The 123,078-nt window shown below is 41.2% G+C and overlaps 5 protein-coding genes across 6 annotated transcripts; 3 read left to right on the top strand and 2 right to left on the bottom strand.

The window, feature by feature from the left end:
* The first annotated feature begins 3,514 nt into the window (after positions 1–3,514).
* On the top strand, positions 3,515–39,010 carry vps37d (VPS37D subunit of ESCRT-I). Of its 2 annotated transcripts, none has more exons than XM_085798264.1 (4): positions 3,515–3,760; positions 8,683–8,854; positions 21,490–21,572; positions 32,055–39,010. In XM_085798264.1, the coding sequence occupies exons 1-4, from the start codon at positions 3,638–3,640 to the stop codon at positions 32,586–32,588; spliced, it is 912 nt and encodes a 303-aa protein (XP_085654390.1). In that variant the 5' UTR covers positions 3,515–3,637; the 3' UTR covers positions 32,589–39,010. The 2 variants fall into 2 exon arrangements, with proteins under 2 accessions (XP_085654390.1, XP_085654391.1); XM_085798265.1 differs by having other exon boundaries at positions 3,540–3,760; positions 8,689–8,854.
* A 10,893-nt stretch (positions 39,011–49,903) lies between these two features.
* kcnj1b (potassium inwardly rectifying channel subfamily J member 1b) lies at positions 49,904–53,554 on the bottom strand. The gene is made up of 2 exons (XM_085798262.1): positions 53,319–53,554; positions 49,904–51,754 (listed from the first exon to the last, which is right to left on the bottom strand). The coding sequence occupies exons 1-2, from the start codon at positions 53,333–53,335 to the stop codon at positions 50,617–50,619; spliced, it is 1,155 nt and encodes a 384-aa protein (XP_085654388.1). The 5' UTR covers positions 53,336–53,554; the 3' UTR covers positions 49,904–50,616.
* A 4,529-nt stretch (positions 53,555–58,083) lies between these two features.
* foxred1 (FAD-dependent oxidoreductase domain containing 1) lies at positions 58,084–66,492 on the bottom strand. Its single transcript, XM_085798261.1, has 11 exons — positions 66,164–66,492; positions 65,515–65,735; positions 64,968–65,078; positions 64,156–64,274; positions 63,950–64,044; positions 63,332–63,433; positions 62,098–62,174; positions 61,002–61,162; positions 58,904–59,033; positions 58,706–58,810; positions 58,084–58,582 (listed from the first exon to the last, which is right to left on the bottom strand). The coding sequence occupies exons 1-11, from the start codon at positions 66,321–66,323 to the stop codon at positions 58,328–58,330; spliced, it is 1,536 nt and encodes a 511-aa protein (XP_085654387.1). The 5' UTR covers positions 66,324–66,492; the 3' UTR covers positions 58,084–58,327.
* Positions 66,493–70,615: 4,123 nt separating this feature from the next.
* Positions 70,616–103,794, top strand: LOC146974686 (F-BAR and double SH3 domains protein 2-like). The gene is made up of 20 exons (XM_085798260.1): positions 70,616–70,805; positions 73,778–73,875; positions 77,315–77,360; positions 83,401–83,477; positions 84,871–85,015; positions 86,417–86,550; positions 88,686–88,740; positions 88,825–88,953; positions 89,043–89,165; positions 90,239–90,334; positions 94,668–94,784; positions 96,936–97,034; positions 98,415–98,567; positions 98,681–98,815; positions 99,664–99,747; positions 99,865–100,048; positions 100,310–100,533; positions 100,719–100,929; positions 101,019–101,077; positions 101,735–103,794. Exons 1-20 carry the CDS (start codon positions 70,785–70,787, stop codon positions 101,816–101,818), a joined length of 2,274 nt encoding a protein of 757 aa, XP_085654386.1. The 5' UTR covers positions 70,616–70,784; the 3' UTR covers positions 101,819–103,794.
* Positions 103,795–107,667: 3,873 nt separating this feature from the next.
* rsf1b.1 (remodeling and spacing factor 1b, tandem duplicate 1) lies at positions 107,668–121,989 on the top strand. Its single transcript, XM_085798259.1, has 16 exons — positions 107,668–107,843; positions 109,587–109,678; positions 110,157–110,249; positions 110,594–110,799; positions 110,913–111,037; positions 111,544–114,071; positions 114,358–114,639; positions 116,404–116,508; positions 116,607–116,686; positions 117,481–117,535; positions 117,626–117,738; positions 118,105–118,172; positions 118,330–118,543; positions 118,636–118,856; positions 119,276–119,455; positions 121,331–121,989. Exons 1-16 carry the CDS (start codon positions 107,690–107,692, stop codon positions 121,897–121,899), a joined length of 5,085 nt encoding a protein of 1,694 aa, XP_085654385.1. The 5' UTR covers positions 107,668–107,689; the 3' UTR covers positions 121,900–121,989.
* The last annotated feature ends 1,089 nt before the right edge of the window (positions 121,990–123,078 follow it).

Genomic DNA, 123,078 nt, shown 5'->3' with positions numbered 1-123,078 from the left:
TGTGCAATAATCATGCTGTCTAATCAGCATCTTGATATGCCACACCTGTGAGGTGGATGGATTATCTCGGCAAAGGAGAAGTGCTCACAGATTTGTGAACAATATTTGAGAGAAATAGACCTTTTTACATAGAAAAAATTTTAGATCTTTGAGTTCAGCTCATGAAAAAATGAGAGCAAAAACAAAAGTGTTGCATTTGTTCAGTGTACAATCCTGTCTGAGACGACTTTTGTGACTACCGGTATGTGGCATGATTCAGTATCCTGGAGGAAGTAGCCATTAGAAGATGGTAAAGGGACAAACAGGGTCAGATAGGTTGTCCAGAGTTGGATGGGTGGATGGATTCATGCCATTGATGCTCATGTGTGTGACCTATTCGCTGCCTCAGCAGAAATCCACTGTCATAGGGCCAGGCTACGTTTTTCCAATCTTCCGCTGTCCAGTGTTGGCGAGTCTGTGCCCGCTGCAGCCTCAGATTTCTGTTCTTGGCCGAGAGGAGTGGAATCTAATGTGGTCCTCTGCTGTTGTAGCTCATCCGCCTCAAGGTTGGACGTGTTCTTCGTTCTGAGAGGCTTTTCTGCTCACCACAGTTGTAAAGAGCGGTTATCTGAGTTACCGGAGCCTCTGTCAGCTCCAACCATTTCTTGCCATTCGTCTCTCCTCAACAAGGCGTTACTGTCGCAGGAATGCTGCTCATTGAATTTGATTTTGAATGTATTTTGTCACATTCAAAGACACTTAGATCACATCATTTCTCCCCATTCTGATTGAACATCAGTTGAGGCTTATGACTGCAGTGTCTGTTCTGCTGCCACATGATTGGCTGACAAGCTAATTGCATGAATCAGCAGGTGCTCAGATGTTCCTTATAAAGTACTTAGTGATTGCATATTTAGTCTTGTGTCTTAAAATAAATCTGTAAATTAAAAAGGGGCATGAGTTTCCTAAAGTCTACCTCAAGTTACAGATGTTTTTTTAATTAAACCATTTGAGCAGTTCACAAGAGAAATGCCTATTTGAACTGCGAATAGTCCTTGAAAATCTAAAATGTGATGCAGGGGATCACATCGAAACACATACTTTATTTTCATAAGGAGCCATAAATGCGTTGTATCTTATAAGTTCATCATATTTTTGTTCTGATCTTTGAAAAGCATCTAGTAACTGCGGACGCTGGATGAATGCAGTGGCATCCAATTACAATATTTCCTAGCATAGTGGGGTAAAGGGGCAAAGCAGATGAAAATAGCAGCAGAAACTTGAACTTGTACTTGAGCAAATCTTCTTAGTAACTTGTAGATTGTCCAAGCACTGGATATGTGGAAAATGATTTCAATCTCATTTGTTTTTTTTCATAGATTTTCAGGTCCTTGAGTTTTAGTTATTTAAATCAACATCCATCTATTTTCACTTTCTTTCTCACACTGGTCTCCTCTGGGGCCCCCTGGTGGCTGCACAGCTCCGTGGAGCCTCTACATGCCTCAGGCTGGCCAGGCTTAGTCCAGATATTAGGTTGCAGACAGAGGAAGAAAATGCACAAAAAGTTACTTGGACATGTTTATGAAAAAATGCCCTAAGCCCATAGTTTGGTGACCTACATACATCTAATAATCCCTCACACAGACCACATAATAATACACTGTCAGTCATCAGTCATTACTTCACTTGGTCCCGAGACGTTTAATGGATATAAGTGGGTTTGGATGTAGAGACTCGGCCACAGTAGAGTTGTTCTCAAAAGAGTTGAGACCAAAAAGTACAAAAAAGGGGGTAAAAGCAGTAGGAAATTTCCACATAAAACACATCAAACAATTTCAGCAAAGTTATAAAAATCACAGATTATTTGCCCCATAGCCTATACCTCTCTTTTATCTATTAAACCGGTGCAGTCATTATCCACTGCCTGATATGAACTAATTATGAGGATTGTTTTGTTAATGCTTTTAATTTAACAATTGTGGGCAGTAAATTTTAGATTAGTTTCCGAATGCAATAAGGTAGCTATAAACATATGGGGAACTTAGACCGACCTATAGACATCCCATAATATCTTCGTTTAACTTTTCTGTGACAATAGAAGAAATTACAGCTGCTGACAAAGACTAAATTATGAATATTCATGAACAGTTAATTCAATGTTTATATACTGCTGATAAATTATAAATAAAGGGGGTGGGTGGGGGTGAGGGCACATTATTTCATCATGAATAATTCAAGCAACATATGTTTGCATTAGGTGTTTAGTCATAAGTAAAAAATAAAAAAGTTTGTTAACTTTGTCTGATTCACAACATGGTTCTTTTAAAAACTAGCTCTGTTCTTCCAAGTGAGGAGTTTCTCAACATCTTAAAATGACAATAAAGAAAGTCTTGATTTTGTCGTGAGGACTTTAACTTTGAAATTTGAAAACCGGAAGTTAGATTAAAGCCAAAGGGGCTATCTTAGATACAGAAGACGGGCACGGTGGGCAATTAGAGAGAATTGAAGAAGGAAAACTATCTCAAAATGGAACACAAGTGTATTGATGCATGGAACATTTTATTCTGTGTTTATAAAAACATCTGGAGTTGCTGGAATCGACCATTGATCCCTTGAGTCAAACAGAAATATTTGAAAGCTTCACTGAATTATAGGCTATCAATTCTATTACCACAGCAAATTAAACTGATAGACAGAAATCACAGTTGCACTGTCTTGTCATGTCTTATGAATACCATGCAGTCCTGTAACTACATAATTATCACAAGTGTTTGAGGGATCATTACAAAACACAGGGGCGTCACCATGGATTTATGGTGCCATGAAAGGATAACACACTGCCCCCCCCCCCCCCCCCACCCCCTTCCAATTATCTCTGTACTGAATTTGCTAAATAGGCTAAGCAGCTGTGACATGAATGAAGTAGCCTAAATGAATGAAATGGAAAACTAATCAAAACAGAAATTAGAAGTCTTGTTGGTGCTAGAGGAAAAAGTCAAATATGATTCTTTCCCTCTTTCTCTCTCTCTCTCTTTGAACTCATATTCAACTTTACCGAATAAACAAAACTCTCACAAAAGGAACTCAATATTCAGCCACATAAACAAACAATAGCCTCCACAATAGCTACAACTTTTCTTCCCTAGCCTATTTTATTGACGGTGAGCTGAGCATAAGGTAACACGTCTTCATGCAAAAACCTTCACAATACAAGAACTCATTACAAAGTATGACAAAGAGTCTCATAAACCCACATACACTGAGCTCACCTTACATTACATTAAATCTCATTTTGGGCGACTCATCCCTAAGGATCTGGTTGGACAGGCATAAACCATCTTCAGTTCATTAAATTTTTATTGACTGGTCGGACCATCATAGTGCACCTTGTTTTAGCTGTCACTCATTCTTTTTACTCGTTTTTTTTTTTTTATCGGCCCCCATATTGTAATAACATTAATGGGACTCGAAGGCTGCAGTTAGAAACGGCGTTTTATTTTGAAGGCGCCGGCAGGAAGTGCAGCGGTGGTGGGTGTGCGGCTCTTACCGCAGCATGCGGGCAGATCGCAGCGCATTCCGATGTGGAGCTGGAGATGTAACCGCTGCGTGGACTGCACGTCTCCTACCCGTCCTCACACACGGTCTCTGAGGGAATAAAATGTCCGGCTTGAAGGAGTCCACCACTTGTCCCGACGGCTACAGAGCTCTGAGCACCAGCGAGCTGAGGGAGCTTTTACACAACGACGACAAAATGGACCAAATTATTCGCCTCAATGAGACGGTGGGTATCCTCTGCTCTGCTCCCCAAAGAGCCAAAGTGCCTGGAGGAATCTGTGTTACCGCTCTGTCACAATACGTGCTTTAACGTCGTTTTGTTTTCCCGCTTTAGCATGTTTCTATGTTTCTTCTTTGTCGCTGAAAACGAGCGTTTTTGGGGGTGTTTGGGGGTTTATGGTCAACCATTGTGTTGATGTGCAGGCTGTGTGTGTGTAACGCAAATCCATGGCTCATCGATTGTCTGCGTGGCGAGTGGTCGGATTTCCAATTCGTTTCCGTGAGCCCCCTCATCTCCTAATATTATTAGCAGCGTTTCATCAGTCAACGCAAAGACAACAGGGAAAAGTCTGAAGAAATGCATTTTTTTCTCGGTCTGTATAAGTGCTTATTTTCACTCCACGCGTGTTCTTATTGTGCAGGAAACATCATATCGTGCTGCTGCTGCTGCTGCTGCTGCTGGTGGCAAAGAACCCCCCCAGAAGGCGCCGTTATGTGGTTTCAGTCCTTGTTCAGAAATTACGTTTAAATATCCGGCATTTCAGCGTTTCCTCACCTGTGTGCACACACTTACACACGAGGTAGAAGATGACTTGAGAGAAGGCTGAACACTTTATCATACAAAACTAATTTAGGCATTTTTTTCCAACATGCACAGCACAGCAGCAGCCCTTTGAATACAAATGCAACTTTTACAACTAGTCTTCACCTCTGAATGGCATTAGTGGCCGTGGATCATCTCAGATAGAAGCACACTTTTTTTTCTTGCAGTGAGCTGCGTCTCATTGTGCTGAATTTAAAAGTGCTCTCTCTGGGCTTTGGAAAACAACCAAAGTCAGATTATGTCATTTTTTGCAGCTTTGCATGTGGACACAGTAAGTAAAAATAAAAAAAAATAAAAAAGCAATATTTTTAAAAGGAATTCCACGTGCATTAGTCTCCATGTCAGTGGTGCACGTTTCAGGGGGGGTACAGGATGACCTTCTTGGTGTCAAGCAATATTCATCACCATCAGCACCCCCACCCCCTCTTTCGGTCTCACACACACACACACAGTCTGCTAGATGTTTGCAAACTTTTTTCATGGGCCCCATTTTCATTAGGTTTGCCTTGAGGTGCTCAAATACAATTGACTCTCTCAATCAGGATTCAGTAGGCTGTAGCATTGCATTGCTGTTTCATAGCTGCGGGTGGGTGGAGTGAAACCAATCCAATGTGGGCTCATCATCATCGTCGTCGTCATCATCATGTATGTTCTCACTGCGCTATCATTCAGTGAATGAAATAACTGAGTCGTTAAACTCCGGTTTAAATGACCGGTCTTTGCTTTAGAGAACCATCGAACTGGACCTTTTGCTTTTCCTCTCTTCGCCTACAACCCTCTTCTTGTGATACGGAGACAGCAAAAATATATATCATTAGGATTTTTGCACAGAAACACCCGTTCCTCTGTGACAGGATGTGACACTTGAAACCCGGCACTGAGAATGAATTGGGACGATGGAGCCAAAGTGGTTGAATCTCACTAAGAGGTCACGCTGCTCCCCTCAGGGAGCCGAGCAGAGTGACTCACAGCCACAATCCAGGGAGCTTAGCAGTGTTTGAGCCAGGGTCCTGTCCTGTTCATCTGTCACCGACTAGTAACATGAAACTTAAACATTTTGCTTCCTTTGACACACTCAATAATAATAACTTCATAATAATAATAATGTATCAAAACATGAAGCGTATGCGGTCGTGGCTGTGCAAACTGATGACTTCACAACCCTTCTCTCATCTCCATATGAGCTGCAGGAGCACAACGCTTCATTAATCTCATGGTAATGATGAATGTTACATAAACCAGAGTGTAATCATTCGTAACGATTCACAATCATGAATGCCACGGCCTCATTAATTACTGTCCACACAAACACACGTGTCAGGTCATGGGTATTTCTATTAACGGTGATCTGAAACATCAGTTTTTGTTGTTGGTGCTAAAAGAAGTTCCTCGTGGTTTCCTAGAGTCATGGACATTTGTAGATAAATATTTGTGTAAATTCTGAGGCAAATGCCAGTATACAGGTAGGGGAAGAAAAGACTGATTGTGACCTCAAATGCTCTGCTGCTGCTGCAGTGCTTTGATGAGGCTTAGGTGATTCTTAGACTCACAACAACAGAATGAGATTGGGTGGAGAGCAGAGTGAAGAAGAGGCACTTCCTCTGTAGAGCTGGGTATTAAACCTCAGTACATTTGTGGTGTAGACTTTAAAGTGCCTGCAGCACCAGCATTGTTTATCTAACCATCTAACCATCTCATGCATAAACATCATTGGATTAATACTGGAAACGTCACATCCAGTCAGAGCAACATGTGTCGGGCTACCTGATGAGCCTAACTTGCATTCACTCTCTTTTAGCCGTTTTGTTTTTTGAGTGTCTGCTGACTCCTGGGGGGAAACATCAAGACTCTTTAGCAGCTAAATGCTCTGCTGTGCTCACCGGCTCGTCTCTAACTGGGCCTGTCTGCTGTTCGGTGCCGTGCCGGTGGCGTCGAGTGGCTTCATCAGAGCTTGTTTGCTGGAAACAAGCTGCCTGCTGCGGCCAGCGATCGAAGCAGTTTGAGAGTCAACCGGGATAGTAAAATTTGCTGTCAGGAAAATCAGAAACAACCAGCCGAAAAATGATAAAAATGCTCGGTGGAGTCTGGCGGTGATAATTCTCAGCACATGCGGCATCGTTTCCACATTAGCGCACACAAGTCATTTGGTAAAAATATTCATCAAAGCCACTTTAAAGCGCTGCCAAATAATGCAAGGACAGAGAGTTATGGGGCTGACCTTCCACCAGACGCTTACAATACACATCCCCTCATTTCAGTGCAAGCCCTATATTACATGACGGATTCTCTTTCATGGAAAAGGCTTTGCACCCCATCTATTTCATCTGAGAGCGACTGTTAAATTGATGCCTTCAGTCTGCAGAAGCCTTATTAGGGCTGAGCCTCATTTAAGATGAAAGAGAAACACCTATTTACTGCATTTCATGTGGTCAGACACGTCGAACCGCAGAAAACAACAGCGCCGGTCGTCGTCTTTTTCCAGCTCCAGAACCTCAGCGCTCCCTCGGTGTCATTTGTCAGGGACGGTAAACACAATCAGTCCTCTTTTACAGCTCATGAATCAAAATGCAAAAAAAAGAAAACATTCCCCTCCCCGAAGACTGCAGCAGTTGTTTGATAAACGGGCCTAGCCATAGCAGGAAATGGACTGTCCGTTTTGATTCCTGTTTAAGGAAACTGGACGGATGACTTGGCGGCGAGCCCCGAAACGAGCCGTGTTATCTTCATTCTTTTAAACGGAACAGCTGATCTGTAGCCGCGTCTCTCCCTTTGCCGGACTTACAGGACACATTCTGCAAATTCCTCTGAACTTTGGGACTTGTGCATCCCCCTTTTCTTTTTTTTGATGACCCGTGAAATGTGAGACAGATGCAGCGTACAACTCTTTAGCTCAATGGCAGAGCCTTCGGGCCCAAAGTGACTGACTGTTGAAAGAAAGCAGTTGAGCAAGAAATGTATCCGGCTGGGCAGAATCGCAGGAATGCTGAGACTGATGGAGCAGTCAAAGAGGATTCAGGCTTTTGCAGAGTGGTGGTCATAAAGTGGCTTTGTGTCCGCGGATGAGACACTGAACCACTTCTTTACTGTAACGCTATTGACAACACTGTTTGGCAACACTTAAAGGAAGTGGCATGATTGCTTTAAATAATGTATGGTTTTGTTATGGTCCAGTGACGATGTGTCATTCTCACCCCTCCCCCCCCACACACATACCTCAACCAGCATGGCGCCTACATTTAACACCGTATGGAAGCCATAAAAGGTCAGAATTGTGACCTTTTTAACTTATAATCCTTCATAACTTGATTTTATTGAATGATTAAGGTGATGTCCTTGGTCAATATTTCTTTCAGTCAGCTATATAACTGCAACAATCAGTCGCTTAATCGATTAATCAGTCAACAGAAAATTAATTGGCAATTTTGCTGATGGATTAATCATTCTAATGATCCCTTTCTTCTGTCAGCAGAAGATAAAACTGTCTGCGGTCGCCATTGATCTTTGTTCTGTGTTGATGCAGGTTGTATGAAGTCATGCAGCAGTAGTGGGTGTTGTGTTGTTAAGGGCAGGGCAAGAACCGCAGGGACTTTCAGCAGTTCATTGTGAAGCTTCACAGCTTTCTTTCAGCTGGAAGAAAAGAAATCCTTCAGCATAAACGTTCTCTCCTCATCAGCAAAGTCATTGAATGCACCTCACTAACATGGTCTGAACGGTACACACATCGTTCAGAGTACATTTAACATCTTTTATACATGTTGGGCTAAGTTGATATTAGATAATTAGTTTCTTGATTCATTGAAAGGAAAACCATGAAAACCTTTTATCGCTTATCATCAATTTCCAACAGCTTCGTGACTCAGATTTCTTGTTTTGTCCAATAAACAGCCCAAGATTCAAATACATTACATTTTTAATCATATAAGATTTAAAAGTCTGACATTCGAGAGTGATGTATTTTTCCATGAAAAATGACCAAAATGATTTTTTAGTTAATTGGTCAACACTTTTTATTAACAGTAACAATGAAAAAGAGAATTAGGACTGAAACAAAGCGCAATTTTCATCAATTAAACTGCTAACTGTTGTTCAGTTAATCTATGGCAGAAATAGATACCAAAAAGAAGTCTTTTACTGTGTCGTCTGTCCAAAATGAGACAATATTCATTTTACTTTTCTGTAACAAGAGATAGAGTAGAAAATATGTGATGTTTTGTCTCAAGAAAATTACTTAAACAATTACCAAATGATTGATTTTGATAAGTGTAGTAGATATAGTATGATGATGAAAAGCCTCAGACTCTTTTTGACTTTGTGCTCATCATCAGTTTCAGGATCTTCAAGTGGACAGGGAGACGCTGATGACCTCGAACCGGAGCCTGGCGGAGGAGAGCCTCGCCAGACGACCCCGCCTCAACAACGGCAAACTCCAGCTGGCGGAGAAATACCGGGAGCTGTCCAACCTGGCAACCAAATGCTGGGAGAAACAGAGTCAGCTTGGTGAGTTTACTCCACTAGAGAACAAGGGGTGAGGAGGTGAGATCAGATGCCAGTCAAGACATGAGTCAGGAGGAGTGGAGGTCACTAGTTCACACTGGCTGATCAATGGGTAAATATGTCTGGGCTGAGTCGAAAGAGAAGAATTTCTCATTTTTCTGTTCAACCGTAACCAGCTGGCTGTCGCTGTGGTCCTTTTGTACTCTAAATGACCACATAGATTTCATAAGATTTTATGGACACGGCAAAGAAAACAAACCAAAAGAAGAAATCGCAGAAAGCCAAAAAAAAAAAAAAGGTTGCATCCCAACCGCTAAAGGTTAAAACTAATTATACGTGATATCCCACAGAGGCTCCTCATTGTCTTCCCTTGTCATTTGCAGAACGACGCTCTGCCTCCTTTACCGCGCCATTTGAGGCATAGAAAGCAAAAATAAATCTAAATCGCATTTGACTGGCTGTGACACTCGTCGCTAGTTCAGAGAAGTGAGAGAAGTTTCACATCAGAGTGCAGAGAAAGCTTCGGAGTGTCAGTGAGACGAGCCTTCAACCGCTCAGCGAAAGCCTCAGCATGACTGGAGTTTGGTCATGGGAACGAAATGGAGCATATCAAATGCCAGCAGGAAGCTTGCAGCAGTTGTCAAGGAATTTGCGGGGTGAAAGGGGCCTTGTCTTTGTTTAGGCGAGTCATGGTTGTGACGGGGCGGCTGTAGGGGCAGCACCAGAGGATGTCTTCTAAGCCTCGGCCCTAAATTTTAAAGCCCTTTACAGGCAAGCTGTAGAAATTCCTCACACTGTAAGAGCCAAGCCAAGAGCAGGTGATAAAATAAATCCCTCAGCATTAATTTCCAGAGGTAATGTCAACTGCTACTTATTTATAACCCGCCAGTGTGTGTGTGTGTGTGTGTGTGTGTGTGTGTGTGTGTGTGTGTGTGTGTGTGTGTGTGTGTGTGTGTGTGTGTGTGTGTGTGTGTGTGTGTGTGTGTGTGTGTGTGTGTGTGTGTGTGTGTGTGTGTGTGTGTGTGTGTGTGTGTGTGTGTGCGTGCGCGCTTCGGTGGTACCGGCCCAGCGCTCGGTTTGCACTCAAGAAAAGGCGATGCCAGGTTCCTGCCTCAGCTGCCGGCCAGTGATGGAAGTCGGGAAGAATGTTAAACTTCCTGTCGATGCGTGCGCCTTACACAGATGCTGTCCCACCTCCCCAGCGAAGCAGGATGGGCGGGGGTCCGTCCTTCCTCTGCAAAAACATCTGATTCTCATTTGGCGCAAGTTGCAACAAGGGGAGAGAGAGAGAGAGGGATGCTAAAAGGTGAATGAGGAGGGTTTCTTTTCCTCGAGCTGAGTAATCTCAGCAGAGACGAAGCGAGGGGCGGATCAAGGCCGACAGCTGTATTGTTTGACACATCCTGCTGTCGGGTGGACGGAGCTGTGTGGCCAGAGAGAGCTGGCAGCGAGGGTTCCCCAGGTGGAGTTGAGACCTTGAGCGTTTCTTAACGTGGACTCCAGATACTTTCTCACAAACCACTGCTGGCATCTGTTTGACTCTGCTTCCTCCTGTTGCTACACTGGTGGCTAAACATTGGCTCTGCCTTTTAAACATTTGAGTAGTGATGAGTTGAACCACTGTTGTTTTATCCCCCCAGATTCCCCCAACACACACAAACCCGCAGTGTCAGCCAATACTGTGTACTTGCTCATTTCCTATATGCAGAATGCAGATGTAATATATGTACATATATTGAATTTATAATGGAAACATGTAAAAATCATACATGAAACATGTTGGGAATTAGAAGAATTTCATATATTGACATGCAAAAAAAGCCCATACAGATGTATGTATGTGGCGTGCCCTTGACCTGTTCTATATCCAAAGTCTTTAAATATACAGTATGCTGGTACAGAGAGAGACCATGTTCCCAGACTGTGGAGATAGACATGATGGTTTAAATGAATAACAAGAACATGAATAAAATATGAATTGGATAAAAATAATTTACATGTATGATCTTAACATCTTGAACTCAATATATACAGCATATATCTATATAAAAGATGTATATATGTGATAGAGATAGGAGTGATATACTGTATAATGCAAGATCACTTGATATAGGGCCAATAAATGTCACATATTGCATTTCTGTGTGGGTTAACAGATAAAAGGACTGGATTTTGACACTGATCTCAAGCTTCAGTTTGATGTTGACTCTCAAAGTACAGGCCTGAGTCAGTTACATCAGGTAAATACTAATCTTGTGTAAAACACATCTTAGATTTCTCCTAAATTCACTAAATACAAAACGCAGCTGTTTTCCTGAATATAAAACAGTGGAAAGTTTTTGGGGATACATTCGGGGATAAATTGTAAACACATATGCAGGGTTTATTTTCTTTGGCTAATAACAAACAGCTAAAACATGACAGGTCTTTACTCTTTTGAACCGAAATGTTTGAGCAGGAATAATAGAGCCTTGCACCATCCGAGCAGGTGTCGCCTCTGTGCATATTTAAGCAGATCTGCCAGCGTCATTTCAGTCTGTTGAACAGGAGCATTATGGATTTACTCTCATCTGTGGCAATAACGGGGAAAAAGAGAGAGGTGGATAAAACGTCAAGTGTGCAAGAGCTGTGCAACATGTGTGGCTGATGCTAGAGGCAGTGCTTCCAATATGATGAGCCATTTGAGGGTATCTGTTGACAGTGCAAGGAGGAGAGAGTCGGTGGGAAAGAACAGAGGAAAACCGTCTGCCTTGTGTGTTTGTTGTAATGTGGCCGTTTTATATAGACAAAACAAATCTGCTGCTAATTACAAAACCCACCCTGATAATAATCATCATCAGCGTGTTAAAGCCCCTAATGTTCTTCTACCTCCACGGTCCACCAGGTGTTTCCACATGTCTCAGATTCTTCTATTAGTTGGTTTTAAATTAAAAGTCCCACTGCAGAGTCATGTAAATGAGACCACATGACATTGCAACAGCAATGTTTTGAAAACGCACAAAAAAGAAATGCTGAACTTTCTTCTAAGCTTGTGATGGTGCTGAAATCCATTGGGTTATACCCACCATTACACGAAGCATATAAACACAGTTTCTCTGAACCTCAGGTTTAAAGGAACAAAGACTCTCGTGATCTCGATAAAAATCAGTTTTATTGCTTTTCATTTTGTCTCAATGCTTGTCTTTGTGAATTTTTTTTAACTTGAAGGGATAACGGGTCAAATGCTGACAACATCACAACTAGGGATGCACATGATTAACCGTTTAACCGATAACCGATACCGCTCGTTATGTTGTCAGCTCATGGGGGCGTGTCGACACATGCAGACTTCAACGTGCCTTCAGTCATATAAAGTTGCACAGGAGGACTGACAGTAGCCTATGTGCTGTGACCAGACGACAAATGTAGCCTACAATGACATAGATGTGCATCACCCGTAACAACAGCGCTGCGCAAAACAAAAGGACGTCTCTGTGGTCTCCAGCTGGTTCACCTGCAGCTCCATAGAGGAGCTCTGCTGCTCCTCTCTCTTCAGCCTGGTGTTTGGCTGCACTTTGTATAAAAACAGTTCAACATTGGACGATCTAACCTCCATTATGCACGATCAGCTGAGGCAGAGCACAATGGATGTGGCGCTGATCAGCTGTCGGAGTGCACGTGTGTGTTTAACAGCAAAAAAAAGTGATCTAATCTTATTGGTTAGCAGTTAATAATCGGTTAACGAGTGTCGGTTATCGGTCAGAAAAAAAATTCAAAATGTGCATCCCTATTGAGGGATATTTTCAGCACAGCTACAGCACTATTTAAAACATCAATGCTCATCAGTACAGTGTCAGAATGTGTGGCTGTCACTAATTATGGATCAAAGAGCAAGAGCCTCTTTCTACATTTTGCATGTTTGAGTGTTTACACAGTCAGAAATGCTGGTATTTCAAGTGCCGCCATAGTAACTGTGAGTGTTTTGGATCATTTTGAATCTGCGAGTTTAATCTGATCCAATATCGGCAGAGACAGAACCATTAACATTAGCCGGTTGTTAATGCTATCAGATGTTTGAATTCGGCGTCAGGTTACATTTGAAAGAGAAAGCAGCACTTTCGGCATCGTACAAAACATGAAAATGAGGCATGACGTTGGCAGCTTTGTAACAACTTTAACACCATTTGTCAGCTCTCAAAGCAGAACAGCCCTGTGTTTGGCTCCCGGCGCCGGTTTAGTGAAACCAGTGTAGGTAGACTGTGCAACACCGATCTGATGCCGTTGAGTGTTTTCAGCTGCCGGGCCGCCGCAGTCTGCTGACAATGACTAGAGCGCACCTTTTGTCTATTAGTGTTCTTCTTTAATCTTCCGTAATCCACGCGCCCAATCCATGTTTCACATTTAAAGGAGCATGAAAGTGCAGAAAGTTGAGAAGTCGAACCTTCACCCACTGACCACACTGAAAAGTCCCTTCACACCCACCAGCTTTTGCACAAATGAAGGTCAGCAGCTGCAGGACTCGACTTGCTGCGTCTTACTTCCAGACCTTCATTTGTGATGTTGGGTGTGGTCATCAAAATGGGATTCGGGGGTTTGTTTGTTGTCATCATACCAGCTCTAAGTGAATAGGAGGTGTGAGAGACGCCTTTTGTGCTCACTTCCTCTGGGATACTTTTTATCCGGCATCTGTGCAGCCAAAGAACAGAGTGCACGTGGTGTCTGTAACTACACCTTTTATGTTTGGGACTTTCTGAATGAAAAGGTCACACCCTTTGACAGAAAGTCAACATATCTCTTGCAGTTTTGAAGGGTATAAAAGACCTGGATGTTCCTTCTTGTTCCTCAGTGTGTGATACAGACTGCGCGCTATGGATTTAGACATTTATGAGGTGTTTTTCCGTCAGGACAGATTCGCTTTTTGAATCTCCGAGTCGGCTCAGTGTCTGATACATATTTCAGGGGCTCAGGCTGAAAGTGGTGTCAGAGGATGCATGGAGCGAGTGAAGAGGCTGGGGGTGTTGCTCACAGTTGGTAGCAGTTAGGTGAAGCTGTCAGGCAAAGCGCTGGGGCACAGTTTCCATGGGCTGCTGGAGCAAAGAGGCAGACACCCTCGGCTTTAGTTCCAACACAACTGGCCATGTTTTGTTGCGCTGCATTTATTCGGCTGACGTTTTTGTCCCAAACATCTTAGAATAAATACAATCAAGCTCCACAGGAAGAAAAAACTGGAAGCTCAGCCCTGATTGTGTCTTTCTGTCTCGTCTACCAGTGGTGATTGCAGCACAGATAAAAGACACAGAATAAAATATCAAGTGTTACTGATCTTGTTGTGGCTAGCAGCTGATGTTAAGATGAATGTTTTAACAAATGTCTTTGCTCTGTTCTGTTGTATTTTATGCTTGGGCACCGTCCAGACTAACACAGCTGAAGATGCATATATACCAGAGCGTTCTCATACACCGGGCATGTGTAAGCTGGTGTAAACAGGAAACACATTGTCGATTCTGAGGTTAATTGGTTGCAAAAATACAACGTGTTGCAATGCAGAAGTTTTCAAACTAAAATGGGGGCCAGCAACATTTCCAAAAGTCTCAGTTTTCAGTGCTTGAAAACATGAGAGTAGTGTTAGTTAGTTGGTAGGTGAAAAGTTGTGCTAGTGTTGACGTAGCCTGAGATGCAGTGTGTGGAAATATTTCTGTGGGTTCACCTGCAAATGAGGCAGTGGAGGCAGTACGGATGAGCAGAGCAACAAATTGCGTATCACCCACACTCCGTTTGAGCTTGATTTTTATTATTTTGGGGGGGGGGACAGCCACACGACACAGTGGAATTATAATCTTTTGGATAGCGTGCAGTCCACACAGCCCTCCTCTCGCCAACTATGGTGTGACATGAAGTGCAGGGGGGGGACTATGGATTTCCAAATGGGAAGAAAACGGGAAAATCCTTAAAATAGATGGAATATAAAGCTGTCAGAGGAGGAAACAGAGCCAGCATTAATCCCATGAGCAGCACTGACCGCGACTGAACACAGCAGAGGGAACATCACCAACCCACAGCCACTCTCAGGGCTAAGGGAAAAAAAGATGTCATGGTGCTAATCACAGTGTTTGATTGACAGGACTCACCACAGCAGTGAGTAAATGGAAGGAACAGATGGTGGAAAAAAACAGGGACTGATATTGTCTGTCACTCCGATTTCAGATTTGAAGAGTTTTTCTCTCTCTCTCTCTCGGCAGCAGCGAGCGCGGCACCATTTCTGCAGAGGTCCCCGAACGATCCTAAAAGCGGAAATGTGTTACACTGGGTTTGTAGCACTTCACACGAAGCTGTGAAGCTGTTATCACACCAGCGTAGGATATAACAGAAACGCTCTGACGCTGCGGTGCGGAGGACAAACGTGAGTCCGGAGTGCTGCAGGGGTGTCATTCACCGCCAATTCGCTGGCTAATTTTCAAGCCTCTGATACATTCATGCCCTGCAAGGCCCCATCTGTAATACCGTGACCTATTTGTGTATAATCAGCAGCAGATCGCTCGCCCGCCACGTCGAGCTGCATTTTTTCACTTGATTTCTCTTAAACTGTTCAGTACAGTAGAGTCAGCAGGGCAAAGAATCGTGTTCATTATTATCAGCCCGTGGCATCTCCACGCCTGTGTTGCTTCCAGCTGGCGCTCCATCAGTCAGTCACAGATTTCCAGCAGCCTCCGACCAGAGAGGGTGTGAGCTGCAGGTCAGCCCATTGTCCAGTCCACATCCTTGTGGACTTCTGTCTTTTTGTGCTCAGCTGTCGTCAGCGAAGGAGCTGTAAAAAAAACAAAAAAAAAAACACTGTACAACACAGGTGAACATCTCCTCTTCACACCAAAATGAGTGTGTGTGTAAGCGTTTTTATTTTGTATGCCAGCAAACCTGCTAAAAAGGTTGACTCCTTCTAGACTGCCAGACGTGTTTTCACTTTCTGTTCGGAGAGGAGACACAGCTGCAGGCAGCGATGCTATCACATGCATATGCACATGCAGAGCACACACACACATGTTTACGGTAAATGACACTGTCTAAGTCTGACTAAAACTAGACTTTGAAAACACATGTAAACATTAGTCAGACTGAAATCATACTAAATTAAATTTCTCAAAGTCAGACTAACACACCCAGATTATGTGGTTGGGAACTGAATTACTTCTGACTCTAAATTGAACAAAATATTTAACAGGAGAAGAAGCCTGTAATGTACAGAGCTGTAAAGATGTCCATGTTTTCGCCATTCAACATGTTACCAGTTTGCCACTAGCTAACTTGTTTGTTGATTGTTTGGTCAGTGATATAATAGGTTGACCACAAAAAAGGTCCAATTCTAACAAGCCACCTACTGACAACAGGTCAATAAATCTATTGCCCCCCCTCCCCAATGTTTGTAAACTGGGACAAAGGACAGTCATCCAATTAAATGGCTCAACTGAACTGTGACCACGGCTTGATTAAACTGTAAATGTAAATGTACCGAGTGAGCTGCAAGCTGCAATGCAGGCTGGGAAGGTGGTTCGCTTGATCTCATGCTCCACCTGTAAGAAACAGTGTGTTTTTGAAACCTATTTCAAGGCTGCAGGTCACTCTTTTATCCCAAAGCAGAGTAGCTGTGGTGTCTCTGGTTTAATGGCCCCATGCTGGGCAGGTGTCATGTCTGTTTACGGTGTGTTTGCTCTGAAGGGCGTCACAGCTTGGAAAGGGGGGCCAAAATTAGCTTGCTGACCATGGTGTTGTGTTTACATCAATGCCAACCTGAGCTGCCGCCAATACCTCCTGCGTCATTTGACCCTGGTGTGAATGCCAATGGTACAGTACCATTTTTCCACTACCAAATGAAATCTGACATTAGTGGGTCTTAGCTGTTTTTTTGACCAGTGGAAGAAGGGTTAGAGTAGAGGATCCAGTAGATATTTATTATATTAGAGTTAAAAAGGCGAATATTTGTTAGCCTTTTAAACATATCTTGTTTCCATTGCCCCTGACTGGTCCAAAATTATTGCATTACAGGTTTGTTTGATATAACAATTGGGTTGTTTGCTTAAATTGGTCTAATATCAGTCAAACACAATACACCCTCATATTGAAACAGGAGAGTTTGTATCCAGTGATTTTTCCAAGATAGATTAGAGTAGATTTACTGTTGTAGAAATCAAAACATACAAAAACTATTATTTAAGTAGTTTTTAATATGTATGGAGGGGAAACGCATACGTTTCTTAGCTGCATATTTTGTTGATACAACTTATTTTTCCATCAGTACATACATTATGTGATGGTGTGCTTTTTCCTGACCTGAAGGCATCAGTGATGCTGCACATGAAAAACAATGGAAGAGGTTGTTCAAGGAATTAGAGATAAATTCAAACCCGGACCACTCTAACAACTGCACACCTGCTCAGCCACTATGTAAAATTGTTTTGTGAAATTACAATAGTCTCCAGCGATCACTTCTTTTGAATCGCATCATGACATGAAACTGCCTTTGACGCCTTATACTCATCTGATGCAGTGTGAGACGTAGAGAAGTGGCACAAAGCAGCTGCATATAAGGGACCGGAGCACAACAGAAAAGGATGATAATGAAGCAGTGGAGGCTTTAAAATGGACCAATTTCAGCTTCTTTCTTCAACCTGCAGCCTGCAGACCGAGGTGGATTGCTGCTGTATTATATCTCTGTGGTACTGTGGAAGCCTTGCCAGGCTCCATTAACATGTTGACATCAGCTGTTTGCCGCGAGGTTGCTGCTCAGCCCACCGTGCATTCACAGTAACTGTCACATCGATCAGCGTCCTCCAAGAACACAATGTAGGTTCTGACTCCACATTGTCTCAGATCACTGTGGAGGATTTTAATGCAGATTTTGAACCAGACCAAACCGGACACCCTGACAGCTGCGGTCATAGGGACGGTCGGTGCCTGATGTTCGATCAGACCATTTTATTGTCGGAAAAGTCTCCTCAGCTTTTTAGTAACGGCAGGCTTGTAGCAGCCCGACCGCATGATGTTTGAAACATGCTTGATTTGGTCGGTCCAGACTGGAGCTGGGTCACCGCACCGGACACAGTTCACCTCAGAGGGCGACAGACAGAAACCAAAACAACTCAAATTAATTTGACATTAGAAGAAATCTGCATCCTGTTTATCCCAATAAGGTTTCTAATTAAACAATAATAATGATAAGAAGAAACTTTATTTATATAGCACCTTTCTTAAATGCTCATGGAAAGAAAATGAGAATAATATTAGAGGTATGCAATATTAGGACATAAAATGTTAAAAACTGTGTAAAGAAATATTCAACACGTGTGAAACCACATAATGAACCATAGCTAATCATTATTTTCATTATTATACTGTCAGTTATGTCCTATAGAAATGCTGGACAGAGCTTGTTCAGCCAACCGGATATAATTATAATGGCCTATAATTCAATTGTTTATTTAAAGGGACAGGATATTTGACGTGGGGTTGTATGAGGTCAGTGTGTGGGCCAGCAGGAAAAAAGTGCTTTAAATATGTTCACCACGTTATCTTCTTGTCAAAATAGCTCTCTTCTTAGTTTGGTACTACGTATCTTCTTCTCAACCGCTTAACTAAGGTACTCCTACACACAAATGCAGCTACAGCACTCACTGTATTATGCAGCAGCCACAGGTCAGGTCTGAGTGAGACAGAAAAGGCTTAACTTTAGTTTCAACCACTACACCATGCAAATATTTAATCAGATATTTGGATTTATTTTCAGTTAACCCTTTCTTAAAGTGTCTGAAATGCTTGTTTTGCCCTCTTACCCCACACACAGCAGTACATCTGTCTGTGACTGTGCAGATGTTCCACACACCGGCGGTGCCTGACCACATCACATAATCCAAATAGTCAAATAACCCGAACTATCCCTTTGACTCCTCGATCCACAGTAGATTATGTAGAAGCAGTGCCAGTTTATTCTCAAACCTCTTAAAAATACTGGTACAATGCCTCAGAAATGTTTTTTCTATTATGAAGAAGTTGGACAATGGAGGCTGTCATGTGTCTCTAAACATTTTAGACGTGTCTGAGTAGATGGCGGACGGTTCCTCTCTTGTTTGACAGGTTTTATAAAAAATGAGTTTGCCGCCTTGAGTCCTTTTTTCCGGTGCAGAAGGTCAGTGTGAAGTCAAAAGAAGCTTTTTAGGAAACATTTACAGTCAAGCTGCCGCCCGCCCTTCTCTGGCAGCAGCTCGGCTCTTCATCGTCTCATATCTGCTCCCAGGCAAAATGTGTTTCTTCATCACCAACACCACTCATTTCTTAGTGCAGTGTTTCGCAGCATTGGCCTCCAGCTCCTCCATCCCACCCCACCCCCCCCTATCTTGTCACTCTCCACCTCCCAAAATGTAGGGCACATACAGCTGCTGTAGGAGTATTTGTTTTCCTGGCTGTCACCTCACATTACACCCCCATCTTCCAACATGTGCAGTTTGGGGTCATGAGCAGGGCCACTCCTTAGTGTGCGCTTGCCTTTTTTCGATGTTCACACAACAGTAGCCAGAAGAACACTGGAATAATGGATTATTAATGCTAAGGTGGCGGCAGTACAGTAAGCAGAACATACTGGAGGGCATCAGAGAAGAGGTTTGTTGCAGGCAGGCAGCCAGCCATTATGGTTTCTACTCGGGAAGCTTCTTTTCAAACTGAATTTATCTCCTGTGAAGATCTGGGTGAATTATTTGCCTGTGAAAGTGCATAAACGTCCTCCATTGACAAGCAGGGAGCGTTTTAAAAAACGAACATCTTAAGTGGAAAAGCAGCTGCCTGCACACGTTGTCCATTTTCTCCCTATCTGTGGCGATGGGGGGTAGAGATTTCCCCCGAGGGCTCAGAGTTATTAGAGTCATTACTGTGACCTTTATCTGCCCCCCAGTTTCCACTGAACCCAGTCTGACTCGTTGGGTGGGGGTTGGTGGTGGGGGGGTGGGTGGGTTAGCATGGCTGTCACAGCGTTTCTTGCAGCGACAAGACACACTGTGCAGTCAGCTGGGTCGAGCCTGTTGGTAATGATGACCGACCGCCGTCCCCAGGAGGTGAACACATGCTGTGTGTGTGTGTGTGTGTGTGTGTGTGTGTGTGTGAGCGCTGCACCACATTCATATTTATCAGGCAGGATGTGCACATTTATCCACATGTATCCGGTGGGCGTCGGTTAGACATGGCATTAGCCGTGCTTCCTCTATGTAAGCAAGTGTAGTTTTTCTTTTAATTTATCATGGCACAGGGAAACAGGAAGCTTCTAGAAATCCAATTAAGAACCATATCTCAATGGATCATTTCATTTTATTACAGCTTCATAGTTTACCAAGATAAATATGTTTGGATTTTCGTTTAATAATAATTATGTTCCCGATACTTTATGCCTTTTTATTACAGGGTTTTTCCAACGGCCCAATCCCATTTCTCATTGACTCTTCACCTACCTCTACCTCTATCCCCTTGAAGTTTAACTTATTCACTGCTGATGGACGTCATGTAGAAATGCAGGACTGTTGTGCAAATCAGAAACAGCTATGTAAAATTAGTGAACCCAACAAATGGAGCATTTTTTATTTTCTTTATTTTTTTAAAACTTTTCTATGAAGAACGGGTTCATAATATACAGACTGGTATATATAATGGGTTTTTGTCATTTTAAAATCCTTATTAATGGTGAAAGTTTTAACATTTCTGTTTCTTTTTGGTTGCCTGTGCAGCCACTTTGCTGGTATATCCAGTGAAATTAGTCATACCCCTTTTGTTTGTAGTGTTGTCCTGAAAAACCTTTGTTTGAGGGGCTGTGTGTCCCTCCCCCTCTGCCCCACCCAAGGGCTAAAAGTGGGATCAGCCCATGTGCTACAACTGGGGGCCTGTTCTTTATTTATTTATTGAATCAATAAAGTTCACCTTGTTAGCTGTTAGCCATTCCTGTTTGCAAATGAAAAAACTGGGAGCGTTCAGTTTCCATCATCGTCTCCTGTCGGGTTGCTGACCGAATGTGTCACAATACAGGCTCGTCCATCACCATGTCAGTGCTCGCTGGTTGCTGATACAAGCTGGTCTGAATGTTCTGTGCCACATAATATAATTTTGTTGTTTGTTTAAGGCTCACTGCATTTTTTTTTTTTTTTTATCGCATTGATGTAGCCATAAATAATTTAAATGCGCTGTCTGTGTGTGCACATGAAGAATAGGCTCCATGTCAAAGAGAGCTCAGTGAAAAGAGCTTGATGCAGTTAATTAATATTTGTCCTTCATTATTCATTTGCTTAAGCTTTATAGATGATTTGGCTGCAAACAGGAGAAAATGGTGAATCTGAGAGAGAAATACAAGGAGATGGCAAAAATGAGACTCTGTGGTCGAACCAAACTAAGACCAGCTTCCCAAAATAGCTCAAAGTCGAATATTTACAACCCCCGTTTTCCCTTTTTTCTGGCCAACAACTGTCCAGCCCATCACCGCCATCTCCTCGTCAGCACATACCCTGAAGGCTCTTTGTGATTGGAAAATAATTTTCACTGCCGCGGTTGCTTGGTTTACTGGACTTTTTTTCTTCTTCCAGTGAAGTCATACCTCATCTTCCTCCGCATACATCAATGATGTCTCTTTGTCGTTGCAGATGCTCGCGTCCAGAAGCACAGCCTGCAGACGGTGCAGAACCTCCTGCAGGAAGAGGTGGCACATGCCGAAGAGCGTTCAGAGGTAAAAAAAACCCCCAAAAAACAAAGACAAACAAAAACTAAACTATACTGGAGCTTCTTTTCTCTTATTTTTGCTGAGAAAAATAACAGACTTTCATCATGTTGCCAGAACTGTTGTGGATGATTCCTGAAAAGCCTGCAGTCTAGCTGACAGCCCACCCACTTCTGTGCAATCTGATCCCCAAAGACACGAGGAATATACATACAGTGAGCAATCTACAGACATCTGAGAGAAACTAAACCACTTCCCATCATAGCAGCCTCCACTGAAAGCCTCATATACGTATATCTATAGACTGTACATGTGCTCTGTCAGGTCTGACTTCAGATGTGACAGCTGTGAGGAGATGGAAGCAAAAAATTAACACGTGTTCTCTCAGTTTCTTGGTGTAGATTTCAATTTCTCTTGAGAGTGAAACAGCACTAGTTCAGAAAGTGTCCCAGTACCTTTAAATGCTAAAGACAGACTTTAAATGGTTTGGTCTGAATAAAAAGCAAACTAGTGAGTGTTTTTTTCCATCTGATCTAAAAAACTGGAGGAGTAGAGAAATAGCAACTAATGGATGTGAACACAAACCGTAGATCAGTAGATCCCAACATAGAGATAAGACACACTAAGATAAATCTGCCCAGCATGATATTACGTTTTCTTGTGAAATATGAGATAATTTCAGCTTTGCGGGCTCCTACATTTTCTTCTAATAACACAATGAAAGCACAAAATGTTTTTTTGATTAAACTGCTCACAGCTTGTGTCCCCAATAAGACCATTACATAAGAGGAGATGAGAGAAAGGGATATTACTCATTGTTAAAGGAACAGGAAGATGGAAATATTGTTTCTATGTTAATGAAAATGTGAAAAAGATGCTGATGATCACATTATACATAATACCTTAGATGTCCACCCCAAAAACAAAATATAAATAACAAGTTACAGTTTTAGGAAGGGTTATTGAGTTGAACTCAAACCAGTGACACTGTTTACTACAGATACAGTTAATTGGATGTATAATGTGTTAATTAAAGCAGATATCAGTGGCACGGCCGTTTCGGCTAATGCTGTGTTCAAGGCAGGCTTTTGAAACCGTAAGTTACAGCTTCAAGTCACAACTACGACTTGGTAGCGTTCCAGGTAACCCGTAGCTCGTGTTTTTACCGTCCTGTTGTCTGTGAAAGTTCCCTATAACGGCCACTCGTAACTTCCGACCCGTGAACTCGTACCAGATCGAACTGGTATGACTTCACAGGAAGGAAAAACACAAAGTACGAGTTTCCTTGAACGCACCATGAGTTAGCAGCCCCCGCCCTTGTCAGGCATCAATTGGTCCTCGTGCTACGTCACCACATTCACGCGCATCCCTTGGCTGCACACACAGCCCTTCATGCCGTTCTCTCCCCTCATTGGATAACACTTGTATCCCACAAGGAAAATTTTCTCCTCGGGTTACAGCAGAGCAGAGTGACGGAGAGACTCGTGTTTAGGCTGAAATACTTCATGTAAGTGATTGCTGACGGAAAATAGGACTATTTAGGACTTATATTAACAAAAACATTCCACTGATATCTGCTTTAATGAGCTTTAGAGATAAGATTGTCCCACCTTGGGACAGATCGTCCTGTCTTTATGCTAAAATAATCTAACTAGTGTTGGTTGTAGCTTCATATTAACCGAACATACGTGAGATTATGATCAATCTTTCCCACTAACTCTCAGCAAGAAAGCTGCAGTTTCACAAAATGTTAAACCGTTCCTTTAAGGAAAGATTGGGAGACATGTCTGTAGGTGACTAAACACTGCTTGAACAGATCGACCAAACTAAACGTCATCCTCAGGATCAAGTGCAGCTACGAATCACAGTCAATCAGTTTGTTTGTTTGTGTTGCAGGTTGAATCAAAACCAGAAATGTGCAGTCTTAGGAATAAAAGCAAACGTCACTTACAGCCAAAACGCTCCAAAGCGATAATCACCAGGCCCAAACACATCACATGCTCACATGAGCAGCTTAGCGTAGATATTAATTTTCCTACTTGGCTCCTACGTTGCAGTGTTAAATCACAACAAACCCTCAGCGCCGTGTATCCATGAAGGAACCCAAGCTTTGCTTTTGTTTGCATGGGGCTTTTTGTGATGTCTGCCTCCACCGCAGCAGAGATAAACATTTTGTTTGTGCTGCTTGAAAAACAACACATGAAAAAACTCGACAGCAGCGTTGCACTTTGAGAAAACAATATCCCACTCACCCTGGATTGTCACTTCACGGCTTTTGAAGAGTTTTGACTGAAAAGAATTATAACCAGAAGTAAAAACAGTTTGTACTTGAGGTAGAGTTGACATTGGTGCAAAATATGACAAGTTAATCTGCTGTCCAAGTGAACATTATAACCAAATGTGAAGCAATTCCCCCAATGTATTATGAGGATATTGAGTTCAGAAGGCCAAAACTGTGTTTTCTGAGGTCACCACGCCACAGCCTCACCACACCCTGATAATCAAAATTGCTTTATCTTTGTGTCATAGCAAAACTATCTGTTCGGAGTTATGAGATGCATTCCCAATGTCAATAAGGTCACCAAGCTCTTGATCTCTGGCCCCATAATCTAACCAATTCATACGTTAGTCCCACTGAATGTTTAGGCCAGATTCGGAGAAGTCGTTTCAAGTCGTAGAATAGGACGGACGACCTGAAAACACCACATCTCCCAATCTGAGATAAAAACAAAACAAAACAATAAGCAGTGTATGACAAAATGTTTGACCTTTTTGACCTGGTCGGATTTAAAAGTGTCGAACCCACGATCACGACTGTAGCTTCACTGCAGCAGTTAAGAAAACAGCAGAGGAGCAGTAAGTTCACATCTCACATGTTCACCTGTGTTTGCTCGCTGGTTCTCGCCTCTAGGCCTCTACCACACAGCTGCACTGATTGTCTGGCATGCATGTTTTAACATGAAGTTGTACACATACACACACACAGTAACAGGCTCACACTCCAAATCCATCACAACACACACACAACCCTTGTTCACTCTTTAAGATGTTTGGACAAACTGTGTCTCTTAATGACGTGTTCCTCAAACATCCTCACACACACCCTGTTGGTTTCTGGTGGAGTGAGTCCTTCTCTGAGAGCATCATCATAATCGCTCGCTCAGTCAGCTCACGGTGGATTATAGGTGGATTTTTTTTAAGATAGTTTTCTGGCATTTCTGCCTTTGTGAAAGATGAAAGTGCAGACAGAGAGGCAGGAAACATGGAGAGAGGATGAAGGGATACAACGATCAATAAAGACCCACAGCCAGAATCAAACCGTGGACTGTGTTAACGTTCGCTCCCCTCAGGCCGTTTGTATTAATAGGATATCAACCTCAGTGCACGGACGCACCTTTTTCTTTGTTGAGCAAATGTCAGCATCCAAAAAAGGGACATTTTATTTATACAATTATATTCTATCTATCTTCTAACCCTCTAAACTCATCAAACCCGAGAATTGATCGTTTTTTTTATTTTAAACGTATTAGCTCAAAGGCTTTAGTTTGATTTTAAACCAAATGTAAATACAACAGAACGTGACAAGAAACTGTGAGTTCCTACTTGTCCACGTCCAGGCTCTCTGTGTCTATCAGTGGAAGAAGCAAACTGCTCCATAGAGAGAGAAGCCAGCAGCCAGAGCACACGCTGATACTGATATGTCTGAGAAAGCTCAGATCTGACGATTAATGGGTTGGGTCCTAATAAAAAAAAATAAAATAAAAAAAAATCTCAACAGTTTTCTGAAGACTGTTGAAAAGAGATAAATATTGATGGAAATCCTGCTTGTGGCTGAAAGAACGAATCTCACCAGGAAATAGTAATCTCAGGAGAGCCTGGATGTAAATGAAAGAAAATAATAGCTTTTGTCAATCATAGAAATTGCTAGTATACTGGGGCGAACTGATAAATTATGTAACACCACAAAGGCCTGGTTTTATTTCTATGAAACAATGATTCTGTTTTAGAGAAAAGATCAATCCTTACTTGTTCATGGACTCGTGACTCTGCGTGTACTAGCAGCCCGTACTAGCAGACCTGGGGCCGTCCATGTCGGAGTAAAACCTTGTTTACATTTGAGCTGCACAATGATTTATCTTTCTCTTTGTGGTGTGGACGGGGCTCAGAGAGCTTCAGCTGCAGCCTCACAATAATTCATAACATTCACCTCCGTGGACGTGACGCTCAGATCCCGGTTTAAATCCCCTGTTCCTTTGGCCTCCCGCCGCCGAAGAAAGAGGGATCCTTGCTCACAGATGAAACCCCCGCTCGCTGCTCCGGGCTCGGATTGATCCGCTCAGCCCACCTCCCCCCACTTCACATAGCTCCTGCGATCAATACCTCCGTGACTCAGTCATTCGAGCGGCCGTCCACTGACTGATTAAAGCCCCTCCCACCCGCCCAGCACCAGCCAAACAACCTCGCTACGTGAATGCTGAGAAAACACCTGGGTACACACGTATTGGTGAATATTACAGAGGCAGGGTATTAAGTGCATTTTATTTGTAGGTTATATAAACTCTACACTCATAAGAGTTTAGAATAACATGTCTTTTTTTATTTTATGATGAAATAATCCTCAAAATGTCATCCCTCTGTGAGTAGGTGTACGTAAACTGCAGCTCTGTGATGTCGGCGACAAAGACAAAGACTTCTCTCTGCAGCCCCTCTGCTCTGTGACTATCTCCTCTGATCTCAGACAGTTCAGATTAAACCCTCAGAGCCTCTTTATTGGTTCAGTGGGAAAAATCAGCTTGATTTTCCTGATAATTCTTCAGCAGCACTGACATCAAATACAGCAGTTTGCAAAACATCATCTCTCAGAATTCAGATCAACTCACTGTGTTGGAGCTGTGACCAGAGAAAAACAGAGTTGTTCTCTCTCTTTTTTCTTTTTTTTTTGGCTTCTGTATCAGTGTGAAATCCTTCCCTTTGAAGACTCTGGCCAACGGCTTCCTCTTCTTCTGTTGCCTAAAGTCAAACAAGCTTCCTTTATTAGGAGGATTCCTCGTCAGGTACCGACATGAACACGGATATCTGACAAAGGAAACACAACACAATGATTCTCTAAACACGGTCGCTGAGCTTCAAATGCACAGATAAACCTCAGGTGGTGCTCTGCCAGTTCACGCTCTTGAATTTGACCAATGGAATTACATCTCATCTAAAAGTGAGTTTTGGCTCCAAGAAAGTAGCGTGAAGTCCGTTAAACAGTCTGCTGAGGCTTAATGTGTCAGCCATCTTTGCCAAATAACCATCATATCCTACTGTTGGTTCATTGTTAGGAGATTTTAGGCATAAATTTGATATTGCTCCATTCACCCCTGTGCACAGAGCCCACTAAGCGCACTATTGTTTCAAATAAAATAATAGTAAAAGTGTAGAGGGTTGGTTTATTATTTGTTTAGAGAACAGCTTTTATCGGTTTTGTGTAAAGGTTTGTGGATATTAGATTATTTAAATGATGATGAGCAAACGACAGCAAACAAACTAAAGCATTCACAGTGTGGTTGCCTGTTCTTGTGGTGAATATTTTGTATTTGAGTTTGTGAATATTGATACAACTAATAATTATGCCAACCCACTAGTATAGAGTAGTATTGTAGTATAAGTATTGTTGAGGCTGGAGGCCGTTGTCTCTGTGTAGAATATGGATCATTCTTTGTTTAGTTTGAAACATCTGTAATTGTGTTGAAATGATTAAATATGTATGTATTTTATTTCATAGTTTTCAGCATCTGTGCGTGGCTCTGCTTCAGACTGAGCTTGTTTGACTTGATTAGTGTGGATGTGAGCTGAGCTGAGGTCCGCTGATCAGCCTGGTTTAGTCTTTAACGTTGGCTCGCTGCCTCCTCCTCTCGGGGCGCCGACGACGATGAGTTAAAGCTGTTGGCCCGCAGCCAGGAGGCGACTGATGTTGTTGCCTGTTGTGGTCATTGTCAGTCGCACGCTGACTGGTTCACTTTATTTAAGACTCCGGAGGGTGAAGGATTCCCCTGTAAAGACCTCGCTGCAGCTCTGGGCTTCTCCTATTTCCTTAATCTCATTAAGAAAACTAGATTCTGTTTATATGAAGTGTTGTGTGGAGAAGGTGAAATAAAAAAAAAGTCCTGATTTCAACAAGGTTAGACACTGTTGACATAAACTGATGAAAACTCTAGTCTGCACTAATCTAATAAATGTTTCTTCGGGTAATGTTACAACCACATTTAATAACAATTTCATCAACAAAAAGACAGTTTGGGAGACATGGCAGTGCACCAAGTCATTGTCTGCCTGAAGCCTAGAATACCCTTTTCTACTCTTATCGACCACTCAGAGCACTTTACACTACATTCACACATAGACCCCCTCCCACCCCCACAGACATCAGGGGTGAATCCAGGTTCATTACCTTGCCTGAGGACACGTAGACCAGAGACATGAGGAGATGAGGACTGAACCAGTGACCTTTTGATCAGTGGACGTCTGATCCACTGAACTTCCTGGGGGACAGTCACTCAAAACATCCATGAGTGAAAACGGCACTTTAAAGATCAGATCAATCAACTAGTTTGTCACGGTAAAGTCGGAATATTTGACATTACACAGGTAGATTTGACAGATACTTTTTATTATTTTCTAATGTGCAATACACGCACTTTCTGTTATATTGATCTTTGCCAAAAAATGAATTGTCTCAGCCAAAATATGGCACAATAAAGCTGCAAGGCTGTAATTACATGGGCAGATGTTGGGATTGGCATCTTCAATACAGCACTTTATTTTACCCTACCTATATCAAAAACAATTGCAGCTCCTGGACCAAAACCAAATGAGCTCATCATAAAATTTACCTAAGTGGGAGATTTAAGATGTTGAAACCAACAAATATTTGGAGAATAAAAATACAGTTTTCTGTCACTAAACTAAGTGATGTAGTGACTCTGTTGGCTGGACTAGGATCTGCTGGTATTAACTGAAAATCAGCCGAAGTGTTGGAACAACATCTAGCCAATCTACGTCTCAGAGATGGTTTAGTATCACAGCTCTGAAGACGTCAGGAGGCAGAGAAGTTTATGTCTGAAGATAAAAATCCAGTTGTGGTTAATTGACAAACTGTCAAAGAAGCTGCAAGTTTAATGTTAATGAAGGTTGCTTGTGCTCCAGCTCTGTGGTGGTATGCTTCTTGTTTGATTCCACACACTCACACGTTTGAGTTTGTATTACAAAGTAAGAACACAACGCTTGAACGCACCACGGTGATTGTCTTTACCCCCATGTGAAAATAAATGAGCTTTCTCCGCCGCAGCAGCTGTTGTGTATTGACAGTGAGGCCACTAAATTCACAGCAACCTGAGGTTATTTAATGGCGTCCGGGCCAGATGGAGAGCCTGACACGTCACAGTTGGGGGAAGAGAGGTAATCAACCAGAAACTCCACCAATCACATGGTGCCGTTAACCAGGGCAAGTGTCAATTAATGGGAGAGCGGTAAAGGAGGCTGAGGGAGAATTTACACTGCAGCAGTAATCTGGTCTAGTATTAGCCTTACGTACATGGAACCTGAGATCTTCTCATAAAGGAAAAGTCTGGTGTCGTCCTGTTACACTAACAAGCGTTTTGTCTGAAAGCCCATGGATCTCTCTCCTATGAGCTGCTGTAGAACCACTGCAGAACACGTTCATTATTTCTCATCTGAAAATAGTCCTTAACAAATGCACTAGTTGGACCTGTTTAAGTGAAGTGTGCCAAAAACTACATTTCCCAGGTGTTTAATGAAATGAATTTTTAAGGTTAAACTACAGGTCAGTGAAGTGTTTTGACAGAATTACGTCTTCATTGGGAATAAATGAGGTCGAGGCTGAGAGCCATAGATGAGGGAGGGGGAGGGGAGAAAATGTTTATACGTTGACTCACACATTTGATATTTTTTTTGTTTTATGGACATATTGGGGGGAAAAAACAAACTGTTTTCTTAAAATCAGGGAAAAGCCAAATTTTATGAATAACTCCCTTTATCCCTAGTTTTCTTGAAGCTCTGTATCTTTGAGAAAAAAGATGATTTACACTTCACTCAAGAGTTTTATTATCAAATGAATTTGTAGTAGAAATTAAATTCCAGATGTATTTATTTGTGAAAACACTCTTTGTCGTACCTGTGAATATACAGGTCGGACTGGGCACACTGCAGCACATTCACAGTGTTAACATGTGTGAAAGGAGAAACCAGGTCAGAGGGAGAAATTAGGTTACAGAGCACATATGGATCTGAAACTATCCATTAGTGGATCGACATAGACAGTGGCAACCATTATAACAATCAATTAATCATTGAAGAGTTTTATTTATTTAGTATGTGTTGATTTTGACTGCTGGTGCAACAAAACAAGACTTTTGGCATTTTTTGCTTCCGCCACTTATTGCTCTTAGCTTGGTAATCCGTCCCATTCTTGTAGACACAGTCTCTCAGTAACAGTTAGAAGGCACGTCTTGAATTAGGCACAAACATTCACTAGGACACAAGGATGAAATGATAAAATTTAGTGGTCAAGATCATAGTGACCTCACAAAGCATGGTTTTTTGGCCGTATGAACGTGATAACTCCTTAACACCTTTAGGAAATTTCTTCAGATTTGCCACAGACGTTCACTAAGATTCAAGAATGAACTGTATAGATTTAGGGGTCCAAGGTCATCAAGACATTGCTTAGTGATTTGGACAACCACACAGAGGTGATTATAGTTCACAGTATTTTGTTAATATTTTAATGAAATTAATGGATTAGATACGAGAGATAGATTTAAGTCACTTATACCTCCAGAAGTTTCGACATATAAAATTCAGCGTTACTCCAGAGCTAGTGAACTCTTGATAATGTCCAGACTGGATGGTCTCGACAGTGGACCACAGTCGACAGTTGCCCTTTCACACATGCAGCACACGGCAGGAGACTGTCTGCGTGAGACATGTTCTCACCTCTGTGTGGTTCAGGTGAGGGGACGACACCTGAGTAGATGGCGCGCGGGGGAGAGATGACACCAACGTCATCAACACTCGCTGTGACCTGCTCTGTTCATACGTCGCCTCCATCACACACCTGCTACCAGGAGGTTCTCAGGCTAAAGTCTGTTTAATGTGCAGAGGAACCGACTCAGACGTTTGTGTTCACACATTCAGCTCCTCCAGGTCAGGTCCCCGAGAGTTCAGCCTTATAATTAACACGTGAAAGCAGTTCCATGCTAACTTTATTGTGACTAAAACTTAAACTTAGTCCGTCTAAATTTGTTTATTGCTGCTAAAACATAAAAAAAAACTTAGAATTTTGCTTTGATTAACAAATTTTACTATTGGAAGTTAATGTTATAAACTTCATATATCTATATATGTGATAATATATTCCCTCATAGGTCCAATATATGACATCACTCTTGATTTAGGGACATATAGTTATTTATCACATTTCTGTACAGGTTTACTCCCCTCTCTAATTGACAGAAACCTTGTTTGCAGGACTTGTAAGAAACAAGGGTCGACATTTTCTGGTTACTGACGTGCATCTAAACAGAACCGAACAAACCAAACTCACACAAAGCCGTATAGTCGGAGTGTCCAAAGGTCTTACAGAGCATTGAGTTCAATTCCTGTAAAAAGGTTTTAGAAAGATTTTTTAGATTTAATTTATAAAGGTCTTGCATAGTTAAAATTTCCTGTTTAGACAGACAACATTAGTCATAACTGTTTTTCTGGCATCAGGAAACATTGATCTGTGAACATCTGTGTACTAAAGTGAGTAGATTGGGCTCCAGGAGAGTGTTGACCCCACCAGCTGCTCATCCAGGCTCAGGTCATATCGATTGATTTATTATACACAAGTAAATGTTACATACATACAGCTGAGAAGCTCTATGAAAAATCATGCAGTTAATTAATAATTGATGTAATTGTCTTGTCTGGTTTTCATCACCCTGTAAAAAAAAATTAGAACGTCATCTCAGAAACCTTGTGAGAGGCTTCCCACATCTAGCAGCTAATAAAACAAGCAGAATGTGAATAAATCACTGCTCTTTAGTTTTCTCTCTGAGCTGAGTCAGTGTAAATCTGAATGAGATTTGGCTTTGAAACAGTTACTGTGGTTTATGCAGTGATTTACTTCACAAATATAACTTCTTCTCTCAGCGTTCGGTTCCTCACATCCTGGGAACACGTACGGAGACGGATCACACGGCTTTCAAGCTCTGCCAAATGTAACAGTTGCTGCTCATGGATCATTGTTAGCTGTGTAAAATGTTCCTGCAGTGAAATATTGTAGCCGGCAAACTGTGCCAAAGTTCATGGGTAAACATCCCGGAGCTGATTAAATCCTCTTTATACTTAGAGGGGTTTGTTTGAACGGCTCCCCCGCGGTTGGACCTCCCTTTGTGTGTTGTCCCGTCTGCTGATGCCGGTTTATTTGTCTGCCCTGCTTCACAGGAGCTGCTGGAGAAGTTCATGGAGGGGAACGTCGGCTTGGATGAGTTCCTGGACTCCTTCCAGAGCACCAGGAAGACGTACCACATCCGCCGGGCGCAGGCGGAGAAGATGCAGGAGATCGCTCAAGCGAAGCGGCAGCCGAGCAAAACCAAGGAGGAGGGCAAGGTCCCGGAGGTGAAGAAGGACTCGGAGCAGCCTCAGGAGCCGCAGAGACCCAACGGCTTCGTGGCACAAGGACCTTTAAGGGTGTTCCAGGTACGCTACGGCCTCACGCCGGCCATCCTCCTCCCTCACTACCCCGTCTCCCCCCCCGCCTCGGCCCCGGCCCATCAGAGCAGCACCGCCCCGCCCGAGCCCCAGCTGGGGCAGACCCACATCCTCAGCCCCAGCACCCCCCTCCCAGGACACGGGCAGCCGGTCGGCCTCAGGGTCATCGGACAGTTATCGGGGGGCTGGCCGGCGAACGGGCGGCCGGTGAGAGTGCAGCAGCTTTACAGGCCGAACCCTCAGCAGCCCGAGCCGCCGTACCGATAAACCGAGGAGGCGGAGGAAGGAGGGGGGGGCAGTGGAAGAAGAGGAGGAGGATGACGATGAAGAAAGGCCAGTTCGAGAGGTCTCCCGAGACCTGGAACCAAACAGTGGCTGACACAATCACGTAAGCAAAGACTGATCCAGAGGCAGGCAGCGCTGCAGACGTCCGTTTCTGTTCTCCATCCACGACTCACAAATGTAACCATCAGAGAGAGAGAGAGGTGGCACCCGCCACAGACGGTTTATGCAAACCAGGGATGGGTCTCGATAGCCGGGTCCGATGTGGACCCAGTGAGAGTTCAGGTCGCTGGGATCTGACGCTCATCAGTCATCACAGCTTTGATCTTCTGTCAGTAAAGAGCAACAGAAGATTAAAGGCATACATTAGTCTATTTTATTTATGTTGTGGTAAAACAAAACATCAAGGACAGTAAAGTTAATATTAACTGTGTTTAATATTGTATGATATCACTTGTGTGGATCTTGATGTGAAGACAAGACAAGATATGCAGCAGTAACATATTCAGATAACATAAAATCAGATTTAAAGAGAAATAGAGTCGTGTTAAAAGAATCCAACAACCCAGAGCTGGACATTCACTGAACGTCCCATCTCACACTGAGGAATTCGTCTGAGATGTGAAGCCAAAGCTCAGGATTTATGTGCTCACACTGTTCGATCCAGCCGTCCCCTGTGAACCGTCCTGGCTATTGACGATTGTAAATGAAGATTCATTTTGAAAGCTCAGAGGCAGGTTGATTTAGCAACAATGCTAACAAGGCAGAAGAAGCTGCTGCCTCGTCCTGTGTCCAAAACCTTTAATAGAAGAGGAAACATCACAGGCAGCAGCTGTAACCGCGGCAACACCAACTTGGCCTCCATATTTTCCACCTAGCGTCATGTCACTACTGGACGCTGTTTGACACTTTACGCAGGTGCAGCGAGAAAAAGATAAAGACACTTAATGTCAGCAAATAAACTCGTGGAGAGCCTAACACTGGCCAAACCAATTTTATCCAACCGTCCAATGGCTGTTAGGGAGCAGATAATCGGTACAGTGTGTGTGTGTCCAGCTTAAAAAAAACTATAGGGAGGCAACAAAAAGTCTAGAAAAGCTCAAAACATGAACAGAGAGTAAAGTGTCTGCAGCAGAGAAACATCTCAGGAAGCAGGAAGTGTAACAGCTCAGAGATCAGTGCAGCTTCAGGCAGCTCTTCACACCTTTTCTCCGGTCAGATCCACACAGACAAGAGTTGTTGCAACACAAATACACCTTAATATACCACCGCTGCTGTATTAGTTTTTATTACAAAGGCGTTCACGTTACCACTTCCACTTCTCTCTGAGCTGCACAGGAAGTGTTTTATCTCATCGTTTTCATCAAACTTACAATAGATGATTTGTAATCGGAGGAAAAGCAAAATTAGAACGACACTAAACTATAAGAGCGGAATTTTTAGTCAGGAAAGACGCCTGATAAAACTGGATTCAATTTATTTCAGATCAAAACCTTTATTTTAACTAATTTTATGATGAATTGTCAGCTGCTACATCATCTCCTGGACACGTTTCGGACTTGTGTGTCAGCTTCAGTATTTGGCGTAATTAGCTGGAGAAGTACAGTCAATTACAGCTGTTCTTTAAATGTGAAATCAAACCATCAGACGGGTTGTTTACAAAGCTGCAGGTCAGGCATTGATGCTTCTGATTAACGTTTCATATGTTTCTGCTGCTGCAGGTTGATTCAGCTGTCCAGTGTCTGCTTTCACAGCTGATTAAACCAACCAATGTTTAGTCATAGATATGTTACTCTTCGCTTACATCACGAGATGAGATGAGATTCACTGAAAGCTATCGAGCCCCGTCCCTGGTGAGGACATTTTTCATGATTATTATTTTTTAATTGTATTATATTTTTTATACTGAGGGCTGTGAAGCACATCAACGAAAAAACAAAAGAGGAAAAAAAAAGGATTTCATTGTTCATTCATCCAGCGAGAGGCTTTGTCAGATGCCAGGAGTCATCACAGTGAATGATGACATCAATAAAGTGGTGTTTAATATAAAAACTCTCGCTGTTTGTCATCCGTCAAAAAAAAAAAAAAGACAAAGACGTTCATCCTCGGAAACGTTCGTGAGATGACGAGATCAGAGTTTAAACAAAGACGCACTGTGGAGTGGAGCAGGTGGTATTTATTAATAATTCCCAGACTATAGCCTGTCAATAGTATTTGCAGTGTCATGTGTGTGAGTGTGTGTGAGTGTGTGTGTGTGTTAGCATCACAGACGATTACCCAAAGCCTTCTGCCTTCGTGTGCGACTTCATGAACAGTGTCGCAGCTCGCACATCAGCGAGCGACTTATTTATTCATGTAAATCCTATTTTAAATGGCTGACTTCAAAGCTTCTTGTTTACTGTGCTAAATGAAGAGCTGCTGCTCCTTTTCAAGGCAGCCACTATTTTTATTTTTTTTTTCTATTTTATTTCTCCCCCAAAACTGAGCTGCAGAGCGAGGGGAATTTAATCTCTATGAGAAAACGCCAGCGCTCTGTACGTCCACAGTCCAATACAAGGAGGCTCTTCCCAGTTCACTCCTTTTTTTTCTCATCATTCATCCCTTAGCATTTAAAGGGAAAAGCTCTGGATTGTAGTTTTACTGGTTCTGCTCTTGAAAACACATTTGCTCATTAATAACTCATCTAAGTGCATGCTTACTACAGCTCGACAAAGTACATGAAAATGCCTTTTGCAGGCCAGTGCCCAGTTGCATCATCAAAAAAACTCTTATTGTGAAGAAAGAATTGTTCTAATTGTGTCATTTTCTCATCAAATATCTTTAAATAAGAACAAAGTGTAAATCGGTTTCATGGCTCTGATGATTTCTTTAAAGGGAGCCCCACTTTTTTTTTTCTTTTTACAACCACCAGAAAACTGGTGGTTGGGGGGAAAAAAAAAGAAAAACCATCAGAAAGTGGACTGCTGAGATCTGTGAGTGTGGCTGGAAATAAGTCATGTCAGGACAAAATGATGTGATAATGTGGTGAAAATAATTGGAATATTATGTCTTTAGCTCTGTCAACATCTGTTTGTCTTGGGAAAATGTGGTTAGCATTAGCTCACACACAATATTGTTACATTAAGGTGTTTACTATAAGAATTTCCCCTTTTACAGTAAGTTAAAATTTGAAGCTACCAAACCAACCTGGATCATCTGGATTCTCAATTAATCTACCAATAATATTCTTCTTTAAAACTTGAAAGTTTTTAATTGGTCAGAAATGAATTCATTCCAAGAGTCACTGCTGCTACATATAAGATCAGATCAACTATTCAAAACACAAAGAAATCAATGAATATAGGCTACATATAGGGCTACTTGTGAAGCTGAGAGCACCAGCTTTGAAAAATGAATAGCAGAACAACAGTTTGATTAACTACTGAACTTTTAATTCTGTTTTTGTTGGTTTTGTTTTTCTGTTGCTCTTTGTTTGTTTTGGATTAAAAAAAACTTGAAGGCAAACATATTTAACAATGGAAACTGAATCAGAGGAGGAACCCATCACACGGGTTCAGGGCAGGCCACTGGTCTCATCAGCGTTGTGTCCCTTGTTGCCATGGTGACAGATCTCAGCAGTTACACTGAGCACAGGTGATGGTGAGTTGAAGCACAGTGAAGGTACCTGTCTGTCTTTATCGATGAACAAGATGTAAATGTGCCAACAAGTGTTTTGTGACAGTTCGAACCCAGTGGAGGCTTTATTATTGTATTATTTTTATTATTTATTTGTTTTTTTGGATGATTTGACACTTGTCTATCGTCTTTTATCAACATCTTCTCTCCTCCTTAGTTCAGTTAGGCCTAAGTCTCTTTTTTTTTTTTTAATTTTTTGTATTGTTCTTTATCTTTTGTATAAATGTTTTTATTTAATGTCATGCCTTCAACCACAGGGAAAAAATAGAAAAAAGAATGAAGATATGAAACTTTAGATTTTCTTGCAAGTCCTTTCAAGGAAGTTGACAACATTTGAGACGAAGACTTTTGCTTTTTTGAAAAGATGACTCGTGTGTGCAGTGAATATGATGATAGCTTAGTTTAGCATGAAGACTGCAAACAGGGGGAAACTACTATCTCAGCTCTGTCTGCTGACTGATTAACTCTTTATATCTCCTTTTGTTTGAATAAGAATGGAAAAGTTATGCACAGTGACTTCAAAGAGTCCCTACTGTCGGGGCTGCAACTAATAATTGTTAACATTATCACTTATTCTGACCATTATTTTGACAAATGATTTAGCATTTGGTAAATAAAATGTCAGAAAATGGTCAAAGATGTCCAGTTTGATATGATGTAAAATCTAGAAAATCTAGAGATATTCATATTTCACAGGCTGAAAACAGCTTTTTATTGAGAAAGCCACTAGTGTTTTTTTATTGTTACATTTTTATGCAGATTAAATAAACAAGACATGCCATGTTAATTACTGAGCATTACAGGTGCTGGTGCTGGCTTTGTTTGTTACCTTTGGACAGGCCAGGTTATCTATTTCTACCTTTTGTCCATGCTTTATGCTAAGCTAAGCTAATGGCTGTAGCCTCATACTTAAAGTGCAAACACAGGACACATCTTTTGCTGTAACTGGGCACTGGCTCCAACCAAACATGCAGTTCTGTGTCCACTCAGGGTCTTTAGAGGAAAAATAATAATAATAGTGCTGCCTCTTAACATGTAGCACAGGCAGACCCGGGGACGTCGTACCCATGGATCTCATGTCAACCCTCCCCTCCCTTTTATAGGTGCATGTCACCCAAAAATCAGACTCGAACCATGACCACAGCAGTGACACCAGGTCACCTTTGACATTCCATTGTTGCATTGAGATTTGACCGAATGTTGTAATAATGATGATTATAATAAAAAACAAAGTTTGTAATACTGTTGTTTGCTTTATTTTACTGGTTCTGTATTTTCCAGATAATTTCCTGGGGACTGTCTTCACAATTTTAAAGATATGGACATGCAGGTAATGATGAAAGTGTTAATTGCAGTTACAGATTTTGAGTAATTGCTCGTTATATTTAAGATTTTTAGAAAGAACATTTTTTTAAATGTGTTGCAGATCCGCAAGTCATGAATCCAGGTCATTGATTCTTAAACTTGATTCTGTGTGAAAACTGAGCTGCCATACATTAAAGCTCAGTAAATATTCATTTAATTTGTGCTACATTGATTGTAGCTTTCAGCTGTATTGGAAATTCCTTAGTTTTATGTTTCAAACTACTATGATCATCGAATTAAACACAACCCATGCTGTAAAATTTCAGCCTCTCAGCAGTTATACTTAATTTTCTTTACAATAGATGACGACAAAATAAACATTGAATATTTCTACCTGATTTCCGCAGACTGCATCTCCAAAATGGCAACCTCCAAACAATGACACGAGACACATCTTATCATGTATTATTTATCTGTTCATAAATTGTTATACAGAATTTGATTTTTTTTTCTTAAAATCTTGAATGTAACTTAATAACAGTGACAGATTATCAGTTTCAGTTATGATGAGGATCAAAGTTATAGGGAATATAAATTATATAGTAGGAGATTATCTGGAAGACACAGGAGTTAAACAATAAAATAAAGCGTTACCTGATTTTTTTTATGTAACAGTGTTGTTCAAACCCACCTTAACCAAACCCATGTTATTCAAGTCCAGATTGTTCATACAAGATTGGACACTTCTGTGTGTGAAATATCCTCAAAATGTTAAAGTGCTTGTGTCTGCGAGTGTGGTTTTGTTTGTTTGCTCTGTTACATTGTATCTTTTCTATCAGGAACTTCTCCCAGCCAGCAGCCTTCTTACTACAAAAAAGGAGCAGTAATAAAAACGAATGAATGAATGGTGTTATATTTAAACAAAGTGTAGCGACTCAGTGAGCCACACGCCCTCCAACATTTGAGATGATCATCTCAGTCGTTTCTCAGATGAAGGAGCTGTGGCTGCAGGCGCTCGTATACCAGATGATTCTGAGCAATGTCAAAGCCGATCAGTGCTGCACTGAGTGAAGATGAGCTATTAATATCCAAGTCAACTCATTTTCATCACTGTACAGAGCCACATCAGCTCATGTGCTCAGCAGCTGCACTACAAAGTGTGTGAGTGTGAGTGTGAGTGTGCGTCCTGGATCCACGTGGCTGATGAAAACCTTCAGGATAAAATGAGCTGAGGGAAGGAAATGTCAAGAAATATCTGTGACCTTTAACCTTATTACACCTAGGGGAGGAAAAGTGACCATGCAAACATTTGAATGCATTATGTGTGTGAGGTTTTTTTTTTTTTTTTCATTTTGATTATGTAATAAGTGGCTGGTATTCTCCTTTTCAACCCTCTTTTCGAATTAAAATGATGGTTAACTACTCTGCAGGGGCCTTATGTAAATTGTTTGTGGTTTTACGAGAAAACAATGGGAATGTCATGGTTGAATTCTTCATGAAATAGCATGTCAACAGGACACAATAAGCACAGTGGTTTAAATACCTCTTATGCTCAGCTATCAGTAATTCATGTTATAGGAAAATATTGGCGTAAAAGTTTTCGAGCCTGTGGGAAAATCTCAGCAGTTTTTATATTGGAAAATGTTATGTGGCTTTTACTGTGTTATGGTTTTATGTTTGTGTATGCAAAAACCATCAGCACTGTTATCCTGGATACATGTTGTCACTGGAGGCTGGTCAGAGAGCGGCTGCACAACACATGGCTGCACTGTGCTTTCCAAGTCAATACTAAATGATCTAAAGACACAGCATTTATATTTTCCAGACTCTTCAACCAGAAAGGCCACAGTGGCAACAGCACTTTGTTTGTTTTTTATAATGCTCTGATACCACCCAGGCAGCAACCATTAAGGCTGAAAACAGAGGCATTGTAAATACTGGGGCACAACTCAGTCTGAACTGACTTTGCTTATTCTTTAAGCATTAAAATGTAGGCTACCACCTATATGATATTTATACTGCAGGGCACAGCTCATTTATACTGGGGCTGGTGCCCTTGTAAAAGGGGTAAGGTGATGCCCCTGCTAAAAAAAATGAAGCCAACAAGTATCAAAACCTGCTCTCCTTCAAGTTAACAGCCTGCTGTTAAAAACAGTCGGCTCATTTCTTCCTAACGACTGGATGTGGGGTCGCCTACAACTGCCCATTTCTTTCTTTCTTCATTCCTCTCGGCCCATTTTTGGATTAGGCGGGGGGGTCGGGCTCAGAGTCAGGTGCTGGCAAAATGGTGAAGTAAAACTGTTCAAGCCTCAAAAACCTCAAAACCTCTGGGTGACATGACGTCACAGAGGCTACGTCCATTTTTATTTAGAGTCTAGATGAGTAAAGTAGGATACAGTCTTCTAAAACAGTGCCCCGTTTATGGCGGGAAGCACACACAATGCTTCAGTTGTCAGGGTTACCATTTGGACACCATGGTTACTTTAATAGGCCTAATGGTCATGGCTTGGTTAGGTTTAGGAAAGAGATTCAGTCACCTCGTCAACATTTAGCTATGATCTTTGTTGCCATGGTTATAATAATGACTACATGAAGCGTTGTCCTGCGTTTTGTTGGGCCATCCAACTTCATCCTGATCACGTATTAGGCTATCTGTCTTTATACTACGTCACCACACTTTTCCCCTTGCGTAGGTATTGCCTAGCAACAAAACGTAACCACCTGCTGCACTAACGGCCCATGGGCTTGGCCTTGTTTTATTTTCTTTCTTTACAAGGTAGCTACCGGTAGTCTCTCTTGTTTACGTGCTGTGCTGCTGTTCAAACTGTGACTTATAAAACACAAGTAAAGTAGGTTACAAATACACAGGAGGAGTCACACACACCTCAGAGGTAATATCAGCTAATCTAAAATGAGAATTAAACAAAAGTCAAGTTAGTAGCAAAGAATAAGTGTTTCGTGACCCCGGAAGTGATGCTATAGATAATAGCTCGTAAACTATAATTATTCAGTAGTTATTATTCATTGAAAAGCAATTGCGTGCAAATGTCTGTCATCAAATGAGTCCAAAACAACTCCAAACTCTTCACAACCACATGTCACAACTTATGTGTTTAATCTAGGGCTGTCAGAGTTAATGTGTAACACATTAATGCAAATTCCTTTTTTTCTTTCTTTTTTTTAACCCACATTCTGTCATATTTCTGCTCAGAGTTATCACTCTCAGATGGAGCCCTCATGTTATTATTACTGGTTTTACGCCAAATGCATAGAGTTTCTGGACAATTTGTCATTGTTTTGCATGTATTATAAATTTATCTTTGTTTAAAGTAACAATTTTGTCCATAATTAATTAATGAAGTAGAAAACAGACATCAAGACACTTCACAGGCAGGGATTCACTGACCAGTACCAAGCTCAGACTCGCACAAAAGATCCAGACCTCAGAGGTTCAGTTATGTGGAGTACGTGGTTCCTGAATGTACTGTACCACATCAGCCAGTCAAGAGCACGCTACATTTAAATAAGACAATAACACAGCAGGGAACAAATCAAACCAAACACCAGTAAACCTTTCCCTTTTTGGAGGCTAACTATAAAAGTAAAGCTAGAGGCTCAGTATCACATTAGTTCAGATTTACAGAGGCAATAACTGTTAGATAGGGAAAAGATTAAAAACACCTGTCTGGAAGGCAGCAGGTGTTTGACTGGAAGGTCACTGGTTTATGTAGCTAGGGGAGAAAATCATGAGCACTGGTGTCCCTAAGCACAGAAACCTTGAAAAACTATTTTAAAAATGCTGCAAACAGAACAATTTCTGTTTGACTTGGAGTTTGCACATGCACATTGTGTCATTCAGGAGAAAGTCATGTTTTCATTTAAATAATAATCCACCAGCCGAGTCATTTGAAACTTTCAGATGTATTTTTTTTTTACATGCAGCCTTGGGCGCTTCCTGTGGGACATTATTAAAACAGTCTTTAGGAAGCAGCTGAGAAAAAAATCATGCTGAAATATTTATATTGAGTACATTAGGCCATACTCAGCTCCTCCCCGTGTGGTTGAGTAGCTGCTAAACCACAAATGTGATGAACATTTTCACTGGCAGCTGACCAGCTGCTCAACTGAGACGCCTCCTGAACATCTGATTTACTGAAACACCATGAGGAAAAAAAACTGGTCTGAGTGTTGGCTATATTCTGCTGAGACACAAACTGAGGAACAATAGTGGAAAGGGGGTTGTGCAACATTTTCTTCACTCTGTCTCTGAAGCTTTAACAAGCCAGAGGATTTCAAAATATCAAAATCTCTTCACCATGGTTGCAGCTATAAAAAGCAGGATATTTTCCCTATATCAAATACCTATATTAAAAGAAGACTGTATACTGGAGTTGATTTTGTCCAGTGCACAAGAATATTATTTGAACATGAATGCAAGTGACGCTCTATGTGTGTATGTGAGAGAGAGGTGGAGATTAGCGACTATTTGCCAACACTTGAGGCAAAGGGCATTAAGGCGCTGAGTGTGTCATGTTGCTGGCATTTTTACATCATTCAAAAAAAATTGTCTGACTCTGATACTGCACATAATGTTCACTGACAGGTCATCTCAGAGGTGTGCAATTGAAAACTAGAAACTGCTTTTATGTAGTAGTTTAAAGAGTTTAACAATATCTGGCTGTTGAAAACAGGCTGCTGCTGCTTCACAGCTGAGTAGAGGGTGGTGGGCGAGCTGCTCAGTGGTAATCAACACAGCAGAAATAGGTCCTAAATTAAAATTGGCTCCATTAAGACTACACTAATTAATTAATCATTTATTAGTTAATTAAAAGGCAGCACAGTTGCTCAGTGGTTATCTCTGTTACCTCACAGCGTGCGGGTCCCAGTAGTTAGCTACTCATTCTCTCTGTGTCAACATGATTTTTCCTCCCTCAGTCATATCAGGCAACTGGTTGATGTGGTGTTGGATGTCAGCAGGACTTCCTTCTAAATTAATGTATATAGCCTACTAATGAAGTAGCAATAACTATTTCAGCCTCAAATTATCCACAGGCTTAGATGCATTGTTGAACACCTGTTTTTATTATTTATTAATTAATTAATTAAGTATTTTCGGGGTCAACTGATAAATTATTCAGTTAATTATTCAGTAAAATACCATGACTGTTTCCTACAATTGTAGATAAGGTCTTTGTATTACTTGTGACCAATAGATTCTCAATTTGCACTGGAATTGCGCTGGAAACCAAAAATATTAGCCTATATTATATTATATTATGGTTTATAGTGAAATATGTCTTGATTGATTTTGATTGTTTCTGCCACAAATCATCTTGATAGAATGACTTAGCCTACAGTAGACATATCATTTTCACGCAGACCTGATGTGCATGCAAAGTTTCATGCATTTTGGGGCATTGGAAAGGCTTTTGTACTACTACAAATACAGCATAACAGTGATGCATAATCACTGTTCACTGGAAGTTTTTTAAATATTTGTCTGTAAGAAAGGTTTTGCAATCTAGGCTTTCTCTGACCTAAATCAGTTCCACAAGTTAATTGGAGGCTGCTGGGGAAGATCTTATGCAAAGTCTGCTTACCAGTAGGCCTAATATAGTAGGCTATAATGTTCATGTTGTTAAATGGAAAAAGACTCTTCTTTCTCATTGTGTATCCTAGTAGTCTACCTGAAAATTCAAGTGGCCTTAAACAACAGGTTTACATGTGAGATGACTTCCATTTGCCTACCCTATCGATCCAGTAGGAACCAATAAAATACACTGGTCATTCTGATTAAATAGTTCCTCCAGTTTGTCCTGAGCAGTCCTGTAATGTTTCTTCCCTGTGGATTTTTTTTTCTGGTCTCATTGAATACAGTGACAAAAAAGTTACTGAAAACACAGTTCATAGTGAACTGGTGGTGTTAAAATGAAACATAATTAAGTCAAAGTGATAAGAGACACTTGCCTTTTCCCATTGGCACCAGCCGCGGTTCGATTTCATTAGAGCACTGGAAAAGATTTCATCCTCAAAGGTTAATCAATCTGTTGCTGGGCAACCAATAGCGAGCAACAGTAGCGAAGTAACAATAATGGCGGACGGTGAAACAACGCTGAAGACGGCAACAAGCTGTAGAGGAAGAGAGAGTCAAAAATCAAAAAGTGAACGTCGCACGGTATAATTGACTAATTGTAAGTTTATGGATTTTCAGCCAGGAGTACAGACGTTCGTCCCTTTGCTTTTTGGCTGGTCCCTTCGGCTACGGGGAGCACTTTAGAAGACTGACCACCACTCAACTTCAACTAACGTTAACGTTAGATCTGTGAGTAACAAAACCTGTCTGCTTATTTTTTTTATTTTTTTTTTACAGATCCTTTCATGATTCATTTTGGACATTAGCTAGCTAGGCAGCTTGAAGTAGCTGTGTTGCTAACACGCTAGCGCTAGCAGTCAGAAGATAGTTTTTACATTTAGCTATGTAAACAAGTTACAGGTACACTGGCAGTGACCTCTCTAGAAGGAGCAGTGGTTAAGCATTAAACAATTCTTTGCTACTGTTGTGCCATCATATGAATAGGAAAACAAGAGAAAGTTGTCTGTAACGTTACAGGTACAAGTCCTGTGACTGCAAGTGCAAATCTATGTGATTCACACGGGTATTAATGCCACTGTGTAAGCATTTTTATTATTATTATATACAATTTTAGACAAACAATTCAACGTTATGTAAGTGAATTCTCTGAGCAAAAAATATATAATAAATATATAATTATGAGGCAAAGGTTGCTATGTTATGAGAACTAAGTGAACTATACAGTGAAGATAACACAATTGACTACAGTTACTATTTCATTTTCTTTTCAGAAATTGTAGTCTGGTCCAAATTGTCACTTTCAGTTTCTTGTTTACTTTTATGCACACTAAATATTTACAAGGCCCAATAGTTTTAGACTGTATTTTTTTCATTTTATATTTGATTGTGTCTGACTGTTGACAGATTTTGTCAGCAGTAATAATCAAGCTCAAAAAAGAAAACAAAAAACAAATCAAAAATCTGTCAGGGAATTTGGTAAATGAATGAGCACAAGTTTCATCAAGAATCAAGAAAGCGCTCCAGGATGTAAACAGACATGTTTTCTTGCCAGTGATGACTATTCACGACCACAACCTCATAGGGTGCAAACCACTGCTAAACCTCAAAAACAAAAAGCAAGGTTGTAGTTCATAAAAAAATCATCCAAAAGTAACAGATGTCTGTGAAGACTCTCGGTTGTACTTATCCAGTAGGGGGTTGAGTCAAGGACAAAGTGGGCATGATTGTAGATCCTTCATGGCTAGTACAAGAGGCTTCAGTTCTTCTTCAATTCTCAGAGAAAAGTTCAATGGATGGATGAAACAACATTCAACCTATATAAAAGTGATGTGAAGAAAAAATGGAACAATTCAGGACTCAAAGCCTCAAACTCATCTGTCAAATAAGGTGCTGGTTCTGTTTTTTGGTACAGTATGGCTGCCAGCTAACTAGCATTTGTTGATGAATTCACTGCTGATGGATCATAAGGATTCAATGCAGATGTATACAGGAGCATTACGTGAACGTTACGAAACTCAGCATCAAAAGCATCAAAACTCATTGCAAGACATTTCATCATTCTGCACAGCAGGACAACAATTCAAAACATACAGCCAAAGCAACCAAAGAGCTTTTCAGTGGATCTCAATCCACTTTCTTAAAGCTTCAGTTGGTAACAGTTATTTAGTCATACAAACTGGAACTGTAAATATTCTGATAGTATGAAATGGATAATTTAGGACAAAATCCAACTCCTCTGGCTCCACCTACAGCCTGTAATCGTATACAAAAATCCTCCGCTCCCGCTGCTGTTCCACCAGTCAGGTAGAGGGGGCAGGGGTAGCAGCCAATCACAGCTTGTATGCGCTGCAGACTTTACGTTGAAAGGTGCCATTTGAGGTGGTTCAGACATCTGATAAGGATGCCACCTGAGTGTACCCCTTTGGAGGTCTTCCATACATGTCCAACTGGGAGTAGACCCCAGGGCAGACCTGGAACTCAATGGAGGCATAAAATATCCTTTCTGGTCTGGGAATATCCAGAAGGAGCTGGAAAGCACTGCCAAAGAGAGAGATGCTGGAACCTCCTGCTAAGCTGGTTGCCACAGATCCCAGATAAGCGAAAGATTGGTTTCAATCCACCAATCAGATGTCTTCAGACTTTCCTCCCTATCCCAGTAACCTGATTGTCTGGTCCAGCCACTCATCTGCTCTTGTTCTCAGTCACCTGTTCCTAGTTTCCTCATTATCCCATCCAGTGCCAAACTATTCCCACCTGCTCAATGTTAGATTGTTCCCATATGTTTCCGTCTGGACCAGAGGCCTGTACCACGAAGCAGGATTACCGGTTTAGCGAGGTAATAGGGTTAACCCTGGCTTTCTGTTACCACAAAGCTGGATTCATTCTTACCGAGGCGAGTTACCATGGTAACTTACTCTGAACGGCTAACCTGCTCCGGGTCAGGGTAGCTGTCAGGATTGATCTGAATCCAGTAAAAGGCTCCACCCACCGACCAATCACCTGGAATAATGACGTGTCCTTTTACCAGATAGTGAGAAGAGCGTTACGGCTGTAGTGTTTTTATGATGTTCAGAACAACATATGCCCTTACTTTGAAATCCATGTACCGGTGCTTACTGTTACCAAGGAGACGGAAATAAAAGTAGCGAAGCTCCGGACAGAGTTGCGGTGATTGTATCCACTTTATGATACATTATGAAAACACATGTGTCTATCACAACAACGGATGAAAGGATTTTCCAGGACAGATAAAATCTGTTAGATTTTCACAATGATTATCCATACAAGAGATAGGCTACCGGTTCTCGTTGCCCGTCCCGGACTTTTTTTTTTTCGAGGGTGTGTGTGTGTGCCGAGCGGAGCCGACCCGTTTATAGAGTCACGCGTCTATTATGGGACAGGCTTTTATTTAATTCAGAACAAACCTTATGCTCAGCAAAGATGGAAAAATCCATCTGTCCTTTTCATTTTATCTATTAAAGATCTATTAAAGGTCGTCCTTGCCTGTGCTGCCACTACATGTTTCACAACAAAAGCAGCCTTATTTCCCAGTTCTTCTTTCTACACTGTAGTATCCATTATTTATTTCTAATTAAATTTGCTGAGCCTGAAACTGTCCAAATACTTACCGTCTGGAGTGTATATTTACCCTGTCTCTGTCACATGGGGGATAAAGTGTGATTGTTATCAGTCTACCAGCCGAGGGCTCTTTCAGATTAACAAATACTGATGTATCCTCCTCTCAGTACTCTCATCTCCATCTGGCTTTTTTTTTTCTTTTCGGCTGCTTCAGACTCACTGTGCCAATCCCTCTCAACAGTTCTGTTCATTGTTATGCAGATGAAGCCCAGTTAACTCGCCCTATGTAAATCCAAATGGGATGAAAGCCATTTCAGAAGTCTCTGCCTCAGTGACAAAAAATGCTAGAGCCGGTCTTAAATGAACAACCTGACTGCCTGGTAGAACACCCTCAGAGACACGCTGCTGCTAAATAACAAGGTCCATCACTCCAACATGTTGCAGTAGATGTTTTTTTATCAGCAGTTGTTTTGTTGCTGCTGTCGGCTGTCATCAGTAAACTGCGGTGCACTGGGGAGAAGTGGGAACATCAAAAGTTTGTAGGCTGAACCTTTTCAAACATGCCTGCGCATATGAAAGAGAAGCTGCTGGCAGAACTGGGACAGTTTGGAAAAACCTCTTTATAGCAGAATTAATTGTTTATTATGATATTTTTATGTGAGTCATGCTAATTTATAGTAGCAGTCTGATGCTCTCTAGTGGCCAGGTCAGTTGTCAGTGTTTTTTTTTTTTTCTTTCAGCACTTTTATCGCATTTGTTTACCGCCATTATGTAACAGTGGAGGACGATGAGGATTGTGATGTGTAACAAGCAAGCAGGTGTGTTAACATGATAGCGCTGCTGAATCATCGTTGATGAGTCTCCATCGCTTCGCACTGAATACTTTAATTTCCTCAGGGGTGTCGAAATAAGGCATTTTGGCCCAAAATTCAAATTTCTCCAAACTCGGATATATCATCGGGGGGGGGGGGGGGGTGTCCAATGCAGAAGGTTTGGTCAAAATCGGGTCAGTGGATTTGGAGAAAATGACCAAAAACCCCACAGGCGATTTTCTGACCCCCGGGGCTAACATTGCAGTAAAAGTAGAAATATAGCAACTGATGGTAAAGTAAAAAAAAAAATCATCAAATGCACATCATTTCCCCAAATCTATCATTACAGAAAATCGAAAATCCCAATTTATTCAGTTAGCCTAACATTAAGCAACAACAGAGATGTAAGATATTTGTGTCAGTTCAGAAACTGGAGCCAGAAAATTTGGTCCAGTTTTTTCTTGAAAAAAACCATTAATGGGTTGTCAGATTAGGTAATTAATTTAATTAGTTTCATGCCAAGTGGCTATCTTTACCAAAGTAAAAAACAAAAATTGTCTTGTCGAATAGAAAAAATGGATTATAAATTGGATCATATTTGGACCCTATATTATGTGATTTATTGATCCTATAAGTTAAATATAGGCGTAGGAGAACAGTGTTTCCATTTGAAAGGGGTAGAAATATAAATTACCGTATTGATCTGAATATAATACACCCCCCTTTTTTTTCAAGACCAGTTTTTAATACTTTTTTTGGAGGGGGGGGCTTTCCATGCTTTTATTTGATAGGGCAGTTGAGAGAGACAGGAAATGGGAGGCAGAGAGAGGGGGAATGACGCGCAGGACAGGGCCGCCTGCAGCGAGGACCACAGCCCCAACACATGGGGCGGGCGCTCCACCAACCGAGCCAAACACCGCCCCAAGTTTTTAAATAGTTTTTTAAGACAAAATCAAAGAAAAATTTAATCTTTTTTAAAATTGTGTTTCAGTATCAGTGAAATAACAACTGATAGATTGCATTAAACAGCAGTGGTTGGAATAAACTGTTGTATAATTGTATGATTGTAATATTTCTCTTATCGGTTCAAATCTAATGAGATGCAATTTTCAGACACCCCTAAGGTGGACTGTACCATATCTGAACCTTCGAGGTGGTGTGTGTCACTTTAATCAAGCTAGCGATAGGAGAAACTACATACAGGAGACCTACAAGCAGGTAGCTACCTCGTTTCGTCAGTGTGTTGTGCCTTTGGTCGGGGTTAGCCCATGATGTATGTCCCAAGGTTAAAAAAAAACGTTGTCGGGGTAATTCAAACACTGATCACTATTATCTTAAAATTGGCATCATGTGAGTGTGAGAGAAAGACAAGCTCAGACTTGCTTGGGGAGACGTTGTTTGGCGTCACCCGCTGATTATAAATATCTAAACCCCGAATATAAGACCCTGAATATAAGACAAAAGTATTAGCATTGACATATTTAAGTTTTCATTCTGAAGATTGGTGGTTTGTGAGCTAACTACTGTATCATATCTGTTCAGGAAACTATACAGGTTTGATAAAGAACAATAACTGATTAAGCCTTTGTCATAAGATCACTGTTGTTGGCAGCAGCAGCTAGTCACAGTAACAATGCACGCTGTGTATTTTGCATTAGAATCTCTTAATACTTCTTTAACCGACCTTAGTGCCTCTTAGTTCATCTCTTACTCCACAGTGAGAACAACACAGCCTCTGTTGACAGCATCTTGGCCATAAATGTAAACATGTACAAACGCTTCACATCTGAAGATGTAAAGTTTACTACTCTACCTGTAATCTTAGAAACCATCAGTCTAATGAAACCAAACATGAAGCATGTAAGAGATTTTAGACTAATTATTCTACTTTTAATTTTTTGAAATCTGAAAATGTTTATGAAAATAATGCTGAACCATCTGTTTTCTATATTGAATATTACTTTTGGATGTGCTGCATCTTCTGAGGATCTACTTTCCATACATAGATTACTGTGTTTTTTCATGTATTGCTTGTTACCATGCAGAATAAAATCTTACTTCATTTTTAATAATCAGCGATGACTTTGGAGTTTATAAACAGCGACTTTAACAGTAGTATTGAATTTCTATAGCTTAGTTCGTACCTGATAAAGTTACCACTGATTCAGGTATTTATCTACACTGAGCATCTTCTCTTGCATTTCTGCTGTGGCAGTTCATTTACCCTGTGGGATCAGCAATGTTTATTTCATGTTATCTGTTTTAACTTACTGCATAAAGTTGCGTGTTAGAGTGGCAGAATTTGCACCTGCAAAAAACAGTGGAATCATTATGACAAAAAACTTTATTTCAACTAAAGATGTTATACTTTCCCTGAGACAAGTTTCAGTGTTACACAGTATGATCTACAAAAGGTAGACTGGTCACAATTGAAATCATGATGCTTAGCAGCTACATTCACAGTTTCCTAATTATCAGGCACATAAGATGTGTCAACATGACAAAAATAACAGCATAAAGTTAGCAAATTAGGAGGAATAATGACAAAACTCAAAAGGCCTGTCCTACTTTTTTGTCCTCCTTCGGCCTTTATAGCACACACAGTTTTTCATTATAACAGGCTCAGGCCCTAATCTCCTCAAGAAGTACCCACTGTGCCATCCAGTATTTTACCCCTTTCATTTTCTACGTGTCAAAACTTCAATCCCTCTTCCTCCGGCTTCCACACATTACCTAGACAAAGTCACAAGTCCCAAAGACGCTTTGATTGAAATGAGCAGCTTAGCTCTCGCCCATGTCTCAACTTTTATCCAGACTGTTTAACAACTTGAATGTTTCTGCTTCTCAAGGCAAAAGAGTTGACAGTCATTCAGATGTTCTTTGGAAGAGGCAGTGTGACCAAATATTTCTTCATCAGCATACATAGAGAGTCTGACTAAATGTGAAACTTTGCTTAAAAGGAAATAAGAAACCTTGCCTTTACATCTCACATCCTGATTCTCTTTGCTCTTTCACTTTCAGTCTGAGGACAAATTCCTCTCTGGGTCATTCACATTTTCGTAATGTCCACAAAATCGTGAATGTCGATCACCTGAAACCCCAGGTTGTCTATCCCAGTCTTCTGCTGGTTGTGGCTGTTGTGTTTCCCCTGGTCCACGTCGGTCTCAAAGCAGTTGATGCAATGTGGCGTGGTGACCCGGACGCTTTTGGAAAAGTTTGAGAAGTCAACGCGATATTTTCCTGTCTTGGTGCGTGAGACGATGGGCAGAAAACTGTATCCCCACTGAATCTCCTGTGGGATGTATGAAGTTCTGACTTGACAGGAAGAGCTGGTGGATTCAGCTGTCCCATCCAAAAAGACCACCAACTCAAAGTCCTGCTGGGGGAGAGTGTCAGCCGACAGCTCGTAGAACGGGCTTGATCTGTCAATCACGTGATACAGGGTCAGAGGACAAACAAAAAACAAGTTGTCCTTCCCAGCGTCAACCATAAAGTCAATGTCCACCTGGTCCAGAATGATGGTCTCTCCATCTGGCGTGACCGTTGTCCTGAGCAGCTTTCCATAGATCTGGCTGCCAATCAGTAAGGTCTTCCGAAGGTTTGCCACTCTAATGAGGAGACACAGGCTGCCCCTCTTCAAGCAGATAACAGCTGTTTTACTGAAGCTGACAGTCTTTGCCCTTTTTTTGGGTAAGGAGATCTTAGCCAAGATGACGCCACACATGAAACAGTTGATGAAGACGCCAATTAGAGACTGGATGATAATAAGAGCCACTGTGCCAGCACAGTGCCCGGTCAGCGCTCTACCACCATACCCAATGGTGGTTTGAGTCTCTAAGGAATAAAGGAATGCTGTCGTGAGGCCGTTAACATTGTCTATACACTGGACATGTCCATCTGTGCGGTTCTGTCCTGGCAAATCCCCATTGCTCTTTGCAATCCAGTACCACAGTAGGCTGAAGATAAACCAGCTGCCTGTGAATGACGCCACAAACAGGAGGAGGACAAAGCGCCAGCGGATCTCCACAAAGGTGGTCCAGAAGTCCATCAGGTAAGCAAAGTGGTTACTGTACTCAATGTTGCCAAACTCAATGTTGCAGCGCCCGTCTTTGGTGACCAGACGGGACTTGCAACTTCGGTGTCCAGCTGGCTTCATGTGACCCTGGAGCAGCTGGAACATCCTGGAGCTGGAGGGCATAAGGGCAAGATTAGTTATATATGATATTATAATTATCCAGACCAGAAACATTATCTATTGCCAGTCAAGTCACTTTTTCTGAAATCACAAATTAGCCTCAAAGGGCTTTGCAATCTGTGCAGTACGTGACACTGCCTATCTTTAAACTCTTGGTTCACATAAGGCAAAGTTCTGAATAAAAAAGGAAGAAGAAGAAAGCAGATGGTTTTTACACATTTGATAATGGCTAATATTATTATTAACAATCACACAGTTAAGCCAGTGGAATTTGTTTGCATTGTAACTCAGTTTCTCCATTCTTCCATTCAGACTGTTATACTGAGTGACATGTTCAACATCAGCACCAGCCCTGTTAATTACCAGTATTTTGACTCAGTTCCACATTTATTCAGTCTTGTGCCACGACTGGACTAAATCTGTATTAATAGTCCCCAAACAGGTGCACTATTTATTCCTTAGTAAAACTACAATGGCCAATTGTTTTTGGACATTATTAAACCTTATGAGACAGAAATGTAATTGTGAGGTGTTTTGAAAGGAGCAGCACAGAGTGAGGAAGGTGGAAAGTGATGAGTATGGACTAATAGTAATACTATCCATATATAATACATGCAATACAATATATAATACAATATACAAGAAAATGTATAGAATATCACTAGGTTTCATCCTTTATCCTTAACTCAACCTTAGTCCCATTCCCAACCAGCCATTAGGGCCAGGAAACACTATTCAAAGGGAGATGCACAACAGGTGCATTAACATTTCATTCTGTGGTTGCATGAAAAAATGGTAACCACTGGAGCCATTTGTATGTTCAAGTAGTTAATGGGTGGTTCAATAACATCCATTTCATAATTGGCAGTCAGAGCATACAAATGAGACAGACAGCTAATAAATGATATCTAATTTTCCTTATTCATCATCACAATAGAAGTACATTTGTTCGGTACAGACCTACAGCAGGAACATGACAAACCCAACAAGGGCAGATAAAAGTAGTGTTATTTGAGTCTTATACCTTTGTGTGCTGTGCAGACAGTGTGTACCACATGGTCCACTGTGAGAGTTACATAACAGCTGCCGATTAGACTGCAGATTCAAGAAACTTATTTGAAAAAAAAAACCTTAAACTTGAAAAACCTATTTAAAAAAAAAAAATTAATAATAATCCTATTAATAGTAGCTATATCTTTTGTTATATCTAACAGCTGTCTGCTATAGTATAAAGTTTCTGATCACACAAAAGTTGTATTGATTTACTAATTTAAGTAATCCAAATCCTTGTAACCTGCCTAAATACATTTTAGAAGTTACAAGTTACAAGTTAAATCTTTATATTTGTTTGCAATCTATACAAAATGTTTAAACAACTTCCTTCTTTATCCTGAAGCAAAATTAATAGGTTTGGAACAGGTATGGGATTCATCTATGCTGTTGTAGAACAGAAGGGGAAGACCGTAAAACTTTAAAAGTTCACTCAAAGAATAATAAAAGTAAAGCTTTACACCATCAGCAAGAAACAAAAGCAGAGCAGTTTAGTTTGAACGTACCTGCTAACTGAGACCATGGACCCAGACGGCTCTCTGGACCTCTCCTGGAACTTCAGACCAAAGTGGCCATGGAGGCGTTGGAAAGATTTTAATCCACAGTGAAATTTCTTAATCCCAGCCACATGCCACCATGTACACTGGCTCCACACAGACACAGGAACCAGCCAGAGATCTCCCAGTGGGCGTTAGTTCTCCCTGAGTGACAGGGCAACTCCCTTCATCAAACCACTAAAAAAAAGTCTAATAATACTGCTGGGGACTTGATCAGTGCTGGATTCATGATGGCTGTAGTTCTTGGCTTTGTAAATTTCCACCATGAGAAGCGGAATATTCCTGAAGCAACAGTTTGGCGTGAAAGCCCCCTAGTGCTTTTGTGTGGCAGAAGGTGCATCTATTGAAGGGGCCAACGTGGCCAGCAGAGCACCCATGCTGTTTTTGTTTTCAACCCTGAGAACATTTGGGATTTGCGTCGGGCCTCACAAAGAAATCCCTCAATTGCATTTCCCCCTGGTCCCCCACCCCCCACCCTCCTCCTTCAGACCTATGAGGCTGCCTCACATTTGCATCAAAATGAAGAGCTGCAGCTGAAGTTTTTTCTTGCCATAACTTTATGGCTGTATAAGGAACATTTTCATATCTGTGGAGCGGATTTCCATGATCTGTTTTGATACCAGAGAGGTCGTGAATTGATAAGATGCCTCCCAGGCAGCAATGGATGCAGATGCCATTAGTTGAATGTAAATGATGGAAAGATGGGATGATTCTAGATGCAGACAGTGTCGCTGCTGTATTGATCCAACTGCAGAGACTCTGCAAGAATCTTACAGGCCACTGTAGTAACTTCAACAGCAGTCTTTAATCAGATACATCACGAAATGTTCAAGAAAAGACCTGCATACAATATGTTCCAAACTTACCACTATCTCTTTGTTACTGTCAAAGCTCAGTTTATTGTAAAGTCTGACAAAGAGCGTGATGAGGCATTTCTGCTTCACTGTCTTTGACCACCTTATTTAAATCCACAGCTCTGACCAGATCGGTCAGTGCTAATGGGTACTTCTGCACTCGGAGCTAAAAGGGAGGTTTGCTTCTTGAGATGCAGAGTGTTTTCCACTATTAAAATGTAACATTTAACCTGCTGCAACAGCTGCTAAAATGTTTATTCAAAATCACAGCTCAGTCATCAAATAGGAGTCTGGGTTTATCATGAGATGATTTGTCTGATTGGAGTAATGCTAAATGCTCATTTCAGGGTTTATAGTTAGGCTACATTTTACAGTTGTAGGAGGAGTTAAGTTTACCTGAGCCTCAAATGTGCTGTTTTGTGTGGGTTGATATTACTTTTTTAACCTGTCTTTAATGGAAACATACACAAGGCTATTTGCAGTTGTATTTTCACACTTACACACTGTTTTGTGTGGTTTTACCGTTATCTTTTCTGCTCTTGCTACTTCCTACAGGAAGTGGGGGGTTGTAGGGGCAAGAAAAACAAAACAGATGCTTTAGTTTTACGTAACAGGTGCTAATAATGTTCCTCAAGGCATACAGGAAATGTATGTATTCAATCTTCTCCCCTTCTAATGATTGAGCTTACACATGTCTTCTTTTTATATGTCACAATAACTTAGGCTTTGTAGGAAGCCGTAACTACAGTGAATACACATTGATTGATTGATTGATTGATTGAAACCTTTATTTATTCCTGCAGGGAGATTCAGATATCCGAAACAGCAACAGTTAAAAAAAAGTTAAAAAGGGTCAAGTCCGTTCAAAAAGTGATGTTACCCATAACAACGGAGGGCAGGTACATTTGGTTGTTTCTCCTGTCCCGCTTTTCTTTGACCCTCGCTCCGGCTCTTGTGCCCCTCTTGTGTGCCTTGATTTCCATGTCCTGTCGGGGGAGTTGCAGCGCGGCTTCGGAGGGCAAGAACCTCCTAAGATATCGCCTGTTCTCTCGTTTGTCCTCTCATTATTAAAAACTTTAGTTGTCCAGAGTTAAAAGAAAGTTTAACAAAGAGCCACTAGGAAATAGTTAGTAGCGATTAAGCAATGAGTGAAGTACAGCTGTTCAGACCGGCTGCCACCGCGGCAGCACCTAGCAACGGAATAATGGCTTTAATGAACCTATTACTAAGACATTTTCTGTTTACGTTGAGCTGGAGAGCAGTAAAAATAGTACAGTATATAGAGTGCGCTGAACAGGAGCCACAAAAAAAAAGAAATGCAAGGAGTTACCATATTGAATTAGACAGCTTTATCAGCCAAGCTTGTCAACACTAATATTAGATAAACACTGTGTAACGCATGGCTCAGACTAACTGTCATCACACTTTTATATGCACACACCTCACTAATCCAGCCTACATCCTGGACATTAGACAACATTAATTTATTAAAGGTATCTGGGTCTTGAATTAGGTGCTGTTATTACTTGTGTTCCACAAGAGGACCTTATTTTACCTTTGGAGTATTACTAATCATCTTTCAGTCATAACAGCCACATGTGACATTTTCATTCCAGTGTGACATTTCCATATTCTAAAATTGAAAGGCAAATGTTTGGAAGAATAAATTTAGAATAAACAATTCCACTCTTGGCATGTTCTTTGAATTATGTTCTTAAAAATACAAGGCCTGATGAGCCTGTGTAACTGACTTAACATAATCACCTATTGACTCATAAATCACATATCAGACAATTTGCCTGTAATGTGTCATGTGTTGCCTGTTACTTTAAAAAAAAATCACCACAGAAATGGCTCCATCTGGTGCTCAGTGTTTATACAACACCTTACCTGTGATATTCTATAGTACTGCATGTTGCCCCATGTGCATCACTTTCAACAGGAACTTTACTTCCAAATGATCTCTATTTGTTTGCTTCTAAATCAACAATAGTTAATTATGATTTTTAAAATGTCTAGTCTGTGTGTCTACATGGACTCAAATGGGTCAAATATTAAAATATGACAAAGTCTGATTTTTATATGGGTTGCAATGTTACCAGAAGAACCACCCGCATGTGAATTTTAAATACTCACATTATATTTTAGTTTTCTGACTGTAAGACATATTGAGTGGAAACTGGGTCATTTTTCCCATTTCAAAGTTTTCTTAAGAAAACATAACAACATTCCTCCTGACAGGGGAAACCACATGAATCCAGATAGAGTACAACCTTTCAGTGCTATAAATGGAAAGGTGGATTTTAAATTTGCAGCAGCATTTATAACTCTTAAATTTTTCAAAATTAAATATCAAGTTATGGACAGAAAATTAAAATTTACAAAGGCCTTTCTTTACTTTCACAGACAAGCATCTACAACATTTTCATTTTATTAGGTATACTTTGTGGTTGCACGGCATTTACCATGAACTGAATTGGATACCTTATCTGTAGGAGGAGTGACACCTAAAGAAGACATGCAAAGACACACAACTGGAGGTTTTTCTATAAAAATGGTGATTATTAATAAAGGATCACATTGTGGATCACATGTATATGCAAAGGAGCAATTATCAGTATACACTGATTCAAGAGTAACTCTACAAAAGTTTGCAGAATGATGTAATAAGAAAGCCCCAATTTACTGTAAAAAGAAGAACCAGAAAATATATTAAAAGTGTATGTAAATCAATACATACATGAGATTTCATAAAAAACTGAGCATTGTAACTTAAAAGTTATTGTACTGAATTGCATTACACTGTAATACAGTGTATATTACGCATGTAACACAGTTGTTGCTGATGTTAAATTAACAGTTATCTACAAATGTGGCACAGGGTCACGGTCACCACACCAGCTTCAGTGGAAATAAAAGCAGAAGTCAGGATTCTGGTCTTTCTCTCGTTATTAATATAGTTTCTCCTTTCCAGGATTTTCTCATGCATTTATTCTTCCACAATGCTGTGTGCTTGGTTTTATATGACATATAAAACCAAGCACACAGCATTCTGACAAGACACAAGTCTGAGGACGGATGCCAGTAAATCTTTTGCCTTGAGTGATAAGTTATGCGCTTAACGCATACACTTGCGTCTTATTTTTTTAATTTTTTAGAATGATTTCTATTGGTCATGACGCTGTCATACTCTCTCCCTGTCCTACATATTAAACAATAACATTCATCGTAACTGCCCATCAGAGTTAGCCTCGTAAACCAGCCTCTCGCGGAAATTCATTTCATTTCTCGGGAGAGTCTGGCCTCATCCCTCCTGCAAGCGTTTGGAGTGGGCGGGAGTTGGGCGGGAGTAGTAGCAAAGACGGTTTAATATCTTTGGTAGTAGCGTTGACAGACAACCCCAATCAGCCAATCAGCAAGTTGTTGTAGTGACGGGGCTTTGCACCAGTCGGCCCCTGATTGGCCAACGTGCTGTGTCAATCACAGCGGGCGACGCTGACTGGCTCGGCCTTCTGAGGGTTTCAGTCCAAACGCTTAGAATGGGGATGAGGCCAGACTCTCCCTCGGAATGAAATGAAATGCACTTCCGCGAGAGGCTGGTTTACGAGGCTACATCAGAGTGACACATAGAACTGTTTTCTTATTTGACCCTGCTGACAGGACGATCATCATTTGCCCATACGTTACAAATCACCGCTGCAAACATAAAACTGCTTTCTGACTCTTGGCTGGAGTTAGGAAACAATTAAGGTTCAGATGAGAAGACTACGTAATTCAACAACTTCTAACCAATCAGATCCAAGGCTTCTTGAAAATTCCTGTAAGACGCTACCAATGCTTACTCATAAAAAAACAAACAATCTCTCTTTCGTTTCTTTAAGGCTGATGTTTTGTTGACCCATCATCCACCCCCAGTATCCTGGCACTGTGCATCAGAGGCTGTACACCAATGTTGCACGATGAAGGATAATGAATGCTTTGGTTTTTTAAAAGTCATTGACAACTGTAAGTGAAGCATGAAGAAACTCATGCTGTTTTTTTTCCTGAAGGGACCGGTCTTGATGTCTGATACCACATTCCCAGATCTCAGTAACTGTAGAGTCACTACACAATGTTCCTCTCCAGCATGGGCTCCTGCGCAAAAATCCGTCTGAAGCCGAGTCCGCTCAGGTCCAGAGTTTTAAAGTTTCCATCCAGGATCAGTTCGGCCACACCGCGACCCACCGCGGGGGAGTGCTGCAGGCCGTGGCCACTGAAACCAGTTGCGAAGTACATGTTGTTGACCAGAGGGTGTATGCCAATGATGCCATTCTGGTCAAAGGTGTTGTAGTCATAGAAACCTGCCCACGCACTGGTCACCTGAATGGGGGAACAAAAGGTCATGTTGTTTGAATGGCTTCAAATGGGCCACCGCTGTTAACCAGTGGCTTTTTCACTCTTTAATGATTTGAGAGTTGTACAGAGAAGTGTCCCAGGCCTCACCTTCAGTTTCTCAAAGGCAGGAACACGATGGGCCAAACTGGGCCAAATCTTCTCCTCAAAAAACTGGTGGTCCACCTCTAGATTACCGATATCTGGCTCCTCCGTCTGTGTAGAGACAAATGGAAAAAGCAATTGGGTCATCCATCAAACTGGTCACGCTCAGTTGGGAGGGGAAACGACTTATAGAATATGACCAACCTCCTCTGGTGATGCCCCAGCGATGTAGTTCCCTCCCAGGCCCTCCCTTCTGAAGTAAACTCCAGAGTAATCAATCAGGAAAGGAGTGTCTAGGCCTGGACCATCAGGACAGTGGACTACATACACATACCTGGAAAAAAAAAAAAAAAAGAGTTGTTCAGTCTTCAACATTAAGGATATCTTGGATACAGTGTATTCTTACAATCCTGTTAAACTGTACTTTCCTTCCCTCGAAGCTACTGCTGATGTATTTCATGCTAACATTCGGATAATTTAATTTTAGCGGTGAATTTTTGGCATGGAAACAGTCGGAGTTTAAGTGCTTTCCCCGAGGTTTTACTCTCGTCTTCAACAACTGCGCTCGGATCATCCAGAGAGCTCCTTGAGGCTGCATGAGGAAGGATTTAATGAAGATTTTAAGAAGCTGAAGCTGCGTGAAGAGCAAAATATGAGGCAACCTTTTAGAGCAGATACAGGCCAAAGAACAGAACCAATTTGTATTACATTTACCAGACAGACACTGTGGGAAAGGACCTCTCAGACTTTCTGACCTCACTCCATGCTTGTATATTTCATATAAGCTGTTAAAACTGTAATGTTTTGGGAGGTAGGGAGCTTTTCTGGTGAAGTCTTAAGGCATTTGCGGAGGAAATGAAGACTATTTATCTGTGTAATATAAAAGTTCTGGTCCTCTCCGCTCTGTTTGGCCTTTCTCCCTCTTGTATACTGTTTCTTTTTACTTCTTTCCCTTCACTACAGCAGTCGGCTCATTGATTCAGTTGGGCAGCAACCATTGTCCCAGCTGCCCTGCTGTCTATTCCTTTTGTAATCTTTTGCTGGTAGCCATAAAGGGGTTGTCGTCCTGGCTGCGGTCACCGGGAGGTAAAGTCTCCCCTGTGTGGCCTCCACGCTACTGTGTTTTGGTTTTGAAATGCCTCTCTTTTGCTATAATTTGGTCTCCCATCCACATGACTCAGAAAATCTGGACTTTTGGAAAAGCTGACACCCCAATTTGAGTCTGAAAACTCTGGCAGACGAAAACTGAGACCTTTGGAAATGTAGTCACTTCCTGATCAGACTTTATCTTTCTCAACTTGCCAACTTTCACTCTATAAAACCTAAGCACTGATCAGAAAACTATTATTCTGGTTCATTCATCTGAATAGATTACTTTGTTTTTCAATTACTGGACCATTTGCAGAAATTAGAGAGAACAATGGCATTGTTGTGAAGGCTCATTTCAGTTAATCCTCAAGCTTCAACTTGATTATTAACTACTCTATTCATTCATCTTCTGTGCTGCTTATTCTCACTAGGGTCACGGGGGGAGCTGGAGCCCATCACAGATGACTTAGGGTGAGAGGCGGGGTACACCCTGGACAGGTCGCCAGTCAATCACAGGGCTAACATACAAGCAGACAACCATTCACACCTGGGTAATTTAGAGTCACCAATTAATCTAACCTGCATGTCTGTGGGAGGAAGCCATAGTACCCAGAGAGAACCAACACATGCACAGGGAGAACATGCAAACTCCACAGAAGGGCCACAGCGGGCCAGTGGGTTCAGACCCAGAACCCTCTTGCTGTGAGGTGGCAGTGCTAACCACTGCACCACTGTATGGTAATTAAGAATTAACTCTAACTTGGTGAATGCTGTAGAAACCATGTTTTCTGTATGTGGAGAGAATGACGTTCTACCTTGATGTTTTAGGACAGTGAGGTGTTTGTCGTTGCTTTGGCTCTTCTCCACTTGTAACTTTGAAAAGCAGTGGCTGAGGATTTAGTGCTGATTTAATGGAGTGTTTAAAAGAGTTCAAATCACATTTTTTTTACCCTTTATGGTTCGTTTAAAAAAGAGCCACAGTTCTCTCTAATAGTTTGTCGGACGTGAAAGTAAACACTCAAATTGAAGCTGACAGTAAGCACTATAAAGTTGGACAGTTTTCCAATTTACTGTAGTGTAGAGTCCAGATAAAACTGTCAGAATACTAATGAACTGCACCGTATGAAGCCCCGGCAGCTGCCTCCAAAGACATTTTCACAGCACTTGGTCTGTTATTTAAAGGGAAAATGTGCCCGTTAAGTCAATGCCCCACCTTTTCCGAGGCTCAACGGGCACTGGAATTCCAGCGATGGTGTCTTTGGGGCCAAAGCCAATTCCCAGCATCTCTGCCACTTTACCAGAAAAGGCTCCCGCTGCATTCACCACAATGGCACATTCCACTGGCTGGTACTCCAGGCTGCGAGGCATCTGCACCTGCTCGACACAAGCCAATATCCCATCATTCACAACACTCTGCTGTTCCTGTGGTAGTCGACTTTCCAATCTTTGAAGGGGGATTAACCACATTAACCCAACCAATTTGCACTAGAATTTGCACACACTTCAAAGAGATGTTACATTTTTCAAGTTGAAAAATGCAAAGCTTTTATGTCAAAGTATCAGAAGCGGTTTTAATAAATGAACATGGAAATTCATTTTTTTCCCCCCAAGAAGAACATAAAAGTTAAAGTTAATTAGACTATAATGTATTAAATAGACAGTTATTAAATCACAATACATCCCTTGATAACGTAACTTATCAAGAAAAAATGTCATTTTTCATTGTAAACTAAATATCTTTCCACATACATTAGTTTTTGTCAGTTGGTGAAACAAAAAAAATCTTCTGTTGAAGATGTCACCCTGAATTTTTGAACTTATGATTGGTGTTTTTCACCATTTCATTCAATAATCTATTATATAATTTGAAAACAATTTGACAGATTGACTAATAAAAATAAACATGAGTTTGAGACCCAAGATCATATAAATGAATCACAGGCGTGTTAGTAAGGTGTTTTCCCCTTATTCACAAGATTACTATGTCCTCTGTATTTTTTGTTTTCTTATCATTGCTCTGCACATTTATAAACTATTTCAATTTAATTAATCTGGGATGAATTCTGAACATGTACTGTAAAAGTAAATATAAACACAACTGAAAAAGTCAATTTTATATGATATAATTTGACTTGAATTCTGCTATAATACATCCTGACTGAGTTTGCTAGAGTAAATGTGTTGCTTCACTGACCCTGTTATTTATTAATCTGAGGGTGTATGAAGAAGAGAGGTGTCATGGCATTGGCACTCATACAAAATGTAAACAAGGGTGTTTGTAACGCTCTTCTGCTGTTACTATCACTTACTTTGACTGATTTTATTCTCCTGAAATCCACGTTGTCACCAGCAGCATTTGTCAACACGTTTACTGAGTATTTAAAATCTGTGGAGGAGATAAACATCAATATCAGAAAGCAGCAGGAGCTGTTGAAAACAGATCAATAATAAGCTCATTCTGCATTCACACTGGTAATAAGCAAAACACCCCATGGTAGCATCCAGTGGTGTAGATAGATCTACATATGTTTTATACATTTCTGTCAATCTTCTATGTTCTATCAAGACTTGTGCCAACATTGAATAAATAATATTCAAATGACTGCAGAGCTGCAGAGATATACCAGAATAAAAGATATTCACTTTTAAAGGGTTAGGGTTCCCAGGCCTGAACTTGTCAAACTTTTTTTTTTTTTTACTCTAACTTGTATTTGTGAGATTTTTCTTACAGTTTAGAAATATTCTTGAGTTCTGTCTGATTCAGAGTCGAGGCAGTTTTTGGCTTATTTGCACCTTTTGACAGGATGTAACAACCTTTTCTTTTTTTTATCCATTTATTAATTTTCTGTTCATATCGGGTACTAAATTCATCAAACCTGTCAACTGTCAACTTTCAAATAAGAATCTAAGTCAGATTTATTCTTGCCGTTTACTTGGTTGTCAAATTTTAAGACCCTGGAGTGTAAACTGTGAAAAATAAAACTGGCTTTGATTTTGTTTGCAGTCACTCTTCATGCATCTTCACTGTCAGTCCTTGAGGTGTTAAATTCTCCTTTTATGATTTCTCTAATGCACCTCGATTGCTGTTAACTTGACATGTTAATTGTGATTACAGATCTTAAGGATTTCACACAGATTTACAAAATCTTTTACACATGCATCTGTGCATTTTACACTGTAAAACTGCATGGATTGATTTAATTATTGCATCTCATTGCCTTTTCCTGCTCTGAGGACTCATGATAATGATTAGATTTCTCCCAGTGGTTCAGATCTGATGGCTTCTCTGCTTTAAACAAAACCCAGTCTGATGTGGACACAGACTTAATGGTCCACATGCAGGTTTACACTGGTTAAAATACAAACGTCTGTGCCGCAGTAAAAACAGGAAAGGTGTTGCTCATTGCTGTTCCACATGTTGGCCCTGTGTGTCTGTTAGGTAACACTAGCAGAATGGAGAAATCTGTCAAGCATATGCTCATACAAGCGGAATCAGGCTTTATACATATTCCTGTCCATCAGTATTAAATTATTCTAACAAACCTGTAACTTCTCCACAGCACTGGACGACTCCCATGGAGATGGCTTTTCTTCTGAAGGCGTTGAGCAGAGTCCAGGGGTCAAACCAGCCCTCGTTCTCCAGGCCTGGAGGGCAAGACAAGAGGAAATGAAGGTGGGTTGATGCTGTGGAAGATTCCAAACATCTGATATAATAATGACAAAGACGTCTTTTTGCACATTATCAAAGCAAAAGCAAAAATGACCATTCATACTTAAATCCTAATATCTGCACATATAATTGCATTATGATGTTTTTCATATATCCCAGTTTTAGCTCCATATGAAAGGCACAAACTGGATTTAGGATGAGGTGTTAATTAACTAACATGTTACTATTGTAAATTGCTTCATTTATCAAGCAATTCATTATTTAGTCTATACATTTTTTTAAACTTATCCACTGGTGCAGATATCCACTGTCTTCTCTCAGGACCTAATGTGACATCCTCAAACGTTTTGCATCAGCAGTGCCTACAGGTGTGCAGTGAATCAAGTGTGTATGAGGAACTAGAACATGGTGAGCTGGGTAATATGACATCAAACTCAACACACCTTGTTCTCTTACACCTACAGTGCAGCTGATGTTTTATTTGCACTCACCATAGGAGGCGAGCACCACACCATCTGTGTTTATCCATGGGAATTTTTCCCTCAGTTGTGTGGGAGAGAGAAGTGAGACTTTGGCTCCAGCGTACCTGGAATCACACACTTAGATAAATGACTGACACTAAACTGTCACCCTGAAGCCGGTCAAACTTTCCCCCTTGAGTATGAAAATGATTTCTTTCATTCTGGTATATCGGCACCTCTGGGTGCTGTAGTTCTCCTCCATGATGTGAGCCACCTCCTCACTGGCCAAAAAGAGGTATCCTGATTGGTTGAACTGCAGGTCGACCGGGTCTTCGTTCAGCACACCGAGGTGTTCCTGAGAGGAGACAGGAGGAACGCGACTGGGTTACAGATCATGTAACACGGTTGCATCATGTCGCCTCCAGCAAATGCATGCACATACAGTATGCACTCCTGAGAGCCACAGCAGTGCTGGGCCTATAAATAACACTTCTGTCCTCAGGGTGGTGCTACAGCAAAGACAACAGGGTTGTTAAAGGAATATTTCAACATTTCTCATAGTTATGAAATATAAGGCGACACGGCTTAACTGAACAAACACATTTCTTGGTTTAACTATGTCTTATCCAGGAAGTCAGTGTAAAAAGGTCAACCATCATCTTTACACTTCAGTTTTTTTGAGATATAATATTCTCATTTATGATCTTCAGCAGTGCTGGTAGGCAGGCATTGTGTGGGAGACAGACCCAGATGGTTCAGTGGAGGAGCTCTGGGAACTGATTGTACACTACTCTTTCATAAAAGTATGGAAAACTGAAACAGACTCATAACTGCATTTTGAGGCTGCAGGACTGAAAACAGCCACTGATAGATACTATGGTGTAATTGTTGTGTAAATAAAGCTGCGAAACATGGGCGCACAGTATCAATCGCTAAGCACCATGCGCTGCTGTCACATTTAATGATTTGAAGGGCTGTCAGTCATTGCCAGAGTGCAGCGAGCCGAGAGAGGCTCCAAAAACACTGGTGACTTCAGTGTGCAACCTACATTGATGTTCCTCATGAAGTCTGCAGAGGCCAGGGAGAGGTGGATGTTCTCAGGCAGGGAGAACTGCTGTCGGATCCCCCCAGCAGAGAGCACTGTGGAGGCCTGGGAGTACTAGAGGGGAATCAAACACAACAAGAAGCAGTTAATAAGCATTTTCTCATGTGTAGGAAGGAACACAAGCCTGGTGTAGATTATGCTGCTTACTGCTGAGCTATTTTTTCCCATTAACAGCAAATCTACAATACCACCTTCACAGAACTTGTTTCTTTGTATGACAGCAGACTGTCGTTCAAGATCCACCCAAAACTTAAAAACAGTATTAGGTTATAAAATAAGATAATCTTATTGTCCAGAAGTTAATTTGTCTTGGGATAAAATGTCAACCACAGCTGCATAATACAACCAGGACATGGCAACCACACATGCATGCCACCAAAAGTATCAGGGCAACATATATAAACCAAATGTACAGCGGTGTATTATAGAAATGGTCTGTATAATAAGTAAACAAATAAACTAGTAGGGTTGACATGACTGGTCCTCTCACCGTTGGGTCTTTCTCCACCACCAAAACTTTGAGCGCCCCTCGCACCCTCTCCTTCTGCTTCAGCCAGTAGGCGATGGACCAGCCCACCACACCGCCACCCACGATCACTATGTCGGCCCTCTCCGGGGGGAGGTTGGGGTTGAGCTCGAAGGGGCTCCAGCCGCTCCCGGGCAGCGCGTCCGCCGCCTTCTTCCTCATGGCTGCCAGCTCGGCCTCCACATCTGATCCAGAAAAGCACAAACTTTGCTGTCCTTCACCGGTATTTAAAACATGGAGACTCATACCTCACAACTCAACATCTTTCCTGCATCTGTAGCTACGGCTCTCCAATACGGCATGCATATAAAGTCACATATTATTAAAGCGCCTTAATAAAAGCTTTAAGTGTGTTATTAATAGCTTTACATAGTCCGCCAAATGACGTCCTGACTTGTAAGCAGTAGAGGGATTAGCTAAAGGTTTACATTAAAAAATACTATGCCGAATTATAGAGAAGCTACTAATATTTCAGCTGTGTACAAGTTAAATATATTTGTAGTAAATACTGCTTCATGTTTCCCGTAGGTAACGTTAAAGGCTCTTATTGACGTGCTTTTGCATGCCACAGTGAACTGCAATGTAAATCAGACACTTCCTGACTTCCTCCCACCTTTGAAGAAGTTGTTGTGGACAGGTCTGCCCGTGCTCAGGCTTTGACACAGCGGTACATGTCCCAGCAGCCATGTGTGTTGCTGCTCCGTCCCCCGTCTGAAGGACAGCAGTCCGCCGGCCGCCCGCAGCTTCACCTGCAGCCGCCGCCACGTTGACATCGCCGTGAGCTAACGGAGCTAACGGAGCTAACTGGTCGGCTAAACGGACAGTACCGAGCCCGAAACACCACGCAGACCCAAACGACACTGGTGTGAACACACATGCATGTCTCTGTTTCCTAAAGCAGGCAGGCGGTCAAATCTGTACACTGACTGACAGCGAGGTCACAGGTGAAGAGCGGAGTCAACACTAGACACAGCGAGACCGGATGAGTCGTGCTGCCCTTCAAAATAAAGTTCACCTCCCCTCCACATGGGAGAGCACAACTTGGATTGAGGAAGAGGTGTTGATTAGGATTTTAAACAAGGTCGGTGGACTAACACGTTTGCTGTTATAAATTAATATGATGAATTTCTTTAGTTTACGAGGTATTCAATTTATAGAAAGTCTCAGGGACCCTAAGGTATGGTGACATGATCCATAGTGTCTTGAATTGACTCATCAGCACCCCTAAGAGCATCACATGCTGATGAGGATTTCATTTTGTAGTTAGTTTACCCAAAGATACTAAACCGTCTTTGGTTTACCTTATCCTTATTCTTGTGTAGTATATACAGCAATGCAACACTGAATGCCTGCTTCCACAACAATATGTGTATTTAACTATAAGCTATAAATACATTTAATATGTGAATATTTTGTTTTGTTTTCAATAAATTAACCATAATATTGACCTTTCGCTCAACCAAACCAGAAAATATTGCAAAAATATAATTCTCTCGCAATCTAGTCACATCCAAGTTATTAAAGCATGTTTACAGTCACATATAGCCTACATTATGTGACGCTTTGTATGTAAATACGTAGGAGGTATAAGAGTAAGTTGAACCTTAACAGGGTATGGATCAAATTAGTAATAGCAGAAGCTGATGTTCGTGTCAAACTGTATTTTATTTTGAAAATTGCACAAGGAACCATGGCCATATGTCTGCAAACTTGTCTAATTAAAAACAGAATTATCATGTGACCACATCGGACCAGTCAGAGAGGCAAGAGAGGAGGAACGCCTCTTTTTTTTTAATTTATTTTTTTATAACTAGTATGAACACGTTATTATAGTCAGTGTGGTTAAGTTTCAGCTTTGTTTCATGAGAAATAATATCATGTTAGCCATGTGTGACATACTAACTAGAGCTGAAACAACTAATCATTTACCAACTGCAGAAAATTAATCAACAATAGGTATTTATCAAGCAAAAAGGCCTGAGACAAACTGGTTCCAGATGTGAATTTTTGGTCTTGAATTTTGAGATATATGCAACCACAGCAGCACCTTGCTATAACTGAAATGTGAAATGATAAATATAGCACTGGTGACTCAATGTATTGTTAAATCATCACTTTGTATTTGACTTTTAAACAAGTTCTGCAAGTTGGCATCTGGATGTTTTGCATATCATCTATCTAGGTGGAGTTTTTTCACATGAAACATAAATCATGTGAAAGAGGTGTGATGGGATTCCTGTTATTATACACCAACTACTATCTATAAATGATACACTCCTCTTGAAGACTAGAGATTAACATTATGTAGATGGTTAGGATATCATGATGTGCAGCAGGAGTCAGATTGCTACAAAGTCATGATTAGCCTATCTACCACATTTCTTGTTCCCCTTGGGAGGGTTAGGTTATGTATTCATTTTTTAAAATTTAAATTAGCTGAATGTAATTGGTAACTGTTCATAGGTAGAGGTAATAGATAGCTTTTGGTTTTAAAAAGCAATGTTTTAACAGTTAACAAATGTAAATACTGAACAGTTAGCCAAAAGTAGTCTGTAAACATTTTAAATAGTACGCTTAAAGTAATAGAAAACAGTTTATTGCCAGAATATTTGGATGTAATGGCAACTAAAAGCAATGAATAAACCCCTTGTACAGTACATTATGATGTGGACGCAGTTGAACGAGTTAGCTAAATGTAAAAACATTTTGCCATGTTTAAAGTAGGCTAGTGGGTGGTTTCTAAAATATAAAGACAACATAGTGAGAAAGATGAATGGTTGAAATATTAGTTAAGCACATCTAGTTACACAATGGAGTAGAAAGCCCAAAGCAGTGGATAAATGGTGGATGGGTAAACTAAACCAGCCGATAAGGACATAGATTACAATGAACATATTTGGAACAGGCGCAGAGTGAAATCTGTAAGAGGTTATTGGAGTACATCTGACAAAAAAGGCAGGGACCCCTGTTTGTAGCCCCTACACCCATCAGGCATAATATTATGACCACATGCCTGATATTGCCCCTTTTGCTGCCAAATGCACAACAAACTGTGATGCACTGCATACTTCCTATCAGAACCAGCATGAACTTCTTCAGCACTTTGAGCAACAGTAGTCTGTTGGATTGAACCACACAGGCCGAGGTCAGCCTTCGCTCCCCACATGTATCAATGACCTGCAGTGCCGCCGGTTCACCACTGTTTTTTCCTTGGACCACTTTTGATAGATACTGACCAATACAGACTGGAAACACCCCACAAGAGCTCAAATCCTCACACTTGACCATTTTTCCTGCTTCTAACACATCAACTTTGAGGACAAAATGTTCACCTGCTGCCTAATACATCCCACCCACTAACAGGTACCATGAAGTCTTATTCAGTGTTATTCACTTCACCTGTCAGTGTTCATAATGTTATGCCTGATTGGTGTACATCAGTAAGTGATTTACTTTAGACTAAGTCTATTGCCCATTTACAGAGCTAAACTGCTACCTGTAGTCGACCCGTGTTAATCTCTAATCTGTTTTTTTTTATTTTTTAGAGTGAACAAACCAGTCCAGGATGCCAACACAATAACAGGCAGGGTGGGAGGAAACTGGGCATAATTAGAGGAACACGTAAGTGAAATGTGGTTAGAAATATAAGCTCGAACTTGAATCAGGTTATATTGTTTAAAGGGCAACAGGGGAAATTAGTGCTTCAGTGATTTTGGTTAAAGATAGGAGGTGGGGAATTGAGGTTGTGACAAAACTCCTATTTGTGTTTGCAATACATTGCTTTATTAATATCTGAGAATAAAGCTGATTAATAATAGTAAGTGTAAAATAGGAATGTAAGCTATAAAGTGTAAATGACAGTTTGTGTTTGTTGCAGATTGACTGATGTCCAGTGATGAGGGACCTACCTCAGTCTGAGCAAATCCCAGCAGCTGCGGAGTTGGTTAAAGGTCGGGGGAAAGTGGATATTGAATTGAATTTGTTTTAATTTGGTATCAAAGTTTAGTACTGAATTAACAGTTAAACATTCACATATTTTGTGCATAACAAAAGAAGACATAACTTGGTTTGCTAATATGAATTAAAATGGTACCAGGCACATATATTAGGAGGACCATCTTGCAGTTGGACATGAAATCTCCCATTAAATAAAGGCTCATACCTTTATGGCACAGAGAAACAGCATCATGTAAATGGAATTTTTAACAGCACCAACAAATAGAAAATACTAATATGGGACAAAATAGGACAGTGCATCTGACTTCTGCTCAGGTGTTTTCCTCTCTTCACCTTCTGATAAAAACCTTCATCACCTCTTAGGTTTTGGTTTGGACCTTGGGCTTGGTTTGGTTTGGCAGAGAGAAGAAGAGCTTGTGGGTCCCAGTCTGATAGACATGACTGACAAATCTAAGATGATCATTTGAATTGTTCTAAATTCGTTTTTTTAAAAAAGGACATGACCACTAGAGGGCTCTCTGTCAAAGATGATTTATGGTGAGCAGATCGCTTCTCAGAAGGTCCACATAGGCCTACTATAGTCAGTGAAATGGCATATTACACAGGTTTACACGGGTACTGTAGCAGCTAAATGTAATAATTAATTGAGCTGTTGATGTATTGACAAATATTGCACATTTGATATTCAGAAGACACTGAAGCATTAAGTGAGAGAGAGAGAATACAATGTCGGACAATAAGATGGATAAATTATTCTCGTATTTGTAAAAATGGCTTTTTTCTTTTCTTTTCTTTTCTTTTTTAACTCCATGATATGTGAATATGAAGTGTTTTTGCAGTATTTATTTTCCTGCTGATCAACTAATTAATTACCTGACTTTATTTTATTGTTTTGTTAGAAATAAATGGTATGATTTTGGTCTGGTAATAATTAACAAAGCACAGAAATGAATACCTATGTGATATGAAATGTTTTGTGTGAAAGCTCGGCTTTAATTTTGAAATTTATTTCCGGATAGTCGAGGCTTTTAATTCGAGTGTGTGACCGGAAGTGTGCTTTTATTGTGGCAAGCTTGACACTCCAGTGTTTTCTGTTCCCTGGGGCCACAGTGTTTTCAACGGGACTCAACTTACTACTTACTGGACTCGCCATGGCCGCTTGACCCGGGGGCTGAAAATTACCCTTCTGGCCATCATTTCTTCGAGACATTTGCACAAACTTTTTTTTCCAGATAAACTTTTCGCCTTTTGTATAGTTTTTATGTCAAGAAATAAGGATGCAACCCCCACCGAGAAAGGTGAGTTTTTCCCCCGTCGTAGCCTCCACAGCTAACGTTACTTGTCTGGAAGCGCTCTCGACGAACTGGTGCATATTTAATGGTTGAAAGTGTACGCTTTGTTGCTGGTCGGCTGCTTTAAACGATGAACTTACCTCTTTATTTCTGCAAACACGCACTGCTTTGTTGGCTTATTAGTTCACTTGGCTCCTGCTGTTTCTTTAAATAGCAGCAGTGGAAGAAAACTTGTTAAAAAATGCCCCATGTGCCGCAGTTTTTTTTAGGGGGAATAGCTCCGTGAACGTGCCCCGCTCCCTCTCCAGTGTCCTGCCAAACACAGCAGAAAGTCTGACACCGTAGCCCGGGTCTGCGTGGTGTCCGCAAACATCGTGCCGCTGCGAAAAAACTCATCATATTTTAAGAAACGACTTAACCGAGGTGTTGTGTTACATCGGCGCACAAATGATTCACCGAGCAACACGTAGGTTCAAGTAAATACCACTTTGGTCCACAGTGGTCTCAGTGCCATCGGCGGTCTAAGTTGCAGGCTGAGGAGAAAAGACTGCGGGCTGTAGTGTGTGAAAAGCAACAATTTTACACAAATCAAACACAAGATGTGAATTTTGACTATGCCGAATTTAACACTGTTGTCATATTTAGTAAGAAAGTATCAAACTGAGCCATGATCCGACATTTAAGTATGTTTGACGGTGTGGATCAGTAAATTGACAGATTTTTCTATGTAGTTTGGACTTTTTTTTTGTACAAGGGAAGTCTGCTGGAAAAGAAGAAAAACAATCGCTGTCGTCAAAGAGTATTTATAACTTTAAAAACAACACGGCGTGAGAGTAAAAGATAGTTTGAAGTGTTTTAGCTGGAGAAATAAACGTAAAAACACAAATCTCTGCAAAGTCTGATTCTGTGCGAAAAAATGTTGATGTGGGATCATATTTCAATAACACGGCTCAACAGCACAGAAGATTGACCATTTGTTCCCCAGTACCTTTTTCAAATATTGTGTTGTTTAATGCAGTCGCAACACGTTTTGTTTCATGGTTGTTTATACATTTGTGTGTGTGTTTTATTTTACATGAAGTTGGACAACTTAAAAGGCCCAAAGTAATTATTATAATATGTGTTTTGTTATAACTGTAGGCCCAGTGGACATGATTTTTAAATTACATGAATAGTTTGTGGTGAATATCATGAAGTTAGTGTCCTGACTCTGGAAATTGATAGATGACTCCAGGTGCAGGTACTATCTCTAAAAACCTAGATTTGAACAACAATATCAACAGGTTGGGATTATCATTAGTTTGCATTTGTAGGCTAGTGTAATAAAGAATTCAAGTTGTTAATAGCCTATTATCAGCTTCATTTTCCAGTTTTGACCTCTGATCTGGATCATAAATGAAAGAACACAGATGTTTTCCCGTAGACAGTTTGCCCAGTTATCAGTAATGAGACCTGCTCACTGCACTTCACAGTGTATCTGACAGCCAAACCCAGAGAGACTCGTTCTCACCTGACAATGACCAGAGCTTTTTGTTCATTAATACTAATGAGTTTAAAAATACAGCAGAGCTTGGCCTCAGTCAGTTGCTTTAAAGCCATAAAATATGTAGAATAAGTTTTATTTATCGCAGAAGAACTCAACTTGTTATGGTGAATTCTGTTATTTGATTTGCCACTTGATTATTTGGGTGTGAAGCTGAAAGAAATACACATACATTGGTAATCCTGCTTTAACCTCATGTTGATGTTTATCACTTGCAGTATATTTTGAATTGGGGACAGTTAGATAAGTCAACACACCAATCTGCTGTGACCACTCAATCTGCCACTGTTTCTCAAATCTTGGGAGACTTGTGAAAACACAGACCCGGCATTTTCAATTCAAACATAAATTCAGAGATTATAAAAAAATGCTGCTGATCATTTTTATCTTTGATCAACAAACTAACTGTGTCGGCTGCTCTAACATAAACAAAACATATTTCTTCCTTACTAATACAGTAAGTGGTAAGAGTGATAGCACTTTGGTAGTTTGAAAATATGTTCAGCTCTTGATTGATTGATATCCACCACTGACTGTTTGTTCTGTGATTGGCAGACTGGAGATGGGGATGTTAAAGGATCTGAAATATTTTATATTTTTTCCCCCTTATTTTTAGCAAACTCGATGAAGACCACGACTAGCTCATGTATTCTGCAGCAAAGGCTGTTGAATCTTATTCCTCTGTGCCACACAGCTCCATTATTGTCCAATACAAATTCAAATTCAGTTTTATTTGTCACTTCCACGAAAAACCTGTTTAACATGGGAGCGAGAAGCCGTTCTCCCTGTCATGTTGTATACAAAGACAAAAAAGGGAGAGACATTTAAAATAAGACTAATAGTTAATAATTCTAATAGTTTTATAGATATATTATAGGTAAGATAATAAGGTAATAAGTAATCAATCAGTCATGAAATTGATTCATTAAATAAATTAATATTGAAAGTATGTAAACAATTGTCAGTTGCTGCACTGATTCCATTCACAATCATGTAAGAAAAGTTGAAGCAAAGTAATTTTGAACTATTTTTTTGCTTGAAAAATAACTAATAATCAAAATAATTTATGACCAGAATAGTTGATGATCAATGTGTTATCTTCATGTTTAGGTGCGATTATTTAACTTGATCCATGTTCGGATATAACAGCTGTTGACAACACTCCCTGTTGTCAGTAATGAGACCTGGTCACTGCACTTTATAATTGATCTTCCAGCCAATTAGAAACCCAGAGAGACTCTCACCTGGTCAGAGCTGCTGTATGATAACGAGTGTGGCTCATTTTCACTAATACCGATTGTGAGCTCAGCTGAATCAACACTGGCCTCTAGAGTAGATGGTGAGCCTGCAGGGAACAGAAACGCTCTCTCAGGAGAAGAGAGGTGTTACTCTCCAGATTCTCTCTAATAAACCTTGTTTTCTGCTCCTCCTCCAGGTCCGGGTCACCCAGGAGCTGAAACACACTCATGCCGAGCAGATGAGCAGATTACACATCAAACACCAGACAGAATGTGACCTTCTGGAAGACCTGAGGTGAGCGGTCAGGGGTCAAACTGTCCTCAAGTAGACGGGGTGAAGCCTCCTTTCCAGTGAATGTGCTCGGAAAGAAACATCCCCAAGATAAATCTGAAAATGATTTTTTTTCTAACAGATATTAAATTTGAGTCCTGATACTTCAAGCCTTATCTTGTAAAAAAAAATCAGTAACACCACAGACTTAAACAAGCTAGCAACATCAAGCCCAGAAGTGAAATAAACACAAGTTTGTATTGGAGCTGGTGTTGTTAATATGGCCTCAGCTTTTTCCCAAACAAACAAAAGCACTTTTGAATTCCAGACAGTAATTTCTGTTTAATTTAGGCCTAACAGGGCTGCCAAATCTCAACAGATGGAGGTGTTAGATTAATTTGTGAGGGAATATGTAAACGTCTTAAGTGGAACATAGTTATTCATTTCCAGAAACTATCCAGCAATGGGAAGATGGGAATCTGACTTCCACGTCATGGTTATAACTGGTATGCACTTCCTGGCCATGTGCAGGGCCATTGTCAGAAACTTATTTTGGAAGTTTCTTAAATGTGTGCAAATGGTTGTAAAATTCCCTAACAAGTGGCAGTTTAAGTCTTTATGTTGAAGCATCCTACAACAGTTAATTATAGGGTTCAGCTTGTTTATGCTTACATCCAATTAAAAGCCAGACACTGGTGTTATCCGCCTCCCATCCGATGAAGTCTGTTTTCTTACATTCTTCTAGAATTGATTCGTTTCACGCTATCGCTCTTTGGTTTGACATAAGAATATTGATATAGTTTTGAGTGTAGTTTAGTGTCCTGTGATTGTCTGAACTTTGCTTCACAAGACTTTAAATCATTGACATACTTATCTTATCAGTGACTAAATCCAAAAACAAGAGTGTGTTTGTGTTGGAATTGAAACATCAGGTTGAGTGGACGTTGGTGTTTTGGAGGCAGAGCTTTTACATTGTGTTCAGATGCGTAGGCATGTTAAGGGTTGAAAAGCCAAAGGTTGTGGTTGCATTTCCAGCCTTAGTGTTGGGTTGAGTTGACAGCCTCCTGGCTCCCCACTTCCTGTCTGTGGTTGGTGGCAGAGCTCTCTGAACCTCCAAACAGCTGGAAGTTAAGGTCATAGAGAGCTGCCAGATGTTCTGACTGCCCTGAGTTGCACGCCGTGGGAGGCTCAGTAACATTTCTCTGCCAGAGACAATGTGAAAACTCGCCTGGTGGAGAACTCACAAGGGTCACTCCTCTCTGATCTCAGACGAGAAATGATTCAGCAAACTGGAAATTGCATCTGGTTGTCAGCAAAAGCTCTGTTTCGGAAAATGACAGGAAGTGAGGTTGGGGGGAGCAGGGGGGTAGTGGAAGAGAGGGAGCCGTGGAAATGTAGACAAGAGGAAGAGAGGGAAGCTCCCAGGAAGTACGCCAGATTGTTTAGAGTCGGGCGGAGCATGACAGTCGAGTCTGGACATGTTTGATGACTTAATGATGATTTGGCTGCAGTCAGGTTTCTCCCAGGGCGCTGACCTCTCTTCTGCTCTCAGACTTTTGTCTAGTTTAGCCCATTTCTGTTATTGTAAATCCGCCCCATAATAATGTTTACTGACATGCCTCACATATCTCAACATGTTGTGTATATATGTTTACGAAAACCAGCCAAACATTTACAGCTATGTATGAAAAAAATAAGTCATATTTTAGTTTGTTTGTGTATAAGAATCAAATGTGTTTCTTTATAATCTCACAGTTTTGCTTCAAAATCTGTAGCTGCAGCAAAACCAACAAAAATGGTGTAAAATCATTATAGCGTGATCAGAAACATCCATGTTAAGCATCACAGGAAGAGCGAAACGAGGGGAAACGGTCTGGAAAATATAAACAATTAGTTTAGAGAGGATCTGGACTTTCCTTTCTGACTCACAGAAGAAAGAAAATGCGGTGGCTTAGTAGAAGGAGAACAAACTGTAAGCACTCACGATAAAGGCACTGTTATGACAAGATAATCGAATGATGAAAACTCACCACGCCAACAGATTATTACTAAGTCAGCCTGTCACAAACACCTTGGACAGTGCGAGTGTTACTGCCTCTGAGTTATGAGGTTAAACTTTTAAAGGTACAGCTCAGCTTGTTTGCTGTTGAATCTGGGTGTTTGGTGGCACAGACCACCTGACTTCAGGACCGCAGCCGTGTTGTGTTTGGCAAAGGAAACAGTGTTTCAGCGAGACAGAAACACACCGCCGTACCGCGCTGGCTCTATGTTACATGACTCTGTGATGGTTTTACTGGGAGTCTTTTATTTTTCTGTTGGGAAACATATACTTTGAAATTTAAGTTTCTTCAGTTACTCTGTGCTGAGGCATATATCCATTAACCATAGCCAGAATTATATGGTTAAATATATTTCCTTAATTATAACAGGTCCTATAATTGTAAATCACCTTTAAAAACAAGAGTTTACAAAGTACATTCACATAAAAGCAGAAAACATACAAGAGAACGATGGCAGAGGAACCATATAAGAACCTGAGCAATGCAAGAATATAACATACATTGAACCAGGAGGACTGAAGTATAATGAAAGATAATGCCAGCAATTAAAGCAGATAAATAATTAGGAGGTACAAGATAAAATAACATAAAACCTGTCATGTCAACCGCCATAACCCCAAAAATATTTCTATAGATAGATAATACCACAGGATTGAACATTAACTTAAAGAAAAAACTGAGAATTTTAGGAAATACACTGACTTTGTTTCTCGTTGAGAAGATTGATGTCACTCTCACGTCTCTCTGTTTAAATATGAATCTCTTAATTAATTAGCAGTTGGCACAGATTATCATTAAGACTGGAAACAAGGGGAGAAACAGCCAGCCACTGTTTCCCAAAAAGCACATAAGCCACCTTTTCATATTTCTGCTTGTTTACAAATTACACAAATTAAATGTTATATGTGGCCTGAGTCTTGAAGTTGACAAATATTTGATAAGATCATGATCATGTGTGTTGACCCAGTCACTAGATAGACAATTGGATAAACAGTTGGGGTGGGGGAAAAATCGAAGAATTGATTTGTGATTGTGATTGCATGGCAATATTGTATCGATACAGATGCCAAGTATTGATCCGAACAGACTAAGACATTTATCTTTTTTTTTTAGAAAAAACAGACATTGACAAAGTTTTCATCTGGAGTCATCATTTGGAGTTGGAAAAAAGCTAATAAACCACAATATATTGCATTATTTTTATTGTATCCAGACACAAGTATCGTGATAATATCGCATCACAGGGCTTCTGGTGATTACCACCCCTAATGAACTGGTAAATTAAGGTTGACATGGAGTGTAATTTAGAGAAAGCAATATTAAAACAACATTTCTCTGTCTGCATTCATCATGATAAACTTGTCTCATCTTTTATTCACACTCACTTTCTTCCTTCTCTTTAGGACCTTTAGCCAAAAGAGGGCGGCTGTAGAGAGAGACTACGCCCAGGTAAGTAAATCTAAACTCGATGTGGTCTTTCTTACAGTGTGATTGATCCTTGTCAACACCATCATTGCCCCGCCTTGTCATTTGCGTGTCTAAAATTAGTCCCTGTTTTATGATACTGTCCTCAAAAGACACCATATGACAGTGGGGTTGGAGGATGTGGCTCTAAAGCTCCTCGTTTCTCATGTGGCTCGATAACTCATGAATGGCAACCAGCCGCAGAAACAAACACCACAACAGAGGGAGAGAGAGAGTGATCTCCCGGCTCGTTTCCTCCTCGCCGTGTTGTTTTTGCCCGCAGCTCCCTGAAGACGTCGACAGTCCGTTCTGGACGTTCTGGCTGTGCTCAGGTTTTGCAGTCATGTGAGGAATGTCCACCACCACTGTGAAGAGAGGGGGCACGTCTGGCGCTACCCAACCGTCAGCCTTTGTGTGTCTGTTTGCCCATGTGCGTTCAGGCACAGAGTCATTCAGATAGTAATGTTGACGATATGACACGAGTCTGGATTCAATTTTTTATTTTTTATTTTTTTGGTTCTTTGAAGCCGCTTTAAAAATCATCTGGAGCTGCTTTCACAGCAACAAGTTGTTCAGCTCCAACTTGATTGACAGTTCACTGGATCATGAACACATGAGCTTATTTTTAGTTTCAGATGGCTTGCCCTCTAAGAGATACAATGAAATGACATGTTATATTTAGAAACTTTGTTCACTGGATTATAGAATAAGACAACATTTACAGAATTATTGCAATAGTAAATGTGTCCCAAACAACAGTGCACACATACATACATACATACATACATACATACATACATACATACATACATACATACATATGCACTTAAAGGTAAGATCAAGGGATATACAGTATATTTATATACACACACAGATTTTCAATCAACGAATCATGTTGATTTTCCCTCATTAATTCATGATCTTATTTGTGTCTTTTTCCGCACCAGAGAGAGAAGTACATTTCATTCTTCAGCTGGCCTTAGATAACAATAACAGGACATTTTGCATCCTTTTTCTTATCTCACGCATTACGTTCGCGTGCACAGCATGCATCACTGTCTCTCTTTTGGGGACATAGCGATGAGTAGCTATATGAGTTTGTGCTGTGATTTAATGAGTGTGTTTGGTGAATGACATTGTGTTCCATGATTGTTGTGTGGGCATGATATGTTGTGCATCAGTGCTTGTTGCTGGTTCAGGGGTGGAGTGTCATAGCACCATGGACAGCGCTGGTTTTTGTGTGTAGTGGGTGTATGCGCGCGTGCGCGTGTGTGTATACAGGTGTTGTGTGATCGATAGAGTACGCGTCATTCAGTTTAATCTTGTAAATAAAACTTACGGCCTAAATTCAATTTTCCCTCCATTGAAGGGAAACGACATGAAGTGAGGAGAGACGGAGGGAAACAGAGGGAGAGACAGAGACACAGAGAGAGAGAGAGACAGAGAGAGAAAGAGAGAGAGACAGGTGGCTCCTTCCAGACCCAGGACCTTTTCTCTCCCTCTGACCCTCTCGGTGCTTTGGGACCTCCTCATGGACAGGTTGAGAATTACTGATGTTTGCATCAAAATAGGCTATATATCACGAATTATTAGAAAATAAAGAAATTCTATGTCAAATCACACGTTCAGCAGCACTGAACAACACCCCCATACAGTCAGCATGGTGCAATCTTTTTTTCATAACCCCATGTTATGAATTCGACTGTGAGAGTGGCAGTCAGACTCGAATCAACGAATCGTCAACTATTCGGGTTCACCCCTACAATATAATGTATATTTAAGTATATAACAGCTCCATTCACTCAACAAAAAAGTTAATCATAGGGGTGGGCTTATTAATTATAATGATTCAAACTATGACAATGGATTTAAGGAGAAGAGGAAGAAAAAAAAACACTTGATCATCTGTGAAATATAAATCCTTAACATAATCAATAAATGCCATAAATATAATATATTCACAAATATAAGCTTTGGCTTTAATCTGTAGAATTTGACATGGAGACTTTGATAAAATCTGCCTTATATATTATGCATTGAGTGGCGCTTGGTCTGTCAAAAAAGAAAGATTTACATAAAAATGCTTTGCATCGTTTGGAGAGGGAAACTGAGGCCTACAAATGCTCGTTCACTTCTCCTGATGTTTCTGTGGATATGAGCCCAACAGAAAGAATTGCAGAATACAGAATTTACTTTAGTGAAAAATGTTGTTGCTTCATACAAGATGTAATGTTTTCGTGTTCATAGCAGGCTTTTGATTATCATTCAGAAGTATCTTGCTCCTTAATGCCTCTCTTCCACTGGGAGAACCTCACTTACCATGCAGCAACATGTCTTCTGTATTCACAGCCTGCTTTTATTTTAATAGGGTGAAAACACTGTGTAGCACAATGTAGGGTAAATGCTCAGCATATACCAAGATTTGTGCTGTCTAATTTGATGCACAGCTACTTTGTGTAAGTGCACTCACATGAGCGCTGATTGTGGTTTCAGATGGCTACTCATTCAGCTTTAATTAAAAGCACGAGCGCAAGATAACTTCATCAGGAAGTCCTCTGGCGGCCTTCAAAGCAGGACGAGAATTAACAGGATGATTTTAGCCTGATGACAGAACGCCAGGCTGAGTCTGACCGCTGGGCCTGAGGAGTGTTTTATACAGGGGGACAGGAAGGCAGAGATTGTTGTGATCGGGTTTCCTTGAATGAACCACAACAGCAAAAGTGGTGGAACAGTCGGTCTAACAGGTAATCTTGATTTTGGGGCTTCGGCCTCATAAATGCATTTTATTAAATACAGCATGTATCTTAAAGGAAATCATGTGGCTACATGAGGTTAAAGTCAAAGTCTTGAATACACATCGATTATAAAGCTTTGCAGCACAAGTCTTCCTGTGAGCAGAAGCTAAAAGGGGAAAACACGCTCTGACTCCTGCTGTTGTAAATCTCTGTTACCTGTTTGTACATTATTTATCCTGCTGGGCCCCTGGGACGTGTTACCATGTCACCTTGCATGAAAGATTGACATCGTCTCTGACTGTGGAAAAAGAAGCAGAAGCGCCACACTAAACTATGCACCAGAAAACCCTGGTGAGCACTTACAAAAAATATTGATCCAGCACAATAACAAATCTGTAATTATTACCATCAGCTCAACTGTGTTTGGGCTTGCATTTTTTTTATGGTACACACCCTCTTGGACTTATTCCTGATTGGCTGCTGCGTCCTTTTAAAATTGTGAGCATGTGTCTGGCAGCCGAATCATCACTGTGGTTATCAGCTGGTTTATAAACGGACTAAGAAGAGAATAAACAATGGAAAAGACTTTTGGAAATGATGAATGGAATGATGTTTTAATTTCTAAAATAACGTTCACAGATAAAGAGGCCTTCCCCTCGCACATATGTAAAACTGTTAGTCACCCAACTTGAGTGTTGACAAAGAAAAACAGTAGAGAAGGAACAGTGGGACTGAAGCATGTGTAGCCTGCAGGCACAGCTTTTGTAACACTGTGCATGTGTGTTTTATTGGATATGCATGCCCAAGTTATACCTTTGTTTTCGAAGTCTGATTTTGTTTGAACAAAGCAGTGAAGCTCTGTCTGTCTTCCCCCACTTATTAAAAAATATTGAGTCTATCATTTAGTCAGTTTTAGTATCATTTCCTCAAAGTCATTAATTTCTTAATTTCTAAAACCAACCAGTAAACTCAATTGATTAGTTGATCAGCAGCAATATGACTGTTATTAACGAATGTCTAATATTTTAAACCTAATAACCCATCGCCCGTTGATGGTAGAGTGTGAGAAGGTTTTTACTACTTTCAACCTGTAGACAAAACAATCACGTCATTAAATGAAGGGGAGGAAAGGACATGAGGAATTGTGAGGTAGAGTCCAAAGATTTTGTCAGTGACTCACTTTTCAGGCGGAAATACCATTTTTTTAAACGTCTTGTATCGTTGTGAATATATTAATAATATACTGAATATATTTAAATTGTAGGCTGTTGATGGGACAAAACAAGACCTGTTAAGCCATCTTGGCTGTGGGACATTGCACTGGACATTTACCCTGTTTATTGACCTTAGACAAGTTTCTGGAGAAGATGATCAGATGAATTGATAATGGGAATAATTGTTGGTTGGTTGCAGCTCTTAAATGAAGAGAGTGTCTCCATTGCCTGGCTTATTGGTTTGAAAGGTGTTCTGTGTGTCTGGGCTGTGCTGCTTACTCGTTATGTGATCAATTAGACACCCGCTGCCAATGGTTGAATCAAAGTGGGTCAGAGTCTCTGGAACACTTCGTCCCCTTTCGTTACAACCCCCTGTTTTCTTTTTCTTTTCTTTTTTTTTCTGTACGCGCCTTTTTCTGGGTCTCTTACACCTGCAAGCTTCTTTAGCCATTAGCCGATTGCTATTCAAATCACACCGCATGATTAAAATGTCCTCCTCTGTGCGCCTCTTCCTCTGCCATCCTCGCATCCCTCCTCCTCCTCTTCCCTTGTTCCCATCACACTATTCAGGCGCGTCCGCTAGGCTAGCTCACTTTGGCGATGCTCTCTCCAATGCAAGTCCCACAATGGCCGGGTTTGTAGCGGCTTTGAAGCTCTGGCACCAAGATCAGCAAGGACCAATGAGTTCAGCATAACAGGGTTGTCTTTTCACGGTGGACAGAGGAAGGATAGATGGGCTCATTTCCTTGATGGCCACTTGTTGGGGCCTAAAGAAAATAAACACTTGAGCAAGCAATAAGAAACAAAGGTATAAAAAATCCAGAAGAGGTGACTCTTAAAATAATATTTGTACTATGAGGTAGAAATCAACCTAGTTGTTATTCTAGATCGAGGATTAAGTGTTTCCCACTTATTTGATTTCTCTGCACTCAACTGTCCATGAGAAAAACACTCAGTTTAAGTTAATACATAAAAACTTTAAAAGAACTACCGGTAATATAACTGTATATTATTATTCCTCCTGAGTGTAGAACTTGAAATCACCTGCTTGTGATTATTTTCTCATTTAAAATGTTATCAGTGACAGTAACACTAACCCTTCTGCACAATAAACACAACACATCACACCTCTTCCAATACAACAGCTGAACTGTCTTTTTTTTTTTCGAATAAAATTGTGTTAATTTTTAACACAGCCAAATAAAGAGCCAGACACCACAGACATTGCCAAGTCACGCTTTTCCATAGGGGCTCATAAGGCTGACCTGAGGTGAGGGCAGGGTAATACCAGGACAGGCCACCGGTCTATCACAGGGCCACATATGGATAGATTCCTTTATTGTCATCATACAAAGCATGACGAAATTGCTGCAACCCACGAACGGTGCATAAATAGATAATAGAGGCGGACAACACTAATGATACTGTAGTAATGGCCAAGAGACCCACAATCAATTGTTTTATAATTATTATACTCTTTTAGGGACTTTTTTTTTTTTTGCAAAAATATTGAGGTTCTTCCAGCAGAATTAGATTTCTTTGACATACCAAACATACAGACAGAGACACCCAGAGATATCCTCCTTTTTTTTAAATGTCTCCTGCTGTTTACCCTGTCCCACTATTTTGGTTCTTCAAAGGTTAACCTCAAAGTTGGCTGAGGTGGAGCAACCTAATATATCTCCAAGGGTGAATGTGGTTTAAATGAATTACATTTTTTTCATCCAAAAATGAACCTACGTCAGCATAAAAACCAGCAAGCGGGCCAACTCCTCTAAACTGAGCCCTGGCCAACAGGTGAACGAGTCCATGCACCGTTGAATCGCCCTGAAAGAGCAACTGACTGTGACCAGAAAGTACTTTTTAATGACTGTGGATTTGAAATGAGTTCACTCAGAGGAAAGAATAAAGTGTCTCCTTATGCTTCTGTCTTCATGCTCGGGCTGCCTGGTGGTTTATAGGACAAGGTCAGGGGAGGTCACAGCGTTCCTGACGTGTCCTATGTGAAGATGAGACACAGGAAATGTGGTGTTGGTGTCAAAGGTGAAAGGTCATCCCTGCTTTTGTCTCCTCCAGGCCCTCCAGAAGCTGGCAAACCAGTACCTAAAGAGGGAATGGCCCGACACCGTGTCAGAGGAACAGGCAGACCACAGGTAAAGATCTATCCCTTCTTGTCATGTATTTAATATTTGCAATATTTTATTTTATTTTATTTTTTCAAGTATATTTTTGGCTTTTCATGCCTTTATTAGATAGAGATAGATTAAAGAGACAGGAAATGGGGAGGCAGAGAGAAGGGGAATGACACGCAGGAAAGGGCTGCCCGATGCGGGATTCGGACCGGGGCTGGAGCCTCTACACTTGGGGCGCCTGCTAAACCTCCTGCGCCACTTGGCATCCCATTTGCAATATTTCAATGTCAAATCATGTCATGTTTTTAAATTAATCGTTCAAGGTCTTTTTATTGGCATTTAAAGTCACACACAAACGTTCTTTCGCTTACACCCACAGTTGATCCCTGCTTGGACTTAATCTACCTCAGCTAGAAGTGGTGAAAGCAACACTTTTGATCTGAATCTTTTACTGGCATTGCCGTCTTTGCTGCAGCAGTTGTCCGGTTAAATCCTGTGTTTTAACTCTGCAGCTGCCTTTACTGTTCCTTTTTAATAGTGTTTGTTGCAACTAGTTCACTGCAGAGTAGACAGTCTGCTTCCTGTTCCTGATCACTCAGGTAGTTGTTTGTTTCAGATGCAACAGTCTGGTTTTTGTTTCAAATGTTGTTCTAAAAATAACATAGTGTGGATGCAGAGTTACTGTACCACGTATGCAAATCAGCCACTTTCTATGAATGATAGGCTTTTTTCATTCTCTGCCTTTTACTCTGCACTACATACTATAAGTCAAGCTGCAAAAACAGCTGATAAATCAAGGGACAGAAGTAACTGGCAACTAGTTTTATAATTGCATAATCAATTTATATTCTGAAAGCAAAAATATATAACATTTTGTGGTTGCAGCTTCGAAGTCAGACAAAATGAAGACATGATGTTGGGGTTTTTTACAACTTTTCTAAATGTAGCCCACAAAAGAATGAAGAGAATGGTTCCTGTTTCATCATGTTGAGTAATGCAGACTTTTCATTTGTTGATGCTGCCCAGGAAGAATCACACTGCTAATGTAGTCGCTAAAACTACGTTCATTTTCACTCACAAAAGCAAATTTTTATTTGTATGAAAGGTGTTATATATATGAATGATTAATTGATTGATTGATTGATTGATTGATTGATTGATTGATTGATTGATTGATTGATTGATTGATTGATTGATTGATTGATTGATTGATTGATGGATGGATTGATGGATTGATGTAAACTCTATCACATAGATTTGTTTTTAAGGAGGCATCTGGTTTTGGAGCAATAGGCTATAACTTGGTTTACGAGGAAACACACTCAAATTCATCAAAATGAGAACATCTCTCAAAAATGTGATGGGTATTTTCTGATCCATGGTTGAGAACCTTTATGTGTTTGTGTTGATTCAGGAACATGTATTGCGTATGGAGAGCCTATTTGGAGGGAACAGTCCAGGTCACCCAGTCCAGAATCAGCATCTGTGATAACTACAAAGTTCAGGTCGCTGATCCGGCCAAGACGGCCAGACTGCAGAAGGAGCAGCAGCTGAGGAAGGTAATGCAGGTCACACTGCTCAGGTTTCAGTCACTTGTGTCCTTTGTGTCCACACAACTATGTGCATGGCTCCACTGATGTAATCCACAGTGTGCGTCTTTGTTTTTCCAGTGAGAGCGATCGGCAGGTTGGTCTGAATGTGATGGAAGGTCTGACAGAGTGGATTTTTGAAACGTAACTCTGACAGCTCCATATAACTAACATTTCAGATTAGTTCTGGTGGGGTTTTTTTTATTTTATGTGAAGGAATTGAACTGCTTTAAAGCTCTACCCAGAATCATATAACTGTCAGAATGGTTTTTTTTTATATATAGTGTTTTAAGTTTTTTGAACATTTGGACACTTTATATGTCTTGAGCAGATTGAATCCAGTGTCACAAAAGCCACGTTTGAATGGATTCAGGTATGGAGGACCAAGAATGTCACAGGAAAACTGATATAATTACATAATTTCTATGGATTACATATTAATATACATATTTCAATGACAGGCATTAAAAATAAAATGTTACAACTGAATGATTAACCCATCAGTAAACATATATCTAGATATTGATTTAGAAATATACATTTCCACTTCCTTTTTTCTGTTGCTAATTGAATAAAATTGAGCAACCAAAAAGAATAAAGATTGTTAAGACAAAACACAGATAGTAAACAACAACAAAACATTATTTCAAGTGAAACATCAAAGCAAGAATTCTTTTTATGCATTTCCCCAGTATGGGACTTGTCTTAATGTCTTCAAGCAGAGCAAGTTAAGCATCTGTTATCACGTCTGAATGAGCTTCTAAAAAATATTTATTGTGCAACATTAAATGTGTCAGATAAAAAAGTCTTTATCAGCTGATTAGCTGGAGCAGCGGCCATGCACTCTCCATCGTATTATTATAATTATTAGCAGTGGTATCAGCGGTATCAGACCAGTTCACATGTTCTCCGTCCTGTCAGTGTGACCTCGGAGTCACTTCCAGTGGGAACTTGATGTAAAGAACCAGCGTGTCGCTGATGAGCTTTGTGATAAACAATCTGCCGGTTTAAGGCAGAAGTCACAGCAGCGGCTCTCATCATCAACGATGGGTAATTTGGAGCATGGTGCGTCTGGAGGTTTAAGGTCTGAGGCCACCGTGACTCAGTGCAGCTGAAACATAACCAGTGTTGCTCTCTGGTTTCTGCTGGCCACGTTCCTCTGCTGCCTGAGGCCACAATGCTGCTCTTGTTCAGCCTCACCTTTCATGAGATGCCATCACTGCTCCTGTATAACAGGCGCCAGAATTACATGACTCCTGCCACATGTTTTGCAGATTATAGTTAAGAAGGCATTTGCATATTTGTCAGGAGTTGCAGTATGGGGATAGTGATTTTCATACATGTAAATCTCTCTTCTGTTTTTGTCCTCAGTGTATTGAACAGCTGACGGTGGTCCAGGCTGAGCTTCAGGAGTCGGTGAAGGAGCTGACGAAGAGCAGGAAGAAATATCAGGAGGCCGAGACGATGGCTCAGGCCGTCAGAGAGAAGGCAGAGCTGGACGCCAAGTAAGAACCAAACTTCTTCCCAGTCTTTGTGTCACTACGGGAGAATTATTCAAATGAGTGCAAGCAAATGTTGCAGATATGAAATAGAAATATTTATAGAAATGTACTGTATGTTTTGTCAAATCGGTTGACGTTGAATCTTGCCACCTTGCCTAAGAGGAAATACATTATACAAATATCAGACGATGAAAAAAAAAAAAAAAAGCTGATTACGTATTTAATTAGTTTATAAGCAGAAAATTACCCAGCACCCATTTTATTGATCAATTAATGGCACCAGTAATTTTTTAAACAAAACCGCTCAGTATTAAATGGTTACAGTTGCTCATATGTGAGGATTTGTTGCTTATCGGTTATTATAGTAAACCTGAGAATGTCGGATTTGGACTCAGTTGGACAAAAGAAGCAAAACAAAAGTTGAATGAAGACCCTTTTCTTTTTTTGACGTGTTCTACACATGTTTTGAGACTTTTCGTGTGATTTCAATTAGTTCTGTCCACATGATTTAGTTTACCTGGTTATTGGTTTTTGTTTTGTTTCATGTGTTTGTTTGTTTTTTCTTTTTTAAATAACATCTACTTCTCTGTGGAAAATCCAGAAATCGTTTTCATTTTGAAAGTGTAACTGTAGGTTACACGATTGATAAAAGACCTTTGTCAGTGTTTTAGGTCATGTTTCCACATCACACTTGGGTAAATTGCATATTGGTCCATAGTTTCCAACCATTTCTCTACATTGATAGTGACACAACAACTTTTATTTTTCACATCAATTTTAATAAGAACTCAACATAGTCAACATGTTAAAATCCAGCAGCGGTTCCAGTTTTTCAGTTCATCTTTTCTCTCTCGACTTCACATCTAAATCCAGCAACACTTTCAACAGCTACAGGAAAGTGCAGCAATCCAGCATTAACAACCTAATAATGAGAGGCCGGTGACATTTGAGAGCTGTTGCAGGTTTTCCTCCTTCTCCATGTCTGTTTTTCGGTGGCAAGCAACCAACAAAGAACAAAACATATTGGCAAAGACAACATTAAATCATGTGTGCTGCACCTCATGCAGGAAATGCAGTCATCTAAAATGTTTTGCCTTGATGACGTAGCTTCTTAGGTGTTACATCGGAATTAGCAAATGCTTGTACTCTAAACAGGGTGAATGAGTTTACTCCAAAATTATGGTAAGAGCATGTTCCTACCAGCCACACAAATGTGCTCTTTGTTTCCAAACTCATTGTGATGTCATAAAGTACGCTTGTGCGTCCTCCTCCTCTGCCATAAAGGTCAAAAACTCAAGTTAATTAACAATAAGTGAAACATATTCTGGAGCTCAGGGGGCTAATTGAAAGTGAAAACAGTCGTTAGTCACAGCTCAACAAACAAGTTAACGTTCAGACTGTTGTTGGTGGTTTGAGGGAGCTTTCTCTCCTCTCCTACTCAGCCTCAGCACTTTGTCCTGGCACAACATGAACAGCTGGCACTTAGACTCACCACATTGCAGACATTTTTCTGCCCGTCAGGAAAGTTTATTATAGAGCCCAGACACAGCTCAGTGAAATTTTGCTGTTGGAAAGGATTAGTAGCTGGATTGGCATTTATTCTAATAGTACAAATACTACTTACTTGTACACACATACACACACACACGGGTAAATAAGTTCTTAAACTTCCAGGTGTGTTTGTCTCAACCCTCTAAATGTCTCAGAGTTGAACCCTGAGGGTGCAAAACTGGAAAGTTGGATAATTTAATTTCAGTGTTGATTTTTTATTTTTTTATTTTTTACACAAAATGACTTTGCAGTCTTCTCTTTTGTAATATTTCCCACATGTGTGTTGCAGGCTTCAAATGCTCTTATGTTGGTTAGCGAATCAGAACATGTTACATGAACTGTAGTGATGGCTCTAAATCTGATGACTTTTCTGGACTGAAGCGAGAAGGAATCATTGCTTGTCTTGTATATGTATTTTTTGTTAACAACAATATGCACAATAATGTTATAAATATGATGTTGCTGGTATTGTGTTAGGCTACACAGAGCCGATACTGATTTTGGATCTGATCAGTCCCACCTTACAAATTACATGTTCCCTCTTCTAGTTATAAATTCAAACTCGATGTCTGTTGACTTTTGTTCAGGTCCAAGCTAAGTCTCTTCCAGTCCAGATCCAGTCTTCAGAGGGCGAGTGTAAAGGTAATGAAATCTTAACATCCAATAATCTACTCTGCATGTCGGTGCCGTGGTCACTCAACAACAGTGTGACCGTCTGTGTTTCAGCTCAAAGCCAAGAGGAGCGAGTGCAACTCCAAAGCCACACACGCCAGGAACGACTACCTTCTCACACTAGCAGCCGCTAACGCTCACCAACAGCGCTATTACAACACGGATCTCATAGACTGCATCAAGGTGAGGCTGCATGCACCCATCTGAGTAGGAGGATGAACAGTGGGAGGTGCTGTAAGACCTAAAGCCCGTGTTTGTGTCGCGGTCTGCAGGTCTTAGATGGACGGATCTACGAGCAGGTGAAGGATTACCTGGTGTCGCTGTGTCAGACGGAGCTGGAGACCTACCAGGCTGTCCACAACTCCTTCAACCAGCTCCTGGTCAGCTCAAATGGGGTGAGTCTTTAAACACACTAGACTCTCTGTTTTTAATGTGAAGCGCTCAGATTATTGGAATGGTCCACTGTCGATTGATCAAATCCCAAATCAATCTGTACATTTCCACCTTTTCTCATAAAACATCTCAGTATCTAAAAGACTCATCAAGTTATTCATGGAATTAGCTAGAGTATATTTGTATTAAAAAGTAGTAAGTCCCTCCAAAATCAACCTAAAAATAAAAAAGGAATTACATTGAAATACTTCAATAAATAGAAAAAGATTAATAAATGAAAATAGGAAAAATAAGTTTAAGAATTACAAATGGATAGATGAACAACAATAAACAGTATGGGGTCAAAAGAAGAAATAGGATAAGAAGAATGGATGGAAATTGTGAAAACAAATTTAAGATGTGTAAACCATTTAAAGCAAAGATTCCAAATAACACTCATTTCATCAGATTTATTGCAGCTGATATGGGTCCATTAGACTGTCCCCAGATCAGCCCTGATCCTGCAGTGGGTCAGGACGTCTCTAATCCATTAGCATCACTCAGAGTCTGAGTGAGTGTCGGAGGAGCTGAGCTGTGCCGCCTCACTGACGGCTAATTAATTGAAATGGTTTGAGTTACTTGGTGCTCCTCAGTTACATGCTCTGGAGCTGTTTTTGTTCAGGTCATCCCACCTCTCTCTCTGTCTCTCTGTCTCTGTGTCTCTGTCTCTCTGGAGCTGCAGTGGCATTTTGTTTCTGCACAGGCAGGAATATGAACAAATCATAAGAGAGGGGAGCGCTGGGTGCAGGGCCTTTCAACAGAGCTCATGTTTCAGTCTGTGTGCTTCCTGTGTCAACACAAATCCTCTGAAATACATCTAAAGTAAAAATTTCCCGATGTAATGTAACATTGTGATTAGCACCTCTGATGCTTTGCTTTTACTTTTAGTTTATTTGCTCATTTCACAGTGAAGTGTTTTGAATTCTTTTGGTATTGTTGAAATATGTGTGCAGTGCACATTAAGATGTTCTTTCCTGATTAAACCACAATATGTACTTTCTCTTTCCCCTTAAAACACACACACACACACTCATAGGTGCTGCAGGAGTTTCACCAGCAGCTGTTTGCACAGAAGAATCCCATGTTTCAGCAAGCCCCGGACTTCCTGTACCAGCCCAGCGACACCGATACGGTAAATCCTGCTGTTTTATTGTTTCGTTTGTTCATTTCTCATTGTATGAAATGTCAAATGTGAACTATACAACACTCTGCCTCTCCTGACTACACAAATTCACATCTGGGCCAGTATTTGCTGTATGATGTGAAATGTGAAACAGTTCGTACTGATGCTTCATCCGTCACGGAAGGACAGCAGCTGTTTTCCACTGTGACCCAGTATCAAAACATCCATTGAATCTGTTATAACGATTTTATTTTCACGCTCCAAGATGCTTAGATCTTTGGTTTAAAGTGTGAATTAATGGATATAAGGATGGTTTTTCTGTACATAAGACATTAAAATACATAAAGACAAAAAAAGCACAGTTATATCAACTCAAATTATCAGCACTGACGAAAATGAACGGAAATAACATAAAGGTTGAAAAGTCCAACTCACTGGTTCTCAGCTATCTAGGGGGTCGTGGCGGACATAATGAATGTATGGCAAACAAACACTGCATGTCTCCAAAACGTATCAGGCAGGTTTCCAGGATGCCTAGTAGCCTACTCATGAACCCCAAGCATTTCTTTCACTTTGGCCAAGATGTTGAAGGTTGTACCTGTGTAACATCAGCATGTCGGTGTTGTACTCACATAGCTGCGAGCGTGAGGCCGGAGACTCTTCTTGTTCTGTTGTGGTGCCATAAAAAACACTGTCGCATATTTTCCTCTGTGCTGGACTATTTGAGGTTTTTGTTTATAGTTTGTCCTGATTGCACAAGACTTAAGAATGTGAGAGATCAGATAAACCTGCCCCACAGATAATCTCTGCTTTTAATTTGTAGCTGAGTGTCGTGCTCACTTTGGTTTTTTTTTTTAGCAGCTTTGTTTGATGTCAAGTACGAACGGACGTAGTGAGATTTAATGAGCTAAGTTGTTCTAGGAAGGCACACGGTGAACCTATTATGTGTTGTCTCCGACTCCTCTTGCTTTTATTTCTCTGTTGATATGTCATCTTCCGCAAAGGTCAGCTCAGTAATCGTGACTATCTACACAAGATATTTGCATCATTCATCTTTGCAACAAATGCTTTAGGTTAATTTTGAGATGTGGAACTCTGAGCCTTAATTATATACTGTTCGTGAAAGTGATTCTTGATTCCCGTTTTCATGTACAATTTGACTGAACGTGCTCAGGTACGGCACCAACTTTCACAATGTTTCAACGATGAACCGATTTCATTTTGTCAAATGTCATAGATCGTAGATAGACAGTTTTGGAATTGTGGACACAATATCTCTGTCATACCTTGAGGTCTTTTCATTAGTCATTACAGCTACAAGGAATTTGACATGGTGTAGAGTGCAAAATACAAGAGAGAGGGATGGTTAGATGTGTACAAATACAAAAATAGGTATGTGCAGTAAAGAAATCCAGGGAATTGTACAGTTGGGTTACAATGTTTAAGACTGGGGGGGGGGGGGCGTCTGGTTAGATTTGACATAATCATTCTCCTGTACTTAAGGATGAACTGATTTGATTTGGTAGCTAAAGGTCAAAGGTCAAGATTACAGTGACCTCAGGCCTCCACACACAAACTTTGAAGAAATTTCACATGGATGGATTAACAAGGATATTGATGTCTGTGGCAGAGACAGACGACCATTAGGAGCTGATTCTAATCTCAGAGACCATTTAGCAGGCAGCATCAGACGAACAGACCTGTCATCCTTTTGCACAACAGGACGTGAACTTTGACCAGTTTGCAAACATACAGTATTGCCTCATATTTGAATTGTTACCTGGAGGAGTTGACTTACAGTCACTCACATTAAAGTATTGTGGTCAAACCGTGTTCACACTGACATAAGCAGTGCAACGTCATCCAGTAAGGTGCTACATGACCGACACATCTCTACCATTGACCTTAGGATTGTTGCGACACAGGATGAAGTATATTACCAAAGTTACAACTTTCCAGAGTTGTAAAATCTTTCCATACAACGCTGAGTGCTGTAAACTGCAGAGTGTTTTAGCATCTGATAAGTTTCACGGAAATTCATGCATCTACTATTTAAACGGGACCTAAAGCAACAGGCGCACACCATCATAACCCCCTGTATTTTCAGCCTGGATCTGCCTTGGCTGTATCGAAAGTTTCCTCTCCCTGCTGTCTTGTTCAAACACTCTGGGCTATAAAAGGTCTGCTTTTGGTCGAGGTTGTGAGCCCATGCACCTTTATCAAATCCCACCGGAGTCATACACACTAATTTAAGTGCAATCTGTTCTGCAGTGCACTTTTGCGCACCTGCTCGTGAAGCCTTTAAAGTCCCTACGTAGACTGGAATCTATTTCAGACTCTTTTCCGCCCACTTTGGTCATTTATTGCATATTTTGCCCTCAATAAAACAAACTTTAAATATCAGCATAAACGTCAACTTCAGGCTAAAAATATTTTATTATCGGCCTTTAAGACGCCCCTGTGTGTGTTTGTCTGCCAGTGATTTATTGACGGCTGCTGTGCGTGGATGTAATGTAATGTAGTGGAGTCCATGTCACACATACGTCTCTCTGAGCCGCAGGTCCTTTGCTCCTCTGCACTGGCCCGTCCGCCCCACTGGACAACACTGGACAATTTGTTCAAACTGCAAACGCCGGCGTTGTTTTCATTGGAAGTCAAACAAGCAGCAGCCTGTTCCTAAAGAAAACATTAGTGGTGGAGAGCCTAGCCCCCGCCCCCCACACCCCCAATCCCTCTCTCCTCTCCTCTCCTCTCCTCTCCTCTCGTCTCCCTCCCCCCCTCCTCCCCATACCACTTGCACCAGACAGAGGGATCCGGTAAGGAATAGAGCTGAACTGGGAGGGAGGGGCAGGAGGTAGGCCGGGCCCTGTGAACGGCCCATCTGTGAAAAGGAGGCATTGTGAGCGGGCCTCATCAGAGTGCACTGACCCTCCCCACCCCAGCCCTTTTCCCTCCATACACACACACACACACAAATGCACACAAACTACTGTTGTCATGTGGAAACCTCGAGAGTCAGATTTAAGGGATGTGTTCAGCCGTAATACATATTTTTATAATGACAATGAAAGGTTTCGCTTGCAATGATGAACCATTCTTTAAATTTGCTCACGAGAATTGGAGAAGCAATTAGCCACTAAAAAAGGTGGTAGAGACCAAAAGCGGAGCTAAAAAAGAGCAAATATTGGACTTATGTTTGCCAGGTGCACAGAGACATGACTGCAAGTAAAAGCTCATGTCTAAATCTAATCCTTGCCCACCTTGAATGGACAGATAGGTGGTGATGGATATAAATTGCTATGGATGACTATGGACAGATGGAGAAATGGATAATTAGATAAAGATGGAAAGATTCTGGTAGATAGAGATTAAGGGATGGATACAGATATGGGTAGGTTGTACGTTTTAGTTATTTTTTGTTTATTTTTGCCTCTGACACAGTAACAAAGTGAAATTTGACTTTTATTTATCAACTGAATAATAATGTTGCTCTGTATCTGATGTATTTGATGTTTGGCTAACATTACACAATACTGACTGAGGTGATAATATGTGCAGCTTGTTGTACTGCCCCAAAGCCTCAGCTGGTTTATTTTATTTTTTATTTTAACTGGTTTAAAGTTTGCATTGTCTCGTTCAGGCTTTAGACACTTTGTGCGTCTGATTCCTGCTACATGTAGGTGTTTTCTTCAGCTCCTGAAAAACTTAACTCTTTGCCCTCTCCTAACTCACCAACATGTCTGCGTGGAATGAGTGAAGTTGTTTGCTCTTCGGTGTTGCTCCATGAAAACAGATTTCTCTCTCTCTCTCGCTCCCTTCTTACATAATTGAGAGCCGCCTGACTTCTCCTTATATATTTTGGGTGTTCAGGGTTCGTAAATGTAAAAGATGTGGTGCTGCTGCTGTGACAAATGCTCTATTCAAGGTGTAGCCCTGTGAATATCTCCCTTAGAATATGCTTTTCAAACTTGGCCCATGTAATATGTAAAGAGGAAGCTGCCACATGGCCGTAGCAGAAATGATAAATATAACTTACACTGGTGGCATTTAGGAAACCACAAGGGCTTGTGAAAGGTGTCCTGGTGGGTCAACGATTAAAAGTGCATAAGCAATGTTTTGTCTGGGACATGATCTTCCCAGAGTAATTTACACTAAGGGGCATTTTATTGTGGAACAAAAAAGAAATTAGCATAAACAAATAATAGGAGGTATATGGAAGCTTTCAAGGTTTGTTTTCTGCAACTACAACAGATGATTGGAACAAATCTGTCACCACAAACCCTCATATATCAGCTGCTTGATCTGTTATCGTTGTTATTAACTGCTTTTGTTCGTCATGTAGGTGATGCAGCTTCAGAAAGAGAGCGGGACAGCGGAGGAACACAGCCTGGATAAGGAGGCGAGGAAGTGGGCGAGTCGCGTGGCCCGAGAGTACAAGAGCATCATCCACACACAGAGGGTGAGAGCCAGATCAAACCGATGAAGAGATAACGTGGTGAACAAGCGTCACTGCCAAAGATTGTACAGTAGATAGAGCCACCACATCCTGTACCCATGGGGAGTCATTCAGTGAAACAGGCTGTCTGAGCCTGTTTGTTTTTGTACCTATTGGTTTATTCAACAGGGACAATGTACTATACATTGTGCAAGATCTAATAAAGAAAACTCTGATTGAAACATGCAGAGTAGACATAAACATAAAAGGATCAAACAGTACAGTTGGTGTAGTAATCATTGAGAAAAATCACATATCTGGTTGATCTTTGAAGTGAAAAGAAGATAATAAAACCTTTGCAAATAATATATATATAGTTTTCAATTCAAGAAGTCACATTGAGACAGGAAAATAAAATGGATTCGCATACATGTGTTCATACAAACAAATGGAGATTCTTTTAAAATCTACAGCCAGCTAGCCAATGACATGATAATATTAAAGCTTGTAACTGCAGATTATAACAATAATGATAAGCTATATCTGTATAGCACCTTTCAAAACACAACCAAAGACAAAAATGAGGATGAACAATAAGCTTTTACAGTTTGTTTAGTCAGAAAGAAGCCTAAATTAATTCAGTTAGTCGATTGAAACAGGATGATGATTTAATACAGTAATGAATCAACACTTAGACACAGTAGATTCAGACCTCAAGCCCAGAGAAAGCACAGCTATACACTTTTTAAATCAAGTCAATTTGAGATTCAATGAATCCAAGTTTAGAAAAGAGGAAACAGTAACCCCCCTCCTAATGTGGGCAGCTCTGGGACGGAAATGTTATTCTTTGGTCAGTTGCAATGCCAGAGCCAGAGCCAAAGGAGTCACTGCTGATATTTGGAGAAATCCTCTCTTCCCTCCACCGACCAAAATCTGGAGGCGAATGTGATGAAGTTTACCAACAAAGTAAAACTCTGGACTCTGGCTCCTGCAACAGGATAATGATCCGAAGCAGAGACCTCAAAATCCACAGTCAGCTACTCTGAGAAACAGAGTCAACTGAGTGTTGATGCTGTTCCCACAGGTCAGAGTGAGACAAATGTCAAACCTGGAGCCTCCTGATCTCAGTTTCAAGTGTTCATCACAACGACAGTACTGAAATTGTTTACCGGCGACTGACTTTCAGATCAAATGTCAGATGTTTACAAATCAGTCAGAACAATCAGCTGACAGTGCAGTAAAGAGCAAACAACCTGACACGTTCTCCTTTGATTATTCAGGGATGTTATCAGTCAATAAATCAGCTCGTTGTGCATTAAACATAACCAGTTCCTTGTGCTGTGGTAAAACCAGGAACAGAATAAAGGAAACTTGAGGTCTCATGAACTCTGATATTGCTTTTACAGTGTTATCATCAAAGGGTAAAGGTATACAAATATGTACTGAATCAAGTGGGCCACTTCGAAAATGACTGAACCCAAATGAAAGGAAGCTGAAGCTTTAATAAGGTGCAAACAGACTAACATTAAGACGAACATTTACTTAATTTATGTATTTAACATGTATTAAATCAGGAAGCCTAATACAGATCAGTATGCTGCCATAGACAACAATAAAGGGATATTGACACATGATACAAAACACACACATGCACACCCACTGTACAGTTCTACATGTCTATTATTGTGATTCACATTGAGGCTCCTCTCCTGCTTCAGTGTGTGTGTGTGAGCCTTGAGTGGAGCCGAGTGTATAAAGTGCATCTACATGTTAAAGCCTTACTGTTAATCAGAGGTGTCATAATGCTGTTGTAAAGTTAATGTGTTAATGACCAGGAAGCTCCTGTCACTAAACTGGAATATGACCATTTACTGTAGAGAACAACAATGTGGGTCGGTTCGATTATTGGTAAATCTGCAGATCATAAAATCATCCACCATGTGTGAGGGGAAAGAATTAATCATCAGCAACATCACTGCTTCATATTAACTTGATGTTTCCAGTCAACCAGGATCAAACATTTCTGTATCCAGAAATGAGGAAGTGAGTCATACTCTGATGAAGCCTTTTGTTGTCATGACAGTGTTCTGTGTGTTTCATACATGTTGGATGATGGTCGTAATTGTGGGGCAGTGTAACTTTTTAAAAATTTTTCTCCCTGTGGTTTGTGTTCAGGTCCTGGAGGAGTACGGCACGCAGGAGCCGTCAGAGCAAAACAACAGTGAGCTGGAGACGAAGATGGAGGTGGCCAGGCAGAGTCTTCGGAGGGCAGAGGTAATGTGTGTGTGTGCGTGTGTGTGTGTGTGTGTGTGTATGTGTGTATTTGTATGCGTGTGAGAAGTGGATCTCTGTTTTCTCAATCACTAGCTTATTGCTTTACATGACCCTAGTGTTCCCCCTGCTGGTTAAAAAGCTGAAATGACACATCAGCGTCTAATAAATCCCAAATTTTAATTCAGCTGGGAGCAGTAAGGGTAAGATGCAAGATTAATGCTTAGAAAATAAAACAGCTGCACACATTTCACAGTTTTCTGCGCTTAAACAAGACATATGGTGATAAATCCACACCTGGGAGTAACCTGTTAATTTGGAAAACAGATCAGATTGATTGTTAGGTAAATCTAAATAAAGCGTCCGTGTATGAATAGTAGGGTTTTGTCAGTGAAGAGTTTCACCTTCTCGTCGCTCATTGTTTCAACAGGAGAGAAAAAATTCTGCTGGGAATTGGAAACCGAATTTTGCAGCGTGTTTATTTCTTGGCATGCATTGCCGTGTGTTGAGCCCTTAGGGCCACCATAGCAAGAGCATCAGTAGGATACTGAACATGAACTGCAGCAGCAGAGGTTCAGAGGTGTCGGTCAAACTGCAGATCACAGAAAGAGCAGCAATCCACCTTGTAAAATGACGCCACGCACAATTTACTAAATACCCAAGCTTGCATTGGAAAAGAGATGGGTTAGTGTTTCAAACTTGGCACAAGGAGCATCTGTGGATATTGGTGTTTCAGTGACAGATCAGACTTTGCATGAAGTTGACCTTTGCAGAGGCGTCTGAGAAGAAGAGCATTGTTCACAAGAACTGTAAGATTAATGTTTTTGCCAACACATTCTTTGGTCAGATGAAACCAAACTTAAATTGTTTTGATCAGATGTGAACCAGCAGGGTTAACGTGGTCCTGGTCAGGGTGACCACAGCGATGAGAGAGGTGTTACTTATTGACGGATCTATGAATGCAAGTTTGTGTAACTACAACACTGAATGAAGAGATGACTCCCAGACTCAGGCAGCTTGGCAGACGAGGAATTTTCCAACCTGACAATGATCCCAAACACACTGCAGAAATCACAAGAGCTGTAAAGAAGAAAAAAGTGAAAAGTACAAACGGCATGTATATAAGAGTTTCCCCTGACATGAATCCAACAAACCCTCCAGCAAAGAGAAGCTGGAAACAGTCAGAGTGACTGAGCAGAGTTTTGTGAGATCAGGATCAAATCTGTCAAATCAAAATAAAATAAAAACCCACCAGTGTCTGTTTGAAAGTGGATCAATACCCTCTTTTCCACTTCCAACTACAACAAACCAATAAACCCCCTCTGTGTTTGTCAATAACACTCAGTGTGCGATCATGGTGTTTTTATTTATTTGCAATGGCAGACGGTGAAGGTGAAAGCAGAGGCTCGTCTGGACCAGCTGAGGGAGGCGGGGGTCGCCGTAGAAACGTGGCTGAAGAGTGCGATGAACCAGGTGATGGAGGAGCTGGAGAACGAGCGCTGGAACAACCTCAACACCCACGACCCCTCCCTCTCTGTAAGATGCACACAGCAGTGATGCGTAAAAACCATGATGGAAGTAGCGGTCAGGCCTCGGGTCGTCTAGTGTCGCCTAGTTTGGTTCTGAATGCGTTTATGTTGTTTGTGCAGGGAACTGCAGATTTGGAGCGGGAGGACGAGGAGGAGATGGAGGACAGTGGAGAAGTGTTGGACGACAGCAGCTCCAGTCCCTCCAGCACCTTGAAGAACTACCCCCTCACCTGCAAAGTGCTCTACTCCTACAAGGTGCCAGCAGAACTCAAACCGCGATCATTTCAGCACATGACAATAGCAGCAATGTGCAGAAACTGTGTCCTTTTTTCATGGTACTCTGATGCTTTGTAGAAAATGGTAACCCTTTAATTTACAGGCCGTTTATTATGTGATAATGTCAAGAAATAGCCAAGAAATAACAATTAATTTCATCATAATGTCTAGAAATAGCCTAGAAATAACAGTCAATTTCATAGTAATGTTGAGAAAAATAGCCAAGAAATAACGGTCAATTGCAAGGACTTGGTGGAGAAAAATTCTGGCCTTTCCCAAAAAATCCAAAGCATGAAAAGCATGTGTAATCTTTTGCCTTTATGAAAAACATGACATTACTATGAAATTGACTGTTATTTCTAGGCTACTTCTTGACATTACTATGGTATTATTTGTTATTTCATGACCATTTCTTGACATTTTCACATAATTAACAGCCTGTAAATTAAAGGGTTACTGAAACCATTTTATTGATTAATGAAGAAAAGTTCAGCAGAATAATCAATAATGAAAATGATAATTTGTTAGAGTCCTAATAATAAACTAAAAAATGTTGCTGACCATCTAGAAACCCATAAAAAAGATTTTCAAGCAGCCACAGTCAATGGTTTCCCTTGACTCCATAGGGTCCATGATTTGTTTCTGTTACTTCAGGTTTGAACTTGACCCCACTGATATTAATGCTCCTATTTAAACACACTGATATAAGTGAGTGTGGTGTCCATTGTATTGATATCACAGACAGTGTCACTGACCTGCAGGAGGTGAATTTGGGATCAGCTCCTGTTTCACCTTATTGTCATACATGTTTGTTTGTTTGTTTCCAGGCGTCTCAGCCCGATGAACTGACCATCGAGGAGCAGGAAATCTTGGAGGTCATTGATGACGGCGACATGGAGGACTGGGTCAAGGTAGACTACACCACACAGACTTCAGCTTTGCCGCTCAAATTGTAGCTACAGATCTCTGCATTTTAGCTTGTTTGGGGGTTTTTGTGTATCTTCAGTATTTGTGTTCTTGACCTCCAGGCCAGAAACCGCAGCGGGCAGGTGGGATACGTCCCAGAGAAATACCTGCAGCTGCCTTCCTCCAACAGCCTGCTGAGCATGCTGCAGTCTCTGGCTGCGCTTGACGCCCGGTCCCACTCCTCCAGCAACTCTACCGAGCCTGAAACCGAGCTGCCAACTGGATCAGTCAACGGAGATTCCAGCGGTGAGACGACTTGATTTATCCCACTTTTCAATAAATGATGAATAGAAAAACAAAAAAAAAGACTTCAAACAGGCTGACTTCTAGTTTTAGTAGGATGCCCAAACTTCTTCTGTTCATGAAATAAAAACTGAGCAGAGCAGAAGCTTTAAATGTCTGTTTTCTGCAGATAATGCCGTCTCCTTAGTCGTGTCCAAACCTTTAGGAACGGCTAATTGTTATTCTGTGTCTAGTTTCTGAACTTTTCCCTCTTCGTCGCTGCAGTGTCCTTTGCGAAGGCCCTGTATGACTACGCAGGACAAACGGAAGACGAGCTGTCGTTTCCCGAAGGCGCCATCATCCGCATCCTGAGCAGAGAGACCCATGAGGACGACGGCTTCTGGGAGGGAGAGTTCAACGGCGTCGTCGGTGTCTTCCCTGCTGTTCTGGTTGAAGATCTTGCCGGCGCCAGTGAGAATGGAGACGGACAGAAGGATGGCAGTGCACAGGTATGTCGACCGTGGTTGGAAATGAGAAAGACAAATAATATGTTGAAGTAGTTGCTGTGACGGACCTTTTTTTAATTTTTAATTTTTAATTCTACTGTCAGGACCATGTCAGTTTTTAAACCACCACTGAGACCCGAGTTTCAGATTTTAACCGCAGCTTTCTACTCTTCCCTGTCACGTTGTAGGCCTCTCCCTCCACCCCGGCCCAGAGCGACCGGTCCCCTCGGAGCCCCTTCCTACCAGGGCCCCTCCACAGCAGCCCCCTTCAGACGCCCACCATGTCCTCCCCGCTGGCGAGCCCCTGCAGCGCCACGGCCTCTCCCATTGGCCGACCACCGGCCTATCACAACGGACATCACAGGCCGCCACCGGCCCCCCACAAAAGCCCCTTTCAGAGTAAGACACAGAGCCACTGGTTGGTTTGTGTTGACGGAGCTGGAGGGAGTGTGATGAAGTGTTGCTGATGTTTCCTCTGTCCTCCGCAGGTCCGGCCCAGGGCTCCCCACCAAAATACCCCGAGAGTGGCTCAGGCACCATTCGACCTGTGAGTAAACCAGGCTTCATATCCTCACATAGGTTTAGATTTCCACCACGTTTAGTCCAATTTATCCTTCTTTATTTTTAGTCGATCAAAACTTTTTTGATTGGGCTATAAGTATTTAAATATATAAAAAGTTTTAGTTGATGGCACATTTTCTGAAATCATCATGAGATCAGCTGATTAAAGTAAATAAAATGTTGTGATAAAAGACAAAGCTTTTCAGTCAGATCTCAGCAAACTGCTCAAAACAGCCATAGATATACAGCCATACATATAACACAGCCATAGATATAACAAGATATTTTTCACTGACTAAAAATAAACAATTCCTAAAAAAGAAAATGTGAAGAAATTTGCTGAGGGCAGATTAGGGTCAAATATACTTGTCAGATTATTATATTAGCTAGAAAGTTACAGGTTGAATGATTAGTGACACAGAGAGGGAGTACGGTCCAGTGTTCATCAAATAAAACCATGAAGTTTGGAAAAGATGCAGCAACATCAGCGAAATCAAACTTACAATGTGGATCTGAGACGTTTCAGGGAGATGAGAGGGAGGCAGATTCATGTTGTATGTTAAATGTTGTCGTGTTAAAAGTATCAGTTCTTGAGCAGGTTTATCTGTGTGTAACCGTGCCCTCGATTGATGGATGTGTGCAGGTCCGTGCTGCTCCTCCGCCCCCGAAGCAGCATCCTCGTGGGCAGGTGAAGCGGAGGGAGGAGGTGGAAATCACGCTGGTGTGAAAGCGGCACCCTGGTGGTGGCACCGGCGTAGCTAACCAGCTGAGACTCGGCGGCTCTGCTGCGCCTCTAAACGCACTCCCAAAGGAAACCCGGGGAAACTCACCCCACCCCCACGCACCCCATCATGAAGACGCCCGGAGAGGCCCCTCCCACCCTCCTGCGGTCAGTGAGCTGTGGAGGATCGTCGTGCCTTGTAGTTGAACCTCCTCTCCTGTTTTCTCACCTCTCGTCTCGTCTTGTCCAGCTCTTCTACTCACACGAGTCGTTTCAGTCTCAAACAAATAAACTGAAAACTGACAGATTATCTATTGTTTACAGCTGCAAACATCAGCCCGATTCAGTGATGATAGTGATTTAGTATTGATTTGGATCTTATCCAAATACAAAACCAAGAATTATGAGCATATTTTCTTGTCTGGTAAATTCAATCTGCTTTTGTAACAGAAGCCAATCAATATAAGGGATTATTGTTTTCAACAGAAATATGATGATTACATTACAAACACATTATCCAGCAGCTGCGTCTCACTACATCATTTACTGTGAGTGTGTTTCTTCCAGGGAGCTGTTGACAGTTTTCACAATTGGATTTCCTTCTATGCAACAGAGTGAATATTATCAATTATTAATATTTGGCATTTTAGCTTCAACCCAAACCAAAAGTCTGGTTTTCAAACACACTCAATCAAAATGCCAGCGGCAGGCGAGGCTGGTCCTCCCCCGCCCCCGAACACACATGCACACACCCACACACACACATACACACAGACTTACATACGCACGGACTGTGACTGCACACGGTAACACAAACAAGGGAAAAGTGGCAATTTTAGTAGAGTGATTGTTGTGTCCGTAGGGGGAATCTCCTAGAAAAAGTCTGATCAAAATAATAGATTCTTTTATGTGTTATGGTTATTTTTTTCTTTTTTTTTTAACCTGCTTCTTATATTAGTTCTCTTTGCACCAAAATGCTGAGAAATTCCTGAACATTTAAGGGAGAAACATAGAGCAAACATGCATAGTCTAACTCTTTTTTGTTGTCAAATAAAAATCTAGAAATGTTATTATGACTCTAATGTTGCCAGTAAAGTTTTGCTGGCGGTCTGTTGTGGATCAGTTTGCAGTCGGAGGTAATGTGCAGTTTAAACGCGCCTTTATTTTTAAGGAGGAAACCATCCTGAGCTGCTAGCTAGTCCAATTTCAAAAAAAAAAATAAAGAAAGAAAAAAAAAGAAAGAAAATAGAAAAAGAAAAATCTTATACTGTCATAGTGAAGCACTTTTTGATGTCTTCTTATTCCTTTTCAGTATTGTGGATGCTACGTTTGTTTAATATTTCCTGTTTGATGTTTTTGTTTACCAGCTATATTGGTATGAATACTTTTGTTTTATCGGCTCTTTGCGTTATTTAGCCTTAAATAGCCATTTGTAGTGTCTTCGATTGAGATTGAGATATGACCTTTTGATCATATTGTTTTTGAAATATTAATAGTTTACAGAGAGCTTGGAGATGGATATCTGTACTAATAATAGCACAGCTTTTCTTCTTTTTGTTTTTGTTTTTTAGAATTAAGATGAAAACCTATTAAACCGTAGTCGGATTCGATCAGAGGTTAAGAGATATCTGTCAGCCACGTCGCTGTGTTCTCGTTGATCTCCTTGAGATCTGAATGACATCAAACTTATTTTTGAAGTTTGCATTTACCCTGTTGTATTAACAAAAAGAGATAAAAAAGAAGAAAAGGTCTCTCCTCCCAACAGAGAAGTTTTTTTTCCCGTTTGTTTGTTTGTTAACTTGCTACTGGTTTTGATTCCATGTCGAGTCTGAATCTGAAATTCAGTGACAAACTTCCCAAGTTTCAAGATGGAAGCTCTGCAGAGGCTGCTGAGCGACATATTTACACACCAGTGGATGTTTAACTGTATTTATTGTGTACAAATAAATGTGAAATAAAGATAGCTTACATAAAATGAACAAGACTCCACTTAAGTCGTGTTACATTTTAAATGTCTGTTTTGTTTCTATAGAGGTTTTTTAATTTTATCATAACCAGGCAAACAGAATTAACAAGGAAAACCAAAAGAGCAAACTCAAACTTCTATATTTCAGTATAATTGATAATAAAGAAACTTTTGCTTTTGGTTTTAATGCAGTTTGTCTCAGAGGTTTGAAGCAGCTACAATCACTATTTAAAACAACAAGGTATTAACATCTCTGGCAGTGATGCATCTGAATCTGCAGCTTCACACAGCTTCAGAGTGACTTTCATTGTTTAGCTATTCTGTTCAGCTGAAGCCCCACGCTGCACTACTGACACATGACTATCAGACCTGCTGTACAGAAAGCATGACAACAAATGATTGACAATGTTTCTCTGTAACTGCTGGATGTGCAAACAAGCATCTGATTGCCAACAAGGTCTTAATTTCACCAGCTCTGCAGACCTTTTTGTCATTTCAGTGTCACTTTTACACAGTGACTGAGTGATGCAGCCTTTTAATTAAAACCAGATGTGTCCAGATGTCAGATTTTGTCAGACCAACAATATTTCATTAACTGTCGTAAGAGATAAAGGAAACAAGAATGTGTGTGTGAAACACAATCACACAGCATCGGATCCATACCAGTCTGACAACCGTACCAACCGCTCCACAGAGGATGCAATATCCACAGCCCTGCACACAGCATCTACTCACTCACCTGGAACAGAGAGACACATACGCCAGGATTGACTTGAGCTCAGCATGCAATACAATAGTTAAACGTTTTGGCAAATTGGCCCATTGCCATAATCCCTATAGCCATAGCAGTAGGTTTGTTACCTTCATTTGTCGGTGTGAGCTATTTTTAGAACAGCCGAGCAGAGCCGCGAGCTGCTCAGAGCTACGCTACGGAGGCCCATGGGATTTCTTGGTTTCCCTCATCAAACTCATCAAATACACAATCGAACAACTCCAAAACGCTCTGGTGGACAAGTTGTGACCTGCACATTCACCACGCTGAGATAATAATGTAACGTTACGAGACGGAGTTGTTTGGTAAATTCGTGCAAAACCACTGATGCGCGTTCCCGTCTGGGGCAGTTTTTCCCGCCATCAGTCTCTGCATTTGCCTTGAAAACAACTCTGTCTCGTAACGTTCTGTTATTATCTCGTAGCGTGGTGAATGTGCAGGTCACAACTTGTCCACCAGAGCGTTTTGGAGTTGTTGGATTGTGTATTTGAAGAGTTTGATGAGGGAAACCAAGAAATCCCATGGGCTCTACAGCGTAGCTCTGAGAAGCTTGCGGCTCTGCTCCGCCGCTCTAAAAATATCTAGCACCGACAAATAAAGGTAACGAACCTACTGCTATGACTATAGGGATTATGGCAATGGGCCGATTTGCCAAAATGTTGAACTATCCCTTTAAATCCCACCATCTGCTGGTAGATTTTAGACTTTCTGACTGAAAGACAGTCTGGCTTGGCAAAAACACCTCAGAATCCATCACGCAGAGCACTGGATCCCCTCAAGGCGGTGTGTTCAGTCCATTGCTGTTCACACTGCTGATGGTCAAGTTTGCGGACGACACCACAGAAGTGGGACTCATCCACGGAGAGGATGAACACAGCTACAGGGAGGAGGTCAAAATGCTCGAGAGCTGGAGCATGGACAACAACCTGGTGCTCAGTGTGAACAAAACAAAGGAGATGATTATCGACTTCCGAAGGTCACGTTTGGAGCACGAGCCCCTCAGCATCAGCGCAGTGTAGTGGAGAGTGTGGAGAGCGTCGAGTTTAGAGTACAGATCACTGATGACCTGTGTTGGCGTGTGAACACCACTGGACTCAGCAGAGACTGTACTGTCTAAGAAAACTTAAACAGGTTTCATTTTCCACCAACATCCTCACCACGGTTTACAGAGGGGCAGTTGAGAGTGTGCTGACACATGCCATCTCAACATGGTAGCTGCAGAGAGGAAGACAAGAGGGTTGTTAGGGCTGCAGAGAAGATCACCGGCCAATCTCTCCCCTCTGTCCAGGACATACTTGAGAAACAGGGCCCTGAACCCTCTCTGCAGTTCCTTCCAGATGTTGCCCTCACAGAAACTGGTATCGCAGCATCAGGCGCAAGAGCACGAGGTTGCTCAACAGCTTTCTGCCACAAGCTCTGAGACTTTTAAACAAAAACTGAACTCTAATCACTGCTGCACTTTAAATTCCAGACAGTGTCTGCAATAGCTCCTTTCTTGTCTTGTCTTTTCTTTTTATTATTTATCTACTTTTATCTATTTTCTGTTTTATTGATCTCCGAGGAAATGTTTTCTCTTTCTGTTTTACCTTGGTAAGAACAAAATGACAATAAAGTCTGATTTGATTGTGAAGGAACTTCAACCAGCTACAACAACATACCGCTATACATTAAAGCATCACTTTTAATAATAATATGGCATGGCCTTTCTACAATGTACATTGTTGCGTCTAATACTTTCTTATGTTTTGCTGATGGCATTTATACCTTCACTTCAGTAAGACTTTGAATGAGTTTTGTGATATTGTATTTTTACATTCTTGTAGCTATTTGTATTTTAATTTGAGGAACAGATCTGAGCAAATCATCCTCATGGAATTTACATTGTTAAAAATCAATAGGGATTTACTTAAAAGTTCTGACAGAAAGTCTTATTTCTGTTGGAGATTGACTGGTTTTCAAGTAAAGAAAAAAAAAACCCAGTGTAAACAGACAGTTTCTCCCCATTGTGGTGCATTCACAGTCACAGGATTATTGTTATTGAATTATTACCAAACTGTAATGACAACTTTTCCTATGGCACTCATTATCCACACAGGAAATTACAGTTTCCCTTTAAATGTATCTGTTGGAACTGAATATGCTGTTTATTTTATTTTTTCCTGTCTGCAATTTTACCATTTAAATGACTCACACAGATGCTGTATGTGCAACACTGCTATCTTATATTTAGGCCCACGCCTTTGATTCCTCCCAAAGTAAAACAATATTAAACATGGATGACATGTTGTAAAGAGATTAAACAGGCCTACAGATTAATACTGATTCTGCAACTCTTATTAACCCACTCTACTCATTACGTGGTAGCTGCAGGATGGACCATATCTGGATACAATAATGAGAGAACTCTCTGATATCTATATTATCCCTGTGGTTTTATAATAGTACACAGATGCTGCACTTGAATACATGTTTTATGAATATACAAATACAAATTACTTTATTAATCCCCAAAGGGAAATTCATTTTTCTGTCAGCTCATCTACCATTTGCAGAAGAATTAGCCTTCAGTAACATCTCCAGCTCATCGCTCTTGTTGGGCAGAGACTTGACATGACTGACGGCAGATGTACATACAGTACATCTCCACTTTCAAGCCTCCACCTTTGCACCAACAGCATTGCAACCAACAAGCAATATCAAACTTTTGATATATCAAACCCTGTTCCAGCTCATCTCAGCTGGAACAGGGTGGCATCCTCCAGATCTGCTCCATTTTCAATGAAAGAATCTCCTCTCCTCACAGATGTATCCATCAGTAGTTGACAAAATAGACAAAACACAACAAAAACAAAGCAACAGTTGAGTAAAAAGTTAAAAACTCAGAGCTACCAGACTTTGCTGCTGCCAGTTTAAGCGCATCTGAAAATATTTTATGTATTTGTATAGTGTATTTTGCATGAACGTTAACACTTAAAAAAAAAAATTATGCTTATATATCACTACTCTTTAATAATGAAATAATTAACGAGTATTTATTTACTTCATTTTATCGTTTGTTTTCTTTTATCCGCTGTTGTATTTTGGTAACACCGGAAGCAGTCGGGTTGATTCCGGCTGGCTTGACAGTGGTGTGGAAAAGATGGCTGCTTCGGCGGCAACGGCGAGTTCTTCCCCCGGTTTGTGTCCGAATTACGCAGTGATTTGCTCCTTCCTCGAGCGGTACGGAGCGCTGCTGGACCTGCCGGAGCTCACCTTTCCTCAGCTGGAGCGATATCTGCAGGACACATCCTCAGGTAGGGGCAGAAACACCCCCCAGACTTCACCGCCGCTTTAATGATAATGGTATCGTGCTAGCAGGCTAGCAGCTACGTTAGCTAGTTGTGTGTTATTGTGTGGTTTTCTAACCTTCTGCTTTACTTAAATGTGAGTTAACCTCCTCCCAGAGCTGCTCTTCGAAGTGGAAAACGTGTCTCTGTGCAATTTGTCGGTCCCCCGAGTGTGAAGGTGCCGAATTAGTCGAGGTTTTCTGTCACTTTTTAGCTTTTGAATTGGGCTTAATTTTTTCCAAGCTGCCTTTATCTGCCACTGTAACGCTCCTCGTAACACAACACAGGGCACTAATGTGCGGGGAAAACAGTGCGTGCGAGGCGGTAAAGCTGCTGCTACTTCATGCAACTCACGGTGGACCGTGATCGTTAATCGGTAAAGGTGTCGTTGTGTGAGACGGGCACGAAAATGTGCACTTTATTTACAGTTAAAATATTTTGTCATGTAGTGTTTCGCACTGCTTCTGTCAAGGCGCCCATAACAAATACAATATCCGGTTTGGGCTTTCAAAATAAAACGTATTCCACCACCAGAAACACGATTATCTCTGTCAACGACATGCATTTATGGCCTGGCTGTGCATTTTAGTGGCTCTTTCGTGCACATTTGTGTTATTCTCACACCGTCGTTGGCAAAGTAATGCCACACAATGAGCTTGCTGTAGCTGCATGTGAGGTTAAAGCCGGTGAACTTCCGTTTGTCGTGCTCATTGTGTTGGACTTGACGAGTTATTATACAGTTGTTGCTCTGCGCATGCGCCGACCGTCCAATAATTTTCACCTCACACTGACATCTGCTCCGTTCAAATTAACTCAGGCAGACACTGAAGAGAAGCAGGTCTCTCTGAGATGAAACTTGACCAACTATTCTGAGGCCTTTCTGGGTTCATCTGGATTCAGATGCAGATACAGGTTTTTTGTTTTTTTTAATAGGTAAATCGGCGGCTATGAAATACTGCGTTTGTTTTATTGTTTTCACTAGAGGGTTCAGAAATCTGAACAGTTTTTTTGTGTTTACACACTCCATGCTAACCTAGTCAAATATACCCTTGGTTTAGTAGTTTTTGATCTAGATCCAGTCTGATGTGGTGCAAACTGGGGGGAAAGCATCTGTATTATCCATCTTATTTCCATGAGTCTGAAACAGCCTCCACACTCTAGCCAGTAGTCTAGTCCAGAGCGTATGTGAAGTGTTATTGAGGTTAGACCTAGTCTGACATGGTCTGGATGTGAATACACGCTCAAAATCACAACATTTGCACTTTTTGTTTTCACCTAAAGAAGACAGAGTATGTGTAGTTGCCTCTGTGTGTGTATGTGGTCCAGACTTAAAACATCTACATGTAACGGTTTATAATCTAGATCTGGTCTGATGTCGTTTGGAAGGGACAGAAGTTGTGAAAGCACTTTAATGAAACTGTTGTTAAAATGTTCTTCAGACTGTCCCCAGTGATGTAGACCAGATTTTATAAGTATATTTGTAATAGTTTTTGATTTGTTCTTTGAGATACTTTTTTGTTAATAATACCTGTTATTGTTATCATGTTATGTGTCATTGTAAATCTGAATGCCACAGCCACTCGGTCTGATATCTGACGCTGTCTCTCTTTTTCTCGGTATCAGAGCTCAACAGATTCACATGTTCCATCCTAAACTTGTCTTTTTTTTAGACTTCACTTTAATCACTTTGTCTGTTGAATTTCTCCTCAGTCCCAAAGCTGCTGGTCGATCTTCATGTCAAGCTGCTGAGGAAGATTGGCAAGTCGGTGTCTGCAGACAGATGGGAGAAATATCTAGTCAAGGTAAATGGTATATTTATTAGGCATACACTAGTAGGGATGGATATCTTTTTCATTTTCTCATATGCATGTGATTAACTTTGAAAAGTTCAGACCAAAGCAAAACCAGGATGTTAAAGAGCTGCTTGAATCTCTGTTGACTCACCATTACAAAGGAACCACGTGGTCCATTGTTGATATGAAGAAAATTGATTAGTGCAGCTTTTAGACCAGTGGGAAAGAATCAGTGATCACATTTAGACCATCATGGGACACAGACACAGACCGTCCAGACCGCACTCACAGTTACTTTACTATAATAAAAGCATGATGCAATTTACATGCTTGTAAATTGTCTTCTCCATGTGGAGCGAGTATCTTCTTGTACAGCTGTGCAGCCTGTGATGTTCAGATGTGTTCATTTAACTTTGCCAACTGGAGCTTTGTGATGTTATGTATTGTAAGGGGCTCAGGTTGAACAGAGTTTCTTGTTTCCTCACAGGTTTGCCAGGAGTTCAACACAACATGGGCGTGGGAGCTCGAAGAGAAAGGATACAAGGAGATGACGCTGGAGTGCAAGACGGGGATACTTAAAGTGAGTCCTTTGATACTAAAGTCATCATTGGTGTAAAATTACATATTAAAAGCAGCAGAAAACAGTAAAATAATGAATTCCAAAAACAGATTGAAAAGGCCAAAAGCTATACCGGCAGCTCTAATATGAATGAATGAATGAATGAATAATATGAATGAACACAATTTCCTTAATGCAGAAAATAATCCCTGTCTCTCTGTCCTGTTTGCTGCTGAACAGAGTTGTGATTAGTGATTGATGATGATCAACAATCATCAGTGCAATCGCTCATAGTTCATGTCTTTGTGTTGTGGAGTGTTAATGTGGCGTTACTCACTCTAATTGTGTCTCTTTTTTCTCTACAGTATTTGTGTGAGATTCAGTTTGACGAAAATGTTAAGTTCAAAACAGCCATCAATGAGGAGGACCCAGATAAGATGCGCCTGCAGCCAATCGGCCGGGACAAGGATGGACAGATGTACTGGTTTCAGCTGGACCAAGACAACAACGTGCGCGTCTACCTGGAGGAGCAGGACGACTTGGACGGGTCGACGTGGAAATGCATCGTCAGGTAAACCAGAAAAGTCTCAGCAGGCAGTGGTGAATGAAATGAAATGAACTGAAAATGGTGTTATAACTGTGTTGTTAACTCGGTCCTGTTCATTAACACCTTTGTCTCTGCAGAGATAGAAACGACTTGGCCGAGGTGGTCGCTCTGCTCAAGACGCAAATCGACCCGGAGCTGTTGAAAAGGGACGAGCTGCTGAAGCAGCAAAACAAAGCTGACGGTGAAGATGAAGACAAAGAAGGTGGAAAAACTTTGGACTTTCTAATTTCAGAATTGTTAATATCAAAGTAACGTAATGCTACTTTACCTGCTTTGTTAGACTTTGTATTCTTTCAGAAAATCTTTTAGGTTTACATTTGGGTTGTGTCACAGGGAAAAAAGACATGTAAGAGTTACTGCAGGGTTAATACACAGTACACTAACACTTTATACAAAGGAGTTCAGGGGGAAAGAAGGAACAAAGAGTAAAGTTACATCACACTGTTACTCATTCTGGCAGGTCAGCTACAATCTGGTCTTATAGGTTTAATGTTTTCTGTCGCCTTTATTTGGGGGTTTTATGTTTTTTAATTAATGTATTTTTCCTTAGTGTTGTGTTTATTGGGCATGTGAAGAGATAGAGAAGATTTTATTTAATACTTGTCTTATTCTACGTTGAATTACCTAACTCCTCCAGCACCTTAGGCAACAAGTGTTGTTTTAAATGTGTTGTACAAATAAAGTTTGACCTTTTTATTCGTGTTTCAGGGGGAGTAAAAAAGATCGACTCCTCATCAGATGAAGAAGGCAAAGACTCCAGTAAAGCTGCCTGTCCGGTCTCACCAAAGACAGAGGACGGTGACAAAGTAGTAACGCAGGAGGACAACTTGAAACCAGAAGCTTCTGAGGCCAAATCGTCACCGAACGGCATCGTCGCAGACAAAACCGAGGCCGAGCTCAGTTCAGAAAACATCAGTGCAAAAGTGCAGACCATCAAAGAGGAGCCCATGGAGGTGTCGGAAACTAAAACGAGCCCAGCAGCAAGCGAAGCCGCCCCAGAACCCCTGAGTTTACCGCTGAAGGTGGAGAAAGGCGAGCAGGTCAAGAGGAGCACTGCAGAGGAGATCCAGCAGGCGCTGAAGAACGACCAGCAGGCCAAGATCCCTCTGAAGAAAAGAGGGATGAAGTTCAGCGAAGACTTTGAGAAAAACAGCAACAGCAGCAGCATCATAGTCCAAAACCCGTCGGTGTCTCAGGCCAAGGACGCCCCCAAAGCCGAGACGGCTCCCGAACAGACCAAGAAAGCCCCGAGCGTAAACGATCACGTCAACGGTGAAATCAAGCCGCCGCCTGAGAAAGATCTCCAGAGCCATTTGAGCGACTCGTTAAAAGACACTGCCACCACCGCCGAACCAAAACCCGCAGAGGTGAAAGAAAACGCCTCCTCAGCCACAGAGAAGGAGAACGTGGAACCTAAAAAAGATGAAGCACCGAAGATCACAGAGTCGGATAAGAGGAGTTCAGAAAAGGAAAACAGTACAGAAACAGAAAAGAAAGAAGCACACAAATCTCCTCCACCACCTAAAGCAGAGTCGCCACCGTTACCTAAAGATGTAAATAATGCACACGAGACGACTGCTAATCATGACAAGTCTGAAGAAATCAAAGAGCAACCTGCAGATACAGCAGAGTCTAAGACGACCACATTAAAGGAGCCTGATAAAACATTAACAACCGATGAGTCAGAGAAACTAAATTTAAATCATGAAGTCACATCCAAAGTAGCCGAATCGAAAGATTCAGGGGGCAAACCGGCCTGTGAGGACATGGACACCTCAGAGTCGGGTCAGGCTGCAGAAACTAAGACAATGCAGAAGGAGGAACCAGAAGCTGGGGATAAAGACGCTAAAGAAACAGAAACATCCAAGACTAACGTGGAGCAGCGTGACGACTCGGCACAGGAAAAGAAACCAGGAGTGAAGTCGCCGCCTGTCATTGAAGTTCCTCCAGAGAAATCTGACAGCCCTAAAAACACAGAGTCGCCATCTGTTATTAAATCAACAGAAAAGGTAAAAGACGGGGGCAGCACAGAGAGTTCACATATCATTAAAACTTCTTCTGTCATTAAAAAAGCAGACCAACCCTCACAGGTTGAGAAATCAGAGAAAACGTCCGACAGTAAGAAAAGCACAGAGTCTTCTGAGGTTAAAAAGGTGGATGATGAATCAGAAGCCTCTAAACCTGCTGCCACGGAGACGACTCCAGAGGAAACCAGCGCGCCCTCGGAAAAGACGGAAAAGCCCGAGGATATAAAGGAAAGTGTCAACTGTGAAGACGACACGAAGCGTGACGCCACCAAGACGGGCGACAAGACGCCAGGGCCCAAGGAGGCAGAAGCTGTTAAACAGGATCCAACAAAGACACAGGACGACAAGACAGCTGAAGTGAACTCTGTTGAAAAAACAGACAAGGCTTCTGAGGGGAAAGATAAACCATCCAGTCCGGCCGAGAAGGTGAAGGAAAATGATGAAAAAACAGAGAAAGAGGTGGAAAAGGTGTCGGAACAAACGGAGGCAGAGCGTCCGTCAAAAGAGAGTCAAAAGGACGCTGATAAGGGAAGAGAAAAAGAGGCAGACGATGAGAAAGACGGTGAAAAACAACTGTCTGCAGACAAAGAGAGTAAAGAGGATTCTGCAGAAGATAAAGTGTCGAAAAGCGATAAAGCAGAAAAGGAGAAAAATGCTCGTGAAGAGAGCGAGAGTTCAACCAAAACAGAGGAATCTGCTTCCCAAAACTCGAGCAAAGAAGCCGAAGCCGAACCCCCAACGGAGAAGGAACAGCCGGACCGTCCCAGCAGAAAACCGTCCACCGATAAACCCGCCGAGAAGGAGGGTAAGAGCGCGAGCGAAGACGAGGAGTCTGCGACAAAGAAAGAGGTGGCAAACGGCGGCGAAGCTCCGGCAGACGCTCCGGAGAAGAGCGCCCGTCGGAGGGTGAGGCCCTTCACTCACAGAAGGAAAGCTGAGCTGAGGAGAGAGGAGAGACAGGACTCGGAGTCGGACACGAACACGGGGATGTCTCTCCGGAGGTCGCCCAGGATCTCCAGACCGACTCCGAAAGCCGTGGAGATCCAGGACAGGAAGATGGAGAAATCCCAGGCTGCGCCGGCGGCTGAGAAATGCGAGGACAACAAGGCGGAGAAGGAGGAGGAAGAGGAAGACGAGGAGGAGGTGAAGGTTGTGCAGAAGAAACCAAGAGAGAAGAAGACGGACCAGGAGGGTCAGCCTAAACCAAAGGTCAGCCTGCCCATCAAGAGGCCATGTTTACATTTGATTTCATTTTCTTCTGTCTGTCATGACAGTAAACAGTCGCTGTGAAAGGAGATTAGCTTTTGAAATCTTTTCAGAATAAAATACCGTGGTTATACACCCGCTTTAAAATCTTCCTGATATTATATATATACCGGTACTTCTTTTTTTAATCCCCTCTGAGAAATTCTTATGTCTGTTCAGCTTATTGCTACTAGTAATAATAACGATGTGCACATGAGATGCAAAGATCTGAACTTGTGTTTGTTTCAAGGGGAGAAAGAGGCGGAAGGTCCGATGGTCCAACACCCGAACACGCCGCAAAAAGAAAGGCTCTGAAGACGAGGACGAGAACAGCGAGGAGGAGTCCAGTGACGAGGAGGAGAGCGAGGAAGAGGACGACAGCGACGAAGACTACAAGGTGGAGCGGAGCAGGAAGCGGCGGAACCGGAACCGAGAGAGGCGGAGCTCGGACTCATCGACGTCCTCGGACGACGACCTACCTCCAAACGACGACCCCTGTAAACACTGTGGTCTTCCAAATCACCCCGAGCTGGTGGGTTCACAACACGTTGACCTGAGTCTCACTGTATGAGAGAGGAAGAGGAGGAGAGGGGGGGAGAGAAGACAGGATATAAAATACATTTTTAAAAGAATTGAGGAGCAATATGTGCAAGGAAAAGTTGTGATATCATGAGGACGCTGAAGAAAACAAACAAGTTTAAAGATGTGCAGTGAGGCAGGTAGAGAGCTGAGGAGCAACAACACAATGTTTAGACTGGTTAGACACAAGGCAGCTGAGATGTATGACAGCAATATTGGGTAAAAAAGGAAAAGGATATTCTATGGCAAGTCGCAAATTTATGCAAGGCAAGGCATCTTTATTTATATAGCGCATTTCATACCAAGGCATCTCAATGTGCTTTACATAAAGACAAAACTTTTTTTTTTTTAAAGAACAGCATAAAAACAAAAAACACAGAGTTAAAAACAGGAGCAAAGAAGTAAAATAAAAAAAATAGATCAACTTTAAAGTTATTAAAAAGAGCTCAGCTATAAAAAAGAAAGTTTAAAATTTAATCAAGGAAGATTCCTGTTGCACCTGTTTTTTTTGCAACATACAGCACACACACACTCGTGTCTATACACACACGTCCAAACATCCATGAAGTAATAACACAAACGGAAAGAAATCATATGACAAGATATAAAAGATAAGACAGATATGACAATTATGAGCCAGTCCAGGTTGGTTGTCATTGTTTCTTCTTGACCGTTTGATTATTTGCAGTCGGTCAAAACCAATTGAAGTACACATGTCCAACACACATAGGAAGAAGAAAGAAAAAATATAAACAACAAATACATATTAAAAGTAAAAGTTAGATTCACAGTGTGATGTCCTTTGTTTCCTTGCAGAAATGTTACACTCATCTCAGCTCCTGTCAGATAATTACATAAAATGATTCATAAAAAGTTTATATGTTTTGTAAAATTAATCTTGTTTCTTCAAAGACAATTTAATTTTCTCAGGCTGGAAATGTTTCATTACATCTCTGATTAGATTTGAATGTGTGGGCGGAGTGAGTAAAATCTGTTTTTGTGGTAATAGGCTACGGATGATGATATCATATCACACTGTATGAGTCTAAATCCTGGAACGACTATAAATGTTTAGGCTGAAGAGAGTTTCTAGGTCGGACTGAACCAGTAGAATCAACAGTAACACAGCTACAGAGTGTGTTTTTATTCGCTGGATTGAACTTTTTCTTCTTCTTTTTTTAACGAAGCTGCAGATTGGTAGGAGTTATTTCTAGTTCCCCTGACTCCAGGAGTAAAAGTTCCAATTATTTTTCTCCATAAACAAAGTTGCGTGACTCACACATGGAGTCAGGAGTGGTGGAAGAGCTGCAGTCAGGCAGAAGTTAACTACTGCGACTGCTCTGAGTTTCATTATCGCTCAGCCTCAGATTGTGAGATGGTCGTTCTCCGTTAACTGCAGACAGATGGCAAATGTTCCAGTGATGAGATAATTCATTCTGCAGCCAAAATCAATACACGCATGGATTCAGGATAAATTATGGGTGAGTTTAGTTTTTGCTGCCGAAACAATGAAGCGTTTTGTATTTGACTGGGCACTTCTATATCTTGTTTATTTAGAACGTCTTCACTCTGATAGTTATTTACCAAACTACAAAAAAACCCCACGATTCTTAAAACATATCAGGTGTTGTCAAATTATTTAAAAATGGGATTTAACTATTTTAATTTAGATGTGTTAATAAGCCTCTAATAACATCTGTCCACATCTGCTTTGTAGATCCTGCTGTGTGACTCGTGTGACAGCGGCTACCACACAGCCTGTCTGAGGCCTCCGCTCATGATCATCCCTGATGGAGAGTGGTTCTGTCCGCCCTGTCAACACGTACGTACCGCGCCGAGCAGCAAACAAACAGCAGATCAGAGGAGCTTAATAAAACGTGGCTCTTGTTTTTAATGATGTAACCGTTGTTCCCTCTGTAGAAGCTACTCTGCGAGAAACTAGAAGAGCAGCTGCAAAACCTCGACGCTGCTTTGAAGAAGAGGGAGCGAGCTGAGAGAAGGTGAGACGGTTTGTGTTTTATCTGCTCATAAAAACATGTGGAGAGGAGCTGCCTTTTTATTTTTTTCAGCTAACGATGCCTCCTGTTTGATTTTGGGGTTTTACTGCCTCGCTGTTTCTTGACCCACTTTTTTCATCTGGTTTTGTGAAATTGTCAAATTTAGGTAGATTCAACACGGTGGTCATTTTTAAGGCCCCGAGTTTGCTGCGTTTTTAAGTTCATCGTGATATTAGAGCTGAATGACATTCAAAAAATCATATTGAAGTTATTTTGGCAGGTTTCTGGTCAAAGTTTTTGTTGAAATTTAATTATTTATATATTTTTCATTTAATTACCACTGAAAAGATATAAAAATGACGATGACACAAACATGTTTCCTTACATCAGGGGGATGAGATTTGAAAGCCTCTGACACATTTAACATTTTATCATTAAGAACTGGAGCTGACTTTTAGATTTTTGATTAATTGTGTGGTCCTGTAGAAGAGCGAGTTTTCTTTCTATCTGTTCTCTCTCTTCAGCTTATTCTGAACTCCTGCATTTTTTCACCTCATCAGGTCTAAGAATCAAACCTTAGCTATAATAAATAATACGTGAGGTCACTAGTAGACTTTGAAAAAATATATTTTACATAGTGGATGTTGGGACGTAGAACAATCATAGCATTACAATGTACAGAAATCTAAACAAAATTGCATTTGAAAATCAAAAGCAATAAACAGTGTATTGATCAGGGCCATGATGTCTTGTCTTATTGATGGTGAAACACTCTTTGTGTGTTCTATCTCTTGCAGGAAAGAGCGTCTTATTTACGTTGGAATCAGTGTTGAAAACATCATCACACCCTCCGTGAGTACAACCTCTGGTCGTAAAGTCAGACTGGAAAATATTCGGTAACTAATGTTTAAACCGCAAATGATGAATCCTCGCTCTGCGCAGGTGGAGGTAGAGGAAGAAAAGCCAGAGATCATCATTAAAGAGAAGAAGGAACCGAAGCGGAGTAAGAGCTGGGGTCGAAGATCAACGAGGGCGAAGAAAAACATCAGCTACAGGTTTGTGCACCGAGAGAAACGCTCTCCTTCAGAACGACTGACCGGTTTTATACACAGATTTTAGTCTTAGTTGAGGTTTGCTGTGGAATAAGGTTATTGATCAGGTGAGATCACAGACAGAGAGCGTACGAGAGAACATTCCTCTCCTCACCCATCGCATCTATGAAGACCTCGTTAGTTCCCAGTGCTCATTAAAACAGCAGTAGAGTTTCTTATGGTCACGTTATGGTCACGTTTTGGCCTCGTGTTTGAGCAGGTTTTAAATTCTCTTCGCAGGAATTGGCCGACGTGCTCTGATAGCACGGTGTGTTCAACTGCTCGTGAAATGTGATTCCTGTCTGTGCTAATGTTCATTTTTTTTTACAGATTTGATGAATTTGATGAGGCGATCGAGGAGGCAATTGAAGAAGACATCAAAGAAGCGGAGGGTGGAGGTAGGAGGACGTGCTGAAAATGATTTAAAACAATATTTTTCATTTGGAGAAATGTGTTAATCAGTGAGCTCAAGATGGAGCCATGTTTCCAAACACGTTCAACTGTCCCTTTAAGACGTGAGAAGTGTTCACTAGGGTTACTGTCCACTGTCCACAGGAGCCGGCCGGGGTAAAGACATGGCCAACATCACAGGCTGCAGGGGGAAGGACATGTCCACTATCCTGCAGGCGGATGAGGGGAAGGAGAACGGCCGCCCGCCACGGCCCAGCATCAGTCAACGCAAGAAGAAACGCCGGCGACTCAACGACCTGGACAGCGACAGCACCGTGGACGAGGAGGAGAGCGAGGAGGAGTTCCGCCTGAGCGAAAGGTAGAAAGAGACGAGACGACTCTGACGGGAGGTTTCTGTTCACAGGGACGCATTTACAAATCCTTCGTTTTTTCTTTCTGTTTGTCTTTCAGCTCAGAAGAAGAGTTTGTCGTATCGGAGAACGGGTCCGAGGCTGAAACGGACGGTGACTCCAACGACAGCGACTTCGGCAGCAACAAAGGAAAGCATCGCACCTCGTCACGGAGCAAGAAGCGGCCGTCGCGAAGACGAAGCTCCCGGAAGCGGCGGAGACCAAGAGGTTATTCTGACGATGAAGAGGAAGAGACGGATGAGGAGGACGAAGATGAAATCGGTACATAAATTATATTCATCAGTTTCTGGTCTCTGTTCTGACACTTTCACTGCTCTGTTGTACGTATCGGTGAATATGAATGGATTTAGACAGATGGCTGGAAGTGGTAGACATATCTGAACACTTAATATATTATTATAATTATTATCATCACCATCACCATCATCAATGGTGTTTAACTTTATGAAAATATTGAAAACAACTTCTCTGGCTAATGTCTCACATGTTCAGGCTTTTTGCATTTCACTGTTTCAAACTGTTGCAGATTGAAAATCTTTGCATTTGTTTTTTCTTCATTCCAAAATTCTGTCTGTCTCATAAAGCTTCATTGCAATAATATTCAGCCAAACAGGTCAGTGTCTGCTTCAGCGGTTACATTTGTACCCATTGCAATTGTTGTGTCTTGTGTGTTTGTCCAGTGACCGAAGGCTCCAGTGAATACAGCGACAGTGATCTTGACATGAGTCGACGGCGGTCTCGGCGGAGTCAGAAGAAGCAGGTGAACTACTGCGAGACGTCGGAGTCTGATGGATCTCAGGCAGAAACCAACCGGGCTAAAGTGAAACCCAGACATCACCAGGAAAGCTCGGAGAGCGAAGGTGAGTCAGAAACACCTTGACGTTTTGTTTTGATACCTCACACAACAGCAATAATAATAGAGAGTACGTCTCTCTGATCTGAGCACAAGTGGCATTCAGTCATTTTACAACAAGATCCTGGTTTGGCCCGAAGGTAAAATATCCTGTCCCCCTGCTGCTCTCAGAAACACATGTTTAAAAGTCATGACAGTAATTCATGAAGCACTTCAGCACCACGGACAGAGACACTCAGGTCCATGAGACCTTTGAACTGAGTCACTGCTGGTCACTCACCGTGAGATTAAGATCTCTCTTCAAAGAGAAACATGAGAACAAAACACAGACACCAAACAGCAACAATAACAGAGCCACAGAATAAAAGAAAGAATTAGACATTCACGGTCATAATAATAATATTATCAAAAAAATGTATTACAGATGCAGCTTGCAAAAGGTTGAGAACCCCTGGGCTAAGGCCTACACACTACACTCCTTTTTATATGAAAATACAGTATTTGGGAAGCAACTGTGTGGCAAAAAAAAGGAACCACTCTCAAAGGGCGGCATAGCGTAAAGATGAACAGGAGAATATGATTTAGCCTGAAAAAAAATTTCAGTCAAAAGATTTTTTTTGCTTTAATCCATGCTGTCCCAGTCAATGAGCTGTAAGTTGTAAAGCAGGAGAACGTTTCTGATCATCACTGCTCCCTTTTCTCTCAGACATGGCCCCATGTCGCTGAACACAAAGTCAAATCACAAAGCTAACAGTACTGTTACAACACCAAACCAGCTTCATTAGCATTTTCCCAATAAAAGACTGAAGTCGGTGTAATTATATAGACGGTAAACATTGTATATGAAGAGCAGCTAAAATGATCTGTAAAAGTTCTCGGTTGAAGTCTAATCGCTTTGCTGCAGAGTAGGGATGCACATGATTAACCGTTTAACCGATAACAAGAACTTTGACCGATTAATACTATCGGTTATATTATTATTATTATTAGGTCCTTATGTCGTCAACTCATGGGGGCGTGTCGACACGTGCAGAGTTCACGTGCCTTCAGTCATATTTCGCAGCAAAAAGTTACACAGGAGGACTGACAGTATGTGCAGCAGCCCCCATGAAGGAAGGTCAGACAATAAATGTAGCCTACAGGGACATAGATGTGAATCACCTGTAACTACGGCGCTGAGAAAAAAGAAAAAAAAAGAGGACGAGGACGTCGCTGCTCTCCAGCCTGTTCACCTGCAGCTCTCCTGCAGCTCCACAGAGGAGCTGTCAGAGGAGCTCTGCTGCTCCTTCAGCCTGGTGTTTGGCTGCACTTTGTATAAAAACAGTTCTACATTGGACGATCTAACCTCCATATGAGCGCAATCAGCTGAGACAGAGCGCAGTGGAACTGCCACTTGTCAATTAGCTCAGTGCAATAAACAACGGTCTTTGGTTCCCGAGGTTGTGGGTTCAATCCTCAACTGGTGCAAATTGAACATTATAAGGTCAACTGTCCTGTCTTCCTATTCTCCTGTTTGTTGCTCAGAATTTGCCTAAATTTGCCAAAATTAGCCCGGACCCGACCCATCGCTGCGCAGCAGCTATAATTCATTCATTCCTTCCGTCAGTCTGTTCTGCCAGTGTCACTGTCAACGTGACGGATACTGTGGACAGTGACACTACATCTAAACCAAAAGAGAAAAGGGCTGATTGTGATTCCTTGTTGGATCAGTTTTAATGAAGTTCGGTCCTTGTAAGTGTTTACATCACTGCAGTACGAAGTCCTCAGGATAGAAGTGACATTTCTGTCATAATTTCTAAATAATCTCCTCATTAGCAGAAATGGTTGTTGACGACCTGAAGCTGAAGGTGTTTCTTGTTTTTGTTTGGTTTGTTTTTTCCAGCGAGTTTCTCCAGAGACTCGGAGGAGGAGCCGAGGGAACGGAGGGTGAAGAGGAGAGCCGACTCCTCCGAGGAAGACTCACGGCAGCGACGCCGACATCTTGCACTTAAACGCAGGAGAGCGTCCGAAGACGACGACTCGGACGATGACTCTGACGACTCGTCAGAGGAGGATCGTCCCATCCGCAAGCGGGTGAACCGCATTGACTCGGACGATGACGACGAGGAAGAGGAGAAACCAAAGGAGAAGAAGGCGGAGGAGGAGTCAAAGGGAACAAATCTATCGGACAGCAATGCGGCCGAGGCGCCGCCCACCAACGGACAGAGCCCGAAGAAGAGCCTGGACGGCGTCATCAGCCGGCCGGCCGCCCCGAGCACCCCGGCCACCCCAGCCGCCCCGGGCCCCGTCCCGCAGGCAGAGCCGCCCAAAGCCGCCAGCGCCGCACCGGCTGCCGCCATCGCACCCAACGGCCTGGCCGGCCAGGAGGCAGCGACGCAGGAAGACGACGAAGACGACCTGTTAGGAGTCACAGACCTAGTGGACTACGTCTGCAATAATGAACAGTTGTAAAAAACAAAAAAAACAAAATGGTGTACTGTTTCATTTTTTGTGGTATTGTATTTTTATATTGCTTAACTTTATTATTCCCTCCCCCACCAACACTTCCTCGTCGTCCTTTTTACGTGTGTCACCCGGAGCTTGATTCTCAGCGACTTCCGCCTCAGTGAGAACTGGATCTGTCACCAGTCTGACGCCGTCGCTGTGGGATTGTAACAGTAACTAATAAGGGCACCAACTTATCAAGTCTCTTTGTTTGGTAATAGTCGTTTTACCTGCAAACCACCGACATCGTCCAGCTCCACTGCCAAACCACCTCCTCCCTCTACAAATGTGTCACACATCATTTCTCCTATCTCCTTTTTAATTTTTTTTTATTTTTCCTTGAATGTTACACTCAACATTTTTTACACGTTTTGCTCCGTTACTCATCGACATGTAGGGAAAATTGGCACTGAAGTTGTTTATTGTGTAGAAAATAGTTGAAGCTTTGTAGTTATTTGAATGACTGAACATTTTATGAGAGTAAAGCAAGGCATTCCACAATTCGAAAAAACTTCTGGGCATCAAAAGGTTTGACATTTTGATAAATATGATCATTGGCTTTCTGGCTGAGTTAGATGAGAAGATCAATCCTGCTCTCATAACTGTTAAATATGAAGCTGCAGACACTTGGCTCGTTTACAACCACACAACAAAAAGCAGCTTATTTGACAAACTAACACAGCAGTTAGTGATTTTTCCTGGATAAATATTTTGCTTAAAATGCAGAATTGATCTTAGCAACTGGATATTTGATATCAAGTGTTCCAGTTGCTCTCTTCAAAAAAAAAAAAAAAAAACTAAACACAACAACACACAGAGATCAACAACAGTATTTTGCAAAAAGTCAATTAAAACTGTAGTAGGAAACACTTTGCTACCTGTTCTCATTAACGAAAGCTGTGGGTGTAGTTATTGTTGTTTGGGCTAATGTGTAGCCACACCAGCTAATTAATTAAGTTAATCAGAATGTGTGAAATCAGTGGGATTTGATTTCTGGTTGGCTTTCTTTAAAACCAAACGGTCTCATTTTGTTTGTGTTTTGAGGTTATTTAAAGTTCATTCCAGTTTTTCCTTGTTCATACTGTTTTCTCTGATATTTGAATTTATTGAGAGGATAAGCTCTTGACATATACACACAGAAGTACA

The sequence above is a fragment of the Trachurus japonicus genome, chromosome 14 (assembly GCF_045865225.1).
Source record: "Trachurus japonicus isolate A0001 chromosome 14, Traja_1.0".
NCBI lineage: Eukaryota > Metazoa > Chordata > Actinopteri > Carangiformes > Carangidae > Trachurus > Trachurus japonicus.
This window is presented reverse-complemented; position numbering and strand designations above follow the sequence as displayed.

Bases quoted from the DNA above. Each gene is read 5' to 3' on its own strand.
- vps37d (XM_085798264.1), top strand. From the start codon at position 3,638: ATGTCCGGCTTGAAGGAGTCCACCACTTGTCCCGACGGCTACAGAGCT. The intron at 3,761-8,682 runs GTGGGTATCCTC...GCTCATCATCAG, and splicing joins TTATTCGCCTCAATGAGACG to TTTCAGGATCTTCAAGTGGA. The intron at 8,855-21,489 runs GTGAGTTTACTC...TTGTCGTTGCAG, and splicing joins GGAGAAACAGAGTCAGCTTG to ATGCTCGCGTCCAGAAGCAC.
- foxred1 (XM_085798261.1), bottom strand. From the start codon at position 66,323: ATGTCAACGTGGCGGCGGCTGCAGGTGAAGCTGCGGGCGGCCGGCGGA. The intron at 65,736-66,163 runs GTGGGAGGAAGT...TTTCTGGATCAG, and splicing joins CCACAACAACTTCTTCAAAG to ATGTGGAGGCCGAGCTGGCA. The intron at 58,583-58,705 runs GTGAGGCCTGGG...TCCCCCATTCAG, and splicing joins CTGCCTTTGAGAAACTGAAG to GTGACCAGTGCGTGGGCAGG.
- LOC146974686 (XM_085798260.1), top strand. From the start codon at position 70,785: ATGCAACCCCCACCGAGAAAG. The intron at 86,551-88,685 runs GTAAGAACCAAA...ACTTTTGTTCAG, and splicing joins AAGGCAGAGCTGGACGCCAA to GTCCAAGCTAAGTCTCTTCC. The intron at 98,816-99,663 runs GTGCCAGCAGAA...GTTTGTTTCCAG, and splicing joins AAGTGCTCTACTCCTACAAG to GCGTCTCAGCCCGATGAACT.
- rsf1b.1 (XM_085798259.1), top strand. From the start codon at position 107,690: ATGGCTGCTTCGGCGGCAACGGCGAGTTCTTCCCCCGGTTTGTGTCCG. The intron at 110,250-110,593 runs GTGAGTCCTTTG...TTTTCTCTACAG, and splicing joins GCAAGACGGGGATACTTAAA to TATTTGTGTGAGATTCAGTT. The intron at 114,072-114,357 runs GTCAGCCTGCCC...GTTTGTTTCAAG, and splicing joins AGGGTCAGCCTAAACCAAAG to GGGAGAAAGAGGCGGAAGGT.